General features: G+C 39.1%; 1 protein-coding gene across 9 annotated transcripts; it reads left to right on the top strand.

The window, feature by feature from the left end:
• Nucleotides 1–5,569: 5,569 nt before the first annotated feature.
• On the top strand, nt 5,570–107,589 carry GREB1 (growth regulating estrogen receptor binding 1). 9 transcript variants are annotated; one of them, XR_015795263.1, is made up of 35 exons: nt 24,748–24,920; nt 25,156–25,416; nt 35,415–35,571; nt 38,406–38,534; nt 43,598–43,774; nt 54,562–54,744; nt 55,276–55,419; nt 58,379–58,492; nt 61,411–61,533; nt 62,350–62,490; nt 62,621–62,806; nt 63,859–64,209; nt 66,322–66,450; nt 67,267–67,392; nt 67,572–67,769; nt 67,851–68,031; nt 68,595–68,787; nt 69,735–69,871; nt 70,959–71,298; nt 73,020–73,135; nt 75,756–75,958; nt 77,056–77,145; nt 78,205–78,734; nt 82,244–82,346; nt 85,608–85,766; nt 86,584–86,726; nt 87,509–87,670; nt 89,346–89,550; nt 90,485–90,659; nt 90,741–90,959; nt 91,572–91,707; nt 94,888–95,088; nt 96,384–96,522; nt 97,722–103,080; nt 103,345–107,589. XR_015795263.1 is itself a non-coding variant. In XM_025163185.2 (34 exons), exons 3-34 carry the CDS (start codon nt 35,415–35,417, stop codon nt 97,883–97,885), a joined length of 5,727 nt encoding a protein of 1,908 aa, XP_025018953.2. In that variant the 5' UTR covers nt 24,724–24,920; nt 25,156–25,416; the 3' UTR covers nt 97,886–107,589. The 9 variants fall into 9 exon arrangements, 8 of the variants coding, with proteins under 8 accessions (XP_007422978.2, XP_025018953.2, XP_087992139.1 ...); XM_025163185.2 differs by having other exon boundaries at nt 24,724–24,920; nt 97,749–107,589; XM_088136013.1 differs by having other exon boundaries at nt 24,746–24,920; nt 38,409–38,534; nt 97,722–107,589.
• Nucleotides 107,590–121,896: the final 14,307 nt, after the last annotated feature.

Genomic DNA, 121,896 nt, shown 5'->3' with positions numbered 1-121,896 from the left:
TGTCCCACCAAGCACGGTGGATCATGTTCCCCTGTATGTCACAACAGTCCTACTGTAGTAATTTAAGCACTGCCGTCACTATATGAATGACTCAGTAGTCCAATTCAAGGGTGGGCTAAATCCATGTAAAACGCTGTCGCAATCCTATTCGGGCATCACATTGACCCCAACAAAAACATTTTTCTCATACCAAAGGGGGAGAAAAAAATAGTTCCTTAAAAGCTGGGTGCTTAGATTCTGGATGTGAGAGAGTGTTTTACTGATCTCATGTAAAAACACAACAGTCTAGGAAAAAATGCAACTATTACACACACACTGAAAAACACAAACACAGTAGTGTAATCCATTTTATAGCCACATTGAGGAAATATTGAAATAAATTTTTCAGGTGAAAATATACATCCATTCACATGTACATCCATACTTGCAAGTAATATGATTCACAACAAATTTACCCCTTATGTTTGTCACACTATCTGGAAGAGTCTGCACAAAATGCTAAGCCAAAATCACTGCTAAATTCAGCTCCAATTCAAATTCCGGCTTCTGCATCCTGAAAGTGCACTGTTGCCTTCTGCCTAATTGTTCTTGTTTGGCAACCCTATAAGTCAGAGAGGCTAAGACACTGGACAACTCAGCATCTTGCCAGGTAAATACTCTATCTGAATCAAGATCCTAGCTTCTCTCTTGTCCAATAGCTCAAGTGTTGGAGTTAGCAGATCCAGTTACAGGGGATGTAACAAGCCATGATCCAGATTCAGATAAAGCATTAAGACTTTTTGGCCTGGTAAATTTCTGGTGAGTTTTTATGCTGATCTATGACTGTAATAAAGATTTGATCTGATCTGGTTAGTTTCAACTGAAGTGAGTTGTTATCTTGCAGTGGCCCAGCTGAAAACACTTTGGGGGGCAGGAAGGCATTCCAGGGATGGATGCAAATTAGATGTATTGAGTTTGGGAGAAGTGTAACACATCTGTCATTTTTATTTTTACCCAGAAGACACGCACACAAACACACAATTCAACCACTGATACTGTGTTTTGCTGCTGCGTTTCAGCAACGCAGTCTCAGCAAAATCTTTGGCTTTTGTTTGACTTCGCACCAGTGCAGGATAACGATGAATGCATTTATAGCAGGTTGACAGGCATTTGCAGGATGCTACTTTGGGCAGGCGACTCATCTCACTTTTTCCAGTAGGTCTAGTTTTCCCAGTTTGGGAATTATCTATTGCTTGTTTTACAACAGGACCTCAGCAAGCCTAAAAAATTTGAGGGGAATGCCCCTCCAATCAGTGGGACGTTTATCTCTGGGGAAACGGGGGAATATTTACTGGGGAGAAATTTTAAGCAACATAAAATTTTGGGGAAGACTGAAGAAATTTAGGAGAGTCTGCCCCCCAGCACCTCTCCCTGGCTAATGGCTCACTATACAGCCTTTGCTCTTGTAGAGGTTTGTTTTATTAGAATAACATTTGTTTTTTCATCCAGTTTGAGCATCCAGAATAGGATGAAAAGGTGACTTTTAGGTATTGAAAATGAATGAGCAATATGTTTTCCAAATGCATTGTTTAAATGAATGATATACAATTTACCTTCTAATTTATTACAAACCATGACATATTTATAAGAATCGGGTATGAATTGGAAAGCATGCAAAGGATTGATGGTTCACCATCAGTAAGCAAAGTAGATATGCATTTAAAATATAGAGCAAGTAAAAATAAATATGTTTTCACAATTAAGTTGTTGGGTCATGATAATTGGACATCCAGAAATCTCTATTATATCGCTGGAAGAAAAAAATTACAGGCATTTGAAAGCATAGTTTAACCTTGGGGATTACAAAATGCAAATCAGGAAATTCCTCCTAACTAAAATTTTCCCACTTTTGTGATATATTGAGCACTTTTGATCCTCAACCTTTTCCTTTGCACTGTAGGGGAAAAATAGTGACATGTCTTGTTGGAAGTCACACTGCGCTATGTTCTCATAATTTTACTTTATCTAATGATAGAATAGTTGAAAATATGAGAATAGTCTCAATATTGGAATGTGTGAAGAGAGAGATGCTATGCCTCAAAATAGCATGTGGGATTTCTAGACTGTCAGAGAACCTTTTCTCTAAAAGAACAATAGAGGGGAAAAAAGCATTTGAGGGAACTTAGAAGGTTAGAAGAAAGAACTGGATTTCTTAAAGAAGGGAAAGGAGGAAAGAAAATTACAAAGCAGAGTTGACTTCATGGACACATTCATGTAGTTATCTTGGCAAGACTAAGGAAGTGGCTTGCTACTGTCTTCTTCTAGGATGTGTTTTCAACTTCTTGGTATTTCCTAGTGGTCTCCTCTCCAAGAATTAACCAGGTCTAACCATTCTTAGCTTTCTAAGATTGGTTAGGTGCTAACCAATCAATTCTATGATTGGATCAGTGCTCCCACTTAGCTGACAAAGAAACAAGTGGTATTTTCAGGGTGGGTAAACACGTTGGTAGGAAACATGTTGATGGTCGCTGCTAGAAGGTCAAGTGTCCTTTCTTAGGGCTGTGTAGTGCTTTGCAGTAAAAGGCAGAAACACTTTAAAGCAGCTGCATGAGAGGGCCTGGCTACCTTTGCAACAGCAGAGCGATCTGAGGAAAAGACGGACTTGGCTTAAGGAGTTGCAGCCAGGTGAGGCGTACGCTCCTGTCCATGTACTCCAAAGCATCTTTACTTTCAAATCCAAAGTGCTGTAGAGTCTGCTTTTGGTCTCCTCAACCGCTGTCACCTGACTAAGTCTCCAGAAGTCTCTTTTCCTCTCAGACCCTTAGAGACCCTGAATTCGTTTCTCCTCCACAATTCTTTTGATTTTTCCTATGCCGTTTATAGGTAGTCCTCGGTTAACGAGGGTAATTGGGGCCAGAATTTCTGTCGCTAAGTGACGCAGTTGTAAAGTGCAACATCACATGACAGCCCCACTTAACAACAACAATTCTGGCACTTCTGGTTGTCATTATTAAGCAAATCTGGCAGTGGAGGTCGCAAATGGTGATCACGTGACTGTGGGACACTGCAGTGTTGTAATTGCCAGCTGGTCATGGAGCACCCAGATTGCAATCATGTGACTGCAGGGACCCTACGACATAACACAACAGTTTTTTAAACTGTCATTATTAGAGAATTAATTCCTATGCCAAGATAAAGCCAACTTGGTACAGAATAAACCTACTCATAACATAAAATGTTTTGTTCTTAGGGTCCAAAGAATCCTTCAAATTGTGTGTATTATTTATATGTAGGAATGTGCAGGGAAAAATGCAAAATTGGGGGGAAAAACCTCTGTCTATATGCGTTTCAAGTAATATAATAATGCAAAAATGGTATTACTGATATTGATACAAGGCTAATGTTTTTCATTCTCCATTTTGAAATATTGCTAAGCCCATTAGCTGATGTATTTGATGTATTCATTTTACATAGCGTGATTCCACTGTAGATAGATTCAAGGAAGTTGAAGGATAATACAGTACATGGCAAGGGCCTACAGTACATAATGATGGAGGAATTTGAAAGTACAAAGGGCTTCAAATCTGTTAAAACATTCTGCTATCATACTGGTGTTTACTGAAGGGGATACAGAAAAACTACTTAGAAATAAATAACATTTACAGATATCGTAAATGGTTGTCAGGCTCCATAGCATAGGAGACCTAAGGAAACATTGCATTTAATGGCTATGTTACATTGTGCTCATATGTCAATCTTTGTACTCAGCCTTTATTTTCTCACTCTTCAATGTATTTATGTAGCTGCTCTGAAGATCACATGGGACATGGAAGATAAGGCATTTGGGGGAGGGGGTGTCAGACAAGCCAGTCACAGATATAAGCACTGAGGTATTTAAGAACCCTTCCTCCTTGGATTGCAGAGTTAGCCAGTATTCCCCTTCTGCATGTCTGTTTGTTAATTTGAGATCAATCCAAAATAGACCAGTTCTCATCCAAGAGTTGGGGAAGATTGCCTTCATATATTAAGAATTTATGTCCCTTCATAGGTGAGAATTGAGCAGACACATTAGGGATCCCACCCCTTCCCTCCAATGGCAGAAATGCTTTCTGCATGGCTATTGGAGAATTGCAGGACATCCACATTGGCACGGAAGGCATTTTAGCGGAACTTGGAACTTTCAGCCTCCATGACGACTACAGAGCTGTCTCAGTACGTTGGCAGATCAGTACATTTTGGAGGACATGCATTTGAGCTGGTGAATAGGAGTCTGAAGGTCCAGAATTGGGGACATTTGATTCTATTGCACTTATTTATTAAACCCATTTGCATCTGCTGCAATCAAAAGCAACTCTCCGCAACTCACATTTTGTAGTACTGTCCAACTCAGCAGGATAACAGATATGGGTTTCACAGGAAAATTTTTTTAAAGGGTCAAGATGCCCTCAAATCAAGCTTGACATCTGTTGATTGCGTCCTTCTCTTGGCGGTGTTACAGATGTTTGCTATTGTCTTTTCCCAGATTGTTTTTCTCCCTTCCCATTCTAGCCAAGAGCCTGGAATTCCCAGGCAGTACCCCATCCAAGTCATGACCAAAACTCTCCCTTAGTTACCAACATTGCCAAGGTCAGCTAGATGTTGACACCTGCCAATATAGCATTTTAAAAGCCACAATAATCAGGGCTGGACATTGTCCACAATTACCACAAGAAACAGACCGTTAAATTCATTCTTGGAGAAAGTGTGTAGTGTACTCATATGCAGGTTTATTCAAAAATAATACAGAGTGTACTGGTATCCATGTTTATTCACAAGTAAAGCTGGCTGCTTAGCCCTTGGAAAACTGGCATAAGAAAATTGGCATAGAAATTGGCTCTTTCTACCACCATGCCTATTACAGTGATACCGAGGCTTTGTGCCATCACAGCAGAAGGTAGTTAGGATCTTGTGCGATGCCACTGAGGTTTAATACAGCTTCTGAGTGGATCTGATTTCCACCAACTTTTTACACCTAAGGCTGAAGAGATGCAAGCCGTATTCCCACCGCAGGGCAAAGTCTAGGCATTGGATTCTGATTTCTCTGTGGTTTTCAAGGGAAGCCCCCACCTTCCCACCAACTTTCAGGAAAATGCACTGTATTTTTCTAGCCTATTTCTAGAGCCTAATAAACCCTAACCCTAACCCGACAAAAAGTGCTGAATGTAAAGAATGTTATTTGGATGGTCCAAAATAAGGATCAGGCCCAGCATGACTCCCAAACAGAAATTATAATCCCTAAGGGAGGAAGGCAAGCCCACCCCAAACAGCTCATCCTGCCCGCTTGGTCAGAAGCTTTGACTTTATTTCATCTGCATTACGCTTCAGTCGATCAGCCCTCATCCCGACTGCTGCGATCCCCAAGCCCATTCGCCTGGAATCCACTGGCAGGAAATGGCTCTGAAGCGGGGCTTTGGGCTCCCCTCGAAGTGGCCTGCAAAGGGTATGTAAGCAGAGCTGCTGCTAGCTGCAAAATCGACAGGAACGGGCAGCGGATGCCTCGTGGGAATTTGATCACGTGGCCCAGAGGGCCCAGACTGACATTTTGCCCTCCCGAGGACGGATTGCTGCGAGCGTCTTGCTGCGGATTCTTCGGGGGAAAGATAAGCGAGGAGAGAAACAAACACACGCCCGGACGCAACAGCGCAAATGGTGGCGTCGAGCGGCCCGAGGGGCGAGCGAGGCCGGCGGGAGGGTGGGCGCGCGCGCGCGACGCTGTGGCGTAGGGAGAAGGGGAGCCTGCAAGTTGTGGGGGCAAGAATAGACTTGAAAGCAGGAGATCAGCGGTAGTGACTTAGAGCAGGAGGTCAGCCTGCGCTTTCTTTCAGAGGATGGGTGGGAGGGAGCTGCGGAGGAGCAGGAGGAGGAGGGTCGGAGAGGGAGAGGAGGGAGGAGAGACGGAGCAGCATCCCTCTCCTTTTCTTTAGAGCACGCTGCTTTTAGGCAAAGGAGGCGAAGGTTTCCCTAACTAATTGTCATCCCTTCTGGCAACAAAGGCAGCCACCGAGGTAAGATTCTTCTCCCTCCCCTCCCCTCCCCTCCCCTTCCCTTCCCTTCCCCGTATGAAAATTCCGATCCCCTTTGCCGGCCCTAAGGATGCGAAGGACAAGCTAGGGAGAAAGAAACCCGAAGACCCAGGACGCGGGGGAGCTGCAGCTCACCTCCTCCGAATAGAAAGAGAGGAGAGGTGTGAGCCCCACCAGTCCAGAAGGAACAAGAAAAGAGCCTAGGTCAGCAAAAAGCGTAGGCAAGGAAGGGAGGTTAGGGTCCCAGATAAGTTCCCAGCAGAACATAGCACCCCAACTGATTTGGCACCTCCAGAAGAATTAATTAGCCTCGTGGCTGTGCGGCTTCCCTTACTTTGTGTACTGAAGTGTAAACTCTTAGGGACCCAGGTGATGGTTTTTCAGCAGCCTCCGGCAGCTATCACTGTCCAAACATTACTTGATCGAAAGCCTGAACAACCATAAAGGGATTTGGGTAGAGGAAACGGGGAAGATTCTGCAAGTGAAATGAATCTCACGGTGGTCTTTGTTCCCTTTGGAACAAAGATGCGGTTGAAGTGAGCCGAATTCATATCCTTTTTGCTCAGAATAGTTTTTCCTTGAAACCAAACTTTGAATAAAGATGGGTACTTCCATCAGGTGGCAGAGAAGGGGTGTCGATTTCAAAATTCCAGGGTAATTCAGCAAGTCAAGTGGTGGAAGGCAGCCGTGGTTTAGCAGGCAAGGTTTTAGAGTTTAGGGTTTCAGCAGCTTAGTGGACCTTTTAGATAAAAAGCCTGGGATCTTTTCTTTTTCCTTTCTTTTTTTAGAGGAGAAAAAAATCCAAAGCAAATGTTACTATTTAATGCATGCATATAATTCGTGCCAGAGTGTGCATTGGTTTATTACATTATCAATCTTTTCCCGTCCTCTGTGAACACCCTTAAAGAAATAGAGATCCTCTTGAGGAAGTTCTTCCTCCCCATTCTCTTTTTTTCTTCTTGCAATTTTTTTTCTTGCATTAGTTGTGGCAGGATTAAGGGCTTTGTCTCATTTTTCTGAAAGCAGCGAGAGTTTTGAATTCATTCTGTTTACAAACAAGTCCTAAAATCAAGCTGAAACCCTGGTTTCTTGCTTACTCAGCATTAATATATGACCTGCTCTATCTATCACATTATTTTACTCATTTTACTTTTGTAATTACAAGAAATTCAAAGAAATTTCTGGATCCTGATTTTATTTTCCTGCTTCTTGCTTTAACTTATTTTTCATGGAAGCCTATATATTATATTTTACATGGAGGGAAAATAAAGGAGGGAAGGAGTCATAGTTAACAGCTACCTGCATTGGGTTTTCCTTTGTATTATTAATTTGAACAGTGAGATAACCTACCCATTTCCCCCTATTAAAAAATATCCTGGTCTGCTTCTTTACTTAGGCTAGGGTTATTCCCAAGAAAGCTTTGACAAGTATTAATGCAGGATAATACTCTAATCCTAAACGCATTCTGGTGCAAGTATACCCACAGGGATCCATGTTGTATGCTTATGTTTATTACATCAATCATATATAAAGTTTCTGTGTGCCAGATGAACTTCATAAGCAGTACTCCGAAGAAGTTAAGTCAAGAGTTGGCGCGGCTGCAGTGAGACGTATTGCGGGCTGAAATTGAAATCAGGTCACTTCAGCCCAACTCTAATACTCTCTTGGTTATACCATACTGGCTCTTTTGTGAGGTGAATTTAGGCCTGGGAATTGTTTTTATCTCAACTGAAGTCTTGTCACAAGTCTGGCTTGACATCAGGCTGTGCTTAAACATGGAACTAGTACTTTTAAAGCAAGATGGGCACAACTGGTTCTTGGTGTGCTCTTTTTCTTGTGCAATTCTGGCTGGAACTCACCAAGAACCTTCTTTGGGGGCAGAGGCAGTGACGAAAGTCATTCTTCTCTATGTAAAAGATTCTCCCTCCCTAGTTTACATAATAGAGTCCCATTGCTGAGATTCCAGTTACTCTAAGAATTTGTGATATAACTTTGTCTTTTTATATAATTTTGCACAGGGGCCCATCCAGTAGAGAGAAACATAAGAACAATAATATTTATTCAAAATCATCACAAATACAGTCTCTGGAGTTAAAAAACACATAGCAGCACAATTTTGCCTGCCATACTTCAGTTCTTAAAAGCTCTGGGAGATGAAACATTCTTCCCTCAATGGCAAAAAGCACTTAGATACAGGGACTAATATATTTCCCTAGTGATCGCTTCCATAATAGAGATTTCACCATAAAAAGGGCCCTCGTCCAGAGCTAATTTCATTTTACTTCTGTTAAGTGGGAAACATGAAACAAGGGTGCATCTACAGAACTTAAGAACTTCTTAAAATATTCAGTGTCCAGATAAGTAGTAAATAGCTTTAGCCTTAGAAGCTGCTATACCGAAGGCTAGTTGATAAAGAGTTAAATTGATATGCTCTAGGCAACCTGTCTTAAATTGGGTCCTCCCTATTAAATAGAGCCAAGAACATTATATGGTTTTTAGAATCACCAAAAATCAGTCTTTTGTTTTGTTGCTTTTAATCTGGGTTTGTGATGTCAAAAAAAACCAACAACATTTATTTATTACTTTTACCAGGAAGTTGCCCAATGTAATCCCCTTTGAATGAAAGGAAGGGAACAAAAACAGGAGAAATCTTTAGTTTGTCTCAGTGGTGCTTGAAGAGTTGTAAACAACTTTTATAGTGGATCTGGCCCTTCCTTTTTTGTAAGTCATTAGTTTTGTTTCATTTTTTTTTTAATTCCATGGCTGACTCTTCTGCATTCTCATAATTTAAATGATATAGAAAACATGCTTTTTTAATTCGAACTATGTAAATCTATATCTATTTCCACTGGTATGTTTTCCATTACTGTCTTCAGCTTTTTAATAACTGCTGTCCACTATAAATATTTCAAATTCCTAAAGTAAAATAAAAAGCAGCCAACAGAATGTGAAATTCCAATCAAAGTGCAGATCATAGTAAAACAAGACATGCTAAATCACAATTCTAAGCACAGGTAAAACCACTGCCTATAGTGATGCTTACTCCCCAGTAAATAAATCTGATATCATTGTCTTGGACTATATTTATGCTTGGCGTTTCGCAAGATCCTCTTGAAAACAAAAAACAACTGCAAATAGAGAAACTTGTAAACTTGTAAAGAGAAAATCCTATTATTATAGCAGGCAGAAGATTTGGAAGCTGTATTCATAGGTGTTTGTCTTCAAGATGCCGTAACTCTTTATGTTGCTTTTGCTCCAGTAGATTAAAGGGGTGGCTTTTCAAGAATTTACATCTTTGAAAAGTGAGACTTGAAAATGCTTTCTCACCAGCAGTGTCAGTGATTGAAAATGCTTGTGGAGCTAAACTAAAGAGACAAAGGACTGTCCTAGCTGTGAGGCTGTGAGAAAAGAGGGAGCAATTTAGTACAAAGTTATATATACTTAATTCTTGGGAGTAAAATGTGCATAGTTGGAATGGATTGTAACAATTGCCTTCAAGAGATGAATCTTCTAGTGCATTAGTAAGTGCATTAGTAACAGAAGTAAAAATCATTTTCTGATTTGTCCTCTTTCTGATGCTGCTTGGGGAGAGCCCACTGATGCATGTGCATTGAACAGGTTCAACTTTCCGTCTTTCTGCTGAAAAAGAGTTCAGATTCAAGGATGGGAAAGACCTGCACTTCAGCTCTTGGAGCTGTTGATGAACATGATAGTACTTGGCCTCTATGAATCAACAAATGTTGGAAGGCCATGACCTTGATCTTTTCCTTAGGATGTTAAGCAAAGGAGTTGAGATTTTATTTTAATTCCTTTGAGAACTTTTTTTTTTTTTAATAAACTGTACCTCCAGGTTACATCTATGAGCTGTAAATCATCAGCAGGCTCTGCTGCCAGCCTTCAGGTTATATCCTGTATTCCCTCAAACATTCTTAGCTTCTGTTTCCTGTCCCTTGGCTTCCAGGCTCTGCCTCCTTGCAGTGGCTGGGTTCACCCGTAAACCTAAACTATGGTTAGTGTAGCTAGCCAAAATGAGCAAATTAATATGTAATGCCAAGTCACAAATCATCAGTTACAAATCATCAGCTGAGCTCTCACAACACCCTACATCAAAGTTGGTTGATCTTACCAATTAGATGAAGTGTGATTCCAAATTGTGATGGATTCATTAAATGCCTAGCAGTCCAACCAATGTGCCATTCAAGGAAGCAGATTTGAAAGCAATCTCTGTGGCCACTGCATCCATACCGCTACATTGATCTGTTATCCTTTCCCTTTCTTTGGCTGATCATCTACTACCCTGCCTTCTACATTAGGTCAGCCAAGGCAAGGGAAGGATCAAGGTGGCCATGAAATGCTACTTACTTATTGCCATCCCAGGAGAAGTCAGCATGTTAAATGATGCTGTGGGCCTCAGGTGAGGGATATATACCAAAATGGTCTCTATGCTTAAAAAGAACTCAGCTGTAATTTTTTTCCAATAAATACTTATTTAATACTTTAATAAATACTTATTTATTGGAAGCTCTTACTGGGTGGGTCAATACTGCCAAAATTGCTTAATTAAAGAATGGAAAATTACACCTGAGTTCTTTTTGATGAAATCAGATTATTTTGAAGAAACATCAGGAGCAGCATTTTTATCTAAATTTAAATACACTTTGGTGTATATCCCTCAGCTGTCTAATGAAGCTTAGGCAAAGTGTTCTGTTCTTTACTGTTACTTCATGTGTGTTGGAAATTCTAAACATCTTTTTTGTAGTGCCAAGTGTTTATTTTTAATTATATCTCTTAAATGCAGGTTTATAAAGTGGGTCAGATGAGACACAAAAAAGCGACGTAGCTGTTTATTCTCACTCAACTCTAATTTTTGGTATCTTGAGTTCATGTATAATTTTCAAATCTTACCACATAGTGCATTTGATGAAACTGTTCTGGCATTACAGAGAACTGGTACACTGTCATAATTTTATCATGTCAAAAATAACGAGGGGAATCTCTGTTTTTTTAAATGGATACAGAAATGTAAAGGCAAAACTTTGTATTATAGAGTTAAAGCATAAACTATGGAGGTAACCAAATGTAAGATGAGGAACTCAGTAGCAAACTCAGGACATCTCCAGATAAAGAAATAACAATACTTTGAATCAGGAGACATTGGGCAGCTATTCAGTCTTTCCCTCCTTCACAGATTTCCTGGGGTAAAAGGAGTGGGAGTATGGGAGTGCTAACAGTGGAACATGAGGTTTTTTCCCATTCTCTCCTCACCTGTAAAATGATTTAAAAATGTACAAATGCTAGTAGAAAAATGGCAGTTAGTATGTGGTCTGTTGTAAGGAATGAATGTTTGTCCAAAAAAGTGAAAATGGCTATGTGTGTAGTGAGCTTCTGCCCACTTTGTAATATATAAGTGAGAGTTGGGTAGGTCAGGAGAAACATAAAAGTAAGTTGAATGCAGTGGAAATGGAGTTTGTGTGAAGAAACAAAAAGACCTAGGGTCAAGAACGAATGTGGATTCAATACAATTTTTTTTTTTACCAATACAAAAGACGTACACTATGTTATAGAGTCATATAGCAAGAACAAATGACAATCAAACTGCAAAACCAATATATGAAGAGTGAATGTGTTGAGAGGAAACAGAAGACTGAGAATATTGGATGGTTGAGGGGCTGGATGGAGTTAACGGGATCCTCAAAGAAGATGAGAACTTACATGCTGTATATGAAGCAGTATACAGAAGTGGTAGAAGAAAGGATGATTTTACAAGGATAGAAAGTTATGGAGAGGTATAGTGGATGCTGTTGGTAGAAACTTGATTTAGTTCAGTTTCCTTTCTATTTTCTCATGTTGTGTCTTCAATTCATTTGGACCGCCCCTTTTCTGTGCTTTGTATTGCTTTATTTACCTAAAACAGTATAGCGTGATAGACATCTATGTATGTAAATATGTACTGAATATCCCACCACCACCATGGATGCTCTTTGCTTAGGGTCTCAGTTGTTTCACCAACTGATACTTTGTGTTGAAAAGAAAGGCCATTTATAGCTGTTCCTCCCTACAAGAAGCTTAGTGTACATGAGATCAACCCATTTTTCTTCAACTGCCTTATGAAATAGATGTAGAACAATAGCAACTCATCTGAGCTCATCAAATGAGCTGAGAGATCAAAAGATGACCTCCTCTACCTACAGCACATTGGTCCCCAAAGTCAAGGTTAATTTGACCTTCCTCTCCTTTTGTCTCCCTTTGAGACATCTTTGGTTGCTCTAAGGGAGAGCCCTGGGAACATTCCTCCTTCCCCAACTCTCCTCCAAAGGCAGCTTTGTTCTTTCATAGCTGCAACTTTTACAACTAGGAATAGTCAGTTGTCATAACCAGGAAAGCATTAAGAACCTGAATCCTTCCCAGCTCTACTTATAAACCGGCACATGACCAGCCTTCCTGTCCCCCTGCTACTGCTCTGGCAATTTCTTAAATAAATATTCTTGAATATAAGTTGAGTAAGGTGCAGAATTGATTCCTGCCTGGGAGAAATGTTTGGGTATGCAGATTAAAACAAGAAAATTGTACAAAAGTTGAGTGATGCATACTCAATAGAAAGATGGACCAGAAATTTGTATATGCACAATATATTTACACTAGAATGTTTGATTGCATAATGTGCCACTAATGCATAAAGAAGGAAATACTACATGATTAGAAACTCTTAAGGAAAAGATGCAGTTGTTGATTGCATATGGAAAGAAGGCACCGAAAAAGAAAGAAGGAAAGAGGGAAAGAAGGAAAGAAGGAAAGAAGGAAAGAAGGAAGGAAGGAAGGAAGGAAGGAAGGAAGGAAGGAAGGAAGGAAGAAAGAAAGAAAGAAAGAAAGAAAGAAAGAAAGAAAGAAAGAAAGAAAGAGCACATTTTGAATCCCAGTGGTGTCTTAAAAAAGAATAGCAGTGTGAGAAAAGTAAAGAAATCCTTTGCTGAGTAGCTAGATTTGGAAAGAATTTTTGACATGGCTGATGATTCTTCAAATGAGATCTTTGTGTCTAAGAGCAGAGGTCAGAGTATAGAACGCTTTGGGGTATCAAAAGGTGGTGAGAAGAATGACGGGATTCCCAGCAACCCAAGAGACTCTTTTGTTTTCATTGGTCAGTTGCTGAGGATGATGCCTGTGGACATCAAAGTAACAGCTAAATGCTGTTATCTCATCCTCATCCTTTGCCCCCTGCCATGTAATTGGTCTCTTTTCAGGAAGAAAAAAAAAATGGGGAAAGCTGAGAAAGTTGCTTAGAGTGTGATATTGTCCTCTTAATTTTTATAAGGGAATAGATAATAGCATTTCTGCTCCCCTATAAAATAGTCTCTTGTGAGACCATAAAACCAAGCCAGTCTCTGTATACAAGAAACCTAGACAATATAGTTACAATGGATAATGATTCTATTCTACTGTATCCTCCTCCAACAATGTTAAGATTTCTGTTTGCAAATCATTTAATATAGGTTTGCTTCACTCCACCTGAAGTGGCAAGCAGAGGTGGCAGGTGGGCTAGAAAGAGTAATTCTCATCCAGTTAGGTTTCTCTTCCCATTTAATCCGGTAATTTTAAACACTTTAGATTTCACCTTTTTTGTATGTTTGCGGTGGCATGTGCAAAAGGCACAGGATTTGTGTTGCAATGCTACTTTCATCAGTCTGCCCTCACTTGCCCGCCCACCCCACAGGTGCTGCTGTACAGTAGGATTATCCTATCTGAATTGCAGAAACCCAGATGTCCATGAAATGGTACCAAGAAGATTGATAAAAGTGTAACTTTTTGCTGCTGCCTCTTGCTTGTCCTGGTTTTTGCAATCCAAATCAGGTAGCCCTAGATACAAGGATGATTGTCCCATGATAGTCTGCTACTTGAGGTTTAGGGCAAGCTCTCATCTTTCCCATTACACATCCAAAATGGTCTTAATTTGGCTTCAGCTATGACTGGAAAGCAATCAAGTGTTATTTCCAGCATTGGCAGCAGTGCAAGGCTGGTTGGTTGTTTCTCTGTGGTTAATAGTGGCGTTGGTCCAAGAAGATGGTTTGATGGTCATACATAAAAACCAGGAGCTTACCCTTGAAGTCCTATGCCAGACTTTTGTGCCTCAGGACTTTGACAATGTGTTATTACTAAGTTGCATTACCTGCTTTTCATAGGATAGCATCATAAAACAGAAGGCGACCAGCCACACAGAGAGCTATTCAGTGTATTCAGACCATCCCAATCATGTGAGCTGCATATGTGACATTTTCCTTGCAGGTTGGCTGAAACAAGCATATGTTGTCATTATGAAGATCTACACTTGTCTTCTTCTAAAATGTGTGTGGTTTCCCTTTTTATAGTCTACACATTTTGACTACCTTGGTAGAGCCTTATTATCTCATATTTCTGATATATCAGCCTAACCCTTTCCATAAGTATACAGTGATACAGGTATGCAATTTTCAATCCTAATGGGATTATGAGGACCTCTTTTTAGATGGATGTGTATTACCAGAGAATAAGCTTTATTCAGTTACCTGGAGAGGTGGGTAGGAAATCAATATATATATATTTAATAATAATAATAATAATAATAATAATAATAATAATAATGGTAATTGTGTCCATACTCACTGCCTGCAAACAAGAACTGGTGGGACCACAAAACAGATAAAGTAATAGGAAATAAAGAAGCTAAAGTGTTTTGGGACTTTAGAATTCAGACAGACAAGCACCTGCCATACAACACCCCAGACTTAACAATTGTTGATAAGAAAAACAAAGAAATCTGGATAGTGGACATTGCAATACCTGGAGACAGCAGAATAGAAGAGAAGGAATTGGAGAAGATCACAAGATATAAAGACATGCAAATAGAAGTAGAACGACTATGGCAAAAGAAAGCAAAGATAGTACCAATAGTAATAGGTGCCTCAGGTGCAAACCTGAAACTTCTGGAGTACCACTTGAAGACCATCGGCATTGACAAAAATCACCATCAGTCAATTGCAAAAGGCAGCTTTACTTGGAACAGCTTATATCCTGCAACAATACCTTTAACACCATCAACCAAGAACATTTGCCTATCCCAGGTCCTTGGGAAGGACTCGATAGATGGACAAAAATGCCAAATCCAATCTAAACATCTAGCTTTGTGACCAACCATCATCATCATCATCAAAAAAAAAATGGGCATGTAATTGTGTCTATACTCACTCCCTGCCACCTAACCATAAAACATTCTTAAAATAAGAAGAAACAAAAGATACTGTGGTCAGCAATGTCAGGCCACATTGTACTGTGTCAGATTGTTGGCCCTTTGAGGTAGGAAATCAAACTTGTGAATGCTAATACTACTTTTATTATAAGGTTACAGTAAGAGAATCTTGCAAACCTCCCCCCTCCCTCCCTTTATCTTCATGAGAACTAAGGAGGGTCATCTGAGATGTTTACTCAAATTACATTTCTGCCTAGGACTCGAATTTCTTTTATCTGACTGTTGTGTTGGTTGTGGCTCTTCCTCCAATTCCTCCAGTTTATTCCTACAGATCATTACATAGATCCAAATATTGATGTTGAGCCTATTGGATCCTATCATCTGTTAGTCCCTGGGGGATTATTTGCCCTTGGCCTGTGGGGTGCTGTGCTTCAGTCCCAAGGCCCAGCCCTGGGAGGGCCACCATAAGGTCAGAGGAGTGGTTGGGCTCTCCTGAGCTAGGAAACTCTCAGCAGTGGGGAAAAATAATCTCTTGCCGTTCTTGAAACATTTCAAAATGATAGATAGATAGAGTTCTGGAGATCATTTGTTCCCTTCATACTGGGCCTTTCTCAACAGGTGGGAAAGGCTACCAAAATTCAGGTGACAATGAGACAACAGCAAGGGGATAGAGAAAATGTTTTAACTTTTCCATCTCAGAGTATGGCTGGCTCAGGCCCACGTTCGTGGGGTGATTTTCTTTCAGCATACACTCAGTGAGAATCCATTCAGAATGGCATTTTCTTCTTTTTGGTGTTGAAACCTGAAACTCTGTAGCCCGTACTCTTTCTAACGGACAGGATGAGGTGCCAAGCTTTGGTGTGCAAGGCAACACGCTGTGCTGTACGTGCTGTCTCTGCAAAACACAGTTTTGTTCTTCCCTCAGTTTATACTGTTTTCTTGTTCCCAAGAGACTGTTCTTCCCTAATTTGTTTTTAGGGCACAACAGGTTTCCATTAAAAAAAAAAAAATACTCTGGTGAACTTGAAGGCTTTCTTCAAGTTACTGTTCCTTCATTAACAGAAGCCCAGGTCTTGAGGTCTCTTGTTACTTGAGAATGCAGAAATGTCAGTAAGATAATTTGCAGTTCTGAAAGTATATGACAAAAAGACAGGGCAAGAATCACAAATCTGGGATTTAGGCCTGGAATTTAGGAAACCCAGTTGAAGTGATTAACTAAAGTTCCTTGTGAAGTTTTTGTATCTTACTTATCCATGATATTTATGTTCACATATTATAATGACCATGCCATACCTGTACTTACCTAAAAGAAAAGGAATTTAAGATCATCCCACTTCCAAAAAGAGAAAAGTAGACTTAAAAAACAACATCCCATCTCATTATTGTATTCTCAGCAAATCTAAGACAGCTCTCATATTTTAGAGGTAATTTATTAGAGAAAAAAACTTAACTACTAAAGCAGTGTTTCTCAACCTTGGCCACTTTTAAGATGTGTGGACCTCAACTCCCAGAATTAAAATCCACACATCTTAAAAGTGGCCAAGGTTGAGAAACACTGTACTAAAGTAATAAATACAATTGGCATACTGATAACAGGTTAAAAAAGCTACTCGTTCCTTTCCAGTATGTTGTCCAATCAGAGTTGTCATGCAAATAATGATGCCTGGCATATTTAATTATATGAATGTAATTAAATTGATTACATTTATATGTCAACAAAAATAGTACATTTGAATGAAAAAGGCAACCTTATTTGTTTTTTTTAGCTTTTTTTTTAAGTGATTAATTTTATGTATATTTAGATAAGTGTTAGCCCAGGGAGTATAAATGGAATTACTTCTAAGCAAACATATAGTGTATACAATTGGGTTGCAGAGGTTTTAACACTGGATACAATTAAAATGCACATACTATTGCCTGCAAGTTCAGAATCAAACTACTGTTTTGTTTTTTCTGTGACTTGTAGCTAATGCAATTGTAGGTTGGGAGGCAGACAAAGCAAGAATGTCTAACAGCATCTGGAAGTAACTCAAGGAATGAGGAAAATGGCACAGGATAGACAAAATGTTACCATCATCTGCAATCAAAGTAATAAAAACACAAAAAAGTATAGCCACGTGAAAACTTGTAATGCACTCATTAGTGACAGAACCAGCGGCACACAGCTGGCAGGACCTGCCTCTCTTTCCTGCTTTAAAAGGACCTTCTGTATACCATAAAACTAATGCTTTATGGAGTGCTGCTCTTTAAGCACAGTGTTCTTTCAAAACAGTGATAAATCAGTGTTTGATTTTTATTTTAAACCACAGGTCTAAAAGTGCTTTCAAAACTGCCTAGGGAACCTGCCTAAAATCTGACAAGCCCTTCAGAAAGGGCTGGTCAGGCACGCTGCAGGAAGGTGGGTGGTATCTCCTGTGGCTAAACCAAAATGGCCGTGGAAAGCAGTTCCCAGTGACCAAAGGGGAGGAGGCAGGCAGTCTAAAGTGGCCAATAGGAGCTGGGCAGATCCCAACCCGACTGCATCATCAGCCACATTGTTAATGGAGAGTGCTAGGTCATGTCCGTAGCAAAAATTGAGTTGGGAGAAGCACGAAAATGTTACTTTGGAACAGCTAAAGGTGACTTAAAGCAGCCTCATCTCTGGGCTGGGGGTGACATTAAGGCAGTGTCACGAGGACACGTCATTTGAAAATGGTCATCTCAGTGCAGGGGTCTGAAGAATGAGAGAACTGTGAAGATCTCAGTTCTTCATTTGTATAAGGGGTGGTCAACTTACTTATCCGCCGGGCCGCACACAGATAGGAAGCTGCGTTATCTGTGGGCAGACCAACCTTTCCTCTTCTACTGATCTCGATGCAGCTAAGATTTGAACTGCAGCAGACAAACAGGAATGCTGGCCCACACCCCTTTCACCTTCCCTCCCCATGGATCTTAGCTACATCAGTATTGCTGGAGAATGGAGGTTGAATCTCGCCATCGTGCTACCCCTTGGATTTCAGTTCAGCTGGGATTGCTGAGAGTGGAAGCTTTGGTTTGCCTTCCCAGCAGTCTTGGGCGCTTTGAGATAACTGGTGCTGAAAGGAAGGTAGAAGGGACTTGATAGGAATGTCATGGAGAAGGGCTTTGGGAATCCCATGCAGGCTGAGAGCTGCTGGTAGCTCACTCCTGATTTATATAGTGGGAACAACACCAAAGTTTTAAACAGGTTGACCGAAGGATTATGTGATCTGTGGCATTTACTGTGTATTTGCCTATTAGTTGAAATCCTACTCTAAAAACCTGTCATAATATATCATTGTGCTATCTTGTACTAATGCTGTTCTGTGGCTTCTTCTCTGTCCCAATGCTTATGAGAAATACTTGTATATATATAAATATAACTTAAACCAGAACGGAAATAGCACTCTCTGAATTACAGGTCAAGTTCAACATATGTTGAAACTAGCTGTGGTTATTTGGTAGTAGTGGGGAAGCCAATTTGCAGATGTCAGAAACAATTTGCCTTCCTAGGGGAAAATAATTAATCCAAAATGTGCAATACATATGTGTCCTGGTCTTGAAAACAGGTTCTGGGATTCTGCCCATGGGGTTGATATACATACATTATTTCTGACTTGCTCCTTTGCTGGGCCATACTCCCACTAATTTTTAGCTATATAGCAGATTTATGAGAGGGTATATTCTGCATCTTGTGACTGAAATGGCACTGTATTTGTTGGTAGTGATGCAGACTTTACGTGAGTGTAACATGGGTGCCTTTGGGGAAGCAAGGAGGGAAGGTAGCAAAACAGCATCACGATGCACACTCCTTGTATTGCAAAGCTGCATGCAAGTATGTTATGGAGTTTGTGTTGTGATATCACAACTTCATCAGTTTCACAAAATCCCAGCTTGCTACAGACGCCTCAGGAGTGTGATGCTTGCTGGCAGCACATGCCAGGAGCAATGAAATTGGCTTGGCACAGCAATCACAGGGTCTTTTTGTAAGCATAATTGTGCCAAGGCCGTTGGTTAGCCACGATCTCATTTTCATTTTCATAGTAAGTAGCAATAAGCAGGGTAAACAAACAGACAAACAAACAGTGGTTCATATAAATGCTGAGACCACAGTGAAAATTTTGTTTTAAAATTGTTTCTCCAAAAGCTGTTTTTTTATTAAATACCAACAAGGAAAAGGGAGGAGGAAGGAGAAGAAAGAATTTCTTATGTACCATATAACAGACAAAACAGACCTGGTGCCCAAAGGGATAACAATGTTGGTAGGGCCCTGGCAGAGAGAAGTAAAATCATTTTCCTTCTCCCTGCTGGTTTGAGGACACTTTTCCGTTGATTATTATGTATGTAAGTAAAATCATATATTGATTATCCAACATTGTAGTCTGACCTTAAGTGTAATTTATTAGTCATTGGGTGTAAATGTCTGTGACAACCATCTACATCTCTATGTGATGTTCTTATCTAGAAGCCATAATTCCACAAAAAGCTTGGGGTGCAAGCAGTTTTGTGTGTTCCTAGTAGAACTCACATTACACCTCTGCTTTGTGAGTTGCATTGGTTACCAGTTCGTTTCCAGGTCCAATTCAAGGTGCTGGTGTTGACTTCTAAAGCCCTACATGGTATGGGACCAGGCTATCTGAGGGACAGCCTCTCCCCGATTACATCTGCCTGTCCCACCAGATCTAGCAGAGAGGGCATGTTATGGATTCTGTCATCTAGGGAGCTATATCTGGCAGGCCCTAGGTGGTCAGCCTTTTCTGCTGTGGCGCCTGCATTGTGGAATATCCTCCCCCCTGAGGTGAGGCTGGCTCCATCTCTTTTGTTTTTCCCAAGGTCCCTCAAGACGTGGTTGTGCCATCAGGCCTGGGGACCCCAGGGGACGGGTGAACTAATGAGGTGGCTCCATTATTATTAACATCCCTTCGCCCATTACTTCTTTTTCTTAGCTTTGCTTTTTTTAGTTTTTAATGATGATGATGATGATAAAGTTATTGTTTTAAGCATTTATTAACTGTTTTAGCTTTGTTGCACGCCACCCAGAGTCACTTGTTTTGTGAGATGGGCAGCTATATATATTTGACAAATAAATAAATGGGCAAAATGGGAAGGGGAAATACTGTTTCTTTTAATATGTGCTTTTTATGTAAAAGGAAGGAGGCTTATATCTTATGGGAAAGGAGCAGACTGTACATGTTGATTGTTCTGGAAATGGCTAGTAGATGTCTGATCAACCTGAGAACCAGCTTTCATACTGTAGATATTCAAATTTGCATGTGGGATCACTGTATATTGAATTGGTGGTAGGAGCATTCTATCTTGATGTTAACAGTTTTCAGAGAATTTTATGTCCAGTATCCCATATGTTGAAATCTTTGAACCTCTGCTGTTCCTGATGTATATTGAGGTATATATCTGTTTATCTGGATTTATTAGAGACATCAGATTTTATTGAAATACTTACATCCCACTTATTAATATTTTAATATATGTTTAACTTTAAAACAATTACATTAAACAGATAAAAGATGGCCTTGGCAACTGTTAGTATTGATATTGTGCTTCACTGCTAGGAGCAGAATTCAATAAACCTCATCTCTCCTTTGACCCTTGCAATCCTATTAATGCTTCCAGATGAGGAATTGTACAGTTGCCCTGCTTGTTTCATGGAATTTCCAAATAATGCTGTTCTTCCACTGGTAATTTTCCAATGTTTATCCAGCACTTTTTTTACCATCTTTCTTTCCAGAAAAAATAGAGCAGGCTCTGCCTCGAAGCAAAATGTGGTGACTACTAAAGGTTATTTTGGAAGAACAGATCACATAATTCTTTAATTTATTGTTGTTATATTTCTACTCAGTTATATTTCTGCTTTTTAGTTGAGTGGCTTGTGGGATTTTCTTTTGCAAGTGCTGAAATATCTCAGGCAGTTTGAGGGGGAAAATCTGTTACAGAGATAAAGTCTAAAGGAGCAGAGCACCTTTTGGCTTCTAGCCTTCTTGTTCATCACAATAGCACAAATAATCCCATTCCTTTGAAAATTCTAAATAGATGGTAAATTATATCTCTGTTTGGACTGCCAGTATGTAAGGTTCACAAAGTCAAGCACGAGTTTATGACTTATATACAGAATTTGTAAAGAAGATGGGAAAAGAAAAGAGAAACAGGAAAAATGTTAATGCAATATCGTATAAGGCATTCTGTGGCTTGTTCTCCCTCAAGATAGTATCTGAGGAAGTCCTTGCAGACAAATCAATTAGGCTGAACTTTACCGTGTGTGAAAGAGTTCATGTTACACAGAAGCAAGAACAGAAAAGCAAATAAAGCATTTTTTCAAGGGAGGAATAAACAGAGAGAGGGAAAGGAGGGGAGAGAGAAAGGATATAGTCATATAAATTGCTTTCAGGGTCATTACTTCTGGTATACTTTAAAGAATGACCTTACACTAAGTAGGAATACTGATACTGTATAGGCTCAAAGTAGTTTTGAGGGTTTTCCATTTTGATCTTCCTTTTTCTCCACTTTTTTTTTGGCAGCCATCTCTCCAGGTAGCTCTTAGGTTTAAGAAATCTGTGACTGAAACCAGGACCTATTGCAAATTAGGTTGTTTAGTGCTATCTTTGGGTAGCTTTTTCATTAACAAAAGCCATCTGGGTATATCCCCAGATTGACTGAGACACAGTTTACACCTGGGGGGAAAAAAAGAAGGCGGTAGCCAAATATGAGAAAAATCCTGGAAGTCTTAAAGATCCCACAACCAACAGCAGCAAAAGAAACCCCTGGATTTGATGAAAGCACAGTGGAGCATGTTTCAGGCTGCTGGGAGCAAAGGAAAAGAGAGGATTTGAGTAGAAAAGGACAGGAGGAACCTGGAAACTTTCATAGACCGCCTAATGAAGGTGACTGGCTTTGCTAGCTGGAAATTACTGAAGTCCAGCACATTTGGTTGGCATCAGCTTGGCCTTACTCCTACATGTGACATTAGACTTTCATAGTGGTATCTTCCCTTTGGTATAATACTGCTTAATGTAAAAGTGAGCATCTTTTATCAGGTTATTGGTTCTGGAATGAATGCATGGATGGGGAGGACAAGCTCCCATTCACTGTCTCTGTTCTTGGCCTCCATTTTCCCACTGGATTTTCCAAACTAGGCACGTAATAGTGATGGTGTGGGCATATGCTCCACCTATACCACCTCCATCAGTTTTACCCAATGCAGCTTGGCAGGTGGGGGCAGCACTTGACCAACTTTATCAAGGTTCAGAAGCTAAGCAGGGTTGGCTGGGTAATGCTTGGATGGGAGGCCCTCAGGGAATTCCAAGGCTGGAGGTTAAATGGGAAAATTGGGAAATCATTCTGGAAGAAGGCCGTGGCAAACCATTTCCACATTGTTGCCAAGCCTGGGTGAGTCCCTGTAATCACCAGAAGTTGAATTTAACCCAAGGGAACCTTTACCTTTGCCTGATATATCCAATATATTTTCATATGAAAACATTCTCTGTTTTCTGGGCAAAGGCCCACTTCATTTGTTAAATAATGCATTCTATTGAAAAAGAATGGGAGAGCTTGCTTAAGTATTATTCATCATGATCAGCTACAATAATCATATTTTTTCTTGTTTCTTGGGTAAAGTGACCTTGTATTTTTTTTTAAATTAGTACTTGAATGTTCTGCTGAGAGTTTTAAAAATGAATTTAACAAACAGACTTAATACTTACATTTTCAAGAAGTATGCAATAGCCTGTATTATTTTCTTCCAGGTGTCTCTTTCCCTGATTTTGTAGTGCCACTAGAGCTAAGCATTGCTATAATAAACTTTACCAGAAGAGTAACTACAGTGCATTCCTAAGTGAAAAGGAGTAGGTGGGTGGCAGAGGGCCATCTGTTTCATTCAAGGCCCCATGAGGTTGGACCGGTCAGGCTTGGTGGTCTGCGTCTCCATATGGAAGGAAAGGGCATGGAGCTTGACTGGCTGACCTGCATTCTTCCAGCAAGCCAAGAATCAGCTGTGCTTTTGTGGCACCCGAGCATGCAGGAACATCAGTGGGCAAGACCCGCCCCGCAGTGGCATCACGATATAGCAGTGTAAAGGAGGGCCTTGCGCAATGCTGGAATTTATTGTGGGGCTTGCCATCCTTGTGCTTCTTTAGTGCAGACCCTTCTGGCGGACTTCCTGCTCTGCCAATTCAAGGGCTGGAGGAAAGCACTTCAACGGGCTGTGAGGAAGAGCCCTTATTCTACAGAGAAAATAGAGGCCAAATTGTTGCAACACCGGCTTAGCGACATCAGAGGTGTGGTTATTATTGTGTAAGCTGTTCTGGTAGCCTTTTAGAGGGCTGTATAGAGTGGCCTTAAATCCGTCAAATAAATACATATTTGTTACAATACCTTTATAACATGAATTAGTCTTAATTATAACTGCAATCTCTCTCCCTCTCTCTCTCTCTCTCTGGCCTAATCAGCACCGGGGAAGGTCACTTTTATAGCCAATCTGTCTCTTCCAGCAGAGGCTCTGCGTCAGAGGTGGGCAACCTTGAGGCAGGGAAAAAGCCATGTTTAATACTGGAAGCACACTTGTAGGCCGAGGCCTTAGGGAGAGTTGAGGGAGGGTCTTTGGTTTTTATCTGTAATATTTTTTTAGGGCTTTCAGTTCAGGTTCACGCATTTCCCAACTCAAAATGGGAGGGAAACTGTGCTGTCTGTTTTCACCAATCATTAATAGAAAGGCTCTAGTCTAACCTGTCTGCTTCCCTTTTGGCTTCAAGAGTTATTACGATTTTGAAAAGATTGAAAAGGAAGTAGTATTAATATTATTATCGCTGTGGCGTAAGCTTTACACTAAAGTGAGGGTGGAAGTGAGAATTCTAAAGATGGGATTTAATATACTGATTAAGAAAAAAATTTTAAAAAGGAGAGAAAAAAATGTGTGTCTATAAGAAAAAGCATTCAAGCAGCTCCCTTTTGTTGTTTTTCTTCCTCCTTCCCCCCCCCACCACTAACTGCTACTTAAGTATTTTTATAGTATGCTTCAAACTTCTAAATCTTACAGGGTGTGCATTGCAGAACCTTTTTCAGCCCCCAAATCTCAACCTGACTTGGGGGAAAAATACATTCTCTGCAGATAGTCTTGAAAGCTTTGCATGGAACAGCCAGAGCCCTCCAAAATCTCTGCTTCTTTGTAATTTTTCACTTGACAGAAAATAAAGCAAATATACGGGAAGATCACTAAAAGGAGGTGGTGAGGTCACCTTCCGTGGATGTGCTCAAGCAGAAACTGGCAGCCGTCTCTCAGGGAAGGCTTCACAGGGATTCCTGCGCTAAGCAGGAGGTTGAGTTTGGAGGCTTAAGTGGCCCCTCCCAGTTCTATGATCCTATTTAATTAATTGAAATAAAAGGCTGGGCTCACTTTTTGGTAGACAGCCCCAGACGTGCCATTCAAGGACTAAATAGCAGACAAGCAACTCTTCCACTTTGTTCCATTCTGTTTGGTTGCCTACCAGCCTTTCCTTCTGTGTCATCAAAAAGAGCCGTTTAAAACAGGCACACACGTCCAGCTAGGAAGACTTTTAGCAAAATCCATATGGTGCAAAGTGTAGCCCTCTTCCATCCGAAAGGCTGTAGGAAGCGGGGAGCGGTTGACATTAACTCTGCTGCAGACTGACAGACTGGTAAGCACCCGACTAGGAGCAAGGTGACCTAGTGCAACACTTCAGTGTTAATAAGACATAAGCTGGGGGTGGGGGGTGGGGGAAACCCATCGCTCTTTATTATCCAGCCCATCTTGCACAAAAATTATTGTAGAACAGATTGCTGGGTTATGGCGCAGCCCTTATTTTGTTTCCGTTGTGGCCACGGCTTGTAACAGAGATAATTTTGAATCCTTCCCTTGTTGTGCTGTCACAGAAGAATGTTTGTGTCAGGGTGACCTGACCAACGCTGTGCTGTTTCCAGAGGCTTACTCAGTCAGGCTGACAGCCTGTCTTCTCTGAATCAAAGGAAGACAAACTCAGTGAGGCTAATGTTGGCACCGAGAGCAGCAGCGGCCACAGCAGCAGCAGCTGGGATTAGCCACCTTTGCAAAAGGCTCTCTGGCAAGGTTTGCTTGTGATGTTTCAAGCACGGGATTGACTTGCAAGGGGTAAATTGGAGCTTCGTCTCTATAAGGTATAGTAGATTTTTGCTCTGTGCAAAAATTAAGGGTTCTTCGGGAGTTGCTAGTATTTTCAGATCTAGTAAAGAATACTGTAGTTACCAGGCCCAGAAGTAGACTCACGTCAAGCTACTATCGCCACCATTAACCTTCACTAGAATTCCACCCACCAGCCCACTTTTTTTTTTTTTTTTAGTGTGTGTGTTCATTATTATGCATTTAAAGGTCTTAAGCATGCTCTCTCATTTGAGAAAGTAAATATTTGGAAGGAAGAGACCAAGGTCTATCAAGCTCATTGTACTTTGCAAGAATTTCAGCTATCAGCAGGTTCCAGGAGATGTATTAGAAATTTTCCAGTGACCTACAGATGGATCAGGATCTATTTCTCCCCACCTTGACTTTACAGTAAGGACTATAATAGTTCATAATACACATGCATTGTTATAATGGCACAAGAAACAACATACAGTTTGATCCCCCAACAATTTATTCCAAAGATCTGTTTTACCAACAGTATCCCTTTCACGATTGCTCACAGAAACATTAGTCTTTTCCTTGGCTACACATAGTATGGAAAAAACCCAAGGCCTTAAGTGATGGGACTCTGTTGGGGTCAGAAAATAATGTTTTGACTTTTTAAAATCTCATCCTCTTCTTTCATCCTGTGATTTAGTGGATTTAGTTATATTTAAAAGCAGATGAAAGATGATTAAGGAAGATATTTTTCCGAGGCTCCCCCTGCCCTGTTAGTCTTTATACAATTTTGTCTGTAGGTTGTCTGTATTAAATATGTAAGACTGAATTTGTATGCAGAATTAATGTTTAAAATTCTTTTCACATTTAAAACTTTGTTTTCAGGAGAAATTTGCACACTTTATACCTCCCTGGTCCTGATAATTTATTTTTTCAGTTGATAATTTGTCTTTCTGCTCACAGGGCACAGCAGAATTTGAGAATATGTCTCTCCTATAGAATTAAATTTAGTTTTCATGGCCCTTCACTTCACATACATCCTTCCTTAAAATTGAAGTCTCTTGGGCCTTTGGAGTCACAAAACTACAGTTCCCATGTACAATGGGAAAGTGTGATAGGTAATTTCAAACTGACATGTTTATATTTTCCATGTGCTCTTAGAGTACATGTGTGAAAAGCTCAACAGACAAGTTAATGCACCAAGGTCAAATTTGTTTTATGTAGAAGACTGTGTGCTAGCTGGATTTTCAGCACACTTGTTTTGTGCTAAAAATATAAGTAATAAAGGCAGCCTAGAAGTCATTTGTACGAATTAAGTTAATGCCAGCATGTTTCTCATTTTGAATTATTTTTTGTCTGTATGAAAGGGGTTGTAATGATTAGGTAAATATAAGAAAAAAAGACAAGCACACAAATTGCAATAAAGTCTGGAATATACTTAACGAAACATCTTAGAAATGTTGTATTTGATTTTAATAAATTTTTATTAGATCAGTTTTTTGTTCAAACAATCCTGCCTGCTGCGACTGCATTTGAATCTTGCTTCCGAAAACTGGATTATGGTTCTAATCTACATATTAACAGATGAATGGTTGTAAGTCAGTTTTGTTTGCCTCAAGAATTTAGAAACTCAACAAGATAATTTAAAATACCCACATGCAGTATTTCAGCATTTAAAACAATATCATGGCAGCTTGTAACTGTAAGTAACAGTAATTCATACTTTATGAATATGGTTTGGTAGCTTGTACTAATAATTTTCTTTTTGAGCCACTTTTTCTGGTTAGTATAATATGTTAAGCCAGAATGTGGTTTATTTGGTTTATTGCTTTGCATTTTATGTTAACCCAGCTGATTGTGCTTTATTTAATAAACCATGCCTTAGTGTGATGTGTGAAATTTGTCTAATCATAATGTCTCTTGTTTGGTTTTAGCTGACTTGAGTTAAACAGAACTTCCTGCTGGGTAATTGAATGTAAGATTGTAGTCTCATTTTCCCAACACATTTAACTTGTTTATAAATCGAAGACAGTTTTGATGAGGCTCATTCTAAAATGGTTTTCAGAATTATAACTACTGTAGTGCACTCCTGGGTATAAAGTGCATTGTTGCAACACCCCTATAAGGCAGATCATCATCATTCTCCCTCATTTTTAAAAAAAATCAGTTTAAGGGATTCAGATTGAGAGGGACCTAAAAAACCCGTAAATGTTTATATAGAGGGAAGGCAATATTTGAAGACATGTTGAAGTCTACATAAACAAACCTGACAGCTCTGAGTTAAAGTCACTGTACTACTGTATGCTTTAGTGCAAAAAAGCACCATCATTCAGGAGAGAGGCTGAAAAGACTGCTTTAGAGATCACTGAGCCTTGCTTTTGTTATATTGATTGCGTTTTGTCATAGGGGCTGGAAAAATACCAGGGTTCTTTAATGGAGAATATTTCAAAAGTTCTGCCACGGAGGCTTGTATTTAAACTTAAATCTAAACAGCTACCTGACATCTGGTTAAAGCTAAGTACTCTGAGGTTGCATTAGAGTCTATGGACAAACTTTGAATGTGTTACGCTTTAAATTGAATTGCCCTCTGTTTTTCAAAAGTAGACTGATTGCTTTTCAAAGTGATACTAAATCTTGTCAGTATAGAGGAGACAGTGCTGCAAATTCCATGGGAAGAGTTAAAACCACTTCTCTTCCCATGGTATACAAATATGCATGTTGTAACTTCCTCAAGTGTTTGCTTTCCATTTCTTACTCTCGCATAATGTTAGACAGCAGTGCTCATGTAGAGGTGATGGGAATTGTCGTCCAATACATCTGGAAAGGCACCAGTTTAGGAAAAACTGCTAATGTATAATAGAGATTCATTCATCTTTCATTTGCAGCGATGCAAAAAAGAAGTTTAAGCGGTGCTAATGAAAACAGTCTTGGATTTAAATTCAGATAGAATGCAGTCCTTTGGTTAGAACACGCAGGAGATGACTGAGGGAGCCAAAGTATTTTTCATTTTCTAAAATAAATTTAAAGTTTATGACTTCAGATATTTCCTCCTTGCCTTTATTGGCTATTGTCTTCTACCCTGCTTGGGATTTCCATACTGCTTCATTGACCTTATTGTTTTAAAGTACATTGAGACTTTTAAATATAGTTTGAAGATAGTTTTATTTAAATCAGAAGTCATTTATTCTCCCCAGATTGGTACAATATATCCCAAATATAATATCCAGAATAGAAAATCCAGTTTGTGGAATCTGGGCTAAGTAGATACCACTGACTAATGAACAGCGAACCAAGAGCGCTGTCATAGTAATTGTGTTTCTGTAGTTACACCTGCAGCATTTATGAGATCCTGTAAGAAAACCCTAGAAATCTGCATTAAAATGTAGTGTTTCCTGTAGGGGTGGAATGACAAGGCACTTACAGGATGTAATTCTACTGCCTAATGTATTTATTGCCTCATCGTATATTACACTGTGGCCCACTGTGGTGCTTCACTACTTAATGGCCAACTGATTTGAGAATTGTTCTCCAGAGCTCAAGGGATAAAATAAAGAACAAATGCTAATATTAGAAGTCTGGGAACTGACAGTGCTCATTTCCCAACAAAATTAATGAATCAACTTAGATCAGTAATGCTTCTTATTGAAAATGTAATGCTAGAATTTTGAAAAAAATGTTTCTGGATGTTTTTTTCCTTTCTGCAAAGGAAAACCAATAGGCATTTTCTGCTACTGAAGCTTCCCAGAAGTATGACAAATATATTTTCTTTTGAGAATCAACATTTAGGGACATTTCATCTGGACAGAATGTCCTTTTAATCTGTGAGGGTCTCCAGTGTGATAGTTCTTCTGAGCATCATATAGGCCAAATCTGTAGTGTTTTTAATTTCTAGACTGTTTTATGAAGATTGGATTTTTATTGTTAAAAGTGTAGTAGATGTCTGTCATGACTTTTTATTTTGTTCCCCCCTGCCCCCCAGTTGATGTTTACTGCTGTATCTCCATATAGAGCAGAAACCTGAGCTATTGATGGTTTGTTGATCCCTTCCCCAGTCATTGAGAGGTATCCCAATGCTTCATAAATTTATTCCTGCCTCTTGCTCCAGTTGCATTGATCTGCTGAACCCAATAATTAAGTTAAAACATATCTGGCAATTGAAGGATTTTTATCCAAGCATGTTTGTGATGATGAGAATGGCAGTGAATTAGTTTGCCAGTTTCTTTAACTTAGGTCACCAAATAAAGCACAATTGACGAGATTTGCACAACATGCCCAGCCAAAAACCATGCCTTGCAAACATAACATTCTAGCTCCAAACAAAATAAATGATATTATGGATTATCATAATATGTGAATGTAGCCAGAGAATATAAATTAGAAAGTTCCTGGCAGAAATCTCACATCAGCCACAGACTTGGTAAGTGTCCATAGGCAAGCAACCTGCAGCCTCAACTTTTATCCCCATTTGCAGCATGGGAGAATTAGTGCTTACCTATATTACAATGTTGCCATAAAAAATATGGTGATAATATGAAGTATTTTGAGTACATACATACATACATACATGTCTTATACAAGCTGTTTATTATGTACTGGCATTGAAAATACTGTTGTAACATCTTAATGTCAAATAACTGCAAATATGTAAATGATAAGCAATGTACCAATATAGATGATCTCTTAGTTTTATTTATGGCGAAAGTAAGCATTTAAAGTTGCAGCATTTTAAATACAGAAACTCTTTCATATAATAGTAATTCTGTTTTATATATTCAAATGATCAATGTCAATATTGTTCTGGAACTTCAGACTACTAGAGGTTTGATTCCCATTAGAGAAGGCAGTTTTGTCTAGTTGAAATATCATTGCTTTTCAACAGAATGTTATACCTGTCTGTTCCCAGGCCAGGTGGTCTAGGATTTCATCGTTAAAAGGGATACATGGATTCTGTCGTTCTTTACACAGGGTTATAAGAATGTCCCTAGTCTTTAGTAGATTTCAGGCTGTCCCTTGCTTTGTATATTTCATGTATATTTCTCATGTCATGCCCTCTCCGAAATATGAACAGATCAAAACTCATCTAATACCTGCAGAATTTTGTACAATGAGAAAGCTACGAGTAGACAATTTATGTGATTGGATACTGTACTATCTTTATAGTAGTTCTGCTGTGATCTAATCATCCAAAGCTTCTTTTTAAATACCCCAGACCCTCAATATGTAGATGTTTGCAAAGTTGAAATTCATCCTGGTGTGTATTTTTAAGGACATTTTAAAACAATATTTTAACAAATATTGAATTTGAACAAATTAATGTTACACAGCCCAGCACCTAACCAATCTTGGCTGATGTCAAAAACCTAAGCAGAATTGGACCTGGTTAGTACTTGGATGGCAGATTTCAGGAAATACCAGTCCTCTAAAGCTAGACTGGGAAGTTGAAAAAAACTTGGTAGAAGAAAGCATTGGCAAACCACTTCTGTATTGCTGCCAAGGTAACAATATGGACATGTCCAGAAGTCAAGTTCAAATAAAGGAAGCTTCTCTCTCTCTCTGATAGCCAGTGTGTTGTAGTAATTTAGGTCCTGGACTAGGAGCAGAGCCAGATTTTAGTCATCCTTTAGGCATAGAAGCCAGTTGGGTGACTTTGGCCCGGTCACTTTCTCTCAACCCTAGACTAGGAAATTAAAAAAAAAAAATTCTTAATTTCCAGCCCCCCCTCCCCCTCCAGACCAGCATGGTAGATTACATTTACAGTCCATAACCTTCAACAAAGAGGCTTGGATTGATCGATTGGTTGATAATTATTTGTGTGTGTGTGTGTGTGTGTGTGTAAGGTTGATAAATAGATATCTCAGAACACAACACTGAAGAACCCACTTTATCAATATATCAATATTGATAATATTAATATTTAAAAAATGTTCTTCAGTGTGAAGTTCAGGATTGTATCCACTCCGTTCCATTCCCTTATGTCAGTGTTGTCCAAACTTGGCCACCTTAAGATGAGTGGACTTCAACTCCCAGAATTCCCCAGCCAGCATGGGAAGTTGAAGTCCACTCATCTTAAAGTGGCCAAGTTTGGACAACACTGCCTTATGTCCATCATCTTCCTGGTTGTTGCTGCTTTTTTTCCCCTCCCCCTCCAGTGATCTGTCAGCATTCCATAACTGCATGCAGATTAGTGTGCTTCTTAGCAATATTCCCTAAATAATCTGTATTTTTTCCAATTTTAGGATTTATCCCCAAGCCTGCCAATGTTTCCCTCTTGTCAGTAAGCGGTGCTGGTTATTTGGGCTGCATAGGAATAGCATATGTAGCTTAAACAGTTGAAAGAGAAGGAATGGGCTTGCTTATGGCATTCTTTCCTTCCTCTCTCTCCGCCATCCACTCAGGAGGAATCGAATCAGGTCCACCAGCCATGCCACTAATATCGATATGTCCACTGGCCTTGCTCCTTCTAGGAGTGTGAAATGGAGATATGCATTTTGGATTTCTTCAGCCCATCAGGAAACGAAACCTTCCAGTCCTGTCTGCAGATACCTGCATGCTTTCTTATTCACGTATGTGAAGATGCTGGAGATGCGAGCTCAGTCCTGGTCTCTCATATATTTGGTGAATGTGTGTCTATTTGGGGCAAAGCAGCATTTTTGAAACTGAAACCATCAGAGTAGTTCCCCCTCACATCCAATGTTAACATGTATTTTGGGTGCTTTTATATTGAACAGGAATGGAGCTGCTGTTTTCTTTATACAAGATTTTAATCACATGAAGATTTTTTAGCCCAGTTATCTTAGAGGAATTGAGAAGAGCAAACTTGATTTTCACTCCCAGTTCGGTTAGTTTAGGTTACACAGGGAAGCCATCAAATTTTAAACTGCAGAGGATCAAGCAAAGAGAAGCTAAACTGCTCATCCCCACGTGAGATATTTTCTATCTTGAATAAAAAATGAGCAAGATGCGGTGTGTTTTTCTTATCAGGATTCCTTTTCCACAGGCTGTGGCAGTTTTATGAGGCTGAACAAAGCTGGGATCCATGTAGTTCCCCTTCAAAAACCAAACTGAGCACCTAAAACTGGCAGTGACTGAACTTGAATTTGACTTCCATGGCTCAGTACAAGTAGCAGCGCATTGTGACCCACTTCTCTTTATCATCTCTTTCTTCACCTTGCAGATCATAAACATGGACTTACAATAGACTAAATTTGCTGGAGTATGTACATCTGCTTCTCTCTACCCCACAGAATTCTTATTTGGGAATGAAAGAAAAAGAAAGGACAACATTTGGTGTTTCCCAATATGTTAGGCTACAACTTGGTAATTTCCTGTGAATGGGCTGTAGCCCAATTCATCTGAATACCACCACATTGGTAAAAGCTTCTAAATGACCATCCTGTAATCCTGGTATATTCTTCAACGTAGCATCATCAGCTCTAGCGTGGCTTTCTTCTTCCCTTTTCATTATCACAAAGTATTTAAATATAATTTTTGGTTCTCCTTTGCTCTACTTTATATAATTCCTCCACATTTGTTCTGCAGCAAGTAGTAAAGTGCTAGATTCCTTTCATCGGTTGCTATGGGGAGGGCCAGCCTTTCTCTCTTCCCCGTTTCCGGCTCGGTGGAGTTTTTTGAATAGAGATGGCAGCTTCTGATCATTGTTTGGAATTTCACAGACATTCGAAACAGCCTCCTCCACCTCCGCTTGTGTCTGAGAGCTCCTAAAAGACATAAATCTGGGGGGCAGCAGATACCGAGTTCAATAGCACAAGAAAATGAGGCCCAACAGCCTGCCAAACTTCTGGGTGCCATTTTATTACTTAGCTGGCACATTCATGGCCACCAACATATATCTTTCTGCTTCTTGGACTGTTAAACAAGAGCTGTCCCAAATTTTTATATCGTGTAAGTGCAGGCAAGTGCTTTGATGTTGTCATTAATGAGGTTTGTGCTCCAGCCGGCTGCTTCCTGGGTCCGAAGTAGATGTAGACCATGTTAGATAATTAGCGTGTCTGGCAATTTATTTTTATTAGGAGCTCTCCAAGCCTGAAAATGGTAAAAGGTGAAATGAATCCAGTGTGCTCGTCATATCTAAGGGCTGCTCTGCACACATTAGTTGTCCAATTGTCTTCCAATGTCTCATTTATGGATTATGGACTTGAATGTGAATGTGGTAAATGGGTCTCAACGACAAACATGTTTGGGGAAAGGTTACCAAATGCCTTGAGTGAGGAAAGAGAGGTAATAAATTCCAGAAATACTTCTGCTTGCTTACTTGGTTAGGTTTGTATCTAACTGGTTTGGTGTAATGAGTAAGGTACAAGACTAGAAACTGGGAGACCATGAGTTCTAGTCCTCCCTTAAAAGCTCAGGGGTCAGTCACATTCTCTCAGTCCAACCAACTGTGGAGAGGTATGAGGAGGAAGCACTATGCAGGCTGCCTTGAGTTTTTGTTTTTTTTTTAAAGGTGGGATATAATCTAATAAATAATCTTGTTTTTCCTCTAGGAATTCAAAGTGGCATGCCTAGCCTTCCTTCCCTGTGAGATAGGTTGGGATGAAAGTGACAGATGTGCAGTAATGTGAGGTGCTGTGGCTGGACTTGAACCTGTGTCTGCTCAGTCCTAACCCAGCACCTTAGCCTCCCTGGCTCAGCACTTAAAGAAATGATGCCCGTGCACTTGAGACCATATGAACAACACCTCTGTGTTAAGCAGATTGCCTTGAACGCAAGTCTTTTCAGAGGCTCCTTCCTCTTGAATACACCTTTGCCCCCTCAACAAAAAGCAATGCTGTTGTACTACTGTGAGGAACTTGGCAAGTGCCTCACCTTCCCCTCCAGGAGCTGGGCAGGGCTGGCTCCAAGTGGCCAAAGCATGAGGTAGCTGTGGCCAGGCCCTTTCTTTACTCTCTCACTGTGCTTATTGGTCACTGCAAAAGAAAAAGTAAGTCACCAGCTGGTTCTCCATGTAGAGTGTGGCAAAGGTGCCTCTCACGGTAGCCAGAAAACAAATGGGGGAATGGTGCAAGGCACCACAACGCCTTCACTTCAGGAGGGAAGGGGAACCCCCAAGAGGGGAGGGAAAGGTCAGTGCTGGGATTCCCACCAGTGGAAATTGACTTTGCAATGGTTCCTCTGAGCTGATGATCTTCTGAAGATCATTAGTGAAGGGTGTGAAGTCCACTGGAAACCTGCCTATGTTGCGCGGACACTCAAGGATGATGCTGATCCTCAGCATGGAAGAACCCTGAGTTAAATAGAAGGTACAATGCCTAAGGTGATATTTTAAGAATATCTGTCAGATGTCCCCATCAGCTGAGACTAGGCAGGTGATAACCAGAGAGATAGCCCTCTTCTTCTCTGTGGAAATTTGTCCCTCATAGAAATTTGCCTCATATTTATGGAGTTACCTTTCCGGTGCCAGGGAAGAATTTATTTTAAACAAAACTTTCCAAAGTTACCTGTTTTAGTTTCTGTTGTTTTGTCCTTACAGGCTTTCTGTTGTATATCCTTGTTCATTTTGTATTTTTAATACATTGTCCTGTTGTTATTGCTGTTGTTGCTTTACATGAACTACCCTAGAAATGGGTTTGGAGGGCAGTATTTAAAATTAAATGTGCATTACTGAGGTCATAATTTGTCAAGAGATAATGGACCTAGTCATTTAACCTGATTTGATAATAAACAACATAATTGTATAATGCTAAAAAAAAAAAAAAAAGCTTTAAGAAGTGCTTTCCCCAGAGCCCAAAGGTAGACCAACAGTTTGTTTTTATCAATATTAAGGATGCTTTTCTGATGAATTACAGAAATATATTGTCATAACTTCCTGTCATGTACCCACAGGATCTGTATAAATCAAACTGTCAGCTTTGCATCATTTTTACTGGGGCAATTCACTGTTTTCTTAGAAGAAACACTTCTTTTGAAACTCTTATGTTTCCAAATTTTATTAAAACAAATATTGATCTCTATCTCTCTATCTTTTCCTATTTATGTGGAATAATTATAATCCACCCCTTCTGATTCTTTCTTCAAGAAGATGGGAAATTCTTATGCGGGGCAACTTAACACAACACGTTTTGAAGAAGTGCTACATAATTCTATTGAAGCTTCCCTCCGATCCAGTAATTTAGTCCCAAGGCCCATTTTTTCACAGCTGTATTTAGAAGCCGAGCAGCAGCTTTCATCTCTAGAAGGTAAGAAGTGCTCCTTTGCTATTGCTATTTGAAAAAAAAAATCAGTTCTCAAGGTAATGGACTTCATTCAAAATTACGTCAGTAGACTTCCACTCACAAAATGGAATTTTTACTTGCTCTGTTCATCCTTTCACTTATGGAATGTGTCCCAACCCTCTAAAATATATTTAGATATGGATAAAGATGCAAAGTGGGCCTCCTAATGAATATTTATTCATGAAAAATCACTCTTGATTGCACATAGAAGATTAGCATACAGAGATAAAGCTTATTAAGAACTGTTCTTCCAGAAATAATTAGTATATTCTTACTTCTCTGATTTGCTGGCTGTTTAGGATTAGAATGTTGCAAAGTCCTCCCTGTGCTGATACATAGGCAAAAACCTATATTGAGCTTGCTCTGAATCAATGAGAGGCAGCAAAAATTGTAATAAATAAGAGAGGGAAAAGTTTACATGACCCATCAGAAAAACAAAAGCAAAGCTGCACCTCTATTTCTAAATGTTCTGGCTTTTTGTGATCACTGAACACTTTGGAAACAGTGATTAGAGTTTAGCCAATCTCATTCTGTCTCATCAGGATTGTTCATTAGTTCACTGTATAGAAAGAGCTTCAAAATCCTCATTTGTATTAAGCCTGCAAATGTTATTTATTCAGGGTATTTGAAATATGTCAGGGAGAAAGGATTTCATTTCTAAATGGAAACCTCTCCAACTTTCACTTTTATTTAAAAATGACTGGACAGATTTAACTGGGGCTAATGCTCTACTGAGTGTGTATCAGATCATAGCTTTTTGAAGTTTGTAATTTTGATTTATCTTGGGAAACTGGAATTATTGTATTGGGATCCCAGCCAAGTTATGGTAAAAATGATCATAAGAGTGAAAATGAATGCCATTGTTCCAAGATAATGGGGTTGTCTCTTTTCATATGTGTGTGATATTCATTCATTCATTCATTCATTCATTCATTCATTCATTCATTCATTCATTCAATATATCATTGAATCAATACAGACTCAGGGCACTTTACACAACAGTCAACAATAAAACATTCATAAAAATATCCACAGTACATATAACTAAAATTAAGATTACATAAAAAATAAATGGAGTCACAAACCTATTCTTGTCAAAGTTGCACAAATAGCTTCTAAAAATCTACAGAAAAAAAATCTTGGCAGCAGTATGGAAGTGGTTTGTAATTACTTTCTTCTGAATGTTGTTTAGATTTCTGTTAGCCTTACCAGATAGTCCAGACTACCAGGAAACACAACCAGATAAACTAATTCTACTTTATTGTAAAACTACATTAACAGAATCTTGCAAGTCTGAAAATACAATTCTCCCACTGTCACCTTTACAGCCCGAGAACTTAGGGAGTGTCCCTTCTGAGCTTCTTCCTCTGCCCACTATGCAGCTGTGGGCTATGCTGTCTCTTATCTGACCATTCCCCAGGCAGCATCTCTTCGTCTGATCTCTCGGGGTCTTTCCCACCTACCATTACAATTTCCCAGTCTAGCCTGTTTCCTTGGAATTTCCTTGAGGTCTTCCATCCAAGTATTTACTAGGTCTAACCCTACTTAGCTTGCAAGCCCAGACAAATAAAGTGCCAAGTTCTTGTTGGATAAATCAAACATCTGGAAAAAGTCCAAGCAAATCATTATGGGACATGACTTTCTTTCATGGTCTGTTGGGAAAATGAAGATTCTTTGTCTACTGATTCAGGTACAATTTTTCTTAAGTTCCTATTTTTGAATTATCGTGCTAAATATGCAGTAGAGGAGGTACTAAACATTAACTGGGGATTTGCTACTTGATCATTTTATAACTATAATGTCTTTTCAGTCCATTTTTGTGCCCAGTTCAAAGTTCTGGCTTTGACAGCAAAACCCCTTAGTGTTTGGATGCTAGGACTTGAAGATCAGCTTCCTCCTACAAATACCTCTCTGGACCTTGAGATCATTCTCACAGGCCCTTATTCAGATGCCTTCATAAATCCCTGTAAGTTTACTGGGAAAAGGATCTTGACATATCACTTGTGAAAACTTTACCTAGGTAGGCTAATTAATAAGAATACATTTGTTTCAATATTTTCCCTTGTTAACCTGAGAGTTGACTGTACTGATTTTATTCTATACTGCTCGAGTTTCTACACAATTTTGATTCTTTGCACCTGTGGCTTGTCCATAATTAGAAAGAGAGACAATTCATACAATTCTTAGAATATTTATTGATTTGATTTATAATGATTGACCATTTTTTTCTGGGTTTTACTGGAGCGAGTTCACCCGTGCAGGTTTGTTGCTCAATAACTGAAGCTTTAAGTGATTCCTGCCATGAATGAAGCAGCTGTCAGGGTCTGGAAGTTGTCTCAGTGGTCTTTGTTGCTAAGTGGAGGCTCTGTAGTGTTTTGAATGATGTATGAATGAGGTGATACGACTGTTGCACATTGATCCTGTCTCTTAATCTTGTATAGGTTGCTCCCAAAATGTACATTCCATGTATGCATGTTGTGCATTTTATTAATGTTCCCACTGCGTTGTAACATCCAAAATTATCATTTAGTTTGATCTTCCATAACCAGATGCCTTCAAAATATGCATGTCTGCAGTTTCCATCAGTTCTAGCCAGTATGTGTACTCTTACATGTCTGGAAGGCATCAGATTGGAAAATGCTGAGTTTGCTCATGAAATGAGGGCAAATACACACATATGTTACAAATAACCAACAGCTGTAAGTATGGAACAGCTGTTACTAATAAAGCTATCATGTTTGCTTATCCTGAAGTACAGTTTATCTGAATTCTGATGACAGTGCTTGTGATCTCTTCAGCAGGCAATAGGGTAGATAATGAGGAAGAGGAGGAGGAAGAGGAAGAAGACGATGAAGGTTCAGAATCAAGTAGCCCTCCTGTCATTTACCAGATGAAACCACCACCTGAAGGTTGTTGCACCACTGATGGTAAAAAATTAATGTTATCTGTGTAGCTAATTTATAGACATGCTATAGACAGCTAAGACTTATGTTTTATATCAGTTTTTTATATCAAATTGTAAAATCCAGAGCTTGATTTTAGAATTAAAAAATATGTAATTTTAATCAGGGTTAGCATACTGCTTCCATAAAATTTGGGTCTGGTTTTAAGGTCTAATTATGCCGCTGGTAAAATTGCATAACGGCAACATCCTTGGAGGCTCATATGCTTTGCTGTACTTCAATTATCATATTATTTAAAAAAATACATAGCAAAATAGATACTGGAGACTGGTTCTAAGCTGATCTTTTTCCTACATTCCACTTTTTCTATTTTGAGGGAATGTATTTTTATTATGATCTCAGTTTTCACATAGTAGAGTATATGCTTTTTTTAATGGTGGGCTGTTCAATTAAGGAGCCCAGACAGAAATTTACCACTTCAATCAATACCTGTTCTTAATCAAAATCTTTTATAGATTGTGTCCACATATTTATATCTTATATTTATACAAAGCAGTATGTGAAAATATTTGTATATATTAAAAAGTCATAGGATTTGAAAAGTAGGATTTGGATCAACTTTAATTTATAGTCACTCCCCTACTCCCACACATTTGTCCTATTATACAGTGGGGCAAAAAAGTATTTAGTCAGCCACCAATTATGCAAGTTCTCCCACCTAAAAAGATGAGAGAGGCCTGTAATTTTCATCATAGGTATATCTCAACTATGAGAGACAAAATGGGGGGAAAAATCCAAAAAATCACATTGTCTGATTTTTAAAGAATTTATTTGCAAATCATGGTGGAAAATAAGTATTTGGTCACCTACAAACAAGCAAGATGTCTGGCTCTCACAGGCCTGTAACTACTTCTTTAAGAGGTTCCTCTGTTCTCCACTCGTTACCTGTAGTAATGGCACCTGTTTGACCTTGTTATCAGTATAAAAGACACCTGTCCACAACCTCAAACAGTCACACTCCAAACTCCACTATGGCCAAGACCAAAGAGCTGTTGAAGGACACCAGAAACAAAATTGTAGACCTGCACCAGGCTGGGAAGACTGAATCTGCAATAGGCAAGCAGCTTGGTGTGAAGAAATCAACTGTGGGAGCAATAATTAGAAAATGGAAGACATACAAGACCACTGATAATCTCCCTTGATCTGGGGCTCCATGCAAGATCTCACCCCGTGGGGTCAAAATGATCACAAGAATGGTGAGCAAAAATCCCGGAACCACACGGGGGGACCTAGTGAATGACCTGCAGAGAGCTGGGACCAAAGTAACAAAGGCTACCATCAGTAACACACTATGCTGCCAGGGACTCAAATCCTGCAGTGCCAGATGTGTCCCCCTGCTTAAGCCAGTACATGTCTGGGTCCGTCTGAAGTTTGCTAGAGAGCATTTGGATGATCCAGAAGAGGATTGGGAGAATGTCATATGGTCAGATGAAACCAAAGTAGAACGTTTTGGTCTAAACTCAACTCGTCGTGTTTGGAGGAGAGAGAATGCTGAGTTGCATCCAAAGGATGCCATACCTACTGTGAAGCATGGGGGTGGAAACATCATGCTTTGGGGCTGTTTTCCTGCAAAGGGACCAGGACGACTGATCCGTGTAAAGGAAAGAATGAATGGGGCCATGTATCGTGAGATTTTGAGTGAACACTTCCTTCCATCAGCAAGGGCATTGAAGATGAAACGTGGCTGGGTCTTTCAGCATGACAATGATCCCAAACACACCGCCCAGGCAACGAAGGAGTGGCTTCGTAAGAAGCATTTCAAGGTCCTGGAGTGGCCTAGCCAGTCTCCAGATCTCAACCCCATGGAAAACCTTTGGAGGGAGTTGAAAGTCCGTGTTGCCCAGCGACAGCCCCAAAACATCACTGCTCTAGAGGAGATCTGCATGGAGGAATGGGCCAAAATACCAGCAACAGTGTGTGAAAACCTTGTGAAGACTTACAGAAAACGTTTGACCTCTGTCATTGCCAACAAAGGATATATAACAAAGTATTGAGATGAACTTTTGATATTGACCAAATACTTATTTTCCACGATGATTTGCAAATAAATTCTTTAAAAATCAGACAATGTGATTTTCTGGATTTTCCCCCCCATTTTGTCTCTCATAGTTGAGGTATACCTATGATGAAAATTACAGGCCTCTCTCATCTTTTTAAGTGGGAGAACTTGCACAATTGGTGGCTGAATAAATAGTTTTTTGCCCCACTGTATAATGCTTGTTATAAAAATGTTTTGTTAAATTATTAATTATAATAAAGATTCTTTTAATTTGTAAATTAAAAATACTGGGATATAACTGTAAGGAATAAAGACTGTACACTAGCAGAATATATTCCAAATCATCTGTGAATGACGCCATTCGCAGAAAACATACATCAAAGATTAAAAAGTGAGCCAGCTTCCATGGTAGATTTTAAGATCAATTTTAGTGAATGATTGTGTGCCAATATTATTTGATATGAAGCTCTGTATATTGATCAAATTTGTTATTTTTTACCTGGAAATTATTTGGAAATAGCTAATTCTTGAGATTTTATATGCTGCCACACTGAAGATGCATTTTTTATATAAAGCTTTGTTTTCTGTTTGGAAATACCATGTCGGCTCTTCTAGTGCCAGCACCAGCTTTAGGCATTGAAAATGATGCTATGTCTCTGATTCTGTCATAGTCTGTCCTACAGTACAGCCTCTAACAAGATCAGGCTGTCCAGGACACTGGGTGACAGGAATGTTTACCTTTATACTAAGAAAGCTGGCAAGGCACCAGAGTCTGCATGTGGTGTATACTCTGGAAGACTTCATGGTGTTCACACTATTCACCCAAAAGTTCATATGAGACTTTCCAAAACAAGGAGCCTATGAAGATTTTATGTATGCTAAATGTGATTGTGGCAGAATCAAGCAATCATTCCTTATTGAGGAACAGAAGATTGTTGTCAGATTTGCATTGTCTGCCCAATAAATGAAGACTTAGAAGAAAACATCATGTCTACAGTATGTGTTCCAAATGATAGCTATTTTAAAATTCTCTGTGTTGGAGCCTGTTTATCCCACCTTGTTCTGGTGCTGCCAGTTGCTGAAAAGATGCTTTAAAGCATGCAGGGGGTGATTTTCTCAGGAAATTAATTACTTTTGGAAATAGCTTTTTAACTGCTTTTCAACTATTAGGAACCTTTGGATCGACAAGTTTTATAGCACCGTGTAAGTTTCTTTCAATCCTTAATGAAAGAAGTTTTAAATACAAGTTTAAGGACTTAAAAAAAATTTTTTTTGGAATAAAGAGCAAATGGGTGATTACAGTGTTGATTTTGGAAAGTTACGAACAGAATAAGGGTTCAGATGGATTTGAAATAAGATTTTGAAATTAATTATAAGAATCCTTCCCATGAAAAATGGCTGTTGTTTTGAATTCTTAAAAAAAAAATGATAGGATGGGAATGTGAAAGTTGGACACTAGAGAGAATCAGAAGGAACTAAAGATTACAATTAAAGGAGAAGAACACTTAAATTTGACTTACTAATACAGAATGGAGCAAAATACTTTAACACTGGACGTATTTGTAAGGATATTTGTAAATAACGCAGAAGTTAATTTTAAGAGTGTCTGCCATTATAGATAGACTATGTTTAAAGGATGTTATGAAAGAGTCTTTACTGGACAAGACTGAGATTGATTTGAAAGTGGATTTAAAAATGACAGGTTATAAGAAGGATATGGAAAAATATCATACATTGGATATACAAATGAAACTGGCTGACATCTTAATAATTAAAAGGGATATATAGATAACAAACGAGTGACCTGGGTAACTTTCCTATATTGTATTTACAAAAGAGACCTGTTAAAGTTTTGAAGGCTTTTGTGAGAAGGGACAAAGAAAAAAATGAAAAGAAATCAAGTTCTAGGACATTATTTGACGGGATTGAAGATCATGATTGTTAAAAGTAAAAGGAAGGAATATAAAGTTGGTTTAGTTGATCAAGGTTAAAATAGATATGTTGTTACCTCTGGTAACCCTTAATGGACGTTTGGTGACCATGACTGAATGACGAGGCTTTAAGGATCTGTTTATACATAAGAGATGGGATATGGGAAGAAGAAATCATTTGTTGTATTTTAAGCAAAGGTGATAAGTTACTAAAATTATTTATACTTGTGATGAAGGAGGAAGTCATTTCTTTATATATTTCTCTTTCTTTCTTTACTATATTCTTATTTTTTCTTTTCTATTTTTCTTCTTTTTTCTGTACTTTCTATTTTTATTCTATTTTTTGTATTTGTATTTTTTATTTTTTTAATTGTAATGCATAGTAAAATTATTATAAAAAAAAGAAAACTGAATTCTTTGCACATGGGATATAGCAAAATAATAATTATGCAATATTGGAAGGGCAAATCTACACCTAATTTTCAGTAGTGGTTTGCTGATGTATGCTGCCTATCAACATTTGAATTAGGGAGTTTTGCCCAAAGGGTAAGGAAGAAGACTTTTGAGCAAGTGAACTTGGGGGGGGCAGGCGTTGATTATAATGTAAATTATCAGGCTTTCCTTCCCTTTCTTTTTTTTAAATGTAATTTTACATCACTTTTTTTATTTGTGCAATTTTAAAAAGAGAAAAGGTAAACAGAACTCTTGATAATGATTTGAGGAAAAAGTTTTCAAGCTGAATTTCCCTTTTATCTTCCCATTTTAAAGCAGATTTCATCATAACCAGCTATTCATGGTCTTTTCCTTCATTATTTGGTCATTTTTCTGTTTACATTTTTTTTTTTTTTTGTAAACTTGCTATGCAAATATTTTCCACTCTGCTAATTTCTTTTTGCTCTTTTAAGTTAATGTTTCTTTATAATATATGCTGCCATATCTTCCACTGTAATATTCCCCCCATTCCCTTTTACACTTTTACATCAAGCTAACTAGGTGGGTCTTACAGGTAGATGAGTGCAATTTTCATATTCCACAGCTTTTGTTTTATTTTACTCACAAGCTTGATGAAGAATGTTGTCCTTTTTCTTCCTCTCCAGGTTTTTGTCAGACTGGTAAAGACTTGAGGCTAGCCTCTATTTTAAATGAACCAATTGAACTGCCTTCAGGATTTTTACTTGTTGGTGCAAAGTCACCAAGCTTACCCGATCACCTTTTGGTGTGTGCTGTGGATAAGCGATTCTTACCCGATGACTATGGGCACAATGCCTTACTAGGTAAGTGGGATTGGTAATTCCCAGTGTTATCATTCAGCAACATTACTAGGATGGATGAACAATCTAACCTTCTGCAATTTGCTATCTTATCCTTGAAAAAGTACAATATGAGCCCTTGTGCTGTGAATATCCATTTATCCTGTAAGAATGTCTTGACTCAAGTCCAAGGTTAAAATCATTGTCAGGTCATGGTGTCTTGCCAATACCTGAATTACACCTTGAATTACTGGGGTTATTTCTGCACATTTCCACTGCCTTTTTTTTTTTTTAATTTTCCTTTCTGCTGCTTTGGAATTCTTCTTTTCTTCTAAGATGTGATGTGTGCAAACTACTTATTGGTTGAACTACAGTTCTTAGAAACCCAGATGTCATCCTAGTTTCTGAATATCATTTTAGTATTAATTGTCATTACATTATTTATATTGTTTATTGGTATGTGTCTTAACTACTCTAAATCTGGCCTGAGCTAATACTTTCATTTGAAACTAAATCTCTGTAATTTCAGTAAATCTTTCAAATAGATGTCCTGTCAGGTAGCCATATCCTTAATTTTAATAGATAGTACTGTATATAAATAAAAAAGCAAATATATTTATTTTTACCCAGATGTGAAACATACCAAGAGATACTATTTCCAAATCAGATTGTACAGAATTAAAACCATAGTCTATTTGTTTATGATTATTTTAAAATAGATTGATAAACCTAGTCCTTGTCACATAAATCTAATGTGCAAGTTGACATTTGTGCATCTGACCTTGGAAATTAAGTCAGTAGGAGCCAGTATCTGTAGATCTTGGACTTGGACAGGGAAAAAAAGGATGACTTAGGCAAGTCTGTCATTTTCTTTCTCTCTTCTAGCTTGCCTTAGTTACGGATCTGCTGGGTGGCAGGAAAAAATGGGATAAATCCACCTTGAAGGAATGCAAAATAAAGACTGGATGGATGGATGGATGGATGGATGGATGGATGGATGGATGGATGGATGGATGGATGGAAGTCAAATTAGTTTTGTGAGTGGAAGATGTCAATCCAGAGTGAACTCTGAAAGAAACTAGGGTGATGCTGAACAAATACATTAAAAAGAATTTTAAAAACTACAGCTCAGATTTCGTATTTAACTTCAAGGAAAACACAATTACTTCTCAAGTAAATTGGCTCAAGTATATTTTCAAACTTTTGTTAGAGGAGTCACATATTATTTTCCATACTGTATCTTCTTATTGGACAGTAAAAGTGTTTGATGTTTGAGTTGCTGTTAGTAGCATTACTAGGCAACAAAGATCTACAGAGGCCTGCCAGTAAAAATCAAAGGAAAACCATGTGAACCCATATAAATAAATTTGAGATTTCAGTTTATAGCCAGCTCTGTGGGAAGGGTCAGAGTAGATAACTTTGTCTAGCAATAATATGTTTTGCTGTAAGATCTTGCTGTCTTTGATGGGTTACAATACAATTGGGCAGCAATAGTAAAGGAATTAAAGGGGCTATAAATTAGCAATGTGTTGTCATTTTAAAGATACAGGTAATAGTGTTGAACCACTCAACCCATTCATTGCTCCTGCTATTAACAGTTTAAAGTTCCTACGGTTGTTAAATCAGAGGAAGTAGTATATGTGTTAATTGCATGCGAAACTACAAGAGAAAAGGATAATAAGAAACATTTGGTAATAATAACTAAAGCTACATTTGTATGTACATTTGTGAGTATGTTTCATTGAACACTGGTGTCCCAGTAACAATACATACCAATACATTCTTCTTTCTATTATGTTCTTATTCTTCTTTACACTACTTACTCTATTACCATTTTTAATTCCCTTCAATTCAGTTTCTTTCTAAACTTTTAAATCTGTGACATCTGCAGCAAACCATGTTGACACCAAAATGACAATATGCACCCAGTGATGTGAGCATTACCAGTGTTGCCCTGCATCCTGAAATTTGATGCAGATCGCACCATTTGCATGATGATGTGGTCATATATGTTTCATCATTTCCCTACTAGCTCTGTGGATCCCCATTATTTGAAGAACTGAAGCAGAAGTTTATTTATTTACTTATAAGGCTGATGGGCTACTCCAGTTAGCTGTCTCTGAGCAACATCCAACTCTCCAATCCATATCTGGGATTAAAAACACTTTAAAAACATTAATAAGTAAATCTTTAATAACAAATAATAACATAAAATTGGAAGATATGTTCAGAAGAATAAAACCAGTTCCTTCTGAAGATTGATAGGTATAGCCAATTGGCCCCCATGGCTTGATGGAACAGCCCAATTTTTATTAATTTCTTGAAAGCCAGGAGAGGGGGAACTCTGCAAATGTTGGGGTAATACTGTTCTATGCAAGGGGTTGGCAACTACTTCTGTGCCCATGAAGATGGCAGTCTCTGAATGAGGAGACACATAGAGAGTCCCTCCCCGCTTTATTGGGTGGAAGTTGTTATTGGGATACATTGGTTCTGCAGATAGCTAAGCCCTGAACCACCTAATGCTTTAAAGGTGTCAGCCAGCGTCTTAAACTGCACCCAAAAACCAACTGGCAACCAGTGTAACTCTCAGAGTAGAGGTGTTACATGGGTGCCATGAGGTGCACCCAAAGCTATTCAAGCTGCCACATTCTGGGCCACTTGTAGCTTCTGAATGCTCTTCAAGGGCAGCCCCATTTAGAGTGCCTTGCAGTAGTCCAGCTGAGAGGCAATTAAGGAATGAACAACAGTCAGTAGCACCTCCCATTCCCAGCAGGGTTGCAATTAGCACACAAGATGGAGTGGTGCAAAAGCCACCTTGCCGCAGTGGCCACTTGTTCTTTGAGCACAAGCTGTGAGTCCAAGAGGACCCGTAAGTTGAGAACCATCTCTGGGGGAGTGCAGCCCCTTCCAGTGCTAAAAGTAGAATCTGACTGGTATTGGTAGGCCTTTGAACCCAAGTTGCTTTGTCTTGCTGAGATTGAGTTTTAGCTTGTTCTTCCCCATCCAGTCCCAGACAGCCTCCAGGCACCTGGACAACACGTTCACAGCGTCCCTTACTGAGCCAGGGGTTGAGATATAAAGTTGGTTGATTTAGACTTCTGGGTGGGGAAAAATGGAGGAGTGATGTGTCTCTGAACAGAGGAGACCCATCTGAGGCAGAGACCGGTGACTGGGTGGCAAGCCAGGCAAGGAGGAGGCAGGAGATTACCCGCATGTGCTCCGAAAGACAGCTCCTTACGAGTAGACTTGCAGAACTCTGCAGGTGACTTGTGAGTAAGAGCGCTGGGAGCCGTGGAAGAAATATCATGCTCACAGTCTCGGTGGAGCCTATTTAAGGACACTGTGTTCGCCCAAATCCCCACTTTCTAAAACACATCTGGAATATAACAACTTCAAAAGCTACAGAAGTCTTCCAAGCAGCAGAGGAACTATACCACCCGGTGAGTGATTCTTTGACCAGGATTAAACATTAAAGCTAAAAGCAAAGAAAGAAATATAAGGACTTAAAAATAATTAAAAGCGAATAGCTTGCTAAGGGTCTGAATTAAGAAAGTTTAAAACCAACTAAGAGGGCAGTTGAATTTGGAATTATTTACTTTAAGGCAGTTTTGAAATAATTAAATAAATAATACATACCTCCGTGGGAAAGAGGACTGTTTAGATTTGTCAAAGAAAATGGTTGGCTTTGTCAAAGAGATAAGGGAAAGTTGCAAAAGATCATCTGACCATAGAACTACAGAGTGCTGAATGGGACGTAAGAGTTAAGGATACAGAGAAAGTGGGGGGGGGGAGCCTCTCCTTTATTTTTACTTCTCCTTTCTGGATTATAAATTAAGAAATAGCTACTACTAGGAAAGCAGTGAAACTTGCAGAAGGGAGGAGAGGATCTTTGACAGAGCAAATGACAGAAAAAGGGATTACACCAGAGATACTACAAAGGATGTTTGAGGACTTGAGGAAAAATGTGACTGAATCAGTCAAGAATAGCTACAGAGCAACCTGGCAAAGATAGTAAGCAGAGTTGCTGAAACCTTAAAAAAAATTAGAATGGGAGGAAGAAGACATGGATGCAGAAGTGTACAAGTTGTACAGAATCAATACAAGAAATGAAAAGTTAAGAAATGTACCAAGAAATATATTTGTGCACCTTGTCATGAAGAAGACAAGAGACCAGGCCCCACAACAATATCTTAACACCAAGTTTAACACCATTAATAATGCTGGAATACTGCATAAGAGAAAAGAATATAAAATTGACTTGTTTGATCAGGGATAAGACAATAAGTACTTTTATAAAATACTAGGAACCCTTTATGGACTTTTTGCTTAAAATGGACAGAAATGAGTTGATGATTTTTGGACTTGCTGATTGAAAAGGGTTGGACATTGCCCAAAGTGTAGTATGCAATGTGATTTTAAAGGGGGAGGAATGCTATTAAGTTTGTTTGCAAGTGCTCTAAAGAAGATTGGAAGTAGTTTCTTTAAATATCTTTTTTTTTCTGCACTTTCAATTTTTCTTTCTCAGTTTCATTTTCTGTATTTTCATACGTTTATCTTTTACTTGTTTAAAAATCTTTAATAAAAATTATATTAAAAAAAGAGAAATAAAGTTGGCTACCATCAACATACTGATGAAATCTGGTTCCCTGCCAACAGAAGTAGAGAGCGTGTTGAGGCCTACAGCTCTCTGTAATTGAGGGGCCTAGGGCTCAATCTCTCTGTCACAATTCCCGAAACCTTCAGGAAAGAGGTGAATCACTGAAAAACACTGCTCTTCATTCTTAATCCTGGAGATGGTTTAGAAGGATACCATGGTTGATGCTATTGAAAGCCACTGAGGAATTAATCAGGACAAGGAAGCTTACACAACCCTTACTCCCAGTCCCATCAGAGATCATCTGTAAGCATGATCAGTGCTGGCTTTCTGCTAAGCCCAGGCCTGTAGTCAGACTGAAATGGATGAGATAACCAAGGCCTGTTGCAGCTGCAATCCAACTACTACCTTTCCTCCAAAGAGGAGGTTGGAGACAAGTCAGTAATTGTCCAGTATGCTCAGGCTGAGTTATAGCTTCTTGAGCAGGGAGTGCAACACTACCTTTTTCAGAAAGGGCAATATTACCCCTCTCTCAATGACACATTCACCACTCTATCTCCCTTTCACTTTTCTGGAGGCTTTCCCCAGCCAGGAGGAGCAGGGGTTCAGACTGCAAGTGGCTGAGTTGATGCTGCAGAGAACCCGGTCCACTTGCTCAGGAATCAGAGGCTTAAATTCATCAAAGATAGCTTTGCAAGACAAAGCCTCAGCCCTCTCCTCTGCTCCTGTCCAGCTAGTGTCCAATTCCAATTTTATCTGAGTGACTTAGTCCTGACATCGGCTCCTTAGGTGTTCTTCCTGCTTGTCCCTTCCCTGTAGGGACTTTATAGAAAGCTGCTGAGTGGCAATCTGCAGATCCAATAAGAGTAAAGAAATACTGCCATTTTGTTCCTGCAATTGCAACTCAATGGGCTTTTAACCCAGGCTTGGTCAGAATCTCTCCTTGTGTTATGCCAGCAGCACTCTAGGTGTCTTTTGGTCTGCTTCATTCCCTGAAGCTAGGCTTGCAGTTTGGAAAATGCCTGGCTTGGCTCAATCATAGAGCTTAATGGTCACTTGTGTGTAACAGTCATTTGTATAGAGCTTGTGTAGGATTGCCCACACACAAGCTCTCAAACTCTATCAGTGAAGGTGTCTTTTTTTTACAAGTAAGAAACACATCCATATCCACATCTCTGAACAGAGTTTAGCTCTGCATCTGAGTAATCTTAAGGATCCGACTAAGGCAGCTTCAGAGCCAGCTTAAAAGTGATCTGACTAAGACCTTTTATAAGTAAATTATCGCAAGCGATGCTGGGATAGAGTCACATTTTCCTATCTCCTCTGAACTCTTATTTTCAGTATTTCAACTTACATGTTTCCTGAGGGGATCATTCTGCTTATTTGCTCTGGTTGAAAACTTTGAAGGAAGATATTTGCAGTAGGAAACACTAGTTTATTTCCAAATGCGCTAGCCAAAAAAGGTCTTTGGTGCATTTGTTAATTGACTGTACTTCTGATGGTGGATGTGCCTGGAGGCATCCAGGAGCTCGCAAGGCAACATATCTGTGCATTAAGTAATTTCTTGAGCAGACTTCTTTGTCTTCCGGTTCTTATTCATGATAAGCCAGTGATGTGCCTGAAGGGGATAAAGTTCATTTATGCCTTTGTTTAAAAAGTTTCTTTTTGGTTCCAGTTCACTGCCTCTGTGACTTGCATTGGTCATATTAGTGTGTGTGTGTTTCAGATAACTATTCTGGAGTTGGCTCTCCTGTTCTGCATACCCTGCGTGCACTATTTTGTCTCTCAATCAGTGGAATGAAATCGGAAAAGTATTGTTGTACATGAAACTGGAAGCTGTCAAATGGCCTTTGTACATACCTCTTAAAATCAGAACCATTAACAGAAATAAAGTTTTGGAGTTCTGCTCGAAGCATTAAGACCTCATCATATGTACTTGTTTTCTTTACGTATCACCTTACAGTTTAATTAGCTAATTAATTTTGTTGCTGTGACTCAAACACAGACATTTAAAGTTCTTCAATATAATACAACAGCAATAAAAGAAGCAAGGTAAAATAGTAAAGTCAGTAGTATATGAAATTTGCTGTGAAAACCAACTGAAGCATTAAAAAAAGCATTAATGGAAATAGTGGTCTTAAACAGCTGCCTGAATAAAGCTGATATGGGTAGTTCTCTCACCTCCGCCTGCCATCAGTGATGGTGCCCGATTAGTAGAATAGTTTTCTTGAGCTTTTCCTGTGGAAGTCTTCTGATTTCTCCTCACTGTTGTTGTTCCCCCCCCCCCCACTTCTGACCTCTTATCTTTTTTGGGTGCAAACAGCCAAGCATTTTTTCTCCCAATCCAGAAAGCTTCATTTGGACAGTTTATCTCCCCTCTTAAGAAGACTTATTAATTTCTCAGGGCAAAATTAAGCACTGCAGTCGGAAGGGATCAAGAGTACCTTCCCATTGTGCATGGAGCGTACCATAGGCTCATGCAAGTCTTGAATAATTTTTAGTCAATTTCTTTGCACTGCTGTTTCCATTAAGAGTCATAGCAGGTAGCCCTACCTAGCTGACCTTGGTTGATCTTGAAAAAGCTAAGCAGGTTTGGACAAGGTCAAGAAATCTTGGAACTGTAGATTAAACTGGCAAATTTAAAAACATCCTCAAAGGAGGCAGTAGTAAATTACTCCAATACTGGACATGGCCACATAATACTTTTCCATTAAGTAAAAAGTTAATTGAAGGTTTTTAAGGGAAAATAGAGATTCTGTCTGTCCTATGATGGTTTCATATAATGACAACTTTATATTCTGTTGGACTTTTTCCTGTCTCAGTGAAGGGAGCAGTGGGCCATGTTAACTGATCTTGTTAACAACAACAGTAACATATATTTCTACCTCACCTTTCTACTTAATTCTGGATCTACCTGTATCATTTCCTATGAAATTGCAGTAAAGCAATGATGACTATTTAATAATAAAAATAATTTAGGATTGCAGCATAAGATAAAGTAGCAGAAGACTGAAACTTAATTCCCCCAAATCTGTGTGAAAAAACAGAAAAAAAAATAGTGGTGGGAGAGGAAGAAAATTCCAAAATTTCTTTCTGGATTCATTTTGCTTCAGCTAAGGCAAGTAATAGAAAATGTTTCTGTGAGATCCTACGAGATTATCAAAATGCCCAAGGAGGTTGATAAGATTCTCTGACTTTAAAGGTCATAATTTTAGATTTAGTCTGGGAAGAAATTGATAATCGGTACAAATGCAATATGAATTATTGTAGCTAGTGCTAAGCTCATATGGAACACATTAAAATGATACATAAGATCAAGTCAAAGATACATAAGCAGTAACTGGTACACCAGATGTATCAAAAAAATGCATCTGAGATAGCAACCAAAGCTGAAAGAGTCCATCAAGTTGAAGCCACTACTTGGACACTTGGGAGCAATGGTAGTTGTCACACAGGGAAAAAAAATGGTGTGGCTTATTTCTGTGCATTTAGTACAATGTTCAGCTTTTCAGAGCATGAAGATATGTATTAGTATATATTAGACAAATAGCTACACAGGCTGTAGACCAGTGTTGTCCAAACATGGCCACTTTAAGATGAGTGGACTTCAACTCCCAGAATTCCCCAGCCAGCCATGCTGGCTGGGGAATTCTGGGAGTTGAAGTCCACTCATCTTAAAGTGGCCAAGTTTGGACAACACTGCTGTAGATAGATCTCTCACAGATGCACAGGAGTGGACAATCTTATTAGTATGACTCTTCTATGTCATGCTAAATATCTAAAAATTGGCTAAAGTTACACATACCTTTGGAACATCCCAAAAATTTAGTGCAAGCATGAAGTAGAATTCATCCATTCTTGGAATCTAATAATTAAAAACATAAGGATTCTGTCTAGTCCCGGATCTGTTTTTCCCCAGTGGCCAGCCTAATTTTGTTTAAGAAGAGTCACAAGGTAGGGCATCAGTTGCTTCCTGCTTATTCTTTGTTTATAACAACTGGTATTCACAGGTATGCTGCCTCTGGTCCTGGAGGTTCCATTTAGCTTCTTAGTTAATTGCACAATAAATGTATCCATATAATGGACCTTTTCTAGGTTGTTGCTTATTACCATATTCTAGCATGATCATTTCAGATTTTTTTAAAAAAACACGTTTTTATTATATGCAAGAAGAAAAAAGCCTGCAAAAGCATACATCTCTTAGGTACTGGACAGAACTGGTCTTACATACATACTCATGTCAGGTTGCATAACTGAACTACTCATACTTAAGTCTTAGCGGTGGGGGGAAAATGGGAAATTAAGCATATCAACTGATAAATACAGCCCAATTTTTGAAATAGTTCTCCAAATGACGCTTATGCTCGTTCACACATACTGTGAAGTAAAATCTTCATGCTACTGTATAATTGTGTGTCCAACGTTGAACTATCTGTTTTTTTAGAACATAACATCATAGTTTTAATTTCTTCTATTGGTTTCCTATTCATTTCAGAAGAGCGTAAGCATCCACCTTTTGTCCAAAAGGAAGTCCATTATAGGGCATAGCAGCATCGTAGGAACCCAATATTTTCAGATATTTTCAGCAAAACTCAGCAGGACAGTGAAATAATGAAAAGATCTTGGGCACAGGCGGAGCACATCTAAAAATAAAAGACTTATTCGGGTTCTTGGCCCTGCCTTGAAAGGTCACAGCACCAAGAGGCATCATAGCGCCTCAGATGTGGCCTGGCAGAATTGGCCAAATAAAATTAACATAGACCAGTGAACATTCAACCTTTGGTCACTGTTGATATGGGCTGGTTTTGAACTGATGACCTAGGGGTGAAAGGCCTTTATCAGTCGGACTACAAATATTGATTTCTAGCCATCTCGAGGACTCAGCCATATGACAGAGATAAATTGGAGCACCTTCTGGTTGGTTTGGCTTCTGTGACCTCTGCTTTATCTACAATGCATATGGAAAATCTTTTTATTTAGTTTGCTTACAAAATGAGGCTATTCTTCCTATCCTGTGCTAGGTCCAGATGCTTGCGTATAACTGGGCATGACAAATGATTAACATTTACTTATTGAATTGCTCAAAAATGTCATGCCAGTACCATTTGGCTGTAGAATAATTTTAGAAAGCCTCTCCTAAGTGTGGAAAATGGGCCTGCAATTATTCTGAAGCATTTTTTTTCCATAGGCAGGTTTGCAAAACAGTCCAAATGTGGAAAAAAAACACATTGTGCCATTGTAGGAATTTTGGAAATGTACAGCATAACTCCACTTAGTTCTGCCTTTTAAGGGTTCTTTAAGTGGACATTTTTACAGATTTATCCATTTGTTCCCATTAATTAAAAAAAATGACTAGGTTCTTTGTGACATCACTAGAACAACAGCCAGTCAGCTCTATGCATAGCCCACCCTCTGCTGAAAACTTGCTTTCAGAATCTTTCAGCCTGTATTGGGCGGTCAGGTGGTAAACAGATAAAATACCTGGAATTAAACTTGGAATCTATTTATCATGGAAATAATTTTAAATTGCTCCTGAACTCAGACTCTGGTAGATGCATATTGATTATAGGTGGCAAGAAAATTATTTTTAATTTTTGGCTGCAGTTGGATGTCTTTCAGAAAGGAAATAGACGATTCAAATAAATCCGTTTCAAATCCAAGTATTAAAAGACTCTTTCAAGTGTTTTATTTTGTAGTTGTTCCTATAGCAAGTGTAATGCCTCAACCCACAATATTATTTTTTATTTTTGTAGACCGGTTGCATTAGAGCCTGTTCTCAGTATGGAAGAAGATACGTTGCTGCCTTTCTGTCATGTGAGCTAGCTGTGTGTTGGCTATGTGTCAAAGTCTAATAATGGATAGTTCTCAAATTATCTAGGTCATAAACATCTAAAAAGTGTAATCAAACTTGTGGCTGTTCTGTGATACTAATTTCTTTCCTTTCCCCCCCTTCCCATTATCCATTGATCTGCCTGACTAGCCATCCAAGGGATGTGGTGTTTCCACCCAAGTTTTCATTAAACCCTAAATGAAAGAAATAAGATAGGTATTAAAGACAGGTTTTTTTATTGCAAAGAATCTGATGTCTGTATATGTCTCTTCTTGTGTTCAGAGCTGGCACTCATTGTATTAAAGCCATTCCAAACAGCCTGAAATGCATTATCTGGACTATTTTGACTGATCTCCCCTCATCTTTGTGTACTGTTTGTTTCATCAGGTTTCTCTGGCAATTGTGTTGGCTGTGGCAAGAAGGGGTTCTGCTACTTTACTGAGTTTTCTAACCATATCAATCTAAAGCTGACTACTCAGCCCAAGAAACAGAAACACTTAAAGTATTATCTGGTCAGGAATGCACAGGGCACGCTTACCAAAGGCTCTGCAATCTGCTGGAAGGGGGCAGGTGAGATAATGTAGCTGTCCTTTTAAAGTTCTCCAATGTCTCTGGAAAGTTTAGAGGTTACTGACATAGATCTCCTTAGAAATAAATCTAAGATGCCAAAGATCATTGACATTTTGTTAAAAGCCCAATAAAACACTTTAAAAAAGTGTAGGTATCTGCTATAAAGCTCTTACTTAAACAGCCCCTTAGTAGATGGGGTGGGGGAGGCATAAACATTTACAGACTCCCAGTATGCCTTCAGTGTAAGACCAGACCAGACTGTATGAGCAGATGGTGCATTCAGCCTTCCCCCATTCCTGGAGGAGACAGGACTGGGCAAAATATTTATTAATATGAAGATGAATTAAATGAAATGAATGATACAAAGAACACTTCTCAGAAATGAATAATAACTAATGAGGTCCTTCTTTGAAGGAATAATATATGTGAATCTGCTTGTGTTAACATGTACAATTCAACTGTTGTAGAAAAGATTTGCAAAAATAAAGTGAGCAGTTCTCATTGGATAAAAAGTTAACTTATTTTTTTTAGAATTCAGAAATCGACAGTCCTCATCCAACACTGGTTCCAATACATTATTTCAACCTCCAGAGAATACAGGCTCCTCAGCAACTGTTATGAATGAACCATTTCTAGCAGCACATCCAGTAGGTCAAGCTGGAATTCTTCAAACAGGTAAGAATCAAGTTTTATCTCAAATGTTGCTTTCTGCATTTTCCTTTGGTTGTATGTCAGAACAACTTGGGTGGATCGAAACAACAGCATGGCTTTAGCATTTTGTATGAACCCAAATTGCTTAGGTCAGTATATGAACCTTGCCTGTTATTTATCACCACTGTTGAATAAACTTAATCTGATATCTGAATTAATCCATTTTGGCAGCTTTGGAAAACATACTACATAATAAACTAATCAAACTGGCTGGATTTGCACTATATGCAAGGGCACAAATGAATAAATAAAACTAACCAAGATTAACCAAGGTTAGTGTGCTGCGTATATGCAGCTGCCAGTTCTTTACCTGAGCTGGTTTAGCATGTTATCTGAACACAAAGTAGAAGTGTTATGTGGACCATGGATGCATAATTCCCAGATTTCGGTTTCAGATTGTATTTACTGCTAAGAATAGTCTGATATGCGATAACTTCTTTGGAATGTAAAACACTTCCACACAACAATTCTTTGCCAGTTTGAAAGCAGCTGTTGATCTCTTTGGTCCCACAATACTAACAAGTTAGAGAGCTGAGCTAACTTATTTCTAGGTCAGCTGTGGTATAGTTGAAACTGCTGTGAAGCCAGAGCTTTTGACATGCGTATAAGTATGGAGATGCTGTGACTCAGTCTCGCCTCACAGCTTCTCCTGACAGGCAGGCAGGCAGGAAGAAAAAGCCAAGGCAAGGCTTTGTAGGGCTAGTCCTCTACTGAAGAGATGGGGACTAGTTATGCATAAATGCAAAATAATTTTGTCCATTTGCTCTATCAGGATCACCTTTACAAAATCTTAGCTAGTAGGTTCTTTGATTTGAGGAATGATAATGGTGGTGAAGCATAAGTACCCTTAGTTTCTACCAGTGCTCTCTGGATCTGCACTGTGAATTACCAATCACAGGACTACCTGGCTAGGAATTCTGGAAATTGCAGTCCTGCTATCTTTTGCCAGGTTGGAAAAAATTGTTATCAAATTTGTGTGGCACAAGTTGATAGAGGCCACTTGGTTGCTGGCTTGGCAATGGGAATAATTATGGTGAGAACAACGTAAGTCCTTTCACTGCACTCATTTTGGTTGATGGGACCTTTTCTAGATAGCTACCTCACTTCTTAAAATAAATCAGTATTTATTCAGTCCTCCGAAAATGTCTCCTGCCCTCGTTGGATGTACTTTCTTAGATGACTAAAAATAATCCATGTTCATTCAGAGGGAAGCCCCACAAAATTCAGTGTGACATTCTCACAAAATTATAAATAGGAGTGCAACCCATCTGATAAATTTAGTGTGTGTTTTTAGTTAATCCATCCACTAAAGTATAATATTTAGACTTCATTATATCAATTGTGCTAAAGTTTAGTGAGTAGATTACATAAAATAACACTTTTCCTGTTTAATAGTTTTTGGGAAATTTACAAATGTGAGAAAGTACATTGTACATTTCTTGATTTAGAGAAAGTTTATGATATTAAAATACAGATTATTCAGCATCACTATGGAATTAAAGGTTTGGTACTAAATGCAGTAAAAACAGCACATGATGGAAGTAAAAACGTGTGAGAGTAAATTGGTTGCTTAGTGAACGATTGACGTTGGGCAGAGAATGAGCAAGGATGTAGGATGTTCTCTTAGTTGTTTAATGTATTTATAGATAAAGTGTGGTGATGTTAAATGTTTATTGGCTGGGTACTTGAATGTTTATGAACTTTTGTATGCAGAAGCTGCATACATTGGCTGAGAAGCTTAATCTTTTTCAATGAAAGAAAGTTGTATAATGCTGGGAGGAGTATGAATCTGAATCTGAATCAAAATAAGCATAAAAATAAGTTAAATGCAGTATGAATGGGTTACCAGGAAGTGTGTGTTGCAAAACAGAAGAGAGGGCCAATGAATGAGGCTGCATTACTGTGGACTGAATACAAAAGTGAATCACTGACACGGAAGAAATACATTGAGGTGATTTGGTCGTAGAATGAATGAGGATTGAATCAAAATAAATATGGAGGAAGAGTGAATGAGTTGAGGGGAAAGGGAAACCTGGAAAAACAATGACCGAATCATCCCACAAAAGAGAGAGATAAGAAATTTAAAGAACAAGAGGTAATGTGTGAATCATGTACCAGCATGATGGAAACAAATGTTTTCTGAGGATAGAAAAGTAGAGGCAGGTACAGTGAATGGTGAAATATAGATTGAGCTGCATTTCTCTTCCCCTTTTCTTATCTCATGCCTTTAATTTCTTACTTCTTTTCTGTGATTTGTGTAACATTTTTACCCTGAAAGGGAAAGCGACAGCTATGTAAGTAATTATAATGAAGAGAAACTCAAGTTAGAATATTAAAGATGGCTAAAATCAACCAAACTAACACTACTCTTGCAAGATAAAATAATTTCCTGTCTGTTGTTCTTGCCATTTTTTAAATCTCTTATCAGTTTTATTGTAATTTCTTTGATTGTTGTGAGCTGCCCTGAGTTGTTGGGAGTCAGGTGGCATACAAGTAATAAATTATCATCATCATCATCAAGCAGATTGTTACTGCTAATAAGAAGGAAGATCTTAGCTTTTACTACTTTTCAGAGTTGACTGGAGCAACGTACATTTCTAGAAGCTCTAAAACATGAAGGAGAAAGTGCCATATATTATCTTGAAGACTTATTTATGTACTCAAGTTCTTTAGCTCTACGGACATATAACAGTGGTTCTCTCAGCCGATTCACATTTCTTAAATCCCCCTAGCTAATAGTCTGAAACTCTGAATGTTTGTTTAACAGGTATCACTCTTGTGAATTTAGTACAAGTGCACCATTGCATATTTAAAGGGGTAGGTTAAAGGATTAAGCTCATGTTCCATCCACTCAGCTATATAACTTTATATATGAAAAACGTGTTGCACTGCTGACTGTTTTCTTTCCTTCACATGGACACAGCTCCCGATCACCTCCCATCAACAGCTTGTCATCCAGCCTACAATGGGAAAGACTCTTCCTATCAACACTCACTAAAAAGCAGTTTACCTTCCATGACAAAACCATCAGCATTAGGTATCTTATTTTGTTTGTGTAATATATGTTTAGGTATTCCAGGCTCTGGAATTGTGTTTAGGGCTAAACCAAGTGTGGACTTGCATTCCCAAGTTTTTCCCTTGCTATTGGAAGAAGAGGAAAAATTATTTCTTCACCAGGGTCTTTTTCACCAGCAGACAAACATCACTGGATATAGTATATAAGTATATAAAAATGGTTCTGCTAGCCATCTGTTTTCAAGCACAGTTCAGCACGGGAGAGCTTGCTTTTACAGCTCTATGTAAACTGAAGCCAGGTGACTTGAAGTATCGCCTTTGCAATATAAGCCTGCCAGTGCATGGAAAAGTTCTCCTCTGGGTCTGCCTGCCACATGAAGAGGGGCAAGTGGTGATGTGAGATAGGAGCTTCCTGGTCAAAAACAGCCCACCTATGAAATACTATGGCTTTCAAGAAGTTTATCTCGCACCTGCTTTTATGTCCTTTGGCATCAAAGCAAAACCTTCTTCCTGTTGCACTTTTTCTCTCTTTCCCTCCACACAATATACACACTTCTATGCACATGTATTTTTGCGGGATTGCCTCTCCCTAAGGGTATCTGCCCTTCCTACTAGGTTAGATGGGGTGGGTGTGCTTCATGTCCCCTCCCTTAAATGTTGCCGCCTGATGGGACTTCAGAGGCACGTCTTCTCAGTGGCTGCCCCAGCCCTTTGGAACAGCCGCCCACCAGAGATCTGAGGGACCCCTACCCTTTTAGCCTTCCAGAGGGCTGTGAAGACCTGGCTCTTTCCCCAAGCATTGGGCTAGGATGGGGGTTGAGCTGAGAGGCTGTTTGGTCTGGCGCCTGGGGAGGAGGGTATCTTTGTTTTTAACTGTGCTTTATGGATCACTGTGAACTGCTAGAGTCATTGTATGAGATAGGTGGCCATACAAGTCCTGCAAATAAATTAGAAAATAAATAAACTGGAAAAAATGCTGTAGATTGTGAAAAAGAAACAATAGGCGATGTAAGATCAGTATATTCAAATGTTAAATACAAATATCAAAACTGCTCATCCTATATTTAAGTTGACAGTACAGTACAAATTGCCAAGGAGTTCATGTCATGTAACTCACCCAGAAGTTTTTAAAATCTTGCCACTCAGCCATAAAATCGTTTGTCATCGCCTTCTTATGATTGTTTGGGTTGGAGGTGGTTGGCTTCTCAATCTAGCCTATAGGCCTGGGATTTCCTTGGGTCTTCCAGATCCAGCAGATCCAACTAAATAAAAGTCCTGTACGGATTAGGACAATATGTAGCAGGACCATTTCTACCAGAAGGCTCTATTTCGTTTCTTTGCCTGCTCAGCCCTAGGTAGAACCAAAACTTTTGTTTACTTGAACACTCAGATCATCTTCCCTTAGGTGTAAAGATTTATGGAAATGTGTTGCTTTTATAAAACTGATTCCAAAATATGACATGGATTTCTCTGGATTTTCTCTGTGAGTTTGCTAGAGAAAGGCAAATGAAGAGGAGGCTATAGTACGAACAGTATATGCTGCCCTCATGCGGAAGAGTTGTGAAATTAAAAAAAGGATTTCTTTTGGTTATGCAGGGAAAAGCTATACGTATAGTAACTCATGCTTTTTATGAAAGGTGTGATCTGATTTTTTTTCCATTTAAACCAGAGGCTGGCAAACTAAATGACCTGTCAGCATCCTATTTGTGGCCTGAAGGCTCCATGAATGGACAGGGTTAAAATTTTTGGACTCTTTTTCCCCTTGAAAGCAGATTTTACATTTGGGGAGATTTTCAAGAGAAAAGTGGGTGACTTAAAGTTTCCACTCCTTAAAAATGCTGAATCTATCCCACTAAAATTACAGAAAGTTTGCTCCTTTAACTGAAGAAACATAGAAAATGAGGGGGGGGGGGGACCCTGCTTTCTCTGCAAACTTTGGGCTGAAAGTTTCAGCCTCAACTGTTCTGATGATGTCATGACCTGACTGGCTGTGCCCCTTGTGGGTCCCAGCAGGGGACAAACCAAAGTGATACTTCTAGGCCAAAAAGTGATAACTTTAGAAGTTCTGGGTTGAACAAGATGTGCTTAAGCATTTTTTTAAAAGTCTGGGAAGGCTGCCCGTTTAAACAGTGTGTAGTAAAGGTGAAATTATTTGCAAAATTAAAAAGCATGGCTACACAAAATCTTCTCAGCTGCCCTTCCTTGAGATTTCACAGCTATCTCGTGCTTGCAAAGCAGACATCAAAACAGAAAAAGCCAGGCCGCACACCTAATAGTCAGTAAGGCATTGCCACTGTTCTAGCACAGTTCTGAAACAAGCACCCTTATTATTATCAGTCAAAAAGCATTGTGCAGATGTTTTTCTATTAAGAAAAGATAGAAGAAACAGTGAGAAAATAAAGGATTAGAGACTGAAAATAATGTCCTTTGGTCTCCAGTTAAAATTACAAGAATGAATCTGGACAATCAAACCTGGCTGGAAGCACCCTTATTCTTGGGCTGAGGTAGAAGTGGACTCTATGTATGAAGCAGGACATGTTTAAGATGTATTACAGCATCTGTTATTTGGTTATTTATTGTGGCATTTCTTTACTGCTGACTCTACATGGGCTCCATACCATAAAACCATGTCTATAACAAAAGACCCTCCTATTAAAAACAGTGTGATACAATCGCTGCACAGAATTTGCAACATCTAGTTCTTACCTAATATATGTCCTTAGATAGTCTTTTCTCTCTGTCTAAACTGTTTAAAAATTGCTTAATAGTCTGTTGAACTGAAATTGATTTAGTCTTTAATATGCCATTGATTTTTGTACGCCATCTTGTGCTTGTTGAAAAGGAGTCCAAGGGTTTTTAAAGTATGAAATGCAAATTTTCAGGTATGTGTTTCACCAAGGAAACAAAAACAGTAGTTCTGGGATTCTTATTGTTATCTAGGCACTTTAACAAATCCCGGACCTCCCAAAAAACGCCACAAAGGATGGTCACCAGAATCTCCCTCCTCTAACGAAGCCTGGAATTTGCAGCCCAACTCACAAATCCCAACTAGAAATAAAAATGGTAAGCAAAGATTATTTTTTTAGGGTTAGGGTTCTAGTACAGTACATAGCACTGGATGCCTGTTGGAAAGTTAGCAGGCCAAAATGTTCTGTATAACTTCTTTACAAACCCTTTCTTATATAGTCTCCCAATGTAAATGAATAAAGATATGTGTACCCATGATTTTGAGCTGAAGTTCACTGAATTCACTCTGCAATCCTTAGCTATTCAGCTGTAAAGATGCATTATGTATCTGTTACTTCTTAAAGCTGAACAAATGTCAGACTTTATTAAATGATACCTCTGGTAGTTATCAGACTGTCCCAGGCAGTATCATATGTGATTTTTAACAAGTTATTAAGAAATTCTTATTATTAATTACTTAGTGAAATAATGTAATCATCGTTAAAATACCTCAACTTTGTCTACTTCTTGTTGCTGTTCCTCATCTTCTGATGGGATAGGCGGGTGAAGATGAAAGTGTGCTACGTTAGGAGGGCCACAGAGTTGGGACTGGAGGCTGGACGGAGGCAATATGGAATTGGTGGATGGAGTTGTAAGAACAGGAGGAATGTAGTAATGGCAGGAGGGAAGGAGGGAAAGAATAGAGAGATTGCTAGGGTGAAAGCTACTGATACTTACAAAGGCCTTGATTCTGTGTCCTCAAAATGTGTGGGAAAGATACCTTCCCAAATGACTCTAGTGCAGGAATTCTGGGAAAGTTGATAGACTCTCTTTCCTGTCCCTGCTGTTTGGTTTTGGTTTTTGCCTGTTCCTTTAAGTCAGAGTTTAAACAACTTAAAACAATTAATTTAAACATTCTAAACTGATTTGTAGATGGAGGAGGAGGACTCTCCTGTGTACCTCATGCTACTTTGGTAGGACCAGCATCTTCTCCAATAGTGGCTTCTGGAGAGCCAGTTTCAGTTCCTGAAAATTTGCTTAAAATATATAAAGCGAAGCCAGTCATATTGAAAGGTAAACGATTTATATGTAAAGAAGAACAGCTTTAATTCAAGTATAACTGTTCTTTTTAAACCTTGTAACATAGTTATGCCTCTTTATATTGTGCACTTGGGATCCACTATGTTATGTTTTGCTTCAACAGGGCATGGGAACTTCCCTTACCTTTGTGGGAACCTTAATGATGTCATAGTGAGCCCTCTTTTGTATACATGTTATAAGAATGCACAGTCTCTGTCTAGGTCTTATGAGCAATACGGAGCCTCCACTGTCCAGCCAATTTCAGAGGAAATGCAGCTCTTATTAACGGTGTATTATCTTGTTCAGCTTGGTGAGTTTCTTCAATCAATATTATATTTCAGATGTTGTTATGAACTGTCAGTTCTGCAAATTGTTCTTGAAAAAGTGATTTCATAAACTGATGTAGAAAACTTTTTTTATTCATTTGAATTGGGCGTGCATGTAGTGCAGTGTTTCTCAACCTTGGCAGCTTGAAGATATGTGGACTTCAACTCCCAGAATTCCTCAGCCAGCCATGCTGGCTGGGGAATTCTGGGAGTTGGTCCACACATCTTCAAGTTGCCAGGGTTGAGAAACACTGATGTAGTGGGTAGCCCCAATAAAAGAGACAGCCATCCGGTGCATGTACACTGATTGGAGCGCTTATCATTTCCATTGATTTCCTGTCTTCTGCATATATAATAGTTTGGTTTAAAACTGTTGTGAAAGAATTGGAACCTAACAGAAAGGGTGCACTTTATGGGCTGCAATCCCATATTGCATAAATTTACTGGAACTTCCTTCCTTCTGAGAAGAAAAAATTCTGGAAAAATGTAAGAAAAAATAACCCTAGTGTCAGCTATTTCATCAGCTTGAAGGACCATTTGCATAGTTTATATGTTAATAGCCTACTTGTGCACAAATAATATGTGTTTTGTTTATCGTGCATTATATAATAAATGCCATTTCATGGTAAGGATAAAATAACTTTTTTATGACAATAGTATCTAATGTGAGACTTGAAATAGCTGCTCCTATAATTTCTGGAGATAAACAGGAAGCATTCTCTTTAAAGGCAAATGTCCAAATTAAAAATACAGTAATCTATTTATATTGCACAGATATTTTCTTTTTGTAATACTAGCTTCTTGCAAGAGCAGTATCTTCTTTTTCATTTTACAATATTTGTGTGCCTCATTAATTCATCTATGTTGGATGTAATTTTAAGAAAGTCAGTATTATGACCATATATAAAAAGCAAAGCAATTTGATGTTTAGAATGGGTTTAATGTAACCGTGGTACCAGAGCAGAAGTGAGTAGCTTGGATAGCAGATTAAACTCTCCTGTTCATTCTCTTTTTTGCCTTTCTGATGTTTCCCTAGCTTCAGACCAGGTACCTTTGATTGAGGATTTGGAACAGATCTTCATGCGTTCATGGCGAGAGACACATCTGTCTGAAATCCGTCAATATCAACAGGCCATTCCACGAGCTTTTCCTCAAGTTCCTGGCCCCATTGCCCCGGTCACATCAGCTCAGCTCCCCTGGCTAGCAGGGCTGGCAGCCAGCTCATGCAATGACAGTGTCCACATCATTGAGTGCAACTATTCATTAGCTGAGGGGCTTTCAGAAATGTTCAAGATGCTCCTTGAGGGAAAGCTGGCAAAGACCAACTATGTGGTGATCATATGTGCTTGTAGAAACAGAACCATAGACTCTTGCATTGTGGTAACAGGTGAGTGGTGCAGGAAAAGTATGACACATGCTAGCATTTTTGTTGTTGTGACTCTTGCAGCATTTTGTCCCTTCTGAGACCAGTAAAATGTTTTACTTGTCATATTTCCTACTTAGCAATGAATAAGGCACATATGTAAACATTATTCCTCCTCCTATCATCCCTTCTTTCTTTTATTATACATACAACCTCAGATCTCCTCTCCGTACAGAGAACTTCATCTACTTTCTCATGAAGCTATATAAAGCAGGCTGCTTCAAGTGCGCTCTACTTTCTTGCCTTGAATTTCAATGTTTGTTCTTTATCTAGATAAAAATAGGTATGACCTTTGAACAATAGTTGCGGAGGAATTCCATCCACATTACCTTGGTTATGGATACACAGGCTGATCTACACACAATATAAATCTTATTTTAGATAAGAGTAATCCTATGAGAATATCTTGTTTATCTCTTACAGTTGCATTATGTTCTCCTATAGCAGATCTTCAGGCTCTTGCTACTTTCCAAAATGATGTTGTGCAGCATTGTGATTCAAGCTCTGTCTCTTTTGGGTGCATATGCAATGTCACAATGTACGCAGAAAATGGGCAGGGCTTATATTATTATATGCTTGCATTAGAGTTCCCCCATGCCCACCTCCCCCCACAGACATTGCTGTTTTCCCATAAAAAGATCATGGAAGTATTTCAGCTTGGCAGACGACCTCTGAAAGAAATATCAGTTTGCTCTGTGATTCATATTAGAAGAGGCTCAGGATATAGATTTCCAACATTTACAGGCAAAATACATCAACTACATTCCACTGACTTTTTATTAAAAGAACTATATTAAGGCCCTTACTGATTTTTCTTTTCTGAATAATTTGTCATGTTGTGATGTCCCATTAAAGATGCATGCTAATAAATGTGACATATTTTATGGTTTTGTCATAAAATGAATTATTGACTGCATATTCACTTTGCAAGTTTAGCATGGCCGAAAGGTCATGCTACACACATACCTGAACATTTGAGTTCTTCTAAACCAGAAATTTATCATGTCATCCTCTTGCTGCATTCATAATATTTTATGAGATGCCAGACAATATCATTTCCCATTTATAATTCTTCCTTGTTTTTCTTCTACTTCTTGTACTTCCTCTACTTCTTCTGTCTTTTTTTCTTTCTTGGGAAAAATCTCTTAAAGAAGGAAAGATGCACCTTTTCATCCAGGCTTTTGGATCATAAAATGATTTGCTGCTTGTTGATTTGAATGTGCTTGGGTTTAATAACATTATTTGTAGTATTCTGTAGTTTTTCTTTAATGTGATTTTTCTGAAGAATGGTGTAAACACAATAAATGTGTAAATAAATCATTATTGCAAGATGTATACTGATATTCCTCCATCTAGCTGTATGTAGTTGGATAACTCATAGGGCAAAAGCAGTTATTTAGTCTTAACAATGAATGGTCTTTTACAACACAAGACTAAATAAGTGGCATTTCTTATTCTTTAGATTCACTTTAAGACAACCTTTTCTAAAGAAATTAAATCCTTGGCTCATTTTTAGGAGCATTAAAATTGGTTCAAGAGCAGAGCAAACTGCGCAACATTATGAAGTAAAACATTTTTGTTAAATGCAATGTTCCAAAATTAAACTGCAGATCTAAAGATTCTTTTTGATATTCTGCTTTCAATACTCTTGGGCCATAACGCACACGCAGATTCTGCTGATCCAGAGGTGAGTGGAAAAAGAGCTGAATCATTATTTATAATGTATTCTGCCTTTCCTTCTTGGAACTTAAATATTTCTGGTTTCTAGGCAGTCTCTATCCAGATACCAACCAGATCCAGATCTACTTAACATCAGCAAAGTTGGTTTTTCACATTCCATTAGGTTTTTATTCCCCAAACTGGTACCCCTCAAATGCTTTGGACTACAATTTTGATTGTTATATATTGAGAATATTGAGGTTGTTATCAAATCTGGAGGGTTTCAGACTGGAGAAGGATATTTTATCTCATGCTCTTAGATCTGGGGGAAAAAAAACCTTGCTCTTTGATTTAGTTATATTTCATAGGAGTGGACTTGCATTTAAGAGCCTCTTCTTCCCTTTTTCTATATTTTAGGGAAATACCAAGCAAGAATACTCTCTGAAAGCATGCTCACTCCAGCGGAATATCAGAAAGAAGTTAGTTATGAGCTAGTTACTGGGAAAACAGAAGTTCTTGGAGCATTCTTCAGTTCTCTCTGCCCAGGTATGCCATGGGGACCCTTACAGAGTATTCTGCAGTGTTTTTTTTTTCATGGTAAAAGGCAGATATGACGAGGGAAGAACAAAAGTAGGGCTGGGGCACTAATTGGCTGGCATTTGCTCCCCATTAGCTGGCTGCAGGGGACTCTGGCCAAGCCAAAGTACAGCAGTGGAACATCAGCCCTGTGGCACAAAAACGTTGCCAAGAATTGCAAGTGTAAGGCTAGTGGTGGGACATGCCCCCTGTGAGGATTCCACTTTAGCTGTTTGCTTATGATCCCTGGGTGAACTTTTTTCTTCTGTTCACATGAATCTTTCACTTGCTTTCAACAACATTATTTGCCAACTGGTGTCAGGACAGGTAATAGTAAAATCTGAAAGGTCTTTCATATTTAGTTGCTGTTGATACAGTGAATTAAAGGCCAAGTTGCCTGTTAGATTAAATCTCTATCTTATATGGATGTGTCTTCTTTTAAAATTCCATGGTGTCTCCCTCCCTCCCTCCCTAGAATTTTATTCCCTTCATGATGTGCTTCAGTTGGAACCAATTTGAAAGCATAACATTAAAATTAACATAAAAAGACTTGGTTCAGGCAACATTCTGAGATACAGAGCAGGTAGGTTTTATCATTGTATCTGAATTTCACATATTATCACACAGAAGCATCTTTCTGTAATTGTAATCTGTAGCAACTTTCCTCCTCAAGAGTTAGAATGTTCTTGAATATCCCACAGCTTTAGTGCAACTTTACCATTCCTAAAGTGATATTATGGTTCCGTACCTTAATGCAAAAGATTAAGATAATTTTTATTTTGCTAGATGGTGACATCGATGTTTTGTTGGATAAATTTTATCAAGAAAATAGAGCCCACATATCATCATCTCTCTCTGTTTCTACAAATAAACCAGCAGCCCTGGATGTAACTGGAGCAGCTGTTTGTACAAGTATGTGTTGTGTATATGTAACCTATAAGGATAACTTTTTAATATATTGGTGTCCTTCCTACACTTTTTTCCAAGGAGCTTGACACTGAATGTTCATCTCACAATTTAGGAGTCTTAATAAATAATGAATTATGTCAATGCCCATTTTTCTCACCATCTTTTTGCTTTTTTTCCACTAGGTTACAACCTTGAACGACATCAGATCCGCCCTTTTCAGCTCACTGTGGCCCAGAAATTGCTCTCTCATGTTTGCTCCATTGCAGATTCCAGCACCCAAAACCTTGACTTGGGGTCCTTTGAGAAAGTAGATTTCCTGATATGTGTGCCTCCTTCGGAAGTGACATATCAGCAAACCCTCTTCCACCTCTGGCATTCAGGTGCTGATTGGTGTCAATAGGCAGAAAAGAACAGTAATGCCAATTCATTTCAGCTAGCTGACATGCAGTATCTTTCTTTAGGTGTTTTATTAGAGCTTGGCTTGGAGAAGGAACATCTTACAAAAGAGAGGGTGGAACAATATGTTGTAAAACTTGACACCGATGCCCAGTTAAAGTTTAAAGCTTTTTTGCAAAACTCTTTGCAGAATCCACACACGCTGTTTGTACTCATCCATGACCATGCTCACCGGGACCTTGCAAGGTAAGAATGGTTTCAGTGAATGATGGTGCTGTTATTGAGCAATATAGAACTACTATGCTGCGCAAGCATCTTAAATATATCGGTAAATATTCTTCCTCACTGTTTGTGTTAGCTCATCTAGAAGCAGACAGTTCACCTATTTTGGTATATAATATTAAAAAAATAAGGGCCTAGCCTAGCCTTGATACCTACATGATGCCTTGAAAATTGGAGGCAGCAGGGTTAAGTATCAGTTGCTAGAGGACAAGTGTAGAATAGAGCTGTCATCTCATGTACAATTTGTAGCTTTCTGGATGTGGTTGATAATCCACTATATGGCATCGAAGATTGGATTGGACTGATCCGGCACTGCCTGTCCTTAGATTTATTTTTTTGTTAGTGATACTGTCAAATCCATTCAATTGTTTGAATCCGATATCATGAGTAAAGTACTTTTAAGCGTGTAAGTAACAGATGGACATGCATCTATTTTACTCTATGTTTATACAGTATTATATATTTATATTTACTCTGTGTTTATATATATAATGTCAACCCTTGACTGCACATTCTCTCTTTTACAGCGCAGTTCATAGCCTGTATCCTCAGTCAGATCCAGCTGTGGGACTTGTGGATAGACTGCTGAATTGTAGAGAGGTGAAGGAAGCTCCCAATATTGTAACACTTCATGTGACTTCCTTTCCTTATGCATTGCAGACACAATACACCCGCATTAGCCCTTATAATGAAATTCACTGGCCTTCATTATACAACAATGTAAGAAGATACTTTTAGGATCAACATGAGCTTTTTTTTTTTTTTTTTTAACATTTACTATGGCTGTAATGATTGCATTGTGACTGTTAAAGCTGTTTAGCAAAATAGACTTTCCTCTTGGTTGATCCAGCCTTAGATACTTCTATCATATTTTCTTTACTTCTTTGCATCAAGGGTGTGCCTTTGCATAGGGCTATGCAAAGCATTCAAAGTAACGGTGCTTAAAGTGTGTTGATGTGAGCCAACACTAAGTATTGAGGCAAAAGGCTCTGTTAACGGCTTCAGGAATTTTTCCAGGTTGTCACTGCACACATGTCCAGGCACAGCTGCTTCAGTTAGCCAGCAGTCACAATGAAAGTGTTGTCTGTGTGTGCAAATCCACATGCAAACCGTTTGGGAAAGCTCTTGAACTTACCACACTGAGCCTTCCAGAGCCGTGGCTGCTTTCACACTTCGAGGAAGGATGCATTACTTCCTACCAAATAAATAAATAGTGAAGGTGGGAGATTTTGAGAGGGATCTATGAATACTAGGGCTGTGCAAATCCTTCCAAAGAGATACTTTGCACCATGTGGGAAAAATGCAAAGCACAGTCGCTGTAGAGGCACACGTATGCAGAGACCACTCAAAGCAATTTTGAAGCCGCTGGGTGAGCCTTGAAAAAGAGGTAGGGGCTTCAAAGAGCGGCTCTATACGTGCTCCTGCGCATTTCGAAGCACCTCTTTCAGGAGACTGCAGAGCCCTAATGAGCTCTGTCTGTTGGCAGGGAGAGCAGAGTGTCCCTGTCTGAACTGAGAGGGAACTTGTGTTTGAACATGCACAGATGCATTTGTGTTACTGTGATCATTTGCTTCTAAAACTCTTGAATAATTGAAACTGTTGAATAATTGCTAAGTAGTGATCACAGATGATTCTTTCAATACTGTAATCCATCTCGTTTATTCTAGGGTATGGAGTTATACCATGAAAGCAAGAAGTACTATGGACTGCATGAATTCATTGAATCCACACTTTCTGGACACAGCCTTCCATTGCTTCGTTATGACAGCTCTTTTGAAGCAATGGTCATGGCTTTGGGAAAAAGGTAGAGTGAACGCTGTTTAATAACATTTAACATTAAACAGAGTTTGGAAATACAGTGTTCCTTAAAAATGAAGATTGGGTGTTTGTTGTTATTGGGCTTTTTTTTTTTTAAGAAGAACATTCTTCATAACTCATATATTTCCATGTACCTGGAACTCCCTCAAGTACCTAAAAACCATTATTTTCTCTCTGGATCATGATGATAGCTGCAGAAAGATTCCATCCTCCATTGATGTCAGACATTTCTTTCATCTTCACAAGAGATGACAGAATTCGGCAACATCCATAGATGGTGGGAGGAAATAATTTGACTTTTGAGGAAGGGGTGGTGTCTGAGGATTTTTCTTTCTGCTTTTAAAGAAACTTATGTAAAGAAAGAGTCCCACAATGTGGCTAAAAACATAGGTGAATTCTGAATTATATGGGGGTTTTGATACAATGTATTGTAAACACAGAGTGCCATTTCAAAGAAAATTCCCAATCCTGTTCTTCCTGGCCGTTCTGAACAACTTTGAGCATGTTTGTGTTGATAATTCTCTCTCTCTCACACACACACATAAACATATAAATCAGTCATTATTTCACATGTTTTACTGTATTTTTTGTTGAACTTAACAGAGCCAATTTGGTGTGGTGTTAAAGGCATGAGGAGACTTGATCTCTAGTTCTTTCTTAGGCATGGTAGCCAGCTGGGTGACTTTGGTCTAGTCACCCTCTTCCCTAGACTGGGAACTGAAAAATATCCCAGGGGAGGTTAGGGTTAGTGTGGTTTGCCAGTTCAGTTTTTCAGAACTGGCAAACCACTTCTGAAAAAGTTGCCAAGAAAACTACATGGATCTGTCCACGTGGTCACCAAGAATTAAGACTGACTCAGAGGGCCATAACCGCAACATTGTTGGACTTGGGGATATTTCATTGTTGTACTCCTCTAAATACATAGCAATATGTAAATATTTCAAATAAATAATGAATACATAAAACCTGTTTCTTCACTGAAACTTCTGCTGTGTACTCATTGGGGATGTTTAGGGATTCAATATGATCTAAAGGATCCTCATAAGCTCATCCTGCTTTTTGTTTCATTTCAGGTTTCCTCGGCTGCACAGTGCAGTGATAAGAACATTTGTTCTTGTCCAGCACTACTCTGCAGCCATGATGGCAGTATGTGGCTTATCCCAGATGAAAAATTGCACAACTGTTGAAACTCTAGAGATCACTCAGAACCTCATCAATTCTTCCCGGCAGTGTCCCAGTGGACATGGGCTGATGGTAGTCTTAAGGATCCCTTGCATGCCATTGGCAGCTGTGGCTTATGAACGCCTCAACCATGTGAGGGAAAGGCTTGCTTTGGAAGGCCATTTTGAAATCATCTTGGGGAATCCCAACTCTGGAATCAACATAGGGAAGCACTTTGTGGAACAACTCAAGGTACCTTGTGATCAAATTTCAGTTGTAGCCTGGGAAGCTGACATTTGGTTATTGCAGTTTGCAGGAACAAAAATATTTAGGATTAGATTTGGCTGAGACATTGCATTCATTACAGTAGTTGCATTCATTAAATGGGAGAGGGCAACTTTTTGGGGACCAGTAGAGCACTTTCTTTTAAAAAAATGACTGGATGGTTTTGTAATGACAGCTCTACAAGACAGGAGGCAGGACTTTCACTCTCCCTTTTCATTATTTTTCAGTTCTCCCCCTCCAATTTCTGGGTGTATTAAAGATATTTGAGACCTATGCCTTTAGTTTGCCAGACAAAATGGATGGCATTTGTCAATGCTTTGGTGTTTTGCTACTGATGTCAATAATGCAAAATCTCCTTTTTACTTGAAAGAAGTTTCCATTCATTTTAATTAAAATGCCAAAGCTTTCGCCAATAAAATTGTTTGATCAGTGCAAATTTTAATCATTTGAGTTAAAATTAAAAAATAAAAGGCTCGTCTTCTTTAAAGCCCTTCAACAGAACCTTGGATCCATCTTTTCAGCCCTGCTTTTAATAATTTGTTAGCACTTTAAATGGTTTATGAGTTTTATGAGGATTTTAATCCATTTTATTTTACAATATTCAAATTAATTAACTTTTAAGGTAAACTATTCTGAACCATTTAAGAAGCATAGAAATAATGATGAAGGTAATAACAATAACACAACACTAAAATATATTTTTTCTTTTTTAGGATGTTTTGGTTTGGTTAGATGTAAAGTTTAATGGGGGCTTTTAAAAATAAATTGAAAGTTTTATCATCAGACTTTCCATACTTTAAAAAAGAAAGGATAATCGAGTTGAGATTTTGAAAGCATGCAAATTGATTCAAATATAGTATCCAGTTATCAATTAAACAGCAGATTATTAAACAAAGCTGATTTTAATTAATAATTAATTGTTCTAGAATTACAAATTGTACCTAGCATTTTTCTAGAATGAGACACACAGAATTTTCTGTTATTTGTATTCCCTCCCACCATTTTATTTACAACAGCCTTGTGAGTTAGGTTGCATTTCTGCTAACTCTCTGGCCAAGCTTCCCCTGAGCTCTTAGTTTGGCTGCAGGTAGGTTTGAAACTGGATGATGTAGTGGTGAAGATGCTGGGCTAGAAACCAGGAGCTGGTGAGTTCTAGACCTCCCTTAGGCATGAAAGCCCAGCCCACCTCACAGGGTTTTTGTTGTGGGGGTAAGAGAAGGCAGGAGTATTAGGTATGTTTGCTGCCTTGACTTACAGATATATAAAAAAGACAGTGTAAAATAACAACAATAGAAATAATAATAATAATAATAATAATAATAATAATAATAATATCGTCGTCATCATCCTCGGGAAGGGCTTGATAGGTGGATAAAAATGCCAAATCCAGTCTAAACATCTGGCTGACTTTGCGGCCAGCCATAATAATAATAATAACAACAGCAACAATATTTAAGTCCACATGCCAGATGCGTAAAATATGCCACCACTTTACTGTCTGCTCTTTACTGTATTATAAATGAAGGCAGAAGCTGAATGACAGGAGCATGACCAGAAAACTCTACACGCCCTCAGCTGAGCTGAGATCTGGAAGAGAGACTTGTTCTTCATCCCAGTCCCACACTTGCTTTTTTCCCCTTGATTGGCTGGGTATGTTCTAACTGGTTTGTTTCAAATATGACTGACAGAACTGGCAGAAAATTGAAGATGCTGATTGGAGGCCCCAGACGTATTTGGAACTGGAGGGTCTGCCTTGCATTTTGATTTTCAGTGGAATGGATCCTCAAGGGGAATCCCTCCCAAGGTAATGAGAACAAAACAAAACAAAACACATGAAATAAAGCCTAATAATAGCTTGTGTCTACAATCTTTTCTTGTTTTCTCAATAGTAATATGAAAATTACTACATCTTGCAGCCCTTTTTCAACAACACATGCTTGTATTCAAAGTGCTAGATGTGAACTTCAGAGTTTCACTAAACCATTTCAGTGTTTTATATTTAATTCTTGGGAAGTCAAGGCCCCAAACCTTACTTGCTTTGTTCGTTGTGTTCAGCATATTCAGTGGCACAAGAATGTAGCCCACTGTACCAATAGGAGAAGAAGGATTGAAGCATAGTGCCTCTGTTCGGTCAAAGTAACTCAGCAGAATATCATACTTGATGGCATCAAAAATCACCAGGTGCCCTCTGCAGGATCATTGGAAGGAAGGATATTCCTCAACCCTTGGCAATCATTAAATAGCTAGAAAATAGGGATCTGAACCGGGTTGGTGCTTTGGATCTGACGTAGGTGTGCTTGCTGTATGCGCTCTCTAACAGGTACAGTGAGTAGGCTCATGCTGGATCTGAATCACCTTTCCTGTTTTGGGCCAAATATTTGCATATCCCTATTAGGAAAAAAACATTGGGAACAGTACCTTTCTTTCTGGAACCTGATATTATCTAGAAACAAATATGAGAATTCCCTATTATTATCTACCAGCAAAAGAGTTGCACTATACACTTGGGTCAGGAATACCTGTCTGTTTTGTAACTTTCACATTTCAGAGCTGAATTTTGGCACAGATTAAGCCTCAGTTGTATATCATATATCCAGGAAAGGCAACGTATAAGTCTAGAAGCAGTGTTTCTCAACCTTGGCGACTTTAAGATGTGTGGACTTCACCTCCCAGAATTCCCCAGCCAGCAAGTTGAGAAACTGCACTAGAGATAAAGCTGAGGTGTAATATGTTTATGTGCAAAAGCTCTCCTAGATCCCAGAAAATAACCTCTGCCAAACCACTGTTCCAGGACTGACTTGTGAGAAGTCTGAATCTATCAAAATAACTGAAGAGTGGATCCGAGACCACATGTAGTATCAGATTGGGGGAGGGGGTTACTACTGTCCTGGTTTGTCCTGTAATGATTTCGGTAGAACTCAGCAACTAGGTGGTTTTCAGAGAGAATGCAAAGAGGCCACATTACACCTGTGCTAAAAGCATTGCACTGGCTATCAATTAATTTCTGAGCAAAACACAAATCAAATCAAATCTTTATTACGGTCAATGACTAGCACAAGGAGGATAGGGTATAGTCAATTTAAAAAGCATAGAAAATACATCAGAAAAATAATAATAAAATAAAAAAAATTGACTGCTTAAGCTCTTGAAATAGCACTCTTCCTGTTATTTACTTTTTACTGTTTGCTAAACAAGCTTGATCCTTTTTGACAACCTACATGCAGAAGTGTTGAGCATTGATCATTCTAGCTGGAATACTCTGAAGAAAAAGTAAAAACAAAAAAAAGTAAGGAAGAGGAAGGAGTATTAGGTATGTTTGCCTTGAGTTACTTATAAAAATAATAAAGGCAGATTAAAAAAATCTAAAAAAAAAATTGTGACAGGCCCCATATTTGGACTGAAGCTCTGTTGTACTTCCCTCTACTAGGATTGAATTGGGGGGTGGGACATTATACCCTTTATTATTTCACATCAAAACAGTGTAAGCTTAATATACATATCCAAGCAGTTACGTTTTCCCTTTACTCACATTAAACTGATTGTATTAATGACTCTACCATAATCTGCCATCAACACAAAATCTCACCTGATTAACCTCTTGATGTACAGAGAGAGTAAGTGCTAGAAACAAGAGTGTGATCCACGTATATTCACCTATCCCGTCTATTAGACATTACATTCAGGTTTTTCCATCCATTTCCTATTTTACCGCATCTTCTCCAGTGATTTAGCTTGAAATTCTTTTAACCACATGGATAATCATCCTTGAGAAGTACTCTGTTTCTTTTTTCCTTGTTCTATTACAAATTGTAGAGAAGAAACATCTACAGATATGAGTCTTGAATAGTCCAAGAAGTGGGCTTGAAGAATCCAACAAGGTGGGAGAGCACCAGGGCAGGAGATCTGGGCATGCAAGTCAGTGTGAGTTGCTGCAGGCACTTAACTGGTGCCCTGAACAGATAGAGCAGGAAGCCTAAATTCCCATCAACTCTATTTCATGAACAGAAAAGGAAGAAATCTAACTTCCACTGTCTAAAAAATGATGAGCAGTAAGCACACAATCCTGACTCAGTGTTTGAAACCATTTATGCAGTTCTTAGCACTGATTGTAAACTGAGGGCCACATATAATACTGTTCTATACACACTGTTTGTTTTACTAGTTTGCAGTGTATGTTAATCACAATTATTGCAACACCCACAAAGTAATTGAAATGCAGTTAGTTGAAATGCAATTCTCCATTAATGTATATTGTAGATGAAAAATAGAAGGGGTAATAAATGGTATTTTACTATACCATTATAGTATAGTAGGTAAATGGTATATGGCATTTACCAGTTGTAAATGGTGGTAAATGGCATTCCTTCAGTTAATATTACTGGAATGTTTAATTTGTTCATTCTTTTTCTATCTGCCTCTCCAAGATCCTTGAGATACTGTGACCTACGGTTGATAAACTCTTCTTGCCTGGTAAGAACAGCCTTGGAGCAAGAGCTTGGCTTGGCAGCCTATTTTGTCAATTCTGAAAGTACAGTAGAAAAAGTAGGAGCCACAAATGATGTCCTGGAGAGTGACCCAGAAAAGCTGACCAGTACTGATAATGAAGATGAAGAAATAGTAACAGAAGGTAAAGGAACATCCTTTGGACCACAGCATTAAACCAGCCTTTCCTGCCCACAGTCTTCTGATGTATTGAATACAGTCCCATAGTGAGAATTGGGGTCTGCCCAAGCGATTCTGCTGCCTTGGGCGAAGAACAAGATGGCAACCTCACAACTGATAACAGAGTGCATTGTGACTGAAAACAGGAGGCTAATTGAGAAGGTGCAGGATCAGCCATAGGAGGCGTAGCTATTCTTTTTGCCAAGTGAGGTAGCCTGTAAGTTTGACCAAATAAGTAAATCTGCTAACTGAGGTTACTGTCACAATGTGTTAATAATAAACATGATCCTGAGTTCATTCTTCTGGAGATTATTAGGTTGGGAAAGATGGACTCAAAAGTTGGTAATCCTGGTTCCTGTGAGTAGGATCGAGAGCTGTCAAGAGCAGAGGTTCCTTCAAATCAATGTAGTGTTAATATATTTCAGTCATTTTTTAAAAAACATTTTTATATTGTAATATACTTTTGGGACTCTGTGAGGAAGAATGGAACCTAAATACTGTAAATACAAAAATGTTTATAACACCTGTCCTCCCCCAGCTTTTCCCTTTGTGGCATTCCAAATGCATATTCCTGTGCTTTTTTTGCTTTTCTTGGGGAGGAAGTAGTTGTCAAGAAGCATTAAAATCTGTGATGGGCACTGTTCCAAATTAAAGTGAGGGAATTGTTCTGCTTCAAATTAGAACATCATCTGTCGTGGGATGGATGGGGGTGCTGCAGTAGATAACTCAAAGGGAAAGACAAGCAGGTCCTCTTTGGGGAAGGAATTGATAAGGGGACACAGGGTTGAGGTTCTTTTTCAGAATCATGCATTATCATGTCAATTTCAGAGTTAAAAATATACATAAGGAAATAAGGTGGCCCATGGCTTACACCAATTGACCAGAAACTATAAAAATATAATACCTATCCTTTTCTTATGTAAGTTGGTGGGACTCACACTCCTGAGGGGAGCACTGATCTCAAAGTTAGCTTCCATTTCTTCACCCCCTTTGCATTTTAAGTTAGATCAGATCGTGTCCAGGAAAATGTTAAATAAGAATTTCCCTTCAAATTTGGAGCAGGCTCAGCTTCAGAAAAAAGAAGCCCTGTGAAAAGGGAGAGATCTGGCTCTCGTGATTCTGCCGATTCCTCTGTCTCTTCGAAAGCATCAAGTAAGACTTCCCAGTTCAACATCTTTCAGTGTTTTCTTTGAATGTTGGAATTTTATTTTATTTTTTGAAACCATTTATATCCCTCCTATCCTCTAGAGCACTGTTCCTCAGCCTCAGCAACTTTATAATGCATGGACTTCAGTTCCCAGAATTTCCCAGCCATTTCCTGGCTAGGGAGTTCTGGGAGTTGAAGTCCATGTATCTTAAAGTTACTTAAAAGTGTTGCAATATTATTCATTGCCATAATAAATATATCCATCTTTTCTGGAATGGAGATAAACATCACAGAGAGAAATAAGTAATGTATGTTGCCATTTGGGAGGTGCAGTGGAAATATACATTTGGTCAGAAGTTCTTGGATTAGGAAGTCAAAATGCTTGCCCAGCTTCCCAACCCATGTACTCGTGGGAAAATAAACATTTGTATCACATTTCACAAGTGATGGCACACAGATTAATCATCCTAAAACACAAATACTCTTTCTTATAAGAAAGACCTGGAGGCAGCCCTTAATTGTTGTCCATCAAGAGCTTCCTGTTAGGAGTTTAAAATAAACCATGTCTCTTTTTTATGTTCCTTGCCTCTTAGTTGTGTAAGACATAACTGATTCATTCACATTAGGGTTTTTTTCAGGACTGATTTGTAATTACAATTTTAGGGTGGCAATTTGTGGGTTGTGGAACAAGAGTTGCATGTTGAATTTGTGCTGAGGCAACTGCCTTTTTCTGCTCACATGAAACAAGTGTTATTCATCACTCCACAAACACTCAATCAAGAGTGTTTCTGGCCATGTGATAAGCTGGAGTTTAGATATATTTCAAGCAAACTGATACATCTAAATTCATGGTCACCTTTCACCAAGACATCGTGATTCCACTGCGTTTAATGTGGTCATTTCAAAGTCTCAGTCTTGCATGTCTACTTCTGCTTAATTTATTGTAGTCCAGGAATGATCTATAGTGACATTCTTATGTATGTGGGGGAGGGAGCGATATGACAGTCTGGAACTGCCACCAATCCTTGGACCTTTCACTGCTAAAATGTAGATTTTATTCACAGGCACAGCGTTATGCAGTGAAGCATCTGCCCCGTTAGCAACTGCAGGGGAGGTAGGGAAAAAATCACCCCATCAGATGCTAAGCAGCAGTAATGAAGAGAGTGTGAACAGCACTGAAAAGCCAAGGCCGAAAGTGGACATCTCTTCATCACCACCCTCTCCTTTCTCATCTTCCTTGGCCTCTTCCGCCCCTGCCCATACGTCCTTGCCTCTGCCGGGCTCTCGGTGTTGCATGAGCAAAGCCTCCCAGCAGCCTCCCATCGTTTACCTTCCCAAACTAATGTATGACATTGTGACCTCTGCAGACAGCTCAGGTCTTCCCAAGTCCTCCTCCCTCTTGCCTTATCATTCAGTAACGTGGGCGAGTTCTTTTCGCCCTCTCATGAATAAAATGATGACCTGCACAGAGCAGTCCCTCTATTATCGCCAGTGGACAGTTCCCAAGCCAGTTCACATGGACTACAACAACAGGAATGAAGGGAGGATGGATGCTTTTCACCCAAGGAGGCTGCTGCTGAACGGGCCACCCCAGGTATGTAACGAGTCCACAGTAATTGTTCCTAAGTAGCTGGGTTTGTCGTTTTCTTTTTACCCTCTCATTAAAAAACAAAAAGCAAGAATTGTCTTACAGGATAAAACTAGCAGGATCGCCATCGTTATTGTCATCATCCAATTTATTATGGGCATCATCAAGGAGAATGGCCTTGACAGAGAGAGGGGAGATCTGTTACTAAAGCAGTAAGGGAGGAAACACTGCTTAAGTCCTCACAAGGAAGAAGATATGCATAGACGTCTCAGACAGACCCTGCTGTAATTCACATAAGAAAGGGAGGACTTGCGAGATTCTGTTATTGTAGCAAATATGAATAAAAGTGGTTTTAGTCTTAATGTGGAGTTGATTTCCACATTGGGGCTGACTTTCCTCCCGTAGAACAGTCTTCTATTTTACATGCTAGCTACACTAGTGCCTGGGAACTTCCATCACTCTCCTTTCCCCACTTTGATGCTTCCATCAGTCTGCTTTCCCCAATGAGATGGGTTGGGACTAGCCACCGTTTGTGTTTGGCCATGCTGGCTTGGAATAATGGGAGTGGTAATTCCAGTACATCTGACAGACAGCATGTTAGAGGAGACTGATCTTCAGGGACAGACAACAGCATCCCTAACCTTTCAGACGGGGTCTCCAGCATTATCTGCTGATGCTGAAGAATGAACCAGGGAAATCAATAACCATGTCTAGCATTGGCAATTATCCTTTCACTTATTGGGTGGATGTAATATTTAGAGGTCTATCTGAACAGGAGAATTCCATTCACAGTCTGAACACTATGAATTAGTCTAATCCTTTTCTCACTCCAACAATGCCATTTCATATAGTAATCGTCATTTGGGATACCCTAGTTATACAGGGGTTATTTTAAATAAGCATACACTTCTCTAGATTGGCAGGCTAACCCTATCTTTTGACATATAAATTATAACCCCAATTCATATTATGACTCATATAATTTAATGTATGATTTCCATGTTAAAAGCATTTTCAAATAAAACAGATCACTGTACACTATATTCTGTTAGAATTTTTATTTTTTCCATTTCTATTTTCTTATATTTCTTTTGCTCTTTTGTTTATACATTTTTAAATGTTGTTACCCTTCTATTTTTATTTTTATTATTTATTATTTTATGTTATTTATTATTTTATATTATGTATTTATATTATTTTATTTATTTATTTAATATTTAATATTCTTTATTGATGTGTTTATATTATTTTATTTATTTAATATTATTTTATTTTATTTTTTATTATTATTATTTATTATCATTCTGTTACTTCTCTAAACTGTACCTGATTACTTTCCCTGTAATATTAAAACAAAGGCTTATTGGTCTTAAATGACACTTTTCTCTCTAATTATCCTGAAATATTTTCTTCAGGCTCTCTGCTCTCAAAGAGAATAGCCCTGTTGTTGTTGTTTAATTTAATAGGCACAGCTACATAATCAAGTTGAAGCTTCCTTCAAATGGATTTGATGGGCACATGAACACGCTGTACCCTGGTATTCCCTGAGATCTCTCCCATCAAAGCCCTAATCAGGTTCCGTTAGCTTTGGAGAGCAAACTAGATCAGCTAGGCATTATGACCTGCTTGGATAGTTATGTAATGCATGTTACTTATTTATTTATTAAGTTTATATCCCACCTTTTTATTTTTGCCTGTACGACAAACAAGGTGGCTTACAGCAATTAAAAATGTGAATGATAAAATACAAGGATAAAAGCAATACCATTAAAATGAGGGCAAAATTAAAATCAGTATAAAATCAGAACAATTTAAAAACAGATAAAAGCTTGGTGGAACAGATGGATTTTTGCAATTTCCCTAAAAATTGGGAAAGTAAGGGCCAAATGCACTTCCTTAAGGAGTGCATTTCTCACCTGGGGGGCCACACAGGAGAAAGCCCTTTCTTGCATACTGGAAAGGTGAGGGGAGATTTTCAAAATGCCTCTCCTGCTGATCTAAAGTAACTGGGTAAGCCCATGGAGGAGAGGCAGTCCTTCAAATAGTCTAAAGCCATTTAGGGCTTTAAAGGTCAACACTAGAACTTTAAATTGTGCCTGGTGGGCAACTGGCCATCGATCCCTGTACTTTGCACTGGGTCAGCAGCCAAGCCACTTTATTTTGCACCAGTTGCAATTTCGGTGCACTTTTCAAGAGGAGACCCATGTAGCCCTTGCAGGAGTAAGGATGAGATGAAACTAGGGTGTAAATAACTTCTAAGTCTGATCAGCTCAGGAAGGCTTGCAGGTGGCACACTAGCTGTACTTGTGCAAATGTGTTCCTTGGCACAGCTGTCCCCTCACCACAGCTGCCTCTAGTCAAAGCTGGTGGTCAGCAGTACTCCTAAACTACGAACCAGCTCTTTCTGGGGCAGTTCAGTGCCATCAAAACCAGGTTTCAACTCAGTTTCACAGTCCAGCATTCTTATCAATAACACTTCTGTTTGGTCTGAACTTAATTGCAGCTTTCAGTCCCTTACCAAAGTTATGTTATGGATTGCTTCCTTGCAGTTAGAAGATAGAGAGCAACATGCTTGGTGTCATTAACATATTGATGGCATCCCACTCTAACACTCCTAATGCCCTTCCCCCCTGGGTGGGAAACACCAGCATAGGGGACAAGAGAGAGACCCCATAAAACAGTGACCTAGATATCGAACAGAAGTCCCTCAGCACTGTCTTCCACAGCATATTGAGAAGAAGGATGGGAACTCCTGCAAAAAAGGGCCCCAAAGGATTCCAGGAATGTTGATAATCTATTTAATCTATTGTGTATTTAAATGTAAAAATACTGAAAAAGCCCCATCAGCCACACCATATGCAACAAACAAGCACTCCTTTGCATAGCTCCAACATCAACCCAAAGGTTCTCAAGATGGCCTTAAACAATACTCCAATCTCTGCAGTCCTTTTGAAATAATCTTTTTCCCTCAGGCACTGGACTTGTAAAGAATTGGTCCTTTTTTTCCTCAAATGGTCTGTTTCATGGCCCCAGTGGACCAATCCAGGATTATAATTTACTGTAACTAAATTAATGTGCAGTTAATTAAAAGTAATATATTGTTCTTCCTCTTTGTCCCCCTGTCCCTATCCATTGCCTTCTTCTCGGTTTCTATGTGACTGTTTGAATCTTGGAATAATAGTAATAATAGTAATCATCATCATCACCACCATCATACAGTCTAGCCAGTATCTTCAACCCAATATGGCCTTACATATTCCCAGGATAATATTCTGAGCGCAGTAATATGCCAGCTGTGAGAAACAAAAATTGAAAATCAGCAGGGAAGCAGTGCCCCTTCACGTGTTGCCAAACTACAACTCCCAACGCTATCAGGCTGTGAGTTATAGTAGGGAAGCATCTGTAGAATCAGAGGTTTCAGGTTAACTTCAAATTAAGTGGAATTCATCATTTATATTGGAGGTATCTAAATATAAATCAAATATTGTTTATGTTTCTGGTTTATGTGTTTCCAGATAGGAAAGACAGGTGCTTATCTACAGTTTCTTAGCATTTTATCTCGAATGTTGATTCGGCTGACAGAAGTGGATGTTTATGATGAAGAGGAGATCAATATTGGTATGTCTCCCATACCTATTCTTTGGGGAACAATATTTAATTCCCTTGTTATTTGACATTTATTCTGGTATTCTTAAGCGTTGTGTTCATTTTTTCAGTATTTCAGTAATAGAGCTCTTTTATAACCCCTTCTTTTTATTTATTTTTTTTAAAGACTTCTTTCATATTTACTATGTTTTGTTTTTACTGTCCTTAATAACTATTGGATTTCCTTCACCTTCTTTGCTGATTAAGTGGTAGAGTTGGAAATACCTCAGTAAAAATATTACTTTTGGAAATATAGTTTTGAAACATTAATCTGAACCTGAACTTTTTCATGTTGTTTGGAAACCGAGAATTCAGACATGCTTTTCAACTAATTAAAAGATTCTCCAGTACTTGGGAAATTTTCCGTCATACCTGTACACTATTTGGGAAATTCCTACCTGGATGTATCCTAATTTCTACTACTCTTCTTTGGATACTGTAGAAATGACACATACAGGTATTCCTCATTAAGCGACTGCCTTGCTTAGCAACCATTCGCAGTTATGACAGTGATGAAAAAGTAACTTTGCAACCAGTCCTTGCATTTATGACCTTTGCAGGTCTGCAAAACAAATGAAAGCTGAAGTAAGGTCATAAGCACAGTCACAGTTTCACTTAGTGACTGTTCCACTTAACAACCAAATTGCCAGTCCCAATTGTGGTCACTAAATGAGGACTACCTGTATACTAAAACTTCAGGGTATAATTTAAATTATACTATCATGGCAGTCAGAGAGAAGAAAAACATAATCTGGAAGGATTGAAGCAAGCTTTTTTAGAAGGGGTCATCAATGGCTGGAGGGCCAGCTGTGATCTAGGTGATATCTGTGGGATGTCTTGGGCTTTCTCACACAAAGCATCCACTGTTCCCTAAACATAATGTTAAGGGTCTTCCTTCATTATTCATTTATAGATTTATACTTTTGTTTATCCATAGGAAAATGGAATGGAATGGCATTCAAGATGAAATGCATGTCTGAGGAAAAACATTTAGTAGAGTACCCCAAGTGAGTAGGCTCTTTTCTGTATATATAGGAGCCTGCTCATTGTATTCCCCAAATGGGGTAACACAGTGCACACCACTGAGCCTTAATTATCAGGAAGATTCCTATGGAAATACTGTAGGTGTTGCTTTAGTTATCTGGATTTGGCTACACTGGACTTTGAAAGTATAGAAAGAAAGTGGTAGACAGAGAAGCCAAGTAATATGAGAATGTCAGGCCCAGTCCAAGAACAACGGTGAAACAGTCCAGTTGAGTATGATTCCTTTATTTGCTTACAGCTTATAGACAGAATCTTGCCAAACTAAATCTATACTACAGCAACTAGTGGATATACCCTGGGAGATTCTAGGGAGTGGCTATCCTGAACCTCTTTTGCTTCCCACACTCCCCTTGAGGACTGTGTTGACTCTTATCTCTTTTCCTTTTCTGGAATGCACCCATCCCTCCTGATAGCCTCGATCTCCCACATCACTCTCCTCCTCGTAGATACATTCTATCACAGAGAGTTAAAATCTCTTGTAGCTAATACTTAGCAATCTGGAAGATGTGTTTGAGCCAGCTGAAATTTCCAGACTGCCTTCATAGGTTCACACCAACTTTTCCCAACATGTGCCCTTGAGATTGCCACTCTCAGAAATTTCAACCAGCTAAAAAACAGAACGTATGTTATCTGCTTAAGAGACATTATTCCATTTGAAAGTTACCAGGATATACACAACAGTAGTAAGGACAATTCTTTTTATAAAGATAAGGAAACTCGAACTTTATCAGCTTGGTAGAATGTACACCTGGCTACAATCTCCAACTGAGAATTTAGAAGGAACCAAGACTTAGGAGCTGTCTGGAGCTGTGGCCCTTCGGTATTTGAGAATAGTCTGGAGTGGTGGCCCTTCTCCCATCCAAACATAAGAGAGGCCACCATTCCCTTGTTTTTAGCACCATTATAATCAACTCCATTTTATCTGGATTAAGGTTGAGTTTGATCATCTTTCTGAAACTCATACTTACTTTTAAGCTACCATTCAAAAGTAAGAAGGACCTACTGATTTAGAGTCAAACCAAAAGTGGTTTGCCGTAGCTCTGGAGTACTTGTTTGCTTACTATCTTATATCATTATGATAAAATCCCCCAAAACTGAGGGATGTCTCACACATATAAATATTTACCACCAGGAGGGAACAAGAGAGCTATAACCCCTTAGACTCCGAAGGCCCACTGAAAAAGCCAGGCGTTAGCAGCTTTGCAGAAGGCTGGAAGAATCAAAGCCTATCTGATATCAGGGGAAGTGCTGTTCCAGGGGAGGGGGACAGTGAGGGAGAAAGCCTGGCTGCAAGAGCCCTGCAAATAACATTCCCTGAAGATTAAGGGTCTGGAAAGGTCTTTCAGATATTAGTGGGCAGACAGAAATTTCTAATAATTAACAAAGCCTTATGTTAACCCCAGTTTGCACTCTGTGTACATAACCCAACTTCTAAGCCATGCCTCTCCCATGATGAAGATTTCCTTTTTGCAGTTTTCCCAAAAGCTCCAGTTTTTCCTAATAAAAGCTCTTCACTTGCAGCAGCATCTAAAAAAAAAAAATCTTAAATCTTAAAATGCTTTTTCTTTTCTAGAGGGCAATTCTTCTGAAGTGAGATCCAATAAGGTCATTTTTCAGAGCACTTTCCCATACCTTCCAACTTTCTCCATGGCTTTGGAAGTCCTCAACTTTATTTCAGCTGATCTTTGAGTTAATTTACTGTTCTAATACTATGGTAAAGTGTACTTCTGAAGGGCTCAGAATCCATTACTTCTCCCTTTTCAAATATAAGATGCCAGTTTCCATCTAGCATGATTTCTGATGACAAAAGTTTGTAGTTTGTTTACAGTCATCAAACAGATGGATCCGCTTCCTTAAATAGCAAAGGTAGTGACCTGCAGAAGGAGGGTAAAAAATTCCATGGTTATCAGTTTTGAACTAATCAATATTTGAGTTTCACTAGGAGCTGCCCCGTAAAACATTTGATTTTTAAGTTGTTATAACTAGGCTGGATAGTGCTTGGAGGCATTCATGCAAAAAGGGTTTTGCTCCCCTCCTTCCTTCTACGTTGAATAATCAATAAGAAATGTCACATTCATTAAATGTGGAAAAGAATTAAATTGGCTGCATAGTGTGAGTTTCTTCTGAAATCCCCTTAGCATCTATATGTGTTTGTATTTTTGGACTTCCTTTTTGTTGATGATACCACAGATCTGAAAGAAAAATCAGAACAATATTATCATCAGCCAGGAGACACGTGGCCTGATTTAGAAACTTTTAAAAAGATGCCTTTTGATTACACAATCCATGATCCAAAATATGAAGATGCAAGTCTCATTTGTTCAACAGTACAGAAGGCAAAGAGTGAAGGTCAGGATACTTATTTTCTTTATTTGAACAACTTATTTTTGTACAATCTTTCATAGAATAAAGCACTGCAATGACCATATGATGCTCAGAATCTTGTTTTACATTCCAGTCTCAAGAAGAATTTGGTGGGGGGGGGAGTGTAGGACCACTCAGTCTGGAAGTCCGACAATGATTTGTATTATGGATTAAATAATGATTAACTTTATTGACATAATTCATCTTTAGCTAGTTCCTTTCCCAATCTGACCTTGAGCATTGTACTCACACAACTGATAGATGCTTCTACCCAGGCGTCCTCTCTCAAGTGTGTGAGAGACAGGGACTGAGAAAGAAAAGGAAAATAGCAAGTTTCTGTCCATAGTTACTACTGAACTACTAAACTATCCATAGTTACGACTGAATTTTTTGTGACCAACATGTATTAGCTGAACCTGACACTAATCTGAATAAAACCTCATTATTCTAGTTCAGCTTCCTCCTGAGTGAGGCAATAATGTCCACTATTTGAACATGCTGACTTGGAAGTCTTGAAATTATGTTTTCAACACATTTGAAAGACACCAGATTGGATAAGGCTGATCTAGTAACTATTTAGAACTATGTTCTGACAAGGGCTTAGTAATAACATTACAGAGAAGGCAATATTTTGACAGAATGATTGACATCCCTCTACTCCCATAAAGAAAATCCATTTTTAATCCTGTTTTGGTTGTAAATTAGTGTAGATTTGCAAGAGGATAATGAGCAAAGATGTCCTCATCTATTTGCAGTAGTAGGTGCAGCTTTTAACTGATACAATCAAAATGCATTTGTGCAGATAGGTCAACAAAGAGAAAATCAGAGGATTTGTATATGCGGCGTCAGACAACTCGGATGAGATTATCCAAGTATGCTGCTTATAACACTTACCATCATTGTGAACAGTGTCATCAGTATATGGGCTTTAATCCCAGATATCAGGTAAGATTTATAGAACTTGTAAAAGAAAATTCATTAAATTTCTGGGACAGCAGAAATTATTGAAGTATTCATCAGATTAAAATACCTGGAAAGGACACAGCACGGATGGTCCGCTATATGCAACATTATATTAAATAGGCTGGGTCCATGTCCTTTTGTTTAGGACACAATATTATACCCACTTTGCTAGGAATCTCGGAGTCAGCCTCACTAAACCAAATTGCTTAGCAATAACATGGAAAAGGAAGGTTTTTTTCAACTTCCCAATGTAGCTTAGAATGAGACACCAGATTTCCTGCTGGTATCCTGTTCAAGTACTTGCTCAGTTCAACTCTGCTTAGCTTTTCAAAGCTCTACCAAGATTGGCTTGGTGCTGCCATCTATTGGACTCGTGAAACATTTCTAAATAAAAGCCTAGATATTGGGCTATTTTTTTAAACTCCTTGTTCAACTCACTGCATAAATTTTAAAATGTAGTATTGTAGATCTGCAGCAAATTCAGAAAAGTATCCAATATGACACTATTGGATGGAAGCCATTCTTGTTGGCGTTCCATTTTAAATAATCACCAGTCTTTAAATAAGTGTTCTCCTATGGATCTATTAAGGATTGTTTGGGTTGGAACATAAAAATCTGTTTTAATTAATTAATGCAACCTGTTTATTAAGATGTGCTCTGCTTTTCTGCCACTGTTTTAATAGTCAATAAGCATATATCAGTGTCAGACCTGTCAAAAGGGAGCAAATGTGTTATGGTACATTTGTGTCATTTTCTTTTCTCAGCTTTATGAATCCACCTTACACGCTTTTGCCTTTTCCTATTCAATGCTTGGAGAGGAGATTCAGCTACACTTCATCATCCCTAAATCTAAGGAGCACCATTTTGTCTTTAGCCATCCAGGAAGGCAGCTGGAAAGTATGAGGTTGCCTCTTGTCACAGATCAGGTAGATAAAGAGCTATGTGTAAAACTCTTGTTCTTCTACAGGGTTACTATTTCACTTGATTGGACTCTGCTTCCAGATGATAGTATAGATGGATTGATTGATCTCCATATCATAGAAGATAGCCACTGAGCTATCCAGTAAGGAAACCAGAGGTGAACAGAGTTTTAAAATGGCCTTTCAAAATTTTCCACCACATTTGTGGATGGAGAAATTGGGTGAATTATTCTCCAGCAATTTCTCCTGGACAGGATACTGCTAGCAGTGATAGGTATACCATTACTAAAAGAGCCCTCTTTTATTATTTCAATTAATATTCCATCTTCTCATGGCAGCTTCCTTGGGTAGTCAGCCAAGAAGGCTACAGACCATTGGAGAGAGGAGGTTGTAATGAAAGTCAAGACATTCACCCTGAGAGACCCTGGGTCTCTCTGAAAGAAATGCAAGAACCCTACACTCCATCCACTAAAATGTCTTTGAAGTTCATTTTTCCTTTGAGACAATTCTTAAAGCGTTTTTTTGGGGGGGGGAGCCAGTTTGGCCTCGTGGCGAAGGCCCCAGGCTAGAAAGCAGGAGGCGGTGAGTTCTAGTCCCGCCTGAGGCCTGAAGGCCGGCTGGGTGACTCTGGGCCGGTCTCTCTCTCTCTCAGCCCAACCCACCTCACAGGGTTGTTGTTGTGGGGAAAATAGGAGGAGGAAGGAGCATTAGGTATGTTCGCCACCTTGAGTTATTTATAAAAAGAATAGAGGCGGGATTAAAAAAAAATCAAATTCTCTTTTATCACATTGAATGAACTTGTACCCTTTGACAGAGAAATGACATCTCATTTTATTTAGGTTGCAGCTGTACTTTATAATACTGAGCTGAGTTTATCACTGTAATACACAATTTTTACTAGGAGGGCATCTCTTGGAAACCTCCATTTCCTCAGGAGCAACAGGAAATGCTTTGCTATATATTTACTTTTTTTGCCAAATACAGGCCAGTCATAGAAGGAACTAAACTCTGTTCAGCAATGGAAGGGTCTTCCAGATGCTGAAAAAATGCTGAAATTATTGATGCTCTTAGAACAAGTTGCAGAGTTTGCTCTTGCTGCCAGAAAGCTAGGGGACAGCTTCTGTCTGGGTCTGCAGTTAATTGGAAATGAAATGAATGTGAGGATGGTTATATAGCTGCTTTCATGCAAATAAACGAAGATGCTAGTATGTTCGCTTATGGGTTCCTGCCCCCATATCTTGTATGTGTGTATTACAGTGACCGTTGGCTAGCAGCAAATACAATTCAGTAAGTTTTAACCATCCTCTTTATTCTTTGTTTCAGTTCTCATTCTCACCAAGGAGAATTAGTTGCAGCCACCACATTCTAACTGGATAATTAATTGGACAAGACTTTTTTTTTCTTTTCTAAATTATTTCTAATGTTTTAACTGTACACTTTAGATAGGCAAGCCATTGGGCTTGGTAGAGATTGGTGGAAGTATGGAGCCATGTTGCTTTCTTCCTTTACATTTTCACATGTCTTTTGTCTTCAAGTAGAATAGTAAATTCTTCCTTTTCCTCCTCTTCCTCCTAGTCATCTCCCTATATTATTTACAGGCTTTTGCAAATATTAGGTTTACAATATGTTATATTATATTATATTAATCCATATAATAATACACAGATTCCTAATTTTACAGAGGCAGGACTACATAAAGAGCCCTACGTTTACTCCAACAACAGGACGCCATGAACATGGACTTTTTAATCTTTACCATGCAATGGATGGAGCCAGCCATTTGCATGTTTTAGTTGTCAAAGAATATGAAATGGCAATATATAAAAAATACTGGCCCAATCACATCATGCTTGTTCTGCCAAGTATTTTCAACAGTGCTGGAGTGGGTAGGTACATACTGAGATTGTTACTTGTGTGAATAAAATAAGGTTGCAAACTTTAGTTGGCAGCACTGGTAGGATAATTAAAGCAGGAGGGGCAACTCTGGGGAAAACGTAACCTTGCTTGAGCCCCTTTTTTGTAGCCTCCAAAAACATCCCAAGATTATGCTGCTGATTTTTATAAAGCAGCAAAAAATTGGCTCCTTCCAATGATTTAATTTCAACTTATCCTCCAGTGCAGCTCTTGGCCACTGACATCAATAAATCAGTAAAGTACTGCTCTTGCCCACAAAAAGGTTGACTGCTTCTTGTATAAACTGTTGATTAATTGGTGAGGGACAACTTTAATTTGATTATGTGCCATCAAGTCAGTGCTGACTTTTAGCAACCACATAGATTTTCTCCAGGATGATCTATTCCCAACCTTGGCCCTTAGGTCTTCCAATGGTGTAGCCATTGCCATTGTAATTAAGTCTGTCCATCTTGTTGCTGGTCATCCTCTTCTTCTCTTTCATTCCAAGCTTTAGTTTAGAGTGGCCAATAACAAATGAAGCTGAACACTTTTTATTTGTAGGCTTGCTCACCATGATAGCATAAAACACTGAATGAAAAAGATATTATAAATGTTTTTTTAAATTTATGACCTTGACTGATTTTATGACTTAAATTGTAATTTATCTTGCATAAATACAAATAAATATACATTTATCTTCTACACACAGAAGACTATTTTGAGATTTGGTTATGGTACAAATGTAGTCATGTGTAGTAGATCCCATTAATTTATCTGTTCCAAGTCAGATGAACAACCATCTAAACATTTTGGGCAGCTTAACTGTGGGAGGAAAATCTTTTCATATAGCCAAAGACATTGAGATAAAAATGCAACTTCCACTTTCCCTTACTGACAACTCACTTTGCTCCTTTGGTTTGGCTGTAGGAGCTGCCCACTTCCTGATAAAAGAACTGTCTTACCATAATTTGGAGCTGGAACGAAACCGGCAGGAAGAGCTTGGCATTAAGCCTCAAGATATCTGGCCTTTCATTGTCATCTCTGATGATTCCTGTGTGATGTGGAATGCTGTTGAAATTGATTGTTCTGGTGACAGAAAAAGGTAAATGGCTATTTCTTTTGGGCAGTGAAGACTTTTTTTTGAAACTAATATGATTTGAATCTACCTTCTGACCTCTTGCAGTGAATACACATGGACAGAAAAGAATATTTCCCTAAAGCAAATTCTTCAGCACATTGAATCAACTCCCAGTGTCACCCACTATGCTTTGATTGGGATGAGGAAGTGGTCCAGTAAAACTAGGAGTGGAGATATCCAGGAGCCGTTCTCATGTTGCCATGTACATGACTTCATCATGCTGAATGTGGACCTGACCCAGAATGTCCAATATAACCAGAATAGGTGAGCCAAGTCTGAGTAAGGGAGCCAGCTCTTCCCAATCAGGTGCCATATAGATTTGTTGGGATTACAGTTTCTAGTATTTGCAGCCAGTATGGCTAGCCGTCATGATGGCTGGGTAATTCTAAGGGTAGTTTTAACACATCCATTATACTTACTGATCCCAAAGTATGATGATTATTCTGTATTTTATGATTCTTCTTTATTTTAGGGTCAAATCTTAAATGGTACTAAAGACATCTTTCTATCTGACATGCATTTTTAAAGAAATAAAAATAACCAATCATAGAAAAACTGGGGAAAAAATCAATTAGCGCATTCCTTTCCTGCTGTGACCTGTTAAAAATAGCTCCATTGAAACAGCAGTTTGGATTTGTAAGAAATCGTGTGAACCATTTAATATCATGGCTGTTTTTTTCCTTAGACTTAGACCTGTGATGTCAGACTATCAATTCCCTTTGACAAATGTCAACTTCATGGTTTCTAGAACAGGTCCTGTTATCATCTGTGCAAATGTCTGGCCCATATTTCTAGTGTATTCATAGGGGGTTTCTATTCAAATTTCAGGAATCCATACTGTTCCTTAAATGCTAAATCTCCTGCTCTTCCCAACAGATTTGTGTGTGATGATGTGGATTTCAATCTACGTGCCCACAGCGCAGGCTTGAGGATCTGCCGGTTCAATCAATTTAGCGTCATGAAGAAACAAATAGCAGTGGGGGGGCAAAGATCCTTTCATATCAAATCAAAGGTGAGACTTCAGGAACAGAGTTGCCTACTAACTGCAAAGTTATACATAGGTACTACATTTAGTAGATTCTGAGGTTAAACAGTGAGATGATCTGATTTGAGTTCTGATTTTAGGATCAGGTTGTGCCTCCAAAACTACAACATATTTGTCCTTGAACTGTTATTTCCTGGAGGTGGGTGAGGACATGTGATCATAGAAAAAAGTGTGCTATCAAAACAGCCACTTTCTCAATAATGCAGGAAGAAGAACAAGAACTTGATACTAAGTTATTGTTCTTCTTTCTGCATTATTTAGTCAAATTAACCTTCCTTTTTCCCCATTCCTGTTAACAACCAGTTGTATTAAGTGAGGGTGATAAAATAATGAGAAATTTAACACTGAGTCTTCAAAACTGAAGAGAAAGTCTGAGAAGTTACAAAGGCCTGCTTCTTTCAGAGAAAAATGCCACCCTGATCACTTTGGGAGCCAAGTATTTCAAGTACTCACAATCAGTCCTCACAGAATTTATGGGAAAAGAATCCGTTGAATGATTTGATAGTTGTTTTTTGTAGAAATTTAAATAACAAAAGTGGTTCTGCTAATTCTACATTTTCCAGAAATATGCTATTGAAATAATGTGCAAGAACACAAAAGACTGACTTGTGTAAGTGCTCAGTTCTCTCAAAGCAATGGAATTCAAAGGGCCACCATCTAAGAATATTTGAGAGGGAGCTTAGAAACAGTTCATGATAAGGATTCATGATAGTAAACTGTTTGAACTAAGGATTCTTTATTTTTATTTCATTTCATGCCTCTTTGAGAGAGGGGATGGTTCCATTGGCTCTGAAGGGGGTGTTGGTGTGGCCCTTCCTCAAGAAACCAGCCAATCTGGACAATTTTCATCCAGTCTCCACCCTTCCCTTTCTAGGAAAGGTTGTTGAGAAAGTGGTTGGCCTCCAGTTCCAGAGGGCCCTGGAAGAGGCAGATTATGTGGACCCTTTCCAGTCAGAATTCAGGCCTGAGTATAGTACTGAAATGGCTTTAGTCATGTTTGTTGATGACCTGTGGTGAGCTTGGGATGGGGATGGGGCATCCATTCTGGCTCTCGGCCTTCGATACCATCAACCATGGTATCTGGACTAGCTGGGGGCTCTGGGAGCGGGCGGCACTATTTTGCAATTGTTTCTCTCCTTTCTCTGAGGCCAGTTCTAGTCAGTATTGGTGGGAGGGGAGCAGTCAAGCCCTAGGCCCCTGCTTTGTGAGGTACCTCAGGGCTCTTCCCTCTTCCCTCTTCCCTCTCCTTTTCAATATCTACATGAAGCCATTAAGTGAGATCATTTGTCAGTATGCGACGAGGTATCATCAATATGCTGATGATACTAAGTTGTATATCTTTGTCCCCTGACTATCCAAGTGAAGCTGTTGAGGTTCCATCCCAGTGTCTGGAGGCTGTGAGGGTCTGGATGAGAAGAACAGTTTGCAGTTCAATCCTGCCAAGACTAAGTAGTTATGGGTTCTGAGTCCCCCAGATCTGGGAACTGGAGTTTTTCCGTATTTGGTTCTGGATAGAGTTACATTGCCATATTGAGACTTAGTGCACAATCTGGGGATCTTCCTGGACTCACAACTCCTGCTCAAAGAGCAGGTGGCAACTGTAGCTAGGGTGACCTTTGCACAACTGCACCTTGTACGCCAGTTGCACCCATTCCTGGCCTGGGAGGTCTTGGTCAAGGACATTTGTGCCTTAGTTATCTCTTGATTGGACTGTTGCAATACCCGTTACATGGTGCAGCCATTTGAAAGTTGGTCCAGAATGCAGCGGTGTGTGTAGTAGGTGCGGCTCGTTGTGCCTATGTGGCAGCACTACTCTGAGAGCTGCACTGGCTCCCAGTAGATTTCCAGGCAAGATTCAAGGTGCTGGTTATCATCTTTAAAGCCCTACATGGCATAGGACTGGGTACTTGCAGAACTGCCTTATTCCAAAAACATCTGCTCACCCCACTTACTCCCAAGAGGAGGGAATGGTCTAGGTTCCCTCTTTTAAATTTGTCAGCTCATGGAGCTTATGGAGTGTCCCTTTTTGGTGGCTGTTCCTGTGCTCTGGAACAATCTCTGCTCCCCCCCCCCCCCATGATACAAACCAGATTCCAACTCTACTTGCCTTTAGAAAAGCTATTAAGACTTGCCTTTTTCCCCAGGTGTTTGGGTTCAGTTGAATGGAGTCCCCTTTTGGTTGTTTAATTATTCTGTCTGGCCACCATTTTATATTTTGAGTAGGTTTTTAATGCTACAGTTTTTTTTTTAATTTATTGTTTGCTTTTTGCTGTATGCCACCCAGAGCCATATTGTTTGAGTTGGGCAGCCCTATAAATCCATTAAAAGGTGCCTGCACTCTGGAACACCATACCCTCGAGATCAAATTGGCCCCAAACCTGCAAGACTTTTGTAAAGGTTTGAAGACTGGGATGGGCTCCAGGGCCTGGAGGGCTGGAAGGTTAGATGGCCCGTTGAGAGGTTTTAGTTATTGTTTTGGTTTGGTTTAGCCTTGATGACCACTGTAGGTTTTTATTCTTTGCTAATATTGTTTTTTAATTCTTCTAACAGGTCGTTAGAGTTGCATTCGTGAGATGGGTGACCACAAAAATTGATTGATTGATTGATAGATAAATAAATAAATAAATAAATGTATTGTCGAAGGCTTTCACGGCCGGCATACGATGGCTGGTGTGGGTCTTCCGGGCTGTGTGGCCATGTTCTTGAAGTTTTGTTTCCTAACGTTTCGCCGGTCACAGGTGCTGGCGAAACGTTAGGAAACAAAACTTCAAGAACACGGCCACACAGCCCGGAAGACCCACACCAGGCAAATAAATAAATGTCACCTTTGTAAAGATTTTTGTCTTTATTTTGGAAGCGAGCAGTTGAAAGACAACCACAATAATGTCAATATGTCAGAGTGACATCTCAGCTCTCAACATGCTTCTGAATAGTGTGTGTGCACTTGTATTTGTATGTGTGTGCGTGCTTAGACACATACCCTCAAACACGTGAGACATCTGAATTTCTTTTTTTCCCTCAGTCAGTTATATGAATGTATTGTTGTATTTGATTTTTGTTCAGTTACATGTACCTTTAACTTGATTTCAAAAGGAAACTCAGTGATAAAAAAATGAATCACGATCACCGTCCTTGTTTTCTTTTCAGGTGTCAGACAATTTAGTGAGTATTGGCCCAGCTCAATATATATGTGCCCCCGACAGCAAGCATACCTTCTTGGCAGCTCCTGCTCAGTTGTTGCTTGAAAAATATCTCCAGTATCACAGCCATCGCTTCTTCCCTCTTTCACTGAAGAATTATAGCCACCCAGTGCTGTCTGTGGATTGTTACCTGAATTTAGGGCCACAGGTAATCAATTTAATTAATAAATAAGTGTATGTGTGTGCATGCCCTTCAAATGGAGCTGAACCGCAACTCCCAGCGTTCCTCCTCGTTGCTCATACTGCCTCTAGGACTGTAATTTAGCAACACCTGGAGGGCTCTAGGCTTCCCATGCCTGATAGGTAGAATCTGGGAAGGAGACTCTGCCTGCTTCTTATTATCTGAGCTATCAGTCTCCTAAGGTATTTATTTATCAAATTTATATCCTGCTGCAGTCAGAAAAACATCCTGGCAGCTCACAAAGATAAGCAAACACTGTAACAACATATAAGAACATCTTATAAATACAGTTGCCCTCCCCCCTGCCCCCCAATAATACATGTTATCGGGCTCCAAAAGCCTTCTGGAAAAGCCCTGTTTTTAATGTTTTCCAGAAGGCAGATAATGTTAGAGACAGACAAACCTCCAACTGGAGGCCATTCCAGAGGGTCAGACCCATCACTGACAAACAACGCTCCTGGGTTTTGGGCTTCGTGACCTCCCAGAAATGGGGAACAACCAGCTGTTTTTCCTGGCATGATTGAAGTGATTGGGCATTGCCCCTTTCTTCAGAAAAGGCAACTGTGCCATGCCAAGGAGAATAGTTGAGTGGCAGCAACTACTTGCTATGATGGGTTTTTCCAGCTTTGCCAGAATAAGGCAGCAACCGGCTGTCTCTGCAAGCCTGGGAACTGTTTATGGAGTATTGTGACTTAGCTATTAGTGCCGTCAGCATGCATGATGCTTGACGAGGTGCCCTAGGACAGATCCTTCCCAGATAGAAATGTTTGATGCAGAGGAAACACTAGAATAAGAGGAAGGAAGTGGTGAAGCAAAAACGAAAAGGAGATGCTGTTATTTCAATTACACGTGATTAGGAACGGCGCCAGGCTCCTATGTGAGCCAGCCTCCGCAATTTATCTAACTCTAACATGTTATTAAATTAAATAAGAGGGGATTTATGTGGTTACTCTTTAAAAGCTATTCTGTCATGGAATATATAAACCTAAGAAAAAAAGAACTTATTACTAAGCATAAATCATGATCTATCAAATTAAAAAGATATGTGCTGTCTATAGGAGAATTCTGATGAGAATAAGAATTTGCTATATATTTGCCATATCTGGATAAATGGATTTTTCCATTTATCTGCTATAATAGGATTCCGTAATTTGAAACTGTTGCAGATGTTTCTGTAGCCATAACTGTTTAATGATGCTAAACTGAACTGTCTCTGGATGGAGAGTAAGCCATTCTTGCCTTTTTGTTCCTCTTGCAAACAGATTGCAGTTTGCTATGTTAGTTCCCGACCTCATTCTCTGAATGTTAGCTGCTCTGAGATGATATTCAGCGGACTCTTGCTATATCTCTGTGATTCCTTTGTTGTAGCCAGCTTCTTGAAGAAGTTCCACTTTTTGAAAGGTAAGAGAATGCTGTTGACACATGAAGTGACTTGGAGGGAGGGAGGGAGGGAGGGAGGGAGGAAGGAAGGAAGGAAGGAAGGAAGGAAGGAAGGAAGGAAGGAAGGAAGGAAGGAAGGAAGGAAGGAAGGAAGGAAGGAAGGAAGGAAGGAAGGAAGGAAGGAAGGATCTGAGTCTCTGATACTTGAACTTTCCTATCTGAAAAACCATATTCTTGGGAGAAAAGGAACCTTCTAGGAAGAAACATCAGTTCAGTGCAGGGATAGATTGATTTCCTGGAAACAAGGAACCTGATCTGTTTCTAAAATGGCTTTTTGACCAGTCTAATTGCCAATGAGGAAAGTAAATGTTCTTTCTATAGGGAATACTGTCATATACCCTAACTGTTCTGGTGCTCCTTTCCTTTCCTTTCCTTTCCTTTCCTTTCCTTTCCTTTCCTGTCCTGTCCTGTCCTGTCCTGTCCTGTCCTGTCCTGTCCTGTCCTGTCCTGTCCTGTCCTGTCCTCCCTCTCTCCCTATTAAAGGTTAACCCTATTACTCCAGGGATATCTCTAAAAGTTCTATTGGCTTTGGTGCTGCCCAAAAAATCTTTCTTGTATTGGAAATTATTTTGTTTTTCTCCTCTTTTCTTAATTAAGAAGTTGAATTAATATTTATCCAATAACTTAAAATGGGTTTTATAGGTTCAAATAATTTAAAACATTTCTGTAGTGGTAAATATGTAACCTGTTTCTGACAAATAGCAGTTTCCTTAGGGCTAAGGCTATGAGCTTCCCTCAGAGCTCTCTTTCCACCCACACCTCCCAGTCTCTTTCTCCTCACTTTCACACACCTTCCGCCTCCACCAGAATATAAACTGCATCATCACGCTTTGATTGACTCCTCTGATACCCACTCATCACAAATGTCATATTCAGCAAAGGGAGGGAGATATGAATTATTTTGCCACCTGTGAAAGATACCCTCTAATGCAGAGAGGGAAAGAAGACGGGTCACTGGGACATTTCTAAGAGACTGCTTGGTGCCTCTTGATTGCTAAAAGGATCATCCTTTCAGGGTTTCCCCTTTTGACTGATATTGTCTCTTACACCATTCCGTAATTGGGAGTTGGGATTTGGGTCCAGGATGTTGTCCAATTTTTTTTTTAGTTCAGGGAGTTATGTATACATAACACAAATGCTAATAACAATAATTCCCACAGGGGCCACCTTATGTGTCATTTGCCAAGACAGGAACTCCCTACGCCAAACGGTTGTCAGGCTGGAACTGGAAGATGAGTGGCAATTCCGGCTAAGAGACGAGTTTCAAACTGCCAATGCCAAAGAAGACAAGCCCCTCTTCTTTTTGACAGGACGGCATATTTGATAAGAAATTATCCAACATCTTCAAGTGGCCTCTTCCAACCAAAAATAGGTTGTGAAAAAGGGGGGAGGGGACCTGAAATGTTCAGCCGAAGTTTCAAAAAGACCCATGATGTAGACACAAAATGTAGGCAACTTTGAAATATTTGTATTATAGTTCTATTTTATTTGACACATTTGTGTTCATAATTTCAAACTGTATCATTATCTTTTATAATTTAACATGTTAAAGCTGCTCTTGTTGTATTAGGAGCAGAGTGGAATTACTGCTTGTTCTAGCTGAATTGTTTATAGGTTCTCCTTGTCTTTGTTTTGGTTGTATAAATTATAGAGATTATTTTGTCATGAAATAGTTGTGGAGGTATAATTCAAAACTTAAAAGTAGATTCCCTTCTTAACCTTTTGTTGAATTAGAATTCAGTATACGGAAAATGCTACATTCTTAGTACATAATGCAGCTGATAAATGAACAGCTAAGTGAAAAGTTTTGGGTAGAGTGCTACTGTGGAGGCGAAAATGAACTGGGCAGTTGCCCCATGCAAGCCCCAATGAAATGAATGGGAGATGTGAGGAGCATGGCAGTGTGCACCAGACTCAATGGGAACTGCAGAAAAGAACTGTCCAAGGGGTTGTGCCTTATATGAAAATTGACTTTTAGGCCTTTACCCTATTAGTAACTTCGAGCATCTTCCAGGATCACCCCTTGCCATTGTTGAGGTGATATAAAGCCTGTCCTCCTTACTGTTGTATAGGTACAAAACTGGGTGGATGATTCTAGAAGATGCTACTGTATAAATCACTAGTGGTGATTTCCCTCGTCCTAGTCTCAGAATTGTTGTCTCTTCTACACAGTTTTTAAAATGGAGACATTTATAAGACATAGAAATGCTGCCATAAGGATGTTTAGTGATTCACTGAGAACATTTGAAAGTGAAAACATATGAAATTTAAAATTCTAATAACCAAAGAAGAAGCCTAAACAAATTAGCAATTAACTAAACCTGGTGGTAACACCAATAAGAACAGTTCAAAAACCAGCTGGTTAGTTGCACAACCTAAGACTTCTTTAGGTTTGATGTGCAAATAAAAATAAAATATCATCACGTCTTAGGTGCATTGAATTCTTTGACTTCAAACTTTCTCCCTCCATAAAGTTATGCAAAGCTATGCCTGGATCAAACATACGGCCTATCTGCTTTACTGTATTATTACTGCAGTGGTCATCCAGAAGTCTTTGGAAAACTTGCAAGGTGTTGCCTTGTTTTGTATTCTGGATAGCTAAGAAAAATCAGCTACCCAGCTTCTTTTGGGACATTCCAAATTGTAGGTAGCCATACTGGTCCATTAGAATAAGAATGCAGAACCAAAAAAGGATACTACCTTAATAATGGTCATGTCATAAAATATACTGTAATAGGCTTTGAATGTCCTGGAATGCTAATTCTGTTAGATGTTAAAACAGGAAAAGGAAGTGTAACCCTTATTGTTTTGGATGGTGCTGATAGTTCTTGGAAAATGGTAACAATTCCAACTCTGAAAATATAAAAAGGAACAATTATTCACATCTCCCTCCACTACTAAACAGAAAATGCAAATCCCTTGTAAGACAGAGAGAAATGGAAAGAAAAAATTGTAGTTTTACCTTATAATAATAAAAGTGGAATCTATTTTAGGTGATGCCTATCCATAGGAAGATTTAGTGTACATTAGGGCTAGGTAGCCTGGGACCAAAGACTGCCTACAGCTAATAACCCCCTTCTTTTCCCTGCCCGCAGACCAGCCTCTTGACTACAATCGCTGAAAATTGGTGCCATAATTCCCTGCTAGTTTGAGATGGGAAACAGTCAACATAGTAGTGTAAACCATACAATAAGCTTAACATAGCTTAAAAAACAAGATCTCCCCAAAACTCAAGACCCCTCCCCCACAGAAATTTGTTGGCCCCACCTACCTTGCATCATCACCCTGTCTTCCCCAAAATACAAAGAATGGCTTTCAGAAACTTGGCCAGATGTATATGAATATATATATGTTACAAGTGGCTAGATAGCTTAGTGGTTAGAGCACTGCTCTTTGATGTGGGAGACTGGGGTTTGAATCCCGCCTGGTACCTACCTTACCAGTAGGGGCAAAGGTACCTCAGGCAAAGACCCCCTAACACTTCACCTGCCTGCCTTGGATACGAGAGTGACACGAACTAAGAGAGTTATGCCAACTTGGACATTGCCCAGATTAACAAGTCTACACCAGAAGTTGGGGAACCAGGACAGTCTGACGATAAGTGGGCTACTGGAACAAACCATACATGGATGAGATAAGAGTACCTGGAATTGATGGAACGCTACTGCAACAGTAGACTTAATGAGAGGGGATATATGAAATGTATGAGGGAACTATGGATGGACACAAGACTTAGCTAGTTACCCAATGCTTCACCATAGTGAAGAGGAAGCTGCTCTCACAACTTGAGAAAGACTAACTACATTACATCCAGGACTCAAGAAGGCCTGGAAAAACAACTGGATGTGCAGCCAATACCTGAAGCTGGAACATCACTGCCACCCCCTCCATTACAGAGCACAGCAGCTGGTATCAGGCATAAGCTCATGGATAAACTAGCTATAGTCCACCCTTGAGACTGATTACCAAGGCTCAGTTGAGAAGTACCATCAGATAGTATGCTAGAAGATGCCAATAGAGCCCTCATGACAATCCCTATTACCACCATAATTCAAACCAATGAACTGGTATACACTACAGCCACTGTAATCCTGGAGATGCTTGGCTACACAATCAAGAACAGCAGTACCTAGCCCTCCCCCCCCCCAGGAAAATGAGGTAGGAGGCTAAGATCAAGGCGACTCAGAAGTCAGTTGATGGAACTACAGAAGGGTGTGGACGTTAAGGATAAGACTCAGCTACTGAAAAAATACAAAGGCCTGACTCCATCTGAAGCCCTAAAGATTGGTAAACAAAGGCTCACAGCACTGGCTACCAGGCTAAGGAGATACCCTAGAGAAGCAGAGACCAAGAAGATAAATGCCCTGTTCTCCAAAGAACCATCCAATATGTATTCTCAACTGCAGTGCAAGCACACAGTAACAGCAGAGCCACCAGCAGCAAAAACTGAACAGTACTGGAAGAACATATGGGAGAAAGAGAAGACACATAACACCAGTGCAAAGTGGCTGCAGGACCTGAAAGCAGACCACAGCAATTTCCCAGAACAGGAACCAGTCACCATCACAGTAGCAGAAATCCAACAGTGGGTCAAGAACATGAAGAACTGGACAGCACCTGGCCCAGACAAGATCCACACTTACTGGCTAAAGAAACTAACAGCAGTGCAGAAATGCCTAGCACCATAGATGAACCAATTGCTAGCAGCAAGCTCCTACCCAGACTGGCTAACACAAGGAAAGAAGTGCTGATCATGAAAGACCCCCACAAAGGAACAACACTGCCCAACTGTACCTGTTGGCTTTCACTAGGTTGGGGGATTTAAGATGGGCCTGTTCCTCGTTTCTTCTGTTGTTATAGCTATACACAAAAGATGTGCCTTCCTTATATGTTTATTAAGAATGCTGGAGGATTTTGACTGCTTAAAGCTCACCATAGTCAGTGAAACTTTTACTCACCTTATTTTTCCTGGAGATCACTCTTCCTCTTCAGAAGTCCAATGAGATGCTTCTACTTCAGTTTTAAACTGGACCTAGCTCTCTGTCATAGCTGAAGTAGAAGCAGCCCACTCTGCTGAGAGAAAGACGAGCTACTTTACACACACACACATGCTTGCCTTGTACAGCTGTCACTTGGATATAGTTTGTCTTGATGCACCTGTCAAGTTTGACTATCTGAATTTGGAACACTTTTGAATTTTTGCTTTTGAAACAACACAGGATGTTTTTAACAGAACTCTCTCTCTTAGTCTTAAGTGTTCTTGAATTTTAAGACCAATGGGAAGTTCACAAAGAGGACATGAGTACAACAGGAACCTTCCATTTGAGACCACACATGGTGTCTGATACAGAAAATAAGAAAGGAATATTATGTATTGATATCCTGAACAGTAGCTGATGATAATGTTTCATGCATTTCTGTAATTCTTCTACGAAGTTGGATAATGAAATTGGTGGCCATAACTAGATGTGGTTATTGATTTACATGGCTTAACAATGTACTTATCCTATCCTGAATCTTTAAATCTAATTGTAACTCCAATAATTAGCTACTTGCCAAATTAGGACAACATAATTTTGGAAGCAAATATAAGTTTGAACTATTTCCTTAAGAATTTTCTCTAACCCTGAAGATTTATTTAATTTGCAGCAGAAATTCAAAGCTGACCTCTACTGTTTTATCCTTTACGTGTAATGAATGCGCAGGGTAAAATGCTGAATATTTTGTGGAGAATAATCTATCTTGCTTCCTTCTCTGATGAACAAATACCTTTTCTCTTCTATTGTCATCTTGTCTTCAGGAGCCCAGCATGGCTTTGGAAGTCTTGAAGGCTTCAACAATGCAGTTCTTTGCCCTGGCAGGAAGACCTGCTCTGTGAGTAAGCTCACACATCGATTTAACACTGACTGGAAATCAGCTTGTACAGCTTGCTATAAATAGTAAGCATAGTTATATAACTTAGTAGAATGATTTTGCATCCTTTACACATGGAGCCACACATATCCAAAAGGATTAGCGCACCAATCTAGATTTTATTACCTTAAGTTATAAAGAACTAGAGAAGTGTGAACCAGAAGAAAATAGCAGATTTAATCAGAATTTGAAAGAAACTATGGGCCCTTCCCGTTGCCAAGTTCTTTAGTTATCCTGTATCAGCATGAAATTAATCCCCATTTGCCAACTCCTTTCCTGCCTTTATTCCCAGTCACTATAGTCATCTGACTTCTCTCCAAGGTAATGGTGACAAAGACTAACAGATTTTACAAACTTGGAAGCTTCTTTTCATTGGTGTCAGAATACAGGTAGTCCTCACTTAATGACCTCAATTGGAACCAGCAACTTCATCGCTAAGTGACACAGTGTTAAGTGCAACATCACATGACTGACTTGCGAGTTACTGTCAGCTTCTCCATTGACTCTGCTTGTTGGAAGCCGGCTGTGAAGGTCTCAGACGGCAATCACATGACCATGGGATGCTGCAACTATCATAATTATGTTCAAGGACCAGTCAGCGCTGTCGTAAGTTTGAACGGTTGCTAAACAGGGCAGTCATTAACCAAGGACTACCTGTAAAGGGCAACATACTATTTAAACACTGCACAGCTAAGGACAACGTGGTTGTCTCTCTCATGGGCTGGGGATGAGATGAACCACCCCCACAATACATTAAATCCATGAATATAGTTAAGTCAGGACTCAAAGAAGACCTGACCTTTTACAATACTCCTTCAGCAACTCCATTTGATGTGCAATTTTTTTTTCTGCTTATAACACTGTTTACAGTATCGGCACTGGAATGGGGATAAGGAATGATCAGATGGTTAAAATGCTGGAAAACCTCATTCGTCAAGAGACCTGGTAATGAATCACAACTGGAGGAGGACAAACTGACAGTCATATCTAGCTCCTTGATGGGCATCCAGTTCTTTGTTTCTTTAATTAAAATTAAACAGTCTAATTTTCTGGAACATTCTTGTAAAGGAACATGACATTGCTTGTAATTCACATTTTTCAGTGGCAAAAGTATTAAGCGCTTTATCTATATTGGCTGTGATCTATTCAGAGCTAAGCACTTTTAATCCCACTGCTTTAAAAAAGAGAACTATGCCTGCAATACTGAAATTAAGGAATCTGATCATCAGTGTTTTATTATAGGCCCACACCGATTATGCACCATGACTTTAAGATACACTTAGGAAATCTTGCTCAGCAGAAATGGGTGGGTTTTTTTCCCCTAGTGAAATAAAAAAATCCAGATGAAACTCTCCTATCTTTGATAATTTGGAGAATGAAATTATTTCTTTCAGTAACAAAACCGTGAGAGTTTTGTACAGTGTTAAAGAATAAACCTGTTGCAGAGAGCTACAATTGTACAACCATAAAACTGAGTTAATAGCATCATATCTGAAACAACAACTTGTTAGACAAGAAAGCTTGTTTTGCTGCTGTTGTTTTTAGTGGCAACCCAACCTTTGATTCTGATAGACCAAAACTAGGATTGGACCTACACATTGCACAACCATAATGTTTGTTGGTTTGGTTTCAACTGAATGCATTGTATGAACTTGGCCATTACACTTTTTATAGTTATTACAACGTGTGAATGCAGTCACTCATGTTAAACAATCCATGACTTACTGTGATGTGTAAACCCAGCCTACTTCATCCTTTGGTAGGCTCTGTGCTATAGAAAATGCATCTGGATATGCCATGCTGAACAGGGTATTTTTGCCAATTTCCACAACCAGATTCACATTACCCCCAAATTGCTTCTGCTGCTGTCTAGTTTATAATGTGCATCTTGGATGAATAGCAATCTTTTTAAAAAATCAGAAGATCTATCGTACTCTAGTAGAACTCCAGTGGTTTTAGAAGAATACCACAGTTACAAACCTCCACCTTTCACCATGTCCCCTTCCTCACCCTTAATGGAAGAGTAACTCTGTGAATTGTTCATCCCGGTGCAAAATGCTGGTAGTTATTTTTCTCCGGGCATGTAAACACCTTTTCCAGGAGGCTTATGACTTAACAGGGCTACTCGAGGAGTCAGCTGCCAAGCAAAGGGGTACCAGATTACGGAGCTCATGTTTCTTGTCCAGGCTAAGGTTCCAAGAACATGAGCAGGCTAAATTAGCAAGCAAACAGAATCGCTGGGAAATTATTCTCTCTGCATCTTTGTTGTCAACGACACATTACTTTAAGGCAGGAGTTTTGTTTCTGGCTGAAACTTAAATCAGCATTAACGTTCTTGGCAGCATAACTCTCTGGCAATGGAGGAAAGGAATCATCTCAAGATGCCATCTGAAGATACTGAGTCCTCTTGGTCATGGGTAAGGCCTCTTGGTCTACATGTTGGAATTAGAAGACAGTTTGATTTTCTTTTCAGCTTGGCTTTTCATTTGCAGATGATCATATTGATTCAGCGCAAAGCACTGTCAAGTTGCTGCTTGTTTCCAAGCAAGTGGGCAGGGAAGTTTCTTCGGTTCCTTTAGTTTTCAGCCTGGGAAGAGAATAAAAATACAGCAGAGAAGGGGGGAAATGTGCACCTTTATGCTGCATGCAGTTTAAAAAGCTTTTTTGTTTTTTTCGGGTGTTGTTATAGAGTGCCATTCTATTGGACAAGCCTGTCTCTTGAAAAACTATTTTCCCCATTTTAACATGGGTTGGAATGTAGAAGGACCTAGCTGTGTGAGCATGTTTGGCTAGCTAAAGTTTAATTTCATCCTGTTTTGCAATTGTTTTACTGTATACCTAAAAGACAGCAAAACCTTAAACACTGCCCTGACCTGGACCTTACTTTCTGAAAAATGTGAACTGCTACTGTTTTTGAAAAATAGCAATAGGGAGATTTTGCTTGGCTCTTGTAAGCCTTATTCTGTATCACTCCTATAAACCTTTATATTAGGGGGTGGCAGAAGATTGGAGGACATTTGAAAGGTTTGCAAAACCTTGCAACCAGCAAGGTTTTCTGACTCCTGGTGGTCTAATAATAGCAACTACTAAAAGCCTTGTCTCACTCCCAAATACAATTGTTGGAGGGGGGAAAAAACCCAGACTGCTAGGATTGGATTTTTGTATGAGAAGACTTGCAAGTTTGCTTTTTCATCACAAATTCCTGGGCTGATTCAAAAGCCCCCTGATCCTTAATTCCTGTTGCGCTTTTGTCTGTCTGAGCCACAGTTTCCCACCTAACTCTGGTGGATTAAGCCTCTGATAAATGAAACAGATTTTGCAAACCAAAAGTGTGTCCCAGTTCTGTGCTTCTACTGTGATTTAGAAAGGGGAAGTATGAATATTTCTCCTGTTCAGGAAATGCTTTTTCAGTGTTTCTTGATGTGTCTGTCTCGAACGGTACAGTCCATGATAGACACTGAAGATGGTTCTGGACATAGTGATGTGAATTTGACACTCACAGTATGTATGGAATATGAATAAAGGATGGCAAAGTTCTGTAATCCTCGTTTTCAGTTGGCTGATAAGTGATTCAGAACAAAAATCATCTGAGTCTTCTGCTGGAGTTAGTCTTGCTTAATGTGTTAATGATGGATGGACTTATATGTAAAGAAGAGCAAGAAGGGTAGCATATAAGATTAACATTTTACATTTGTCTGGTGTGGTAGGTAAAAAAGAGTGATACAAAAATACATATATTTAGAAGATATCTTTAATGGTAAAGATATATCATAGGAGTAGAAATACGATAGATAGGAATGAAATGCAGGAAAAAGGAGACATCTTTCAAGTACACTGGAAGCAGATACAAGTACTCCCAACAGAAGAGAATATCTGTAGCTCAGGGTTGAACTGTGGAGTCCTTGGTGTATCATAATATCATAAAACAGTAATGCAAATAATGCCTGAGAACATTGAAAATGTTGCCAACAGGGAGCTGATGAGTCAGCTGAATCCTAACTTATGGTGGGAAGTTGATATTTTCAATAATCATAGGGAATAGGTAACCATTTTCCACCCTAGATTGTCTGAGTCATTTTAGTGTATGTGACCCAGAATGGCAAAGAGAAGGAAAATTCAAATAATGCTCTCATGACATTAAACATTGTAATCATAACCTAAGTAACTGGTAACTTGATGTCTTTGGTATCTCAAACTGAGAGCTGTGTCATAATATATTTAGCCCATTCACTTGCTTTTCACTGAAAGCCTGCATTTAATCTACCATCCCCCCTTTGTGTTTTATCCCCAAAGCCAACAGTAGTGGTCACAGTAGCATCTCTTTGCCCTATGCTTTACTTTGGTGATTTTTAAGAACGCAAGTGCAGCATTGTTAGATATGGTCATCATGGGTTTGCTTTGAGTTTTCCTTTACTTTTCCACCTTTTTGAAAAACAAAGCCTAGAACAATCCCAAAACAGAAAAATGCACAATATATTAGCACACTAAAATGCAGTTTTTGCAAAACATTTAAAAAAAAAATATGAGTAAGGAAAAATATATTTTCCTTGAGAAGGGCAGTAAATCCTTCCACCGAAAAGCTCAAGTAACATCCTTCAGAAATCTGCTAGTCTTGAATTACTGCGATAGGAGAATTAAATTGTTCCTTCAGGCTTGGGCCTCATCAGTTGACTCAATGGCACATGAAGGAGTGTTGGATTTCTGCTGCCTTGACTCTGCAACCTTTATATGGATCAGTAAATCCCCTGGAAGAATTTGTGGAAGCAAATTTTCCTCTACTCTACCAATAACTCTGTTAGACAGGACAAATATACTCAGGCAGAACACTACTGGTAAGAGACAAGGTGAAACAACCTCTAATTCCTTCTGTATCTGTGCACATACATACATGAAATCTCAGTTGTAACGGGATGGGGTCACTGGATGGAACAATGACAAACAGGTGTCATTTCACAACTTAGCAGGTCTAAGAAAAAATTGTTTGGGTTGGAGTCTAGTTTCACAGCAGCAGTCAGGATTATGCTGTTAGATGTCTTGAAACAAAAAAACCCAATTTATTAATTTATTATTAATAAATTATATCTTTATTACACAGTTGTACATAGTTGTAATGATTATTTAAAAAGTACCAATGTTATTTACTCAATTTTGTTTCTTATGACAATAATTCAGTGGGATTAGCCTGCGATGATCATTTTCCATACATTGTTCTCACTAAAAGACAGAACTGTCTGTTTATCAAGCTAGCAGTACTGATTCGTATGTCTGGGTACACACACACACATACACACACACACACACAATCAGTCAAATTTTGGCAGATTTTAGGTATGAGATTATTTCTCCCTTAGTCATATATGTGAAAGTGAATAATATGAAATTATGCTAAATTTGCTGTTCACCTGTATATACTGGTTTTACACAGAGCAAATGTTTCTGTCTACAGCCCTTCACAAAGCAGTTTGAAACTCATCTTCCTTTCTGCCAACCTCAAAAGGCAGAGAACATCTTTTCTTCCCACTGATCAATAATCCAATCAGTGGTGCTCCCTGAGCTACTATCAACCATAGAGTAACAAAAGTTCCCTCCCACCCACTTCATAGTAAAATAAAATGTGATTGCTCTGCTCTGCCATGTTTTTCAATGATGCATTTGTGTAGTGGTTATGAAAAAAACCAGAAAAATCCCAGAACTGGAGTAGTTGCTATAATGAAAAGCCATACAAGGGAAGGTCACTTGTAAAAATATGTAAACAAAAGTATTGAAATCCTCCAAAAGTTTCTCAGCCATCTTGTAGCCTTTCTTCTGTTGCATTTAAAAGCTCTGAATCGTGGATATGAAATGATATCATCTTAGTAGTTTTGCAATTAGACATGTAACATTCATTGACTAGTCCGGAAGCATTCAAATCTTTTAAAGAGGAAAGATTTATTACTAGGAAGATGCGAGCGAACAAAAGCACTCGGTGCTTGACAGCTAGCCAAGTAGTTAATTGATACTTTGCTGAGTCAAGATTACTCTCGCAATTCTTCCAAAGAGACAATACACTGTATTTCCCTTCTGCATAATCACATAAATATTTAAATTGTAATATATAAATCAAATCAGATACAGTTAATAAAGTTTACAGTAAAAGAAAACATAGAAATTACCACCAGAAAGGAGCCAGGGATCACCAGTATTTACTCCACTGTTGTGAATGAACATTACTTCCCTCCATTCACCCCTGCAATGTGCTGGCAAAGAAGTACAGTAAGTCTCACAGGATGTCCCATTCTGGAAATATCTGCTGTAAGAAGTAAATTTCAAAATTGCAGCCTCGTTCTCATTAGTATCACCATCAGAAACAACATGATCAGCTTGTTGTGTGCTCTGTCCTAGAATAGTAGAATCATCTTGCTCAAAGGATGCATGTTTACTTTCTTGGCCCAAGTTGTTGTCTTCAGTGGCACCTATTACATTGATTCCCACTATCATCACCATTCATTATTTGCTATGAATGAGGCTGCTCACATTTTTAATCACAACCACAGGATGCCGGCCTTCACATGTAATTATTAAGCAAATCAGGTCATATGTATACATCCATATATGCTCTCTTTCTTTCATTCTAGCCATTCTACCATCAAATATTTATATATCCTGATTTCCCTGAAGTTCATGATGAATCCACCATTCCAGTGTCCTCAGCTTTTTGAAAACCTGTTTTTATCAGCCATTCCACTTGCTTGTGGATACCCTCTGCTACTAAAACATTCAATTTCCCAGCAATGAACAAACCTTTGAAACCTTAGGATGCCATGACAAGCAAATGCAGCTTTAAGCTGGGTAATCACATTTCCTGCCCTTTTATCAAGATACGACATTTTAGAGAGTTAGAAAAATAATAACAAGAAGAAAAGAAGACGATGCCGAAAAAATATCTGTGCCCAACATTTATCAAGGTAGCTCAGAATATCATGTGATTTAAGAGGTATTTTTTGATTTCTAGAAGCATATGGTGCAAATGTAAAACTGCCTACCATCCTTTCAACACTGGCAGATGTACTGAGTCAATATATTCTTTTTGCCCTGGCTCTAGATCTATGAATGAATCATCCAATCTCATCGACTCACAAAATTGAGAGTGTACTCTTTTTCTCTGAGATTTAGAATAACTACTTACATGAAAATGCCAGTGTGGCAGCGTAACAAGTATTTTTCAGGCCCAAAGTCTTTTGCAACAGAAGGGACGTCTCTCAAAGACTGTGGACAGCTATGAATGTCATCACAAGTTGGAGCTGGGGATTCCATTTTGTGGCTTCCTTAGGGCACCTTTTCCACTTGAATCCATGGTCAACACACTCAAACAGGTATTGCTCTCCCCTTTCATGCAGACCTTCATCATTTATAGGAGGGGCTACCATTTATAATGTAGTTAGTACATTATAGACAGTGTCTTCTTACACATCAAATTGCATGGAGTATAACATTAAGATGATACCTCAGAAATTGGAAAGGCATATTCTGCAAGCAGGCAGGAGTGTCAGCCATAGGCTTCTAAAAAGTGGTTTCATTATAATCAGCTTGAAGGAAAACAACTTTGCCAAACATGGTCTAATAGAGCTTCTACGTTGCAAGTAGCTCTTTTTCTCTGCATAATTCTCTCTGGAAGATTCCAAGATCTGGCAGCATAGCATACTGGTTCATTCTCCTCAAGTAAATAGGCTCCAATATAATTCTTAATTGCATCAGTTTGCAGACCAACTGACCTATGACTATCACAGTATATTGGATGAACAGGTCCCTGGCACAACATCACAGCTTGCTGATGTTCTGGGAGACTCTGAAGCTTGCTGTTCTTCAGCAAATTCCACAAAGGTTCAGTTAATTCTGCATATTGCACAGAGCCCCAACATCTAAGGACACTTTATCTATCCCATGGGAGTGCTTTGTCCTATAAAGTCATCATGTTATCCTCTTCAGACTAATAAAAGTGTGAAGTGTAAATAATATTACACTTTACATGTTACTATCTGATCCATGTATTTAACAGAAACAATCTTGAATTGAATATTTTGTTTTGTTACACTTAAACCTTTTAGCATGAGCTGCTTCCAATACTTGACATCGAATATTATGCTTTTCTGGAGTTGTGGCTGCGATGATCATATCTACTATTTTCTCATTTTTTCTATTGGAAAAAACATTATTAAAGGATGTAAGCCCAAATGGCAAACAATGAAAAGAATACCTTTACATGTTATATTAAATGATGGCCTTCACATTCTAATATCCACCCTTTTCATCCAAAGAGTGAAAACCTCATGCCTTAGTCCTGGTCAGTTGTGGGGATGGTATAATGCTATTTACACAGAGTCTTGCTGAGATAATCTGCATCCGAGCATATTCTCAATTTCCCATTTTTGTTTTCTGTCATAGTTAGGCTGCTTATTTATGGATCCTTAGATATTGTTCCTGTATTTTCCACATGACAGAAAATATTTTACTCTATTAAATAAAAAATACTTCAAATTAAAAGTATATTTTAATTTATCAAGTAGCAACTTTATCTTCCTGTGTGACAGGAACAACTACTGGAGCAATAAGAATATGGTGAAGGCCATCACCAAAACCACTAAAGCCATCTGATTATAAGCAGTTATTCCTGTGTTAAAAGCCAGGTTGGTGGCTACACATGCTGCATTACTCAATTAAGAGTGAAGAAATAATCCATGATATACAACAATAATTTAGTTATTGTCCTTGAAGCCTCTATAAACAACAGAGGTTGCATTACTCTTGCCCAGTGTTCTTGCTAATCAACACACAGATGTTTTAGGGCAGAACAATTTCCAAAATTTAGCTTGACAACTACCTCTTCCTGCTAATTCATGTGGGGGCAAATGATACTGGAAAGAACAACTATTAAACAAGCTCTTCAAGGTAGGTACAAATGAGGCTGAAGCTTCCCAGACAGTAGAAGTATATGCTGAGGAACTAAAAGTTCATAGTATTTGAGGAGTAATGGCCATAACAATCAATACTTACTTAGCAGTTTGAAGCTGATACAGATGATCCCTTCCTAGTTACAATCCAGGAACCCCTTGTGCTTTCCCTTATGTTATGGAATTCTTGCTTTCCATATCTCATTGCATTGGGAAGAAGGAATAACCTTGATGAACAGAAGGAAGAGCCACAACCAAAACAACAGTCAGATAAAAGAAATCGGAGTTCGGGACAGAAATGAGAAAGCATCTCAGACATGATCTTCCCTAGTTTTCATGAAGATAAAGGGGGGGAATCCATTCAGACTTGCAAGATTCTGTTACTATAACCTTATAATAACAGTAGTATTAGTATGCATGACTTTAGTTTCCTAGTCTGGTCTACCTTGAAGGCCTGATGCTCATTTTCAGTCATTATTCATTGCTGCATGTTTACATTCTCTGCATTCTTGCACAAAGAATTTCTTGCTGCTATCAGAATCTTGACAATACTCCTACCCTGGAGGAAGAAAGCTCAAGTTACTGAAGATACTCAAACAAAGTTCTCATCCATCCTTCCAGTCCATGGAAGAGGCCTGGAAAGAGAAGAACAATACTGCAAGTGAACAACTGGCTATGCAATTTGTGTGAATGGAAAGATTTTGGAATTATTTATGTATATAATCGATGACTAGTGTCTATTGTACCTATTGTAATAGCTTCTATTGTACATCTATAGGTACAACATCTATTATTTATATAATCAATGACTAGCATATACAGTCATGTGAAAAAGAAAGTACACCCTCTTTGAGTTCTATGGTTTTACGTATCAGGTGATAATAAAAATCATCTGGTCCTTAGCAGTTCTCAAAAATAGGTAAATACCACCTCAGGTGAACAACACCACATGACATATTACACCATGTCATCATTTATTTTACAAAAAGAAAGCCAAAATGGAGAAGCCATGTGTGAAAAAGTAAGTACACCCTTACTGCTTTCATAGGTATGAAGAGGCTAGGTAGCAGCCAGGTGCTGCTAATCAAATGCCCTTGATCAATTGATCATCAGCAAGTGTGACTACCTCTATAAAAGCCAAAGTTTTAGGAGTTTGCTGGTCTTGAGCATTGAGATGTGTGTTAACACAATGCCAAAGAGTAAAGACATCAGCAATGATCTTAGAGACGCAATTGTTGCTGCCCATCAATCTGGGAAGGGTTATAAGGCCATTTCCAAACAATTTAAAGTCCATCATTCTACAGTGAGGAGGATAATTCACAAGTGGAAAACATTCAAGACAGTTGCCAATCTTCCCAGGAGTGGATGTCCCAGCAAATTCACCCCAAGGTCAGACCACGCAATGCTCAGAGAAATTGCAAAAAATCCAAGAGTTACATCTCAGACTCTACAGGCCTCAGTTAGCATGTGAAATGTTAAAGTTCATGACAGTACAATTAGAAAAAGACTGAACAAGTATGGTTTGTTTGGAAGGGTGGCCAAGAGAAAGCCTCTCTTCTCTAAAAAGAACATGGCAGCACGGCTTAGGTTTGCAAAGTTGCATCTGAACAAATCACAAGACTTCTGGAACACTGTCCTTTGGACAGATGAGACCAAAGTGGAGGTGTATGGCCAGAATGCACGGTGCCACGTTTGGTGAAAACCAAACACAGCATATCAGCACAAACACCTCATACCAATCGTCAAGCACTGTGGTGGAGGGGTGATGATTTGGGCTTGTTTTGCAGCCACAGGACCTGGGCACCTTGCAGTCACTGAGTTGACCATGAACTCCTCTGTGTACCAAAGTATTCTAGAGTCCAATGTGAGGCCATCTGTCCGACAGCTAAAGCTTGGCCGACATTGGGTCATGCAACAGGACAATGATCCCAAGCACACCAGCAAATCTACAACAGAATGGCTGAAAAAGAAAAGAATCAAGGTGTTGCAATGGCCCAATCAAAGTCCAGACCTCAACCCGATTGAAATGCTGTGGTAGGCCTCAAGAGAGCTGTGCATAAACAAATGCCCGCAAACCTCAATGAACTGAAGCAATGTTGTAAAGAGCGGGCCAAAATTCCTCCACAACGATGTGAGAGACCAATAAAGTCATACAGAAAACGATTACTCCAAGTTATTGCTGCTAAAGGTGGTTCTACAAGCCATTGAATCATAAGGCGTACTTAGTTTTTCACACATGGCTTCTCCATTTTGGCTTTCTTTTTGGAAAATAAATGATGACATGGTGTAATATGTCATGTATTGTTGTTCATCTGAGGTTGTATTTACCTACTTTTGAGAACTGCTAAGGACCAGATGATTTTTATATGTCCTGATACGTAAAACCATAGAACTCAAAGAGGGTGTACTTTCTTTTTCACACGACTGTATATTACATTAAGATGATACCTCAGAAGTTGGAAAGGCATATTCCAAGTTGTACCTCCCAAGGCCTGATAAAAATGTGTTTGTCCTACACATGACAATCTTGATTAGAAGTGCTTTCAGCTGAATCCTGTGAAGCTTGGAGACAAAAATGCTGAAGTATGGACCTCAGATAACTTGTATTCTGTAGGATGAAAAGGATGAGGAATGTTGCTATGATGGGCCTATGACACCACTCAGTGAAAAATCATGGTCTTTATTATCCATATGCTATGTTCCGAATATGGGAAATAAACATGGCAGCTTGATTAAATATGATTTAATAGGTATAATGGAGACCTAGTGAGATGGAATGTAGCAATTGAATAATGTACTAAAAACTTACAGAAACAATAGGAAATAAAAGTATCTACATCTGCTCAGAAATCCAGGTGCAAGAACCTGGAGATACTATTGTAGATATTTAACCTAAAATAACTAGAGGAATGAATGAATAAATAAAATAGTACTATTCTTCACATCTACTATCATATACTCAACAAATGAGAAGACATGTGGGTGATGTTTTCCAAAAGCAAACTACAATTCTTTCAGAGGCATGCAGGAATAGTGATGAGGGAGCCAAATTGCTCTGACCTCTGAAGAAACTCTGTCAAGCATGGTTCATCCAAGAAATTCCCAACTTGTGTTGCTGACAACTTTCATGCACAGGAGGAGGACCAGCTTTCCTTGTCTTGATAAGGCACACTTAGAGATCATCAACACAGTCTTTTTGCACTGGAACAAAGATGCCCCACTTACTGTTTATCAAGGACATATTCTCAAGACTTCATCAGCCTGCTGCTAATGTGTCAAAAAATACATTAGGTGTTCCAGTGTGGAAGTGGAATAACTATGTTATGCTAGCACAAGATACACCTTGTGGACAAACTTGGGTGCATGGTGGATGCTTGAAATGACACAGCTGGGGTTGGCAATCTACTCAGTTGCTGTTGGTCTGGCAAGCTTGCTATGGGAATGTCCCCTTCTGTCCATTGGTGGGCTCTGACCCTCTTCTATAGTGCTGCTTTGGCTGTGAAGGAGACTAGAATCCCAGTTCCACAGCCACTTTCTTTGTGTGTGCGTGTGTATGGGTTTTCTCATGGGTAGGTTGACCAATCAACCTAAAAAAGGGTTGCTGTCTCAACCTGGAAAGTATGCAACTTAAAGCAACAGATTGTCACAGCATGACCTCAGTCCTGCTCTTGAATACAGTTCCGTTCATGCCATGGTGTGCTCTGTGGGGCTTTCTATGAGCGTAGGGTGCCGAGGCTGGATAGGAGCAATCCTGTGAGATAGATTGGGCTGTGAGAGAGTGCCTGGCCCCAAAGTCACTCAGTGGATCTCCATGGTGCCCACCAAAGTACTAACCACTACAATCCCACTCTGCTCTTTTCTTTTTTTCTTCTCATTCATTTTAATGTATATATTTTATACTAATTGTTTTAATTCCTTTTATTATTGTTTTTCAATTCGACGGTTAAAGTCATTTTGAGACAGTTTATGGAAAGGCATAAGTAAATCCTTTAAGTAAAATAAATATTAATGTGGACCCATGTGCTGGTGGAGAGGAGGACTGCTGAGCATTAAAGAAGATAGAAATTTAAGTCAGTCAGTTAGAATGAACATGTGCACAAGGTTGTTTGTAATTTACTCAACTGAATTGGTGAATCAAATATGTATCGGTATACACTGAATCATACTAATATACATACACTGTTATTAGCATTTAAAGACCTATGCTATAACTTGGCAAATAAAGTGACAGAAGATCAGGTCTTATAATGTCACTAAGGTATGGTTCTGACTGCTTCAATACTCACACATTTAACTGAAAATAAGAGGGGCTTCAGAGTAATACTTATTATGCCAAACCTGATGAAGTTTAAGCATATGAAGAGAGCATAATTCTCTCTATGTACAGGTAGTCCTCCTTTAGCAATCACAGTTGGGACCAGCAACTCTGACATTAAGTGAAGTGGTGTCTAAGTGAAAGTGCGACTGTGCTTATGAACCTATTCAGCTTTTCTTTGCTTTACAGACCTGCAAAGGTTGTAAATGCAAGTACTGGTTGTGAAATTACTTCTTCATCAATGTTGTAACTGCGAACGGTCACTACATGAGGCAGTCACTAAATGAGGACCACCTGCATATTTGAAGGCCTTAAGTTGTAACGCTAACAGGCCACACACACACACAAGAAAGAACAACTATATGGTTAATGAAGACCCAGTATGTATTTAAAACCATAGACTTCAGCTTTGGCATGCTACGCGACTGCTGCAGCTGATGGAAACTTGATGAGTTCCATGAGCATGGAGGTCAAAGCCAATAAGAATTGGGCCGAAGCCTGAAACAATTGCTGCCTGATTGCCATACATTGCCTTAGTCACTAGGTGGCTGACCAATCCTAGTTTAAGACCCATAATGGTGTGTAGAGGATCAAAAGGAGTTGTGACAAGGGCCTGGATGGAACTGGGAACAATTGTAGCATTGAATTGTGGAAGAAGGCAAAGGGTTGTTTAATAATAGAAGGCAGATTTTGCTGTACCAATATTTCATGAGGCTCAGAAGCAATGCCAGATCAAGTTTCTAATGTTCCAGTGACACATGCTCAAGGGGTAATAGGTCAGAAGGGGCAGGAGGGAACAATTTGTCCTACATAGTCAACACTGTCACTCTTCGCAAGGGAATAATCTTAGAGCACAGTTCCAAGCCTTAATCCCAACTAAGTAGAAAGGTCAATCAGGAGGCAATCAGCGATAGACGCAAAACGAAGTTTATTGACAAATCCAAATTTCAGACTGGAACATTTAAAGCAGAAATCCTTTCATTGCAGCTGTTTAAGACTGTAACCTTCAAGGCTTCCCTATGTTTCTACTCAGAAGTAAATTGCACTGGGTTCAATGGCTTTATTCCTAAGGAAGAGTACACAAGACTACATCCTTAATATTTAATGTGCATTGTTTATAGTTTTTCCACCGAAACGGAACCCAGAAGAAGGATTCCCAGAGGAACAGCATATGCATCTTGCAAAAATACTGTCTAGTTGCATTTAATGAGATCTACATAAAGCAAATGATATTTTAAGGAAGGAAGCTGTGATAATACAGAGAGTCCCTAAGGCAATGCAAACAACAGCTGTGCTGCCCTTCTCCCCCCTCACTAAATCAGTGCTTGGGATATGCTCTTCCCTGTAACACATTGGACATTTGTTTCTGGTACTGCCTCTGAAGCATTAAAACTATGATGCTTTTTATTCTCATTGTTCAATTGGTCAAAGGTGGAGGTCAGGATTTATCTGAGTGCATGTTGCTTATATGCCTGCCAAAACTGAGTTTGTATCTGGATCCTAATATCTACCACTGGAAAACTAATTGTATCTCTCCAGCTCAGTTAATAGAGTACTAGGCAAAGACTACTGTTCTGAAACTCACCCGAGAGACTTTCATGTACTGTAGCTCATGACTGATTCAGTCAAAGGCAGCTGTTTTTGAGAATCTATCATGGGTCTGATAAACCAGCTTTCATCATTTGCCTTCCTTGTCTCCCCTGCAGAGGCCCTTCCCCATGCATCTTTCCTCTGTGTGCCTACTCACAAGTGAGCAAGGGACTTGGTTGAAATTCTTCTTATGCCTACTCAGAAGTGAATCTTACTCAACGTCTTGTGGCATATTGCCAGGGAAGCCTTTATAAAAGTGCATCTGCCACACAGAGACTTAAACAATAAACTTAGCCCCATAGCAATTCCTTCTAACCCCTTCCTTTTTTCCCCCCCTGGCCAATATAAAATCATCTATGGAAGCTATTTTGTTTCTGGAGAATGCAGTGAAACCTTGATTTAACGGACCATTTGGGGGAGGCAATGCCTGTTGTTCATGTATGTCTGTTAAATACAAAAGTAAATCATTGCAGTGATTTACATCATTTGTGTGATAACAAAATTAAGCAAATAAAACAAATTATATCATTTATGTAATGACATCATTACACAAATGACATACATCATTGTGGATGTTTGGTCCAATCCAGGCAAAGTCTTTGTATTGAGGTCTATTAACTGAGATTTCACAGTATTTGGGTAAGTTACTATTGAAGCAGTACAGTCTTATACGTACCTATAAAAGTCCAGATGAGCTCAATGTGCCTTAGTCCCACAAAGAAGATAACAGAATCAAGCAAGTTCAGCATAATCATATATAGCACTGCCTGCACACGCGTGTGCAACTTAGTAGTGTCTTCTGAAAATATGGCAAACATTTTTCACCTTTATTTTTCTCACTTCTGATGGCCAACTTGAATGATATCATTAGGAAAAACTCATCTTTAATTTGTGTCTGATGTTGCCTGCCTCTGAACTTTCCCAAAGTTAGCTAGTGTTATTCACCAGTCTCACTGCTCTACTGTAGGCTGGCTGTTGGGAATATGGAGTTCTTAGGACTTGATTCCCTAAAGGTAGTTTGAGACATGCAGGAGCATGTAACCCAGCACTTGTAATTTTTTTAAGTAGTTGCAGTTTCTGCTGGATTTATACAACAACTGTGGCCAAGCAAAGCAGTGAGTTCCAAGGTCCTAGATACAAACAGAATAGCCAACCCTAACCAGCCCATTAGTGGCAATGGCCCAAAATTGTTAATTTCTCATTTTTACTATTATTGAGTTGCCTTTGCCATAATAGGCACCAAAGCAGGTTATGCTTCCAGAAAGAGGATGAAAACTTCTATGAGAATGTGGGCATCAAATGAGGCATGCCTAGAAAATGTCTATAGGGAAATCAAAAGTAAAAGCAATCTGAAAGAAAAAGCATGATGCTGTGCATAGTAAGTTTATTTATCCCAGTTGGTCGGGATCAGGGATTTTCCCTTGGCAGGATTCTGCTCTGGGACTGTTTCTTGAAAAATGAGTCTGTTCGAAGACATTTGGGAGCATTGTTAAATAGAATGGTGCACAAAAGAGGTACTTTGCGCTCACACACTATGAAATGCCTCTTTGCAAACTGTTAAAGCAACAGTGCCCTTTTCCAGACTTGTGGGACTGCTTCTGAACTTCTCCTGGCTGGCTTCGTGTGTGCATGCACAGGCACTTTGCAGTGTTGATGTCCCGCTTCTGAAGGATCAGTGCAACCCTAATAGATATAAACCTCCCCATGTTATCCATAGATGGGACTGATGCATCATGCTATGCCATGGTTTGTTGCATAAGCAAGAGCTGTCTGGAGTCAGGTATTATGCCAAGCCATAAACCATGACATACAAACAACACTGGCTAGGTTCAAATCGTGCCCTTACTAATAACATTCAGGAGTTTCTGGATCACTTTGCATTTTGAGCTACTGGACTGAGTACAGTGAAAAATACAACAATAAAATTTTATTAACTCTGCAGTGCTTGCATTAGAAAAATCCTTCTTAAAAGAAAACAAACAATATCAGGTTGTAACTATATCAAGGTGCCAGATCTGGGTTGCACAATTCCAGACAACCACTCCATGGTGGGAAAGAGCAATGGGTCTTTCTCTGCTGCCATCAAATGGTCCTCCCAGGCTTTGCAGCCCAGATATGGGAGCTCTAAACGGTCTGGTTCTGGTTTGGTTCTAGTACTGACTGATTGCTTGCTTATGTGCTATCGAGTCATTGTCAACTCCTAGCGACCACATTGATAGATTTTCTCCATGAGGTTCTAGTATAAGCATGTTTAATTCATGCTTCTTTGATTGTCTGCAAGAAGACTAGCTGTACTGTACATTCAAGACATAATTCCTGAGGATCAAGACTGCTGATTAAAATTTTCCATTTCAGTTCAAATTCCTACTAGGCTCTGTGGAGTGGGGCAATCTCTGTTCCGAAGAGCTCGCTGGCAGACTGTGATCTTAGGCTAGGTTGACTGCAATGTTGGCAACTCAACTGGTCCAAAGGCAGCCCAGCAGTTGGGTATGCTGAGAACCTTCTAGAGGTGTGAGAATGCCACTATATTCAAGAGGTGGTAGGTGGTGATATGCAGCTTTAACTCTGGGAGTTATAGTCTAAGACATCTAGAGGGCACCAGGCTAAAAAAGGTTAGTTCAGCAGGTATGAGACAGTGAACTTCAAGACAAAACAATTTTTGGTTCAAATATCATCTCTATCCCCAAACCAAGAGGTTATCTTAACAAATCACTCTCTATCTTGGTCTCATTTGATTTATTATTTCTAATCTTTCTGTTTCTATCAGCGATCAGCTGCAGTACGGAATAACAATATGCACCCACCTTATATGGATGTTGCAATGGTTGCAGTAAGATGATCCCCATAATCTGGGTTGAACATTCAAATGCTGTGTGCCTTCCCCAACGTATTCCCAAAGAAAATTCTCCCCTTGGGACTTTTATAAGTCAGGAATTTCTGTAAATAAACAATGTGTATTCATATTTAATTAATTATACATACTTCCTAGCGTAAGTATACATTGCTTGAGAGTTAGTTGTGACTGAAGTGGCATGTAAGAGGAGGGAAGGAGGGAAAGAGGGAAGGAAGGAGTTAGGAGAATGAGTAAGAAAGGAGGGAGGGAGAGGGAGGGAGACAAAGATTTTTTAAGCTTAAAATTCTGTTGCCAATTAGGTTGTAAAATAGAATGTTTAATGTTCTCACATGAGTTTTTTCAATGGATCAATGAAACTTGACAGCTAATATCTAATTAATTTGCCCCAAATCATTCTCCTGAGTATTTGATTTGAGCTGATATTTTATTTTATAACTTGATGTGACAGTATTTGGGTGGTTGACATATCCTGGTATTTGTTATGTGATATTATTCAATTCCTGGCATGCTGTATTTGACAGCTGTTGAAACTTTTAGCTGTACCAATTTAAACCAGCCTTTCAGATATTATTCAGCTCATCCTGTCTCTAAGCCATCTTCATAACACAAATATTTTCTCCTATTAGTCAGGCACCGAATGCTTTTATCAGCTTTTTGTGAGCACCGAGAAACCTTACGTGCAAAAGTGAAAAATAGAGCAAAGGTATTGGCCTGGTTCCAGAGTCTTCTGTTTTCTAGAGATGAAGCAGGAACAAATGATTTATTTCTGGGTTTCCTTTTTTAAGGAGATCATTTAGATGGGAGACGATCAGGAAATCCCAGAGTTACAAGCTAGGCTGGGAAGAAGGCAATGAGAGAGAGAAAGGGAACCTTAATGCAGCCCTTTTATGTTTCCTTTTCCTCCCCCAGAAGGGGAGTGCAGAAGAGATGATATGGCTAGAGCAGCCCCATATGGCCCCTCCAGCCGCCCATCTCTTTGTCCAGGGTTGAGAGGAAGGGTTAAAGAATATATTAATCTCCCTGCCCAGGTTCAAATTACACATCAAACTATGGTGTAGGTAAGTAAAACAATGATCATATGTGGTTGCAGATAGTTGTTAAGGTGATTCCCTGTGGTCATAACTTAACCCACGATCTGGATTCAAGTATTACCCTATGCCTAACTACAAAACAGCTTAAGGTATTGTGTGCCTATGGTTTACAGCTAAGAACGTTGTGTGAACCCAGCTATAGTTCAGCAAGCCAACTGCCTTCTACATTTGCCAAGGGTTAGGGTGATAACTTGGTTCATTCCTCCTGAAGGAGGCATCTTGCCATTTTACCAGCACTTACTTACTTACTCCATAGCTGGAGTTGCAATGAAAGAACAGAAGCATAAATAGCATTATCTTCATACACAAACCCCGGAAACCCACTGAATATGCACAGGGGAGTTTGATGTGTTACATGGACTCTACCATCTGGTGCTCTGCAGCGCTGTAACGCGAACTAGTAAATGAGACAGCACCAATTTTCCCCACCCACAGCTCCTCTCTGCGGCTAGCTCCTGAATAAGCTTGAGTAACACTCTGTAATTTTTTTTTTTAAAGTGTCAACATTTAAAAGAGTTCCTCCCTTCCTGTAGAATTTTCCTTTCACGTAACTGATCTAGATGGCATTGCCTTTCTGTGGGCAGTGCTTGTATTCAATGACCTGTTTTCACAAAGATAAAACTCTGTTAAGGAAGTATGCAATGT

The sequence above is a fragment of the Python bivittatus genome, unplaced genomic scaffold, assembly GCF_059951505.1.
Source record: "Python bivittatus isolate LINGU-HERP-01145 unplaced genomic scaffold, Pbiv_v1 ctg000020_np1212, whole genome shotgun sequence".
Classification (NCBI taxonomy): Eukaryota; Metazoa; Chordata; class Lepidosauria; order Squamata; family Pythonidae; genus Python; species Python bivittatus.
Note: the sequence above shows the minus strand (reverse complement) of the source record. Positions and strands in the feature narration are given on the sequence as shown.

What these genes read in the sequence shown, in the direction of transcription:
- GREB1 (XM_007422916.4), top strand. Translation starts at nt 35,415, where the DNA reads ATGGGAAATTCTTATGCGGGGCAACTTAACACAACACGTTTTGAAGAA. An exon ending in GACAAAACCATCAGCATTAG is followed by an intron (nt 58,493 to 61,410) that starts GTATCTTATTTT and finishes ATTGTTATCTAG; the next exon opens with GCACTTTAACAAATCCCGGA. An exon ending in GTCCAATATAACCAGAATAG is followed by an intron (nt 90,960 to 91,571) that starts GTGAGCCAAGTC and finishes TCTTCCCAACAG; the next exon opens with ATTTGTGTGTGATGATGTGG.